Source organism: Pongo pygmaeus, chromosome 3 (genome assembly GCF_028885625.2).
Source record: "Pongo pygmaeus isolate AG05252 chromosome 3, NHGRI_mPonPyg2-v2.0_pri, whole genome shotgun sequence".
Taxonomy (NCBI): Eukaryota; Metazoa; Chordata; class Mammalia; order Primates; family Hominidae; genus Pongo; species Pongo pygmaeus.
Genome location: NC_072376.2, coordinates 181,408,691 through 181,538,492, shown reverse-complemented (window position 1 = coordinate 181,538,492; position 129,802 = coordinate 181,408,691). Strand labels below are relative to the sequence as shown.

Below are 129,802 nucleotides of genomic sequence, written 5' to 3'. Positions count from 1 at the left end.
TATAAAAGGGAGCAGAGATATGGAGTGATAGTTGGAGTGATTGATGAGATTAAGTGAAGATTTTTTTTCTAATATGGGAGAATGACATCTTTTTTGTTGTGAAACTGGATTTGAGTTGGTTTTGGTGCCAGGCAGGTATGTCTTCTAATTTGTTTCCTAGGACTGTAAATAATACATTTGCTTGTTAGCCCAATAAATCTCTCAGCCCCTGTCCATAATTGCAGTAATTTAATGAGTCATCCATGATTTTATCATTTTGCATAATTCATTTGAACAGTAGAAACTTTCCTCTAATTCGATGGACTATTTCTCAAGCTCTTAATCATATCTATATAAGATTTGATTATGGAAAGGGGTATTTATCATGTAATAAGGATTTAATTTCTGTACAAAAGTGATTTACTTGATTTTTAATGGTTTTAAACCATTAAAAATAACCTTTTAGAAATAATTTATATGTGTTCTGCATTTGTATGTAGTCTTCATACTAATAGGCAATTAGCAATTATAGCAAATGTCAAAAAATATGTGAACCTAAAATTAATCTCTATCAGCCTCATATACTGGATGCAAGAAAATTTCACACATAACTTAAAGCAACGTGATGTTATAATGCAATGTTTTAATTTAACCAGCATCCAGAGACTATATAGTAGTTTTCTTAGGTAAGTTTTAAGTTTTTGAAAGAGAGATATATACATTTCATGTATTAATATAATTTTTAAAGACTTCTATTTAATGTATCAATTACTTTATTATATCTAGTGAATTATTTTTAAAAATCCTTTGAAAGTATAATCCACAACTTCAAATGTTACTAAAATATGCAATGTATTGGTTTGTAGCCGTCAGTATTTAGCTTAAGTATGGGTGAAGTTTCCTATAACTGCATTATCATTTTCTGTGAAACATGCACAATCTTGAGAAAAGTTCTCCATGAGTATATTTAATCCTTTTGTGATTGAAAGCACCAATGTAGCATGCTTGTGATTATAGTAGAAATGTAGTTCTCTGAGAGCATAGGTGGATATAAAATCTGCAGGTAATCTTATGTATTGCCTATTTTGGAAAGACTATACTATTCCTATCACCCTTCCTCTCCAAATAAAAACAAAATCAAGGCATCTTCTAAATAGCATCATAACTTCAGAAAAAAAATTGTTATGATTTTAGCTGTTTTTTTTTCTAAATTCTTGAAATGTTGTACTATTTGTTAACATTTTGAGATACACCTTAAAGACGTTTTCAACACTTGGTCAGTTTGAGGCCTCCAGAAAAGTGGTGAATTTCAGATGAGTATTTCTTCTTTACTGGGAGAATGGAGGTTGATCTTGTCTATTTATTTTTTTATTTTTTTATTTTTATAATTATGCAATATTTTATTTATTACATAAAAAGATTTTCTATGTAGGATTACGCATGATCAATTTGAATAATTCTTCAATTTTAGTAATCATCAGATTCTGAAATAGAACATAAGATGGAAAGATCAAATTATATTTTAGCTTCTTTAAATACTTCAGTGAATACTTTAGTGAACTGCTACACCCTGAAATGCAGCTAATTTACATTCAAAATTAGAAAATAAAGACTTTTGCATTTTTCTAGAACAAAACTTATGCATTAATAGTAATGAAAATATTTTCTCACCACACTGATTTACTCTATATCATCCAGCTTTGTTAATTTGCTGTAACATAGCTCAGAGTAGAAAGAAGATGTAAGTCAGTCCTGCGGTTTCAGAAGTTAGACCTTTTTTTTTTTTTTTTTTCAACCTTAACATTTTTTTTTAATTATTATTATTATTATTATTATACTTTAGGTTTTATGGTACATGTGCCCAATGTGCAGGTAAGTTACATATGTATACATGTGCCATGCTGGTGCACTGCACCCACCAACTCGTCATCTAGCATTAGGTATATCTCCCAATGTTATCCCTCCCCCCTCCCCCCAACCCACAACAGTCCCTGAAGTGTGATGTTCCCCTTCCTGTGTCCATGTGTTCTCATTGTTCAATTCCCACCTATGAGTGAGAATATGCGGTGTTTGGTTTTTTGTTCTTGTGATAGTTTACTGAGAATGATGATTTCCAATTTCATCCATGTCCCTACAAAGGACATGAACTCATCATTTCTTATGGCTGCATAGTATTCCATGGTGTATATGTGCCACATTTTCTTAATCCAGTCTATCATTGTTGGACATTTGGGTTGGTTCCAAGTCTTTGCTATTGTGAATAATGCGGCAATAAACATACGTGTGCATGTGTCTTTATAGCAGCATGATTTATAGTCCTTTGGGTATATACCCAGTAATGGGATGGCTGGGTCAAATGGAATTTCTAGTTCTAGATCCCTGAGGAATCGCCACACTGACTTCCACAAGGGTTGAACTAGTTTACAGTCCCACCAACAGTGTAAAAGTGTTCCTATTTCTCCACATCCTCTCCAGCACCTGTTGTTTCCTGACTTTTTAATGATCGCCATTCTAACTGGTGTGAGATGGTATCTCATTGTGGTTTTGATTTGCATTTCTCTGATGGCCAGTGATGGTGAGCATTTTTTCATGTGTCTTTTGGCTGCATAAATGTCTTCTTTTGAGAAGTGTCTGTTCATGTCCTTCGCCCACTTTTTGATGGGGTTGTTTGTTTTTTTCTTGTAAATTTGTTGGAGTTCATTGTAGATTCTGGATATTAGCCCTTTGTCAGATGAGTAGGTTGCGAAAATTTTCTCCCATTTTGTAGGTTGCCTGTTCACTCTGATGGTAGTTTCCTTTGCTGTGCAGAAGCTCTTTAGTTTAATTAGATCCCATTTGTCAATTTTGGCTTTTGTTGCCATTGCTTTTGGTGTTTTAGACATGAAGTCCTTGCCCATGCCTATGTCCTGAATGGTATTGCCTAGGTTTTCTTCTAGGGTTTTTATGGTTTTAGGTCTAACATTTAAGTCTTTAATCCATCTTGAATTGATTTTTGTATAAGGTGTAAGGAAGGGATCCAGTTTCAGCTTTCTACATATGGCTAGCCAGTTTTCCCAGCACCATTTATTAAATAGGGAATCCTTTCCCCATTTCTTGTTTTTCTCAGGTTTGTCAAAGATCAGATGGTTGTAGATATGTGGCATTATTTCTGACGGCTCTGTTCTGTTCCATTGATCTATATCTCTGTTTTGGTACCAGTACCATGCTGTTTTGGTTACTGTAGCCTTGTAGTATAGTTTGAAGTCAGGTAGTGTGATGCCTCCAGCTTTGTTCTTTTGGCTTAGGATTGACTTGGCGATGCGGGCTCTTTTTTGGTTCCATATGAACTTTAAAGTAGTTTTTTCCAATTCTGTGAAGAAAGTCATTGGTAGCTTGATGGGGATGGCATTGAATCTGTAAATTACCTTGGGAAGGATGGTCATTTTCATGATATTGATTCTTCCTACCCATGAGCATGGAATGTTCTTCCATTTGTTTGTATCCTCTTTTATTTCCTTGAGCAGTGGTTTGTAGTTCTCCTTGAAGAGGTCTTTCACATCCCTTGTAAGTTTGATTCCTAGGTATTTTATTCTCTTTGAAGCAATTGTGAATGGGAGTTCACTCATGATTTGGCTCTCTGTTTGTCTCTTATTGCTGTATAAGAATGCTTGTGATTTTTGCACATTGATTTTGTATCCTGAGACTTTGCTGAAGTTGCTTATCAGCTTAAGGAGATTTTGGGCTGAGACAATGGGGTTTTCTAGATATACTATCATGTCATCTGCAAACAGGGACAATTTGACTTCCTCTTTTCCTAATTGAATACCCTTGATTTCCTTCTCCTGCCTAATTGCCCTGGCCAGAACTTCCAACACTATGTTGAATAGAAGTGGCGAGAGAGGGCATCCCTGTCTTGTGCCAGTTTTCAAAGGGAATGCTTCCAGTTTTTGCCCATTCAGTATGATATTGGCTGTGGGTTTGTCATAAATAGCTCTTATTATTTTGAGATACGTCCCATCAATTCCTAATTTATTGAGAGTTTTTAGCATGAAGGGTTGTTGAATTTTGTCAAAGGCCTTTTCTGCATCTATTGAGATAATCATGTGGTTTTTGTCTTTGGTTCTGTTTATATGCTGGATTACATTTATTGATTTGCGTATATTGAACCAGCCTTGCATCCCAGGGATGAAGCCCACTTGATCATGGTGGATAAGCTTTTTGATGTGCTGCTGGATTCTGTTTGCCAGTATTTTATTGAGGATTTTTGCATCAATGTTCATCAAGGATATTGGTCTAAAATTCTCTTTTTTTGTTGTGTCTCTGCCAGGCTTTGGTATCAGGATGATGCTGGCCTCATAAAATGAGTTAGGGAGGATTCCCTCTTTTTCTATTGATTGGAATAGTTTCAGAAGGAATGGTACCAGCTCCTCCTTGTACCTCTGGTAGAATTCGGCTGTGAACCCATCTGGTCCTGGACTTTTTTTGGTTGGTAAGCTATTGATTATTGCCATAATTTCAGCTCCTGTTATTGGTCTATTCAGAGATTGAACTTCTTCTTGGTTTAGTCTTGGGAGGGTGTATGTGTTGAGGAATTTATCCATTTCTTCTAGATTTTCTAGTTTATTTGCATAGAGGTGTTTGTAATATTCTCTAATGGTAGTTTGTATTTCTGTGGGATCGGTGGTGATATTCCCTTTATCATTTTTTATTGCATCTATTTGATTCTTCTCTCTTTTTTTCTTTATTAATCTTGCTAGCGGTCTATCAATTTTGTTGATCCTTTCAAAAAACCAGCTCCTGGATTCATTTATTTTTTGAAGGGTTTTTTGTGTCTCTATTTCCTTCAGTTCTGCTCTGATTTTAGTTATTTCTTGCCTTCTGCTAGCTTTTGAATGTGTTTGCTCTTGCTTTTCTAGTTCTTTTAATTGTGATGTTAGGGTGTCAATTTTGGATCTTTCCTGCTTTCTCTTGTGGGCATTTAGTGCTATAAATTTCCCTCTACACACTGCTTTGAATGCATCCCAGAGATTCTGGTATGTTGTGTCTTGGTTCTCGTTGGTTTCAAAGAACATCTTTATTTCTGCCTTCATTTCGTTATGTACCCAGTAGTCATTCAGGAGCAGGTTGTTCAGTTTCCACGTAGTTGAGCGGTTTTGAGTGAGATTCTTAATCCTGAGTTCTAGCTTGATTGCACTGTGATCTGAGAGACAGTTTGTTACAATTTCTGTTCTTTTACATTTATTGAGGAGAGCTTTACTTCCAAGGATATGGTCAATTTTGGAATAGGTGTGGTGTGGTGCTGAAAAAAATGTATATTCTGTTGATTTGGGGTGGAGAGTTCTGTAGATGTCTATTAGGTCTGCTTGGTGCAGAGCTGAGTTCAATTCCTGGGTATCCTTGTTGACTTTCTGTCTCGTTGATCTGTCTAATGTTGACAGTGGGGTGTTAAAGTCTCCCATTATTAATGTGTGGGAGTCTAAGTCTCTTTGTAGGTCACTCAGGACTTGCTTTATGAATCTGGGTGCTCCTGTATTGGGTGCATATATATTTAGGATAGTTAGCTCTTCTTGTTGAATTAATCCCTTTACCATTATGTAATGGCCTTCTTTGTCTCTTTTGATCTTTGTTGGTTTAAAGTCTGTTTTATCAGAGACTAGGATTGCAACCCCTGCCTTTTTTTGTTTTCCATTTGCTTGGTAGATCTTCCTCCATCCTTTTATTTTGAGCCTATGTGTGTCTCTGCACGTGAGATGGGTTTCCTGAATACAGCACACTGATGGGTCTTGAGTCTTTATCCAATTTGCCAGTCTGTGTCTTTTAATTGGAGCATTTAGTCCATTTACATTTAAAGTTAATATTGTTATGTGTGAATTTGATCCTGTCATTATGATGTTAGCTCGATGTTTTGCTCGTTAGTTGATGCAGTCTCTTCCTAGTCTCAATGGTCTTTACATTTCGGTATGATTTTGCAGTGGCTGGTACCGGTTGTGCCTTTCCATGTTTAGCGCTTCCTTCAAGAGCTCTTTTAGGGCAGGCCTGGTGGTGACAAAATCTCTCAGCATTTGCTTGTCTGTAAAGTATTTTATTTCTCCTTCACTTATGAAGCTTAGTTTGGCAGGATATGAAATTCTGGGTTAAAAATTCTTTTCTTTAAGAATGTTGAATATTGGCCCCCACTCTCTTCTGGCTTGTAGGGTTTCTGCCGAGAGATCCGCTGTTAGTCTGATGGGCTTCCCTTTGATGGTAACCCGTCCTTTCTCTCTGGCTGCCCTTAACATTTTTTCCTTCATTTCAACTTTGGTGAATCTGACAATTATGTGTCTTGGAGTTGCTCTTCTCGAAGAGTATCTTTGTGGCGTTCTCTGTATTTCCTGAATCTGAATGTTGGCCTGCCTTGCTAGATTGGGGAAGTTCTCCTGGATAATATCCTGCAGAGTGTTTTCCAACTTGTTTCCATTCTCCCCATCACTTTCAGGTACACCAATCAGACGTAGATTTGGTCTTTTCACATAGTCCCACATTTCTTGGAGGCTTTGCTCGTTTCTTTTTATTCTTTTTTCTCTAAACTTCCCTTCTCGCTTCATTTCATTCATTTCATCTTCCAGGGCTGATACCCTTTCTTCCATTTGATCGCATCGGCTCCTGAGGCTTCTGCATTCTTCACGTAGTTCTCGAGCCTTGGTTTTCAGCTCCATCAGCTCCTTTAAGTACTTCTCTGTATTGGTTATTCTAGTTATACATTCTTCTAAATTTTTTTCAAAGTTTTCAACTTCTTTGCCTTTGGATTGAATATCCTCCCGTAGCTCGGAGTAATTTGATCGTCTGAAGCCTTCTTCTCTCAGCTCGTCAAAGTCATTCTCCGTCCAGCTTTGCTCCGTTGCTGGTGAGGAACTGCGTTCCTTTGGAGGAGGAGAGGTACTCTGGTTTTTAGAGTTTCCAGTTTTTCTGCTCTGTTTTTTCCCCATCTTTGTGGTTTTATCTACTTTTGGTCTTTGATGATGGTGATGTACAGATGGGTTTTTGGTGTGGATGTCCTTTCTGTTAGTTTTCCTTCTAACAGACAGAACCCTCAGCTGCAGGTCTGTTGGAGTACCTGGCCGGCCGTGTGAGGTGTCAGTCTGCCCCTGCTGGGGGGTGCCTCCCAGTTAGGCTTCTCGGGGGTCAGGGGTCAGGGACCCACTTGAGGAGGCAGTCAGCCCGTTCTCAGATCTCCAGCTGCGTGCTGGGAGAACCACTGCTCTCCTCACAGCTGTCAGACAGGGACATTTAAGTCTGCAGAGGTTACTGCTGTCTTTTTGTTTGTCTGTGCCCTGCCCCCAGAGGTGGAGCCTACAGAGGCAGGCAGGCCTCCTTGAGCTGTGGTGGGCTCCACCCAATTCAAGCTTCCAGGCTGCTTTGTTTACCTAAGCGAGCCTGGGCAATGGCGGGCGCCCCTCCCCCAGCCTCGCTGCCGACTTGCTGTTTGATCTCAGACTGCTGTGCTAGCAATCAGCGAGACTCCGTGGGCGTAGGACCCTCTGAGCCAGGTGCGGGCTATACTCTCCTGGGGCACCGTTTCCTAAGCCCGTCGGAAAAGCACAGTATTCGGGTGGGAGTGGCCCGATTTTCCAGGTGCCGTCTGTCACCCCTGGAAGGGGAACTCCCTGACCCCTTGCGCTTCCCGAGTGAGGCAATGCCTCGCCCCTGCTTCGGCTGGCGCACGGTGCGCTCACCCACTGACCTGCGCCCACTGTCTGGCACTCCCTAGTGAGATGAACACGGTACCTCAGATGGAAATGCAGAAATCACCCGTCTTCTGCGCCGCTCGCGCTGGGAGCTGTAGACCGGAGCTGTTCCTATTCGGCCATCTTGGCTCCTCCCCCTCCGATCTTGTCTATTTATTAAAGAATGCCTGGTCCATGGTCACTTTGAGGCAACTGTGGCCTCAGACTCTCATCTGTCTTCTTACTCCACTTAGCTATATTTGGTAACTGAGCTCATGTTTCAGCAGACTGCCATGATCAGGAATTCTAGCAGCAGGCTGGGAAGCACCCCCAGGACTGAGGGCTGAGTGCTTAGAAATAAAGGCACTTAACATAGAAGGAACTATATTTACAGATCTGATAAACATAGGATTTAAACATGTTCCTCTGTACTGTGGACTTGTAGCTGAAAATCACCACCTGCCATTTCAGCATATTTTTAATCAATTAAAGGTATAGTATGTGATTCCAAGTAGAAGTGACACTCCAATGAAAGCTCTTCTTCCTGTGATCTTCTATGTGCATTTAAATTTTACTCAAGTGGTAGATTATCTTAACATAGTAATCCAGTAACTATTGTAAAATAGCTACCTGTTTTACTCACATTGTTAGGTAAAAGTGGTCATTAATGATGATGAATATTACAGACATAGTTCATAACAAGAAAATCAAATTGATTGTCAGGAATCATATAGGGACTGGGTTTAAGCCAAGTTTTCCCAACCTGTGGCCCAGGATGGCTTTGAATGTGGCCCAACACAAATTTGTAAACTTTCTTAAAACATTATGAGATTTTTTTGTGATTTTTTTTTTAGCTCATCAGCTATCATTAGTGTTAGTATATTTTATGTGTGGCCCAAGACAATTCTTCCTCTTCTAGTGTGCCCCAGGGAAGCCAAAAGATTGGACACCTCTGGTTGAAGTCATGCATTGATTTCTCAGATCAGTTCCTAATACATCAAGCATCCAAGAAATGTTTGTTGGAAGAATAACTAAATGGATGAATGGACGAACCTAACTTACATATTTTTATACTGTATACCTTTAATTTGGGGCAATCTAAGATTGTATCTAGGATTAAAATAAAAAGCCCAAGCAATTTTCTCTATATATTGATTTAATTCAGTTGATAATGACTCAACATTCCATTTTTCATCATTAATAACATTATAAATGGGATTATGAATACTTATAAATAATATAAATAAAAGACTAATGTCAAAGATTTCTTCATATTGTTAATGGGTACTAGATCATACAACATCAGAAGATGTCAGAATTAAATATAGCCTGTAGGGTAGGACACTTGTTCATAACAAGGATAAGTCTTTTCTTTAGTTGTCAAAATGACCCCACAAGACCCGTGTTACCTGTTCTGTAGAGTCTGTGTTGAATGTAATCTAATATTTTAATCCTCCAAATAGCAAATATAGGTAAATAGAACAAAAATCATGGCTGTCCCAGTGTCTGGTAGCAGAACCATATCTAAAGGGTGAAACTATAATGAAAAATTCTTTGTTATGTTAACTTGGAATTGAAGTACTGAGTCTTTTATTTATATGATACTTCATCATCACACTTGATCCAGCTTCTTATTTAAACAAGTTTCTAAGTGAGCTTGGCTGATTTAACATATGATTTTTCTTTTGAAAACTTCACAAATATCATAATACAAACCTAACAGGACAAAGACTGGAGTAAGAGATAGTAAAATATGCTGGAAATCAAGAAGGTTGTTGGAAATGGTAAACAGATGAAGTAGTGATGTAACTAAATTGAAGAGCAGAGCAAATCAAAACTGAAACCCCTTCAGAAAGAGATGCTGATGACATGCAAACGATTTGTTTTAGAGCCCAGGGAGGCTCAGGAATTGGAGGCACCAGTCACTTCCTTACAAATACTTTTAATTGGCAAACTATGGATATTTGTAGTGAGATAGGGGCTTCAAACCAGGTTGAAAGAATCCCTAAGGTGCAGTTGGACCCTACTTTCCCATCCCCACTTTTCTCCAGAAAAACGAATCCGGAAGCCTTCAGACCTAAGAACGCACATCCTAGAAGACAGCAGATGAATCACTGGAAGAAGTCTGGGGAGTTGGATTGAGGAAGGGAAAATAAGAGCTTCAACTGTGCTTGTAATTTTATTTCTTCACACAAGATATGGTACAATATGTGAAAATATTAACATTGGAAAAATCTTGATGGTGGTATGAGCATTAGGGAATGGAATATCAGGATTAATTAGATAAATGGTGAATAATGTCATATATACAATATACTATTAATTTTTAAATAAAATAGATGCTTTTTCTCTTAACAATTAAATTATATAAATCTACCATCATGTTAATGTTTTCAAATGTTTTATTTAATTTTAAAAATTTATTTTTAATTTTTGTGGGTACATAGTAGGTATTTACTTATGGGCTACCTGAGATAGTTTGGTACAGGCATGCAATATGTAATAATCACATCACAGAAAACTGGATATCACCCCCTCAAGCATTTATCTTTTGTCTTACAGACAATCCAGTTATACTCTTTTAGTTATTTTAAAATGTACACTTAAATTATTATTGACTATAGTCACCCTGTTGTGCTAGCAAATACTAGGTCTTGTTCATTCTTTCTAATTTTTTTGTACCCATTCCTTCCTCACCTCCCTCCAGTGTTTTATTATTGAATGAATAGTACATATCTCAGAGTCTCACCAGGTTTTTTTTTTCTCCAGAGTGAACTGCACTCAGGCAATAACTTTGGTAAATCTTAGGTAAACTTTACAACCCCATCTCAATGCAGTGCTGAAGAAATGCTCGCTCATTTAATATTTCCTTTAATAAAACCTTACTCATTTCTTTTTGCTGTTGTTTACTCTTTTTTTTTTTTTTGAGACGGAGTTTTTGCTCTTGTTGCCCAGGCTGGAGTGCAATGGTGCAATCTCCACTCACCGCAACCTCTGCCTCCCAGGTTCAAGTGATTCTCCTGCCTTAGCCTCCTGAGTAGCTGGGATTACAGGCGTGCACCACCACGCCTGGCTAATTTTGTATTTTTAGTAGAGACGGGGTTTCTCCATGTTGGTCAGGCTGGTCTCAAACTCCCGATCTCAGGTGATCCACCTCTCTTGGCCTCCCAAAGTGCTGGGATTACAGGCATGAGCCACTGTGCCTGGCCGACGTTTTAAAATGAATAAAAAATGTTTCCCTTCCTCTTAAGGTGTGTTAAAAAATACAAGTTTTCCCTTCTAAACCTCTCAGGAAGTCTAGCTAATCTTATTATAGGTAGGCTTCCTCTATCTCAGAGAGAAATTCACTTTGTATTTCTGAATTATAAGAATAAAAAAATTGCAAGTATAGGTGTAAAAACCCTCAAAATGATGCAGATTTATATGTATGATAGAAACAATTCTAGAAGCATCAGACGGGGCTGGTGCTTCTAGAGGAAGATTCTGATCTCAGCCCGAGAAGGCATTGAGTTCTCAGAGCCTGGAAAAGAAGGTGGGTGGTGGGTTCTGTGATTGGCCAGGACAATCATGCAGGAAAGAACAGTATCAAGGCATAGCAGGCCTGGACATAGACTCCTGAGCACTGAGCATCAAGCATCATGGCCTTGGAAGCTGCAGTGAAAGTAGTGGATGCCTCTTCTTTGTAATGGACCATGGGGATTAGAACAATGAGTCTCATGGTGAACCGCAGTGGACTACTGACCAGAGGAGGCCTCCCTGACATTTGCCTGGGTTCCCTGGCCCATAAATCCGGGTATAAGGCCAGTGAAGGAAGAAATCCATAAGAACGAAAAAAAAAAAAGGAAGAAAAAAAAGAAAAAAAAAGCTTATTCTCCTGAAAGGTCTGAAAACTAGATATGATTTCATCAAAAAACATAATGCAACATGACATTTCTTTCATTCTGTACAGAGTGGAGAAAAACATACCTGTTAAAAAATATTGCAATACAAGAATATGAAATACAGAACTTCTCTTCCTTAGAAAATTTACACCAGACTGAGACTCTTAAGTTATTATAACAAGGTTGGACTGATTCATTAAGGATGAGGTTAGTGCCTGGAAAGTAATACAGTGTTACAAATTAGTTTTTTAGATGCTGTCAGGCTAGGCTGGTGGTGTATGCCTATAGACTCAGCTCCTTGGGAGGCTGAGGTGGGAGGATCCTTTGTGTGCAGGAGTTTCGGTGCAGCCTGCGCAACATAGTGAGACCCCCATCTGAAAGCCATTTTTTAAAAATGTTGTCTTGAGGAGTGGCCAAGATGGCCAAATAGGAACAACTTTGGTAGGCAGCTTCCAGGGAGAACAATGCAGAAGGAGGATGACTTCTGCATTTCCAACTGAGGTACCCAGTTCATCTCAATGGGACTGGTTAGGCAGTGGATCTAACCCACAGAAGGCGAGCAGAAGCAGGGTGGGGCATCGCTTCATCCCGGAAGTGCAAGAAGCTGGGAGACCTGCCTCCTCCAGCCAAGGGAAGCCATGAGGGACTGTGCTACCCTACCCAGTTACTACACTTTCCCCATGGTTTTTGCAATCTGCAGACCAGGAGATTCCCTCGGGTGCCTATACCACCAGGGTCCTGGGTTTCAAGCACAAAACGGGGTGGCTGTTTGGGCAGACACCGAGCTAGCTGCAGGAGTTTTATTTCATACCCCAGCGGCACCTGGAACCCCAGCAAGACAGAACCGTTCACTCCCCTGGAAAGGGGGCTGAGGCCAGGGAGTCAAGTGGTCTCACTCAGTGGATCCCATCTCCATGGAGCCCAGCAAGCTAAAATCCACTGGCTTGAAATTCTCGCTGCCAGCACAGCAGTCTGAAGTCAACCTGGGATGCTCAAGCCTATTAGGGGGAAGGGCGTCTGCCATTACTGTGGCTTGAGTAGGCAGTTTTCCCCTGGCAGTGCTAAGGAGGCTGGGAGGTCTGGGCTGGGCATGGCAAAGAGATTGTGGCCAGATTGCTTCTCTAGATTCCTTCTTACTGGGCAGGGCATCTCTGAAGGAAAGGTAACAGCCCCAGTCAGGGGCTTACAGACAAAACCCTCATCTCCCTGGGACAGAGCACTTGGGGGAAGGCGTGGCTGTGGGCACAGCTTCAGCGGATTTAATCTTTCCTGCCTGCTGGCTCTGAAGAGAGCAGCTGATTCTGATGAGGGATTCTCCCAGTACAGTTCACCAGCTCTGCTGAGTGACAGACTGCATCCTCAAGTGGGTCCCTGACCCCCGTGCCTCCTGACTGGGAGAAATCCCCCAACAGGGGTTGACAGACACCTCAAACAGGAGAGCTTCTGCTGGCATCAGGCCAGTGCCCCCCTGAGATGAAGCTTCCAGAGGAAGGAGTAGGCAGCAATCTTTGCTGTTCTGCAGCCTCCACTGGTGATACCCGGGCAAACAGAATCTGGAGTGGACATCCAGCAAACTGCAGCAGATCTGCAGAAGAGGGGTCTGATTGTTAGAAGAAAAACTAACAAACAGCAACAACATCAACATCAATATAAAGAACCCCTACACAAAAACCCCATCCAAAGGTCATCACCCTCAAAGATCAAAGGTAGACAAATCCACAGAGATGAGGAAAAACCAGAGCAAAAATGCTGAAAATTCCAAAAACCAGAATGCCTCTTCTCCTCCAAATGATCACAATTCCTCTCCAACAAGGGCACAAAATGACAGACAGTGAGACTGAAGAATTGACAGAAGTAGGCTTCAGAAGGTGGGTAGTAACAAACTCCTCTGAACTAAAGGAGCATGTTCTAACCCAAGGCAAGAAAGCTAAGAACCTTGATAAAAGGTTACAGAAACTGCTAACTAGAATAAGCAGTTTAGAGAGGAACGTAAATGACCTGATGGAGCTGAAAAACACAGCACAGGAACTTTGTGAAACATACACAAGTATCAAGTCAGCTTCATCCCTGGGATGAAAGGCTGGTTCAACATACGCAAATCAATAAACGTAATCCCAAGAATGCCCTCTCTCACCACTCCTATTCAACATAGTATTGGAAGTTCTGGCCAGGGTAATCAGGCAAGAGAAAGAAATAAAGGGTATTCACATAAGAAGAGAGAAGTCAAATTGTCTCTGTTTGCAGACGACATGATTGTATATTTAGAAAACCCCTTTGTCTCTGCCCCAAAACTCCTTAAGCTGATAAGCAACTTCAGCAAAGTCTCAGGATACAAAATCAATGTGCAAAAATCACAAGTATTCCTATATACCAACAATAGACAAGCAGAGAGCCAAATCATGAGTAAACTTCCATTCACAATGCTACAAAGAGAATAAAATACCTAGGAATCCAACTTACAAGGGATGTGAAGGACCTCCTCAAGGAGAACTACAAACCACTGCTCAAGGAAATAAGAGGACACAAAGAAATGGAAAAAAATTCCATGATCATGGATAGGAAGAATCAGTGTCATGAAAATGGCCATACTGCCCAAACTAATTTATAGATTCAATGCTATTCCCATCAAGCTACCACTGAGTTTTTTTGCAGAATTGGAAAAAAACACTTTAAATTTCACATGGAACCAAAAAAGAGCCCATATAGCCAAGACAGTCCTAAGCAAAAAGAACAAAACTGGAGGCATCATGCAGCCTGACTTTAAACCATGCTACAAGGCTACAGTAACCAAAACAGCATGGTACTGGTACCAAACAGATATATAGACAATTCTATATAGCATTTCTGGCAAATGCTCAGAAATACACCACACATCTACAACAATCTGATCTTTGACAAATCTGACAAAAACAAGCAATGGGGAAAGTATTCTGTATTTAATAAATGGTGTTGGGAAAACTGGCTAGCCATATGCAGAAAACAGAAACTGGACCCCTTCCTTACACCTCATACAAAAATTAACTCAAGATGGATTAAAGACTTAAATGTAAAATCCAAAACCATAAAAACCCTAGAAGAAAACCTAAGCAAATACTATTCAGTACATGGGCATGGGCAAAGACTTCATGACTAAAACACCAAAAGCAATGGCAACAAAAGCCAAAATTGACAAATGGGATCTAATCAAACTAAGCTTCTGCACAGCAAAAGAAACTATCATCAGAGTGAACAGGTAACCTACAGAATGGGAGAAAAGTTTTGCAATCTACCCATCTGACAAAGGTCTAATATCCAGAATGTACAAGGAACTTAAACAAATTTACAAGAGAAAACAATCCCATCAAAACGTGGGCAAAGGATATGAACAGACACTGCTCAAAAGAAGGCATTTATGCAGCCAACAAACATATGAAAAAATGCTCGTCATCACTGGTCATTAGAGAAATGCAAATCAAAACCACAATTTGATACCATCTCATATCAGTTAGAATGGCAATTATTAAAAGGTCAGGAAACAACAGATGCTGGTGAGGCTGTGGAGAAATACATAGGAACACTTTTACACTGTTGGTAGGAGTGTAAATTAGTTCAACCATTGTGGAAGACAGTGTGGCAATTCCTCAAGGATCTAGAACCAGAAATACCATTTGACCCAGCAATCCCATTACTCAGTATATACCCAAAGGATTATAAATCATTCTACTGTAAAGACACATGCACATGTATATTTATTGCAGCACTATTTATAATAGCAAAGACTTGGAACCAACTCGAATGCCCATCAGTGATAGACTGGATAAAGAAAATATGGCACGTATACATCATGGAATACTATGCAGCCATAAAAAAGGATGAGTTCATGTCCTTTGAAGGGACATGGATGAAGCTGGAAGCCATAATTCTCAGCAAACTAACACAGGCACAGAAAACCAAACACCACATGTTCTCACTCATAAGTGGGAGTTGAACAATGAGGACCCATGGACGCAGGGAGGGGAACATCACACACTGGGGCCTGTTGGGGGGTAGGGGGTAAGGGATGGGAGAGCATTAGGACAAATACCTAATGTATGTGGGGCTTAAAACCTAGATGATGGGTTGATGGGTACAGCAAACCACCATGGCACATGTATACCTATGTAACAAACCTGCACGTTCTGCACATGTACCCCAGAACTTAAAAAAAAAAAAAGCAAAAAAAAGAATGTTTTCTTGACCCAGTTTTGAGGTCCTGGCTGGAAGCTGGCCAGCTTCCTTTTATGAGAAGCCCATTATGCCTAACCATCTCCCATATAGGGTTGTATGCACCCACCTAATCACCACAGGGCCAGATACCAGACTATCGGGGCAGCCCCTCGGCCCCAGAACCCACTGAAATTCTAAAACTAGCCAATCCAAACTGCTTTTTCTTTTCCATGTTCCCTCTCACGAACCACAACATAGCCACTTATTGGCAGGTGCCTCTCTCATGCCTCTTGGCCAAACCCGTGCTTCCTCTGAGTGACCCTCCAGGTGGTGTTCCCTCAGAGAACTGTGAGTAATGAAATTGAAAAACTCTTTCCAGACTCCCTCTCTCTTGCTCGCATCTGGCCTTACTGTGCCTCACCAAGGGTCTTATGGTTAAAATGAGTGTCTCATGAATTTTCACATTTGTCTGGAGCCCACTTCCACATGTAGCTGAGGTTGGGAAGAGGGGTGAGCAACCTTTCGGCTGGATCCTGATGTGGCTGCCAAATGATCACTCCTTCTTCTTATAAAAGGTTCTGCTCTTTTGAAGCTCTTGACATTTGAGTTGACCTACTTTGTTTAATCAAGACTTTGGATCCAGTTGGACTTGTAGTTCTTTTTCATTTCAAGTCTGTCATTACTCTGGGAGACATCATCACCTGTTTCTCTATTTCTCCTACACCTTCGCTATTGCTTAATGCTTGTTTTGTGACCTGTTCACATCTGTTGATCCTCACCTCTATTCATCTTCATTCCTTCAGTTTCACAGCTGCACTTGGATGTGCTCTGCTTCCAAAATCCCAAATCAAAATGTATGTCAATTATCTATTGCTGGTTAAGAAATTACTACAAAACGTAGTGGCTTAAAACACTTGATCTTAGCCAGAGGTCAAGAAGTGATATAGTGGCTTAAAACAATATGTACATATGAACTTAGTATATTTTTACCCAGAACACTAAAGGTGACCCTAATTGATTTTAAATCCCTGAAACAAGGTGTCCTCTATTCCAGGCCATCTATTGTCTGTAGATTTGCAAATCTTTGGATTCATTTCTAAGTGTACTAGTTTCTTCACACTTTAAATGTTCACACTTTTAAATGTTCATGCTTTAGGCTGGGCGAGGTGGCTCATGCCTGTAATCCCAGCACTTTGGGAGGCCGAGGCAGGTGGATCACCTGAGGTCAGGGGTTCCAGACCAGCCTGGCCAACAGGGAGAAACCCAGTCTCTACTAAAAATACAAAAATTAGCCAGGTGTGATGGTGGGCGTCTGTAATTCCAGCTACTTGGGAGGCTAAGGCAGGAGAATCGCTTGAACCTGGGAAGTGGAGATTGCAGTGAGCCAAGATCATACCACTGCATTACAGCCTGGGTGATAGAGTGAGACTCCGTCTCAAAATAAAATTAAAATAAAATAAAATAAAATAAAATATTCATGCTTTAAAATGTTCATATCCTTTGACCTATTCTATTTTACTCTGAAGACAAGTATGAAATCATATTCACCCCATTATTTATAATAACTAATAATTGGAAAAAACATAAATCTCTAATTTGTGGGATGGCTAAGGAAATAAACGAAATTTTTAAATGGTCATAGGGACCATTTAAAGTGATATAGCACAGTAAAAACTCATTACTGAATGCTAATGGAAAGAAGAAGAAATTATTTGCATTTATACTATGAAGGCATTACTTAAAAATGTAAGCATCTTTTCTATGGCTGAAGGCTTTAATGTTTTAAATTGTGTTGAAATAAAGGATAACATATTGTCTAGATGAAACAGTTTGATTTTCTACATTATTTTATTTATTTTTCTCCACTAAAGGGAAAAGGAAAATCTACCAAAATAATTGAATATTTAAAATGGCTTTAAGACTTATTTGACATAATTAAAAGTGCACAGTGTTTTGTTTCTCTTAAAGTTTACGTTATACATGCCTCATAGAGATATTTGTCAAAGGAGATATCCAGCTTGCAAGCAAAGAGGTCACCGCTAGACAGCTATGGACTTCTGTGGGACAATTTCAGAAGCTGCTTACCCAAGAAGTCTAATGTGGAAAGATGTGGCTATCACTCTCTGGGAAAACAAATAGGAAAGAATATGACAAAGGAGGAAATCAGCTGTTGAACCAAAGAAGGATTTAAATATTTAAGAAATGCCAACCACTGAAGACAATTGCTCTGCAACTTAAAATCCTGAGGTCTGTTGTGTATCTGTTGGCCAAGCAGTTTGTTCATAACTATTTGGGGTAAGAATTTCAATGGAACTGGCATATCCTTAGACCCCAACGTTTCCTCTCACTGACTAGTCAACAGGTGTTGAAAAAGCCTGTGGCAGATATATCACAGATGGAGTGTACTCATTTTAATTTTATACCTGCATCTGTGGTTTTGCTTGAATGTATTCTTAAATGAGGAAATGTTTTCTTTGTTTCTGTAAATAAATTGTTATTGACATAATCACTTTTTCATAGGTACACATATGAATTTATTAATACCATAGGTTTATTTCTGATTTATAAATTTAATATTGAAGCTATGACTACACAATTCAAACCTAAACAAAATTAATAGAGAATGAACTCTCTTTGTAAAAAATAAAAATTGTTGGCATCCTAATTTTAAGAAAGCATGCAATTATCTGGGCTTTGTAAAAACCTATTGTAGCTGGAGAAATAAGTACTATTGAATTTTCTTACAAAGCCACATGTCAGATAAAGCTCTTGAAGCAACAATCACATTGGAGTCAGAGAAAAATCAAAACTAAAACAATATGGTAACAGTAGGTAACAGCCCAATTTGCCGTGTTCTTAAAGCTTGAAAGAATGAATGGCTCCTCACAAACTTAATGCTGTGGGCCTCTTTAAGGCTCTCATACATAATGCTCAAAAAAAAAAGTTACTGATTCTATCCAACCAGAAATTTGTTTTTTAAAAAAATCTGCTATAATAGACTTCACTAACATGTTCTGTTCAGTGTGTATTTCACCAGCCTCTTGACTGCAGTTTGGCTTCACTTCTGAAGGGACATAATACACCTCTACCAGGCCATCCATGGATACCTCAGCAGCCTTCTGTTGCACACAGTCTTTGCAGGCAAGATCTTAACTGCTTCTACCCTTCTCCAGAAGTACAGGTATGATACTACATTGACGATATCCTCCTCTGCAGAGATTCATTTGGGACACTCATTCAAGACATGCAAATACTCATAAAGGAGCTTTAAAAAGGGGATGGACCATTGGTTCATGCATAAGTTTAAGACCCTGCCACCTTGGTTAAATTCCTGAAAATTATTTGGTGAACTGAGGACTGCTCCATCTCTGATGCTGTCAAGATGAGCAGAGGAACATAACTGTCCCTCTCTAACATCTTTTAGTCCTTTTGGGTTCTGGAGGCAACATATTCCACATTTACAAATTTTACTTAATCTCGCTGATGCTGTTACTTGCAAATCAGCCCACCTTAAAGAGGGCCCCCTCCAACAAATGCTATAAAATCTGTCCAAACTGAAATGGGCAGGCATCTCTGTTAGCGCCCTCAGAGACTTCTTCACTGTAGAGGCTTTAACAACCTCTTCTCATGCCTCATGAAGTCTCTGAACCACCTGTGATGGCCATAACTTGTCCATGGACTTCTGATACAAAATATTGCCCTTTGTCAGCCCTGTACTGTGCACCATTGTGTTAACATTTTACTGGCCACATCCTGGGCTCTCTTGAAAACAGAGGCTCTCACAGCCCCCAAGCCTGTTACCTTTTCTATCCAATTGCCCATTATGCTTTGGTCATGGAAGCAACACTCCATGGCCTGGCTCCGCTACCAAGGCCTCCTGGATGCAGGATGGAGCCAAACTTGGGCTCTCTGGCATAGCTCACTTGTAGAAAGAGGTGATCTTCCCTGTCCTGAGTCTCTTGCCAGATGCCACATTGCTGGAGAAGGCCTCCACACTACCTGGGGAGCCTCTGGGATCAACTGAGTGAACAGAAATGGGAGTTCATAGATTTAATGAATGGAATCACCACCACCATATGTGCTAGAGCTCAATGGAATGTGGTGACTTTCCATCCTTTAACCAGGGTGTCCCTGAAAAAGGATGGAACCCAAGCATCAGCACAGTTGGCTAAACTTTGAAAGTCATCTCAGCATTAGATGCCTTCATTGAGAATTGGTCCCATCTGTCCACTGTTACATAATCTTGGGCCATTCTCGGGCCATGGCCTATGAGTTCCTTCCTTTGGGGTAAAAAACTCTGGAAATCTCCTTTCTTACTGATACCCAAAATATAAATTAAGGTAATAGATACCTCTATACATACTAAGGCCATAATACAAGCCCTCACGAGGACATTTCTTATCCCCTTTGGAGTTCTAGACATTAATGAATGTGAGAAAGGTGCATTTCACTTCTCAGAATATATAACACTGGGCTCTTGAAGAAAGCATTCAGTGGAACTTCCACCTTGCCTATATATCGGTACCAGTCAGTTTAATTTGAGAGGCCTAACAGGCAATTCAAAGAGCTCTTATTAAAGTTACAACATGGCAAATAGATGTCCTGGTGGGTGTCACCACTGCTACATGCATCCATTGATTAATGTAAATTCACAACCTCTGGGGACTCACACTCCCTATACCAGTGCCACAGGAGTCCCTCAATTGTTTTTGTTGGTCATAATGGGGGCACCTCTAAATTTCATGTTCTTGATTTCCATCTCCTATTTGATCCTCTCCCTCCTGGTCAAATACCTGATTTGCTTCCTAGGAAAGCCCTCCTACTCTCAGAAAGTCTCAGACATCATCAAATTTTAAGTGGATAGAAAGGCATTGTATCATAAGGCCGAAAATTTCACATGCTTGCTCCATGTGAAAGTTGAGGCTCCTTTGAGGCTCTCGGGGCCCCAGAGACCTAACCAGTAGTTCTGGGCTCTTCACCAGATAAACTCTGCACCCAGCTCCAAAGCCTTCCCACCTAGCTCTTTCTCTATCAGCCCTACCAGTTGCACTTAACTTTTGGATTTCACTGTCTTGTCAGCCAGCAAAATTATTCAATCAAACAATCACATCCTTCTGTGGGAAACAGGGAGCTTCCCCCCATCCTTTGGTAATTGCAGAGCCTGGTTCCCATAGTCCCTGCTTTTTCACTTTGCTCCTGATTTCCATCCCGGTGTGGCCCTGTGTGGCACACAGTTTCCTCCTCCCTTGGCTGGGAGGGCATGTGACTAATAAACTGCTGTCAATCTTCCGTGTCAAGTGCCATGAGTCTGGCCATCCCTTAACCCTAGGGTGGGAATCATTCCCTCACCAATGGAGAGAAGAGGAGGTGAATAAACTATTTGGAGTGTTCTAAGAAGAGAGGAAATATTGATAGGAAAGTTTAATCTAGAAGCAATGAGCATATATTGAAGTGTTTTTTAATGGGGTCTTGATGTGCTCAGTTTTACCTGCTGAAAAAATGCAGCAGAGTAGAAAATGAATTGGAGGGACAGACTGGAGTTAGAAAGTGAAAAGGTTGTTTCAATAATCCAGATGAGAAATGATGAGGCTTGCTCTAGCCTTTGGAAAAATGGAAGAGACAAGAGATTCAAGATTCTGTAAGTGTTTGGAGTTGGAATTTACTGGGATTTGAGGGAGGTGAGGATGCAACAATGACTCCCAGGTTTCTAACTTGAGCAGTAGTTATGTGATGATTCCGCTGATTCTTACAGAGAAGGTGGGAAAAGAAATTGATTTGAAGGAGAAGATTGTAACTGAAATCAAGGGAGAAGAGGCACTTTGGAAGAGAGGGACTGTACAAACTATCTTTCTAATGCTGAACAGAGGCAAGTAAATCAAACACGGACTAAACAAGCATTGTTTGGATTTGTCAATTAGTGGATCCTCATTGGATATCTTTGACAGAGCAGTTCCAGATCAGATTTAGGCTAATGGGCCTGAGAAATTTGAAGGGAGGTGAAGAAGTGTAGCCAATGAGTAAAGACCACTACAGGGCACCATGCTGAAAAGAGAAGGGTTGAAATCGAGCATGACATCATTTTTGCTATTGTTTGAAAATGGAAGTTTGAACCTATTGAACCTATTCAATTCAATAGGTTCAATTAGAATTGAATTCTATTGAATTGAATAGGTTCTAATTGAACCTATTAGTGGAATGAACACTATGTTTTACTTGACAAAGAGATGTTAAAATATACAACAAACTGAAGAATGATGGGCTAGGGTGCTTGAGGGGAGATCCAAACCCAGATCTAGAAGGCTAGTTATGTTGTGTGTAAGTGGCATACTGTGTGTTCTGCTTAAACTCTGTGTGAGACTGGAATATGGAGTTATCAGAAAGCTGGAGAGAATTATCCTTGAAAACAAAAGGGATGTTCTATCATTTAAAAGACTTGAGAATGGTAAAGTGCTGAATTGTAAATGTCATTGTGAAACGTGTGTAAGGCTGAGAGGAACAGATAAAAGTATCAGCTGTGTTGTTAAACAATACATTTGATGAGATCCTAACTGGGGCATTCCCCTTGGTGGCCAGGTATCAAAAAGAAAAGAAAACTTGAATTAATCAGGATTAACAAATTATAGGCAAGTGTAGAGGAAAGTCAGTAGGTTCAAGCAGTTGAACATGTTAATTAAGAGGAGAGTTGAAGTGTTGGCTCATGGAGTTCACCCTGATAGGACAAACATTTGGGAGTCCTCAGAGGATAAAGTGTAGGGCATAAAGGGAGGGGTCTAAAAGGAAAAATAAAGTACGTGACTGTCAAGCTTCAGAACAAAGTCCAGGGTGTGGTCATGGGAGTAGGCTGTTGAAGTGAAAAAGTAAAAACACGCTAAAGTTTCTGTGTGTTTACACACTTTGGGGTGGAAAATTGAAGAGGATGAGTCAAAGTTTTCTTGAACTCTCACCTGATGAATCCGGTCACTGAAAGTCAAAACAACTGTAGAACATCATATATTCTAAAAAACTTTATAATTTAAGCAAAATAAAATCATTTGTCCACTAGCTGAAACACTTTCAGTTGTAGAATTTGAAGCATTTGATGAAATTGTGTAATAGAGAAGGTTGTAGATAGACCATTGGGTTAGACCACGTTTTGAATCTTAGTATAATTTACTAGCTGTTTTATCCCTCTAAGCTTTATTTTTCTTATCTACAGAAGGACAGAAATCGTAGTACACACCTCCTGAACTTGCTGTGATCACTGATATGGTATTAGCATATTGCTTAGCACATAGTAGCCATCTGAATTAATTCTACCTCTTATAACACAATCCATTATTTCTGTTTGCAAATATGTTACTCATTTCCTACAATATAGTTTGCAATACTGTATTAGTTCTCTATGGCTGCTGTAACAAATTACCACAAATTTAGTGGCTTAATACCACACGAGTTTGTTCTCTTACAGTTCTGAGCTCAGAGGTTCAAAATCAGTCTCTCTGGGCTGAAGTCAAGGTGTTATCAGGGCTGATTTCTGGAGACTCTAGAAAAAAAAAATGTTTCCTTGCCTTTGGTAGTTTCTAGAGACCACCTGACTCCTTGGCTTGTGGTCCCTTCCACTGTCTTCAAAGCCATCTGTGTAGTGTCCCCACATTCTGTCACTGACTGTTTCTATCATCACATTGCCCTCTCGAACTCCTGTCTCCCTCTTATAAGGGCCCTTCTGATGACCTTGGGCCCACCTGGATAATCCCGGGTAAGGGGTAATCTCCTCTTCTAAAGATTCTTATTTAATCTGTTTTGCAAAGTTACTTTTGCTATGAAAGTTACCGTATTCATAGGTTCCAGGAATTAGGATTTTGGCCTCTTTTGGAGGGAGGAGTGCAGGGTATCATTCAGCCTACCCCAGGCAGGTACATCAGAGATCACAGTGAAGGAGACAGGAATATTGGCTGATTTAAGACAAATCATGTGTTAAATTCTAGAGTCTTTTAGTTTCTTTCTTAAGCTCATCACTAACAAACACATGAATTTCTAAACAAATGAATAAACAAGTAATTGTCTGATGGATGTGAGAAATGTCCTCCTTCCCCATATCCCCCTCTTTTAACAACTTGACTCTCTAATTTTTCACAAGACAAAATATCATTCACTACTCTCTCTGTTCTGTGTTCCCTGTGGAGCAGTGCCTGGACCTTGGCTCTTTCCTTTCCTTGTAGACAAAGCAGCCTGTGGCTTCTTATCATCCTGATTACCCAAATTCACCGCTGTCTTTCCTCCACACCCTCTTCTATTTCCAATATATGAATGCACATTTATAGCATTAATGAAATCAAGCATACTAGGGCACTGAAAGGAAAGGAGATGAGTATCGAAACCCACATTGCAAGTATCAACAGGCAAAAATTAAGAGAACATTTCATCAATTTAAGGCACAAATAAATGTGACCATTCTGCATTTTCAATTTATTTTTTAATGTTGATTCTTGGCCCATCAAAGTACCAATTACAGTTTATACAGAACAGTAATCATCAGCTTCTCATAACAGAAACTCAAAGTTCATGTAGTGTTACATACTTTCTTTTTTTTTTTTTGCATACAAGTAGAAGTAGCAAGATCTCCTATTTCATTGTGGGGTTTCAGATTCCACAGTGTCTTTTACATTTTGTCTATTTCTAAATTCTAACTCTTCTTGATTTTATCTCTTGTTTAGATGTTACAAATTTTTCTGCCTCAATTTACTCTATATTTATGCCCAAATTCCAAAGCCCATTTTTATTGCCTTTGTCTCTTTTAAGGTTTTTTTTAGTTTCATTTTATTTTTAATTGACGCATAATAATTGTATATATTTTTGGGGTACAATGTGATGTTTCAATACATGTATACATTGTGTGATGATCAAATCAGGATAATTAGCCAATCTATTACCTCAAAACTTTACTATTTCTTTGTGATGAGAATATTCAAAATTCTCTCTTCTAGCTATTTTGAAATATGCATTATTTTTAACTATACAAACCCTACTGCAGAATAGAATACCAGAACTGGTTCTTCCTAGCTATTGTAACTTCATACCCTTTAACTAACGTTTCGCCATGCTCCCCTTCTTAAGATTCTGATTGAAGGAAGGATGCTGAACTTTCCACGAAAGTGCCTCACTTAATTCGTGCTGAAGGGAAACTGAAACCTAAGTGCTTCTGAGAGCAGAAAGGAAACCGAAACTCCTGCCTGATGCACAAAAGGCTGGCTGCGGTGACTCAGAGCGCCCAGTCCTAGGCCGGGTATGGGATAACCTGGAACTTCCACCTGGGCTCTGCACTAGATCTCTGTTTCACTCCCTCCCCGCGGGGCACGCAGCTCGCGGGTCTTTGGACACCACCGGTCCTGAGTCCGCGGTGAGGAGCCGGGATGTCCCTTGGGAAGAGCCTGGGGCGGAGCTGTCTAGCGGGAGTTCTAGGTGTTCTTCAACGGACCGGACAGGGAGGTGGCCCAGGAGTGCTGGGCTCCCGGCGCGGGAATCTGGGGAGCCTCCTGGGCTCGCAAGGCGGTGGTGCACGGGTCCCCTGCTGACCCCGGGAGGCCGGGCGTGGGGAGGGGCGGAGGAAAGGGACAACCGCGAAAGGCCTGAAGTCTGAGAGAGAGAGGAGTGCTTAGGCATTTAAGGAGTCCCCGTCAAAGGTGGGAGCTGGGTAATGGAGGTTGAGGAGAAATTAAGGGACATCATACCTAAGCACAGCCAGTAAAACCTGTACGTTGACAGCAACAAGAAGCTTCCACCTTCAATCCCTGCTCCAGACTTGTAGAATCAGAATCTGCATTTATTAATAAGATTCCCCCAGGTAATTTCTATGCACCCTTAAATTTCAGTGGCTTAAGACAATAGAAATTTATTTCCTACTCCAGTAACTTAAAATAATTTATTCCTGGTCAAGGGGCAGGTATAGTGGCTTAAAACATTTCAAGTTTATTATTTTACAATTGCTGTGGATCAGAAGCCCAGGCATGGGTAAACTGAGTTCTCTGCTCAGCATCTCATCGAGCTGAAATCAAGGTGTTTGTCAGAGCTGTGGTCTCATGGGACGCCATGGGTACTCATTCAGGTTATTGGAAGAATTCAGTTTCTTGCAGCTAAAGGACTGGGGTTACCTGCTTTCTTGCTGGCTGTTGGCTGGGGGTTCCCATGTCTTTAGATTTTACCTTGAGATCTTAGCTACAGTGGCCTTCTCACACAAGACTTCTTTGGAGGAGTCTCCCGAGTCTATTATGATGAAGGCTTACATAATATAACCGAATCATTAAAGAGACTATGCCATTAAATTCACAGGGCCTGCCCACACTCAAGGGGAGAGGGTTATACCGGCTACTGGAAGCCATTTTAACCCACCAGCTCTTATCCAGGCAGGGTTTCAGGAGCTTGATGCCTTTCATCAAGTAGCTCCACCATTCTGTTCCAATACAGAATCCATGATTTCCTTTCCCTTCCCTTGCCGCCACTTTTTTCCTCTTTACCTCCCCTTTGCGCCTTTCCTCTTCCCTCCTTTTTTCTCTTTTCCATTTCTCTTCCTCCCTTCTTCTTTTCTTCTTCCTTTTTAAGATTGTTTGAATCAGAATGTGGTTCTGACACTACTGTGATTGGATGATAAGCCTTACAAGGTTCTTGCAATTTCTTTCATCCCCTTTTAATTTATTCGTTTGTAAGATATGTGGTCTTATGATTGCTTGTTTGTTTTTGTATGTGTGTGTCCTGTTGTGTATGTGTGTGTGTATGTGTCCTAATCTCTGTGGAGTCATTTAACATGTTTTGCTGGCCTCTAACCTTCTTGTAAATTAATCATTGCTACTAGCGTTTTGATCAGATTAAGGTTTTCTTTTTTTTCTTTTTCTTTCTTTCTTTTTTTTTTTTTTGAGATGGAGTCTTGCTCTGTTGCCCAGGCTGGAATGCAGTGGCTTGATCTCAGTTCACTGCCACCTCTGCCTCCCAGGTTCAAGCGATTCTTCTGCCTCAGCCTCCCAAGTAGCTGAGATTACAGGTGCCTGTCACCACACCCAGCTAATTTCTGTATTTTTAGTAAAGATGGGGTTTCTCCATGTTGGCCAGTCTGGTCTCGAACTCCTGACCTCAGGTGATCTGCCCCTGCTTGGCCTCCCAAGTTTTGGGTTTTTTTTTTTTGGCTGGGGGAACTACAATACTTCAGTGATGGTACAGACACTTGCCTCTATTTTTGTTGTGGTATCATTTAAAAATACTAAGATCTGTTAATTCATTAGGAGTTGTAAAGTGGTGATATTCTAATTCTGTCATTCCTTCTGTGTTTATTACCTGCATTATTTCTAGAAATGAATCACTCTTGTATCTACTCTTTGGTAATGCAATGGTGCAGTACTTAGAAGAAAAGCAGGATAATTTCTTGATTCCATAAACCATTATTTTTTTCATATATTGTCTTCAGATGCTATTGCTGGACTTCCTGCTGTGAAAGATGAAGAATTTAACGTTCATATTTATTTTTCTTTCATTCTTCCCTTTGTGAACTGCCAAGTTGGTTAATTATATTATTATTTTCATACTGTCAAGGTTTATCATATTTTACAGCAGTTTGTGACTTTGATTCTTGTGATTTGTTTGTATGTTGAGTCAACGGTAAAAAAGAAGTAAACAGCAGTGACAAAATTACGAGTATGTACACATTACTCAGTGTAGAAGCAATCTAGCAATTGCTAGGCTAAGACATGTAGTTCTGTTATTAAAATTACTGTTTGAAACAGACTTTTGTAAATTCGAAGTACCATGCATTCTCTTGTTTTTCTTTATAGCTTTCTTTAACTTTTCTAAATCATGCAAAGTTTCATTGTTTTCTGATTGTCTTCATTCTTGATGGGTTTTCCCCAATTTTCTGTATTATCTCTTTAAATGAAATTGTCATTTAAGATATATAGTTGGCATTGTGGAAGACAGTGTGGCCATTCCTCAAGGATCTAGAACCAGAAATACCATTCGACCCAGCAATCCCATTACTGGGTATATACCCAAAGGATTATAAATCATTCTACTATAAAGACACATGCACATATATGTTGATTGCAGCACTATTTACAATAGCAAAGACTTGGAAGCAATCCAAATGCCCATTAATGATAAGCTGGATAAAGAAAATGTGGCACATATACCCCATGGAACACTATGCAGCCATAAAAAAGAATGAGTTCATGTCCTTTGCAGGGACCTGGATAAAGCTGGAAGCCATCATTCTCAGCAAACTAACATAGGAACAGAAAACCAAACACCACATGTTCTTACTCATAAGTGGGAGTGGAACAATGAGAGCACATGGACACAGGGAGGGGAACCTCACACACTGGGTCCTGTCGGAGGGTTGGGGGCAAAGGGAGGGAGAGCATTAGGTCAAATACCTAATGCATGCCAGGCTTAAAACCTAGATGATGGGTTGATAGGTGCAGCAAACCACCATGGCGTGTGTATATCTATGTAACAAACCCGCATGTTCTGCACATGTATTTCAGAACTTAAAATAAAAAAAGGATATATGGTTGGTGAAATTTATGACTTCTTAAAAGTCTAATTACATCTTTTTGCCTTCTCCATGAATTGAATCACTATTTAGATGCAGAATTCTGGGTTCAAATTATTTTTCCTTTAGAAATTTAAAAATGCTTTATTTTATCAAAACATCCAGGAATGTTGCTTATTTTAATTAGTTCTGTGTGCCAGGTATTATTTTAATCAATTTGTATCCATCAGTTCATACATTTAAGTAGCTTGAAAATGCAATCAGAGGTGAGTAATACTATTGTTCCAATTTTATAGATAAGTAAATTGAAACTCAGAGATGGTAAATACCTTGTCTAAGTGTATAGAACTATAGTATATTTCAGAACCAAGATTAAAATGCAAGTAGTCGGCCAACAGTGTTCATGCCTTAAACGAGGTCTCATATGGCCTGATTTCCATTTCTTTGTACCTTTTCTGTCTTTCTCTTTATTCTTGGAGCTCTGCAATTTTAACAAGCTGTGCCTAGGTGTAGTTTTCCCTTTTGTCATTATTTCTACTCAGTAGTTGGGGAAACATTTCAATCTAAACACATTATGTTGTTCTTTAGTTCTGGTCTAATATTATTATATTAGTTTAAGTATATATCTTTGATTATTTTTATCCCCACTCATTTTGGAATCTTATTTATCTCCTACTAGAATTATTAGTAGGGGGAGGAAGAGCTTATTGACTTATTTCTGTATATTTTAGTATTTTTAGAATTTTTGCATCTCTTTGTCTTTTGCTTTTATCCTTTACAAAATTTCCCAGACTTTAACCCTCCAGATCACTGACTAAAAATTCCAGCATGCTCATTTTATTGTTCTGCACATGACTTTCCTCTTTGTAAAATTATGTTTTAAATGTGTATGAACACTCATCATGCTTTCTTTTTCTCTTTCTCTTTCTCTCTCTAGCAGCCTGTTACTATTTTATAAGAAATATTTTTAATTCTTTGAAAGCAGTAATTAGCAAATTTTGAAGGTCTTTTCTGTCTCTGCATCATGCTTATTCATCTGGTTTCTTATTTTTGCTTTTTTTGTGCCTCAAATGTCTATTGGTACTAATTTGTGTGTGTGTGTGTGTGTGTGTGTGTGTGTATGTGAGTATTCAATCATCAGTTACTACAGGTGGCTGGATCTCTAGCATGTCTCTCCCTTAAATAACAGAGAAGTGGGGATAATGACTGTGAATTCTGTTTAGGTGTTAGGGCATGCATGTGTTGGGGCAGAGGTTAATAGGATAGCTCTAGTATAGGGTATATAAGAGGAAAGCCTAGGGTATGTAAGCCTACTTTAGTATAGGGCATGTAAGAGGAAAGCCTATTAGGCTTTACACGCATTGTCTTGCGTACCCTGTCCTATGTCATGTAGAGCAACCTGTAGGATCTCAAACTTCCCATAGGCAGGCTACAGAATCCCTTGATTGTCAAATTAAGGAGGGATTGCACATTAAGGCAGTTTTATTTTGTCACCATAGCTATTGTTGAAAGTTTCACAGTGTTTAACAGGCACCCACGTCTCAGTCATAGTTACATTTCATTATAAAAACTATATTATTCCTTTTAATCTATGTATATTATTTCTTAAAACAATTTCTAAGTTGTCAGGACATAAATAGTTATTAATTTGTTTGTATCTACTTAATAAATGAAACGGTTAGGTATTGATTTTGTCCTAGGAGTGGCATAAAAAAATTCCGGAGACTCTAAGAGCATCGTGAACATCTGGGAACCTGTAAATTAACTTATTTCATCTTGTAGAATCTGACGCTATCTTGTCTGAAGTTTTCTGTAATATACTTGGGGTTAATTCTCTCTTGCCTGTTCAGTTCTCACTGACCCATTTTTTTCCATTTGAGCTTGGTACAATTTGGAGTGTTGAAGAAAGATAGTGTGGCCAATGCACAATTAGTGAGGTTGAGGATTGCATGAAATGGGTGACAGAGAGTTTTTATGAAAATGCCTAATCTCCTTACCTGGGCACGAGACCCATTATAGTCTGGTTCTAACCTGCCTTTCCAATGTCATCTCCAATGAGTCACCCTGTCCTATGCCATGTAGAACAACCCATAGGATCTCAAACTTGTCATGTAGTTTCACAACTTTATGCATTAAACTGATGCTGATTTTGCTGACTGAAAAGTATTTCTCTGTATCTCTCACTTTCCCCAACATGCTTTCATAAGTCTTCATCATCTTTTCAACCTGTTCTTGAAACCTCAGAACACAGGACCCTGATCCCTTCATTCTGATTTAGGAACTCCCTCTCAATTCTCTAATGGCTTCCTGTGCCATTTCTGCTAGAACACAGCAAATTAGATGTAATGTGTCACTTAGTTATCTTTAAACTTACACTGGGTTGTACAAGGAGAGAATCATGCTTCATGCATATTTGTATATGTTTCAGCAAGTACAATGTTTGGTAAAGTGTAGATACTCTATAATCTTTGAAATAAGACAGTAACTGGGTGAGTAAGAGACCATACTTATGCTCGTGTCTCCATTAAGGGTCCCTAAACATCCCAGCCCACAGTAATTCCATTTTTCTTTAAACTTGTTTGTCATTACAGTCATATACTTCCTTGCATTATTATTGTAATATTTAATATCAGCATGTGCATCACCATTATATGTTCCTTAATATCATGGAATAGGAATCTTTCTATCATATCTATCTATCTATCTATCTATCTATCTATCTATCTATCTACCTATCATCTATATATCTATATCTATCTATCATCTCTATCTATCTGTCTATCTATGTATCTATCATCTATATCTATCTATCTAAATCAATCAATCTATCTACTATCTATCCATAAATCATGTATGTATCTACCTGTTTCACAGCCCTAACATATTAAATGGCAAATGTCTCAATATTTAGTGCCCATGACAAAATGCTTAAGTGCATTTTCATCTACCTCTTTAGTATTTTCTTCTCTATTACCTTTGCAGATTTTTCCTCCTCTCTTGATATATTAAGTACTAGTATCTTCAAATGTGGATTTTTAGTACTCTTCTCCCATGATGCTGTCTCTCCCTGTCCAAGAAAGCTCATCTACACCAATGGCCTCATTTACCATTAATACTCAGATTACTTACCTCTTCAAATCTAGTCCAGACTTTGTATTTGTCCTCTAGACTTGTGTATTTTACTACTTACATATCATGGCTTCTGGGAAATCTTGAAAGCAAGTCAAATTCAGGTGGTTCACAAATGCAGCCATAATCTTTTCCTGACATGTAGCCTTGTTCTAAAATTCCCAGCCCAGGGAATGGCCTAGTCATCCATCCTGTTACTTGAGCTAGAATCTTGTGTCATCCTTGACAACCCCCTTTCCTCTCTTCTCCATCCACATCCAATCCAATTCCAAATTATGTCAAACTCATCTCCTAAATGTCCTTCAAGTAGATCCACATCTCTCCAGCTTTATTATCTCAGCTACCATCAAACTATATTACATCAAATTGTCATCATTACTCTCCTGCACAGTAACTTTCTTTGTGCTCTGCTGAGAAGCTTACTCCCATCCTATTTATTCTCTATATTGTAGCTGGACTCATCTTTTCAAAATGCAAAGCCAATCACAATACTACCTGCTTAAAATCCATCAATGGCTAATTTTTCATTCTAGGATGAAAAGAAAATTCTATAACATGACTTCAAAGGCTCTGCATGCCCTTCTATTTCTCTTGTCCTCTCTAGTCTTTTCCTTGATGGTCTCCACTCCAGCCCTACTGGCTTCTTTCTGGAATCAATGTCACCCACAACTCTTCATGCCACTGAGCTTTTACACATGGTATTCTGGTATTTCCTCTGCCAGAAATGCTTCTTTTTCTCTTTTTGCCTAATTAATTCTTGTTTATTTCTTAGAACTCAGCTCAAGCATTATTTCTTTAGGGAAACTTCCTCTGACCTCTTGACTTTGTCCTTTTTGCAATGTTCCATTGTTTCTATGATTATCTGATTAATAATTATCTTTAAGCTCTGTGAGAACTGTCAGCAATGTTGATTTGTTCATTCTTGTATTCCTTGTGTCTAATATTTTGCTTTACATATAGTAGTCATTCAATACATATTTGTTGAATAAAGACTCATTTTCTTTTCTTTTTTTGCAGGACTGCCATTTTCATTAAGAACTGCCACTTAGAGGTACCAAAGTAAAGGATATTTGCTACCTTAAATACTTGCCAGTTCAGGTTGGAGGCACAGGCAGCAGCAAGAATGGGTAATTTTCCACTTAAAATATTTATAGATTATAAAACAATGTTACTCTGTAAACTAGATAGATTTAATGGAATTAACCACATTACTGTTTTACTTTGTTGAATAATAACTAAATGATAGCTCCTGTAAGAAGGACCAATTGAAAAATAACCCATTCTCTTTCTCTCTCTTTTTTTTTAAATTTAGAAAGAAATGTTCTTACAACATTTTCACAGAAAATGTCCCTGTTAATTTTGAATGAAATGCCAAAAGCTGAGTGAGTATTATAGTAATAAAGATGGGAAATCATATATCATGTTCCCTGTATGTCTATTTGGCCTTATACTGATTTATAGACAGTTGACCATTGAACAGTGTAGGGGCTAAGGGCACTGAACAACTATGCAGTTGAGAATCCACGTTTAACTTTTTAAAAATTATTGTTAATTAATTTTTACATATTTTTTCTAAATTCATGCCAGACAGATGATAACTTTGTAACAAGGGTTGAGTAGGGCACATCCAACACGTACACATGAAAACCCGATCATCACATTTGTGAACTACAAAAGGATTGTGTTTAACTTTTTACTCCTCCAAAACTTAACTGCAATAGCTTTCTCTCTGCTCTACCAAGAAGTTTGCACCCATCCTATCTATTGTCTATCTTGTAGCTGGACTAGTCTTTTCAAAATGCAAAGCCCATCATAATGCTGCCTGCTTAAAGTTCATCAGTCACTAATATTTGATTCTGGGATGAAGAGAAAATTCCAAAACATGCCTTCAAAGACTTGCCTGCCCTCTTGTTTCTCTGGTCTTAGTATAGAAAGTTAAGAAAATCATAAGGAAGCAAAAATGTATTTATTAAGTGAGAGTGGATCGTAGCAATAGTACATCTTCAATGGTGCCATCCCCCCAGACTTTCATGATGTTCTGTCTATCAGGGTTCTCTTCCATAGCATTGACAATTCTTTCCATAGATTACTGTGTGTAATGAGCCTTAAAGGTTCTTATGACACTCTGATCTAAAGGCTGAATTAAAGACATTTTGTTTGGGGGCGAGTAGACCACTTCAACATCGTTGTGTTGAACTCATCGAGTTCTAGGTGGCCAGGGACATTGTTCAATATCAAAAGAACTTTGAAAAGCAGTCCCTCACTGGCAAGGTACTTCCTGATTTCAGGGACAAAGTATCAATTTAACTAATTCAGAAAATGTGTCCTCATTGTCCAGGACTTTTTGTTGTACAACTGACAGACTGGCAGCTGGAGTTTAACTTTTCCCTTCGAGTCTCAGGAGTTGGCAGCTTTATAGATAAACACAGGCCTGAAGATAAAACCAACGCCTTTGCACAATACAGTAGAGTTAGCTTATCCCTTCCTGCCTAAATCCTGGTGCTCACTTTTGTTTTGTACTAATAAATATTATTTGTGACTTTTTTTTCCAGAATAATTTCATTTGCATTAAAAACCTATTCAAGCAGATATTCTTTCCCCTCAATGATTTTCTTCTGTCTCTTAGTTGGCTGAAACTTCTTCTCTTGTTATCTTGACATTTTTAAAGCCAAACTTCTTTCCAAAGTTACCAAACCATATTGTGCTGGCATTAGATTTTCCAGCTTTAGATATTTCGTCTTCCTTTTGCTTTGTCATATACTTTGCTTTTTCTTGAATCATATTAGAGTCTATAAATATGCCTTTTTAGACAATCCCACACCCACATAAAAGCTCTATTTTCAGTGTGAGATAAAAAAAAGTCTTTCACAAAAAATGCAAGATTTTTATGACTGCTGCAACAATGTCTTCACTAATTTCTTTAAAAAACTTTTTTTACAATGGTCCTTACATTAGGTTTATTTATCTGGAAGTGGTGGGCAACTATAGCTGCAAGCATCAATCTATGACACACATCAGGCAATTCACCTTTTTCTTGTAATGTCATGACTTTCTCTGCTTTTTGGGAACACTTCTGGCATCACTAGTGGCACTTCATATGGGTTCCATGGTTTTATTTAGGGTTTATGATATTGCAATAAACATGATGGAAAAATACGCAAGAATCATGAGAGATCACTTTTTATTGTGTTTGGAGAGCAGTTTACTGGAGAGGAACTGCTAACTCACTGCAATACAACAAGAAGTGGCTACAAAGTTATTACAGTAGTACAGTATATACTAGAGTTAATTTTACGCAGTTGTGATTTAATAGTGCAGCTTAACATTTGTTTACACTTCTCGCAACTCTAAAAGGTGCCATGTATAGTCTGTAAGTGCGTGCGTAAGTTTAGATAATTTTTAACTTTTACAATAGATCTGCGTATATTTTATGGCAGTAAATGCCATATACTTTATGCATTTGTGACATAGGTAACTTAAAATTTTTTTCATATTTGTAGGCTGCACGGTTTGAGAATTTTTTCAAATAGTAACAAATTTTCACAAATTTTTCTAATATATTTATTGAATATATAGTATACATGTATCAGTATATATATATCAGTATTTATATCAGTGTGTATCTGTGTATAATATATATACATATATAATATATATCTGTATATAGTATAGAATATTATATATAACAGTATATAGAACTATGTACACTATTATATATATGTATATATGATTGTTCAACACAGCACTTTTAGAGCTGTATGATAGTGAATGGAAACGGTTTCCTCTTGCTTCACTTGTGAGTAGCCATCAGTGAATCCACTTGTAAGGGGCTGAGATTGATTAAGCAGAAAATATATATAATTTAGGTTTATATGCAGGGTACAAGTACTAGATTCATGGTCCAATCAGGCTGTGCCATATGGCTTTGGATAATTTGCTCTCTGAGCCTAAGATGTGAATAATCCTGCCTTCTTGCTGTGAAGAATAGTTGTGAATGAAGATATATTTGAAAAGCCTTAGTGTAGACACTGCCATGAGACAGCTCAGCAAATTTAGCTGTTGATGATAATGATAATGAGCTAATAAGAACGATGCCTTTTTGGAACATGATTTGATGCATATGTGATTTTTGTTTTAACTGTTTTTCATTTTAGATATTCCAGTTTATTCAATGATTTTGTTGAATCTGAATTTTTTTTGATTGATGGGGATTCATTACTTATCACATGTGTCTGTGAGATATCATTTAAGCCTGGGCAGAACCTCCATTTCTTCTATCTGGTTGAACGCTATCTTCTGGATCTTATTAGCAAAGGAGGACAATTCACCATAGTTTTCTTCAAGGTAACATGACAGTTGAGTTCTTTTTTATAATATGAGAACTAAAACTAAAATTTCCTAAATTATTGTATATATATTTTTCTTATTACAAAGTAGATTATGTCTATAAAAGTTCACAAAATTGAAAGGAAAAAAAGGAAAAAATTACCCACAATCCCAGTATTCAGAAATCACCACACTTGAGATTATGTTTTATTTGAATGAAGAGAACTTTATTGTAAGGACACACGGGATCATGAGAGAGGATGAGAAAGCTCCTCAATAGCGGCCCAGTTGAACTCTGGATTCTAGTTCTCCTGCTCTGAGAGCTACTTCTGTTTTCAAAACTCAGCAGGCAATTTATATGAGCCCAGAGGAAAATATATCTGAGCCTGGGGACAGTCATTAATAATGCTTTGTTGGCTGGGCACAGTGGTGCATGCCTGTAATCCCAGCACTTTGGGAGGCTGAGGTGGGAGGATTACTTGAGCCCAGGAGTTCGACACTGCAGTGAGCCATGATCATGCCACTGCACTTCAGCCTGGGTGACATAGTGAGACCCAGTGTCTAACAATAATAATCAATGTTTTATCATGGTTTGTTCGAGGTATTTCCAAGATAATACTATTTTTGGTTTGCTTTTTTATTATGAATATAATTAATATAATTTTCAACAATTTCAAATAAAGATATGTATAACCACTACCACCCTTCCTAATCCTATACCTAAAGGTAAAGAGCTTTGGTGTGGGTCTTTTCAGTCGTTTTGCAGTCTCAATTATTGTTACATTTCTGAACATGGCTGAATGCTTGCCAGCCATGTTTTGCATAAAGAGCTAGGCTTCCGATCTAATGTTTACAATCTAGTTGGCTGCCCCAATTTTGGTATGCCGAGACAATCTCAGTTGCTTAAGGAGGGTTGCAGTAACCTGGAGCAATCCTCTAGAACACAGTGGTTCACCTCAGCTTTCTGATGCAGATGATTTATATCTACCACTTGCTTTCTGTTCTTTTTCTTTCTGAAATGAGATTGGAGAGGAAAAGAATTAGAAAGTGGGAAGGGTAAAGCATGATAAGCTCCGAGTATTAAGTGCCTGCTTAAAGGAGACACATGCATTTAAATCCAAACTGTGATTTTTTTCGGCAAATATCTGTAAGATGGTAGTAAAGTTTAGGGGTCTATTCCCCGACCATCAGACAGAACAAAACTGTTGGATTTTATTCCTTCAGTGCCTTTAATGATGTGTTAGCCAACTAAATGATTAAATGATAATTTTGAAATAAAGTGTACTTCACCTCCTCCTCCACAGGATGCCGAGTATGCATATTTCAACTTCCCTGAACTTCTTTCTTTGAGAACTGCTTTAATTCTTCATCTTCAGAAGAATACCACCATTGATGTTCGAACAACATTTTCAAGATGCTTATCAGAAGAGTGGAGAAGTTTCTTGGAAGAGAGTTACCCATATTTCCTGATAGTTGCAGACGAAGGCCTGAACGATCTACAAACACACCTTTTCAACTTTTTAATCATTCATTCTTGGGCAAGGAAGGTCAACGTTGTACTTTCCTCAGGGCAAGAATCTGATGTTCTTCGCCTTTATGCGTACCTTCTTCCAAGCATGTATAGACACCAGATTTTTTTCCGGGAGGTAATTCACATCCAGAAGACAATTTCTTCTAGAAATTTTCAAAATGTTCTAAGTTACTTGACTCAGTTTTTTCTCCTCCTTCTCTAGGAAGTTATCAGAGGTTTAACAGATAGGTATAACAATGAATAATATTAAGTAAATAATGATAATGCAAATGCAGTCATTTATCAAACACTTATTGTTATAAAATTGTGCTTGGTATTTTCTCATGAATAATTTTTATTTAACCTTAAAACCAATCTTATAAGGTAGGTGTTAGTATTTTGTCTGTGTTTTACAGTGATGAAATAGATGCTAGAATCAGTAATCTGCTCACCAAACACACCGAATGAATAGTAGAACATGGATTTGAAAAGACACAGTCTGACTCAAGCCCCTATGTCCTTAACCACTGCATAATACATTGACCTCAAGGTATTGAAGGCCAGAAATGCATGCAATTAGGCAAAAATTACGCCCCTGTTGCTGAGATATATCGACAAAATGCTATTAATATGGTAGCCTTTAATAAGAAAACAATGGAGAAGGTCAATAAAGAAGGAAAATAACTGAAATAAGCTTATTTCTTATTATTAAGTAATCAATAGGAGAATTTTCAAAGTTCTTAGAGTTCGAATTCCATGATGTTATTATTTTGATACATTAGTATATTTGACAATTATTGTATTGAAATTTTGGGAGTAAATATGCATACAGATGTATTTATAAATTACTATATTTATGTATAAAATAATAAATGATAGCTATAATAATATAATATATAATAATAGAAATTATGGTAAATTTATTTACATAATAAATTAGAAATAAAACAATACAGTACCATATAGTAAATTAATAAAATTAGTACATTAAATAATATAGTTATTTATAAATTACTAAATTTCTTTATAAAATTATAAATACATCCAGTTTCTGCTTATTTTTCACTACTGATGGTGAATTGTGAATATTAAGGCCATTCTTTAATTAATCAAAATCATTTTTGAGACAATTAACATTTGTCACTGTTTGATAATTGTGTCATACTCCTCATGTATTTGGAAATATCCACATGGTTGCCATAAAATAAGATAGTTTGTATTGCTTTAGTTAGTACAGTCATGCATCACATGGATATGTTCCAAGAAATGCATCATTAGACGATTTCACTGCTGTGTAAACATCATTAGTGTACAGACACAAACCTAGATGGTATAGCCTATGACACCCTTAGGCTATCTGATGTAGCCTACTGTTCCTAGGCTAAACCTATACAGCATGTTACTGTATTGAATACTCTAGGTAATTGTAACACAGTGATAATTATTTGTGTATCTAAGCATATCTAAACATAGAAAAGCTACATTTGAAAATGGTATAAAAGATTAAAAATGATACACTTGTATAGGGTACTTACCATGAATGGAGCTTGCAGGACCAGAAGTTGCCCTGGGTGAGTCAGTGAGTGAGTGGTGAGTGAATGTGAAGGCTTAGGACATTACTGTACACCACTGTAGGTTTTATTAATATATACAGTATTCACTTTGGCTACATTAAATTCATTTTAAAAGTACTTTTTTATTTAATACATTAACATTAGCTTACTGTAATTTTTTATTTTGTGAATTTTAATTTTCAAAAATTTTTTGACAGCTGTACAAACACATTATACAACTGTACAAAAATATTTTCCTTCTTTATTTTTCTTGAGACAGAGTCTCACTCTGTCACTCAGGCTGGAGTGCAGTGATGCGATCACAGCTCACTGCAGCTTCCACGTCTCGGGCTCAAGTGATCCTGCCGCCTCAGCCTGTCGAGTGGCTGGGATTACAGGTGCACACCACCATGCCTAGCTAATTTTTATGTTTTTTGTAGAGACAAGGTTTTGCCGTGTTGCCCAGGCTGGTCTCAAGCTCTGGGGCTCAACCAATCTCACTGCCTCAGCCTCCCAAAATGCTGAGATTACAAGTGTGAACCACTGTGCCTGGCCTTCCTTTCTTTATATTATTATTCTAATAGCTTTTTTTCTATTAAAATATATACTTTTTACTTTTTAAGCTTTTTTCTTAAAAGAAAAAAGATGCAAACACACACATTAGCCTAGGCCTACACAGGGTCAGGATCATCAAGATCAACTGTCTTCCACCTCCAGATCTTTTCCCACTGGAAAGTCTTCAGGGGCAATAACACACATGGAGCTGTCATCTTCTATGATAACAATGCCTTCTTCTGGAATACCTCCTTAAGGGCCTCCTGAGGCTGTTTGGCAGCTGTTTTTAAAATATAAGTGAAAAGAGTATACTCTAAAATAATAATAAAAAATTAGTGTAGTACAGTAAATCATAAGTCAGTAGCAGTCATTTTTATCATGATCAAGTATTATATACTGTACATAATTGTATATGCTGTACTTTTTTGTTGTTGTTTTTTTGGGGACAGAGCCTTGCTCTGTTGCCCAGGCTGGAGTGCTGTGGTGCGATCTCGGCTCACCACAACCTCTGCCTCCCGGGTTCGAGCGATTCTCCTGCCTCAGCCTCCCAAGTAGCTGAGACTACAGGCTCGCACCACCATGCTGGGCCAATTTTTGTATTTTTAGTAGAGACAGGGTTTCACTATGTTGGCCAAGCTGGTCTCGAACTCCTGACCTCATGATCCGCCCGCCTTGGCCTCCCAAAGTGCTGGGATTACAGACGTGAGCCACCACGCCCAGCCTATGCTGTACTTTTATATGCCTGGCAGCACAGTAAGTGTGTTTACACCAGCCTCATGAACACTTGAGTAGTGCATTGCACTGTGGTGTTATGACATCACTATGATATCACTAGGCGGTAGAAATTTTTCAGATCCATTATAATCTCATGGGATCACCAACATATAAGTGGTCTGTGGCTGAAGGAAACATTGTTATGTGGCTCTTGACTATTATTAGATTATTTTCAATTCTGGTTGCCTACTCTGAGCAGGAATAGCCCTGGGATTCATTTTTATATTGGGAGGAAGTACTGTTATTAATTGTCTCATTTTACTCTGTTAGAGCAATTTCTAAATCTGAGTTTTAAGAGTACCTACATATATCCTGTCTAATCTTTCCTTAAGAATATTTTTTTTTTTTTTTTTGAGAGAGTCTCGCTCTGTCGCCCAGGCTGGAGTGCAGTGGTGTAATCTCAGCTCACTGCAAGCTCCGCCTCCCGGGTTCTCACCATTCTCCTGCCTCAGCCTCCTGAGTAGCTGGGACTACAGGCACCTGCCACCATGCCCGGCTAATTTTTTGCATTTTTAGTAGAGACGGGGTTTCACCGTGTTAGCCAGGATGGTCTCGATCTCCTGACCTCGTGATCCACCCGCCTCGGCCTCCCAAAGTGCTGGGATCACAGGCGTGAGCCACCGCGTTCGGCTGAATAATTTTTTTAATGAAGGATTTTATTTTTGTTAAAATCTATTTCCTAATTTGTTGAATATTCACCTTAAAGAAGTTATGTTATTAGTCAATTTGAGGATTATGTGAAATATGATTGAAAGTACAATGCATATTGAAAATGGCTGCTGCTGGGTGATAGGTACCTGAAAGGGGGTTATGCTATCTTTTATTCATGTGTATGTTTCAAATTTGTTAAAATATATGGCATTAAATGAGGATGACGGTGTTTTGGAGGGTGCTGGAAGTGTTCTAAAATTAGATTGTGATATTGGTTCCAAAGTTGATAAATTTACTAACAGCCATTGAATTGTAACAAAATGAAGGAGTTTTATGTTATGTTAATTATACTTTTATGAAGCGTTAAAAAACAAAGTACACTATATTCCTAGGCAAAAATTAACTTTCAAAGACACAATAGTGATGTTCAATGGGGTTTAAAACTTACAATTACATTGGCATATTTTTTTCCTTAGAAATATATCGTAACATAATTATTTCTAAAATATGTAATTTTCTGTAGTTGGAAAATAATTACATATTTTATTTATAACAATTTTTCTGATTTTTCTTTATTTTACAGAATAAACAGAACATTAAAGATGCTTATATAACCCTGCTTAACCAGTTGGAAAGATTTAAGCTTTCAGCATTAGCACCTCTTTTTGGAAGTTTAAAATGGAATAATATTATGGAAGAGGTAACAAAACGTTTTAAAAAGCTTTGTATTTGAACTAAATTTTTAGTTATAGAAAAGTTGCAAAAATCATACAGAGTTCTCATATACTTCTCATCCAGCTTCTCCTAATGTTAACATCTTAAATAACCACGGGACATTTATGAAAACCAGGAAATTAACATTGTGTCAATCCTATTAACTAAACTTTAGACCTATTCCAATTCCACTGACTTTTCCACTGACGTCTTTTTGCTATTTCAGGATCCAGTCCGGGATACCACATCCATTCAGTTGTCAGTCACACTTTTGAGTGTCCTCCAGTCTGTAACAGTTTCTCAGTCTTTTCTTATCTTTCATGACCTTGACATTTTTGAAGACTACGAATCAGTAATGAGGTTATACATCTTTGGCCAGAATGTCACTGAATTAATCTTGGGTCCTCAGTGCATCCTAACAATATGTCTGAGCATTGGTTAAGTTGGTGCCTGACAGTTTTCTCTACTGTGAAGTTACTATCTTCCCTTTGTAGTTAATAAATCTTGAAGGACATGCTTTGTGACTATGCAGATCCTGTTTCTTCTCAAACTTTAGTTGATTCACTTTAATGTCCACAGTGGATCTTGTCTGCAACAATGATTATTGATGTTTTTGCCTAATGGTGATTTTTTATTTCACTCTTTCCTTGGAATTCCACTGTAAGGGACAGCTGTCCTAGTGCTGCCATTTATTTGTTTATTTATGTCAGTATGGATAAATATATTTATTTTATATTACAGGTTAAAATCCAACATTATAATTATTTTGGAGCTCAAAATGTTCCAGGTTCGAACATTAGAAGCCCCTTTAGGTTGGCGCCTGTGTTCTTTTACAAGCCCTCATCTTTCCATACTTTCTAACTTTCTGAAATCACAGGATGGTCCAGTCTCATCTTGTATTTTCCCTGCTCCATCCCTGAAATTAACTACTTCGCCAAGGAAGAAGGCATTGAGAAGTTCAGATCTGAGAACTTTGTTGGTGAACTGCTACTGGGGTGTCATTGCTACTAGGGCTTTTCAGCAAATGGAACTAGGATTCAAATCCATAATGGTTTATTTTACCTCTCCCCTTTCTTTATTTTTAATTTCTCTCTTCAAGCACGAGAAATCCAGCTTTCGTTATCTACAATATATTCACTTTTTTGTTCAGTTTTAATACACACAGAAAGTTATTTTATTTTATTTATTTTGATTTTTATAGATTCAGGAAATACATATGCAGGTTTGCTACAAGAATATATTGCATAATGTTGAAGTTTGGTTTTCTAGTGTACCCATCACCCAATATTGTACTCAGCAGGTAACTGTTCAACCATCACTTCCCTCTGACTCACCCCGTTTTGGAGCCCCCGTGTCTATTATTTCCCTCTGTATAGTAATTTTTTAATTGCTAACCATACCTGTGAGAAAAAGTCAGTGAGATTATAAGATTTATGTGCAGTTCTTTTTTAACTGTAGCCATAGAATATGTTAATATACCGTTTCCAAAGTTACTCAGGCTAGTGACTTTCTCACCCACCTCCTTTGGTGTGGTTATGTTATCCTTTATTATGTAATACAGTTACATTCATTGGTTAGTGTTTGTATTTCATCTTGGGTCCCTCCCACCTATTTCCTGGTTGTTTTTAATTATGTTCATTTTGAAAGGTATGTGAAAGCTATAGGAAACATTACCACTATACACACACACACACACACACACACACACACATTCTGATGTTAAACACATAGATCGTAGCTTCTATTTTTTTTTTTGAGACAGAGTATCACTTCGTCCCCTAGGCTGGAGTGCAGTGGCATGATCTCGGCTCATTGCAACATCCACCTCCCAGGTTCAAACAATTCTCCTGCCTCAGCCTCCCAAGTAACTGGAACTACAGGTGCCCGCCACCATGCCCGGCTAATTTTTGTATTTTTAGTAGAGACGGGGTTTCACCTTGTTGGCTAGGCTGGTCTTGAACTACTGACCTTGTGATCCACCCACCTCAGCCTCTCAAAGGGTTGGGATTACAGGCTTGAGCCACCGTGCCCTGCCATAGCTTCTATTTTCTTGAGTGTTTTTATGATAAATGCATGAATGTTTATTAAAAGTATGGATATAATTATATGATTTTTCCTCCTCAGTTTTATTAGTATTGTATAGGGTATTAATGATTTTCCCAATATTGAAGCAACTCTGTATTACTGGAATAAATCCAACTTAGTCAGGGTGTATTAGTTCTTAATAATACACCCTGGATTCTGTTTACTAATATTTTGTTTAGAATTTTTGCATCAGTATGCATGAATGATATTTCTGTAATTTTCTTTCTTTGGATTGCCTTTATCTGGTTAGATGTCAGTGTGATATTTTCTTCATAAAAAAGATTAGAATGTCTTCTTTTTCAATATTGTGAAATAATGTATAGATCACTGGGATTATCTAGTCTTTGAAGATTTGACAGAAATCCCCTGTGAAGCCATATGGTCCTGGTGTTTTTTGTGAGGTAGTTTCTTAGTTTTCTGTATTTCTTCCATGGCAATTGACTTCTTTGGGCTTGTTAACTCTAATGGGATCAAATTTAATAATTTATTCTTCTGTGAAAATTATCTATTTCACTTAAGTTTTCAAGTCAATTTGCATAGAACTTTGTGAAGTAGGCTTTTGTGATTTAATTTATCTTCTGTTTCAATAATTACTTTCCCTTTTAATTTTTATTTTGTATATTTGTGAGTTTTCTTGTTTTTTTTTTTCGTGATCAAGTTAGCTAGTGGTTTGTCTGTTTTTAAGTTATTTAAAACCAAGAATTTTGATTTATTAATGAGATCTATTGATTTTTTTATTTATTTTGTGCTTTCTTTCATCTTTTTTTGATTTTTTGTTGTTGCTTCTTTTTAGATTTTTTGGGGGGTTGGGAACTTACTCACTTAAAAAATTCGTTTATTTTTATTGTTAAACTTACTTAGTGAAATAAACTTTCCTCTGAATCACCGCTTTAAATATATCCCATAGATTATGCTGTAAATTGTCATTTAAAAAAATAAGTTCTGTAATTTCAGTTTGTATTCCTTTCACCCAAGATTGACTGAATAGAAATGTTTTTAAGTTCCAGATTATAGCACATTTGTGATTTTTTTTTTTTTTTTTTTTTTTTTTTTTGAGACAGAGTCTCACTCTGTCTCCAGGCCAGAGTGCAATGGCACGATCTCGGTTCACTGCAACCTCCGCCTCCTGAGTTCAAGCAATTCTGCTGCCTCAGCCTCCCGAGTAGCTGGGACTACAGGCTCATGCCACCACACCCAGCTAATTTTTGTATTTTTGGTAGAGACAGGGTTTCACCAAGTTGGCCAGGATGGTCTTGATCTCTTGACCTCGTGATCTGCCTGCCTGCTGGGATTACAGGCATGAGCCACCGCACCCGGCTATGTTTGCGACTTTTTTAATTTCTTTTTTTTTTCCACTATCTTTATTGTATTATGAAGATGTTAACATATAATTAATTTTTATGGATGTGCTGGGGACATTTAAGACAAATGAAGATTCCCTATCACCACAATGTAGTTTGATTTATAAGGTCTACTCTGTTGATTATGGTGGTTTAAGTCTTTTATCTCTTATCTTTTGTCCAGCTGTCTCTCTTGTGTATTAAAATTTGTTATTATAGGTGAGTTTCTCTATAGAGTTTCTTTTATCTTTTGTCATTTTTGTTTCACAAGGTTGGTTGCTATGCTGTATGCTGGATAATTTTTCATAAGGGATATCTTTTCATTATAGATTATGGCTTTTAGAATAAAAGACTGCTTTTCTTTTTCACATGTAATGCTTTTGAGTTTGAGTTCTACTTAGCCCAATGTAAAGATACTAACCTCTGCTGTCTTTTAGTTTCCATTTACCTGGTAGAATTATGTCCATTCCTTTATTTTTAGTCTTTCTGAATCACTTTGTTTTAGTTGTGTGTCTTGTATATGGAATGTGGTCCAAGTTGAAATTATTTTTTCTTTTATAGGTAAGTCTTACATTTACTGTTATGACTGACACGTTTGGTCTTGATTCTATAATATGTTATCGGCATTTGTATTCTGGTGTGTTTGTTAAGTTTCTTTAATTATAAGATGTGTATTCTTTGTTATTTTATTTAAACAATTTTAAATTTTGGGCTATTTTACATGTTTTGTTAGGATAATTACCTTTGTGCTGCACCATTTTTATAAAAAGAATAATCTCAATCCTCTGTTTCCTTATTTTGCCTTTCACTATCTGGTTTCTGAGGTTTTAATTTTGCTCAGTATCCTCTAGCACTCATTTACTGTGTATAGTTGGTTTTCTTGGATTATTATTTTTAAAATATTGATTTTATTATTATTAAATTATCGTTTTTACTATTATTTTATTATTTTTATTATTTTTCATTGAGACAGAGTCTTGCTCTGTTGCCCAAGCTAGAGTGCAGTGACGCGATCTCAGCAACCTCCTTGCCTCCCTGATTCAAGCAATTCTTCCACCTCAGCCTTCTGAGTAGCTGGAACTACAGGCCTGTGCCACCACACCTGGCTAATTTTTGTATTTTTATTATAAATGAGTTTTTGTCATGTTGCCCAGGCTGGTCTCGAACTCCTGGCCCCAGCCTCCCAAAGTGCTGGGATTATAGGCATGAACCACCACGCCTGGCCCAGTTTGTTGTTGATAAGATGTGCGATGATACAAATATTTTTCTGTCTTTCATTTCCACTATTATTTTTCTGACCTTTTTTGGTTTTTATTTTATGTCATTTGGTTGTTTTCTTACCTTTCTTCATTAAATTTTATTGAGATTATTCTCCTTTGGGCATATTGTAACTTATTCTTTATTTCTGGATAGCTTTGCATTTTTCTAAGGTTATTTTGCTGAATTAATTATTTATTGTCTCTTTCTTTCTTTCCCACTCTGTTTTTCATTTATCAGTTGTTGAATAAAGATCATTTTTTGGCTGGTGCGGTGGCTCATGCCTGTAATCCCAGCACTTTGGGAGGCTGAGGCGGGTGGATCACAAGGTCAAGAGATGGAGACCATTCTCACCAACATGGTGAAACCTCATCTCTACTAAAAATACAAGAATTAGCTGGACGTGGTGGCGCATGCCTGTAGGCCCAGCTACTCGGGAGGCTGAGGCAGGAGAATCGCTTGAACCCGGGAGGTGGAGGTTCCAGTGGGCTCAGATCATGCCACTGCACTGCAACCTGGTGACAGAGTGAGACTCCATCTCAAAAAAAAAAAATCATTTTTTGTATGATGGAATGCTTGTTTGAGTATATCCATATTTAGAATGTAGACTTAGAGATTTCTTCTGTTTTATGGTTGCTGTTATTATTATTACTTTTGGAGGTAATGATGAGATTTTTCACACAATTTGTGTGAATTTTTTTTTTCCTGGTATTATTTTTTGCAATAGCTCTCTTTGTACTTTCCTTTCATTTTAATGATATTGAGGTTTGTTACAAGATACTTTAATTCAATTTAATCCAATCCAATTAATTTAATTTAATATAATTTAATTTAATGTTATCTTTTTCTGCTAGCTTGTCAGAGTCCAGGCATGTTAGTGGGGTTTTTGTTAGTTTGTTCATTTATTTGTTTTGGTAGTGGGTGAGTGGTTTTGGGTCTTCAGATCATCTGCTTTTCTTCTGACTTGCAGAGCCCTCAAATTCTTCTTTGTCTTCTTTTACCCTTTCGCCACTTAATTGCCAAAGGATACTTCTTCCTTTTTTAAAGCTTCCTTTTCTTTCCCAAAGCTGTTTTCAGAAAATTGTCCCCTTAGGTAGTTCCTATCTTTTAAATAGTTTCTATTCTTTTTAAAAATTTTAAATTAAAAAAATTATTTTTGATTGACACATCATAACGATATATTTATGAAGTACAATGTTTTGTTTTGATATATGTATACAATGTGACATGATTACATGGAGCTGATTAACACATCCATCACCTTGCTTACCTATCATTTTTTATTGTGAGACATTTGAAATTTATGCACTTATTTTGAAATATATGACATTATTATTGGTTATAGTCATCCTGCTGTATAATAGATCTCAAAACCCATTCCTCTTTTTTATCTGAAAATTTGTACCCTTGGATCAGCAAGTCTCCATTTCTCCCCTCACCCTCTGAAAAGAAGAGTTTCTCTTCTCTATTTCTATGAGTTCAACTTCGTTAGATTCTACATATAAGTGAGATCATTTGGTATTTGTCTCTTTGTCTTGGCTTATCTCACCTAGCATAATATCCTCCAGATTCATTCATGTTGTTGAAAATGACAGGATTTCCCCGTTTTAAATGCTCAGTAGTATTCCATTGTGTATATATATCTCATTTTCACTGTCCGTTCATCTGTTGATAAACACTTAGGTTGATCCACGTCTTGATTATTGTGAACAATGTGTGAATGAACATGGGAGTGCAGATATCCCTTCAACATACTGTTAAAAGAAAAACTTCAGCCAAATTAAATTTAAAGGAGTTTAATTGAGCAATGAAGGATTCACATATCAGGCAGCCTCCAGAATCACAGCAGATTCAGAGAGACTCCAGGGGTGCCTCGTGGTCTGAACAAACTTATAGACAAAAAATGTAGAGTAACGTACAGGAATCGGAAGTGAGGTACAGAACAGCTGGATTGGTTACAACTCTGCATTTGCCTTATTTGAACACGGTTTGAATGCTCAGCAGTGTATGAGTGGTTGAAGTATGGCTGCTGGGATTGGCCAAAACAGCGATTATTACAGGAACATAATCCTAAACTAAGTTTTCAATCTTGTCTACCTATTAAGTTACATTGCAATTCATCCACAAGGATTCAAATATAGAAGTATGAAGTCCTTCTCAAGCCATATTTAGTTTGCTTTAACCATACTAATTTCGGTTCCTTTGGATACATACCCAGACATGGGATTACTGGGTCATATGGTAGTTCTAATTTTAGTTTTTTTGAGGAAGCTTCATAGCGTTTTCCATAATGGCTGTACTGATTTACATTCCTATCAACAATGTATTAGAGTTCTCTTTTCTATACTTCCTCTCTGACACTTGTTATTTTTCATCTTTTTGATAAAAGCCCTTCTGACAGACGTGATATCTCATTGTGGTTTTAATTTGCATTTGCCTGATGATTGGTATAATTAGTAATGCTGAGCGTATCTTTCATGTACGTATTGGCTGTTGGGTTTTTTGTTTGTTTGTGTGTTTTTAGTAATGTCTGTCCAGGTCCTTTGTCTATTTTTAAATTGGATTGTTTGTTTTCTTACTATTGAGTTTGAGTTGTTTCAATACTTTAGATCTTAACTCCTTATTAAATGTATGGTTTGGCCGGGCATGGTGTCTCGTACCTGTAATCCCAGCACTTTGGGAAGCCTAGGTGGGTGGATCATTTGAGGTGAGGAGTTTGAGACCAGCCTGGCTAACATGGTGAAATCCCATCTCTACTAAAAATACAAAATTAGCTGAGCAGTAGTGGCACGCGCCTGTAATCCTAGCTACTTGGGAGGCTGAGGCAGGAGAATCGCTTGAGCCTGGGAGGCAGAGATTGCAGTGAGCTGAGATTGGGCCACTGCACTCCAGTCTGGGTGATAGAGTGAGACCCTGTCTCTAAATAAATAAGTGAATAAATGTATAGTTTGCAAAATCTGTGGACTGCCTCTGTTTCATTTGCTGTGCAGAAGATATTTACTTTGACGCCATCCCATTTGGCTATTTTTGCTTTTGTTGCCTGTGCTTTTGTGGCCGTTTCCAAAATATCATTGCCCAGCCCAATGTTGTGGAGCTTTCCTCCTATGTTTTCTTCTAGTAGTTTTGCACTTTCAAGTCTTATATGTAAGTCTTTAATCCATTTTGAGTTGCTTTTTGTATACGGTATGAGGATCTAATTTCATTGTTTCTCTTGTTATACAGTGAACTCTTTTACTCTATGTACACAGGTTTCCTTTCATCTCAGAAAAATTTTATCATTTCATTTTTTTAACTTTATTTTAAGTTCAGGGGTACATGTATAGGTTTTTTATAAAGGTAAACTTGTGTCATGGGGGTTTGTTGTACAGATTATTTTGTCACACATGTATTAAGCTTAGTAGTACCCACTAGTAAGATCACTTACAAATAAAAATATTTTTCTAAATAGCATGACATGTTGCAATTTTTTTCTTTGACAGGCACACGAGACTGTATCTCTGCTTACGCAAATCTGGCCAGAAGGATCTGACATTCGGCGTGTCTTTTGTGTTACTTCATGCTCATTATCTTTGAGAATGTACCATCGCTTTTTAGGAAACAGAGAGCGCTCTTCTGTTCAGGAAACTGAGATCCAACAGGTGTGGTTGTTATATGAGAAAAACTATTTCTCTCCACTTTTGAAATTTCGTTGATTTGTATCTTTCATTTCCTCTATTTGGTACTTCATGTTTTTCTCTTATTTATATAAACTTCAAAAAATAAAACTGAAATTTGTGTCTATCAGGAAACACTTATTGTGCCATTAAATGATTTAATGTTTTACTATTTGGATGTTTCACTTAGTATATATTTAGTCTAAATCATCCAAAAGAAAATGAAACAAGACAGGATATTAGCACTTGGTGGAGGCCTAATATGCTACCATGTTTTGGGCTTTTTGTATGCATTGTGCCATTAAATCCTCACAACAGCATTGTGAGAAAGGCATTAGTATTCCCATTTCACCTATGAGAACACTAAAATTCAAATAGTCCAGGTAACATTTTTCAAACCAAAGTTACTAAATAGCAATGTGGATTGAACTCAGGTCCATCTTGTACAAGTTCTACAATACCAAACTGTCTTTTGAAAGAACATTCCTACTGTAGTGTCTTGGCATCATCCTAGCCGGAGAGATACTAAAGTTTTTAACCTTCTTTATGGCCAACAGGATCCATTAAGAATCTGTTGGCCAGTCTGGATTCCTTCCCGCAATACAGAATTGTCTCTATGTATATGTGCTTATGGGTGTGCATGTTTACACATACACACACACACACACTCAGACGCATGTGTATACATACTATTCTGTATACAGTCTACCTACTGGGGGATTCTTGGCTGAAGATTTCTATTAAAGAGAAATGAGTTTCTGAACATTTCAGAAATGTTCAGGTCTCATTATCTTCTACTTAGCATCCTTGTAATTGTTTTTCCAATTATCAGATTGAATATATTTTTAGTGAAACATTTATTCATAACTAGACGTAGTATTTTAAATCATTCTCACAAAAATGATACTAAGTCAAATCTGCCTCTCTGGAATTTCTAATGATTAGACTCTATTTGTATTTGGCCTTCTGGAGGTGCCCTGATGAAATCTTACACTTGCTTTGTTGATAGCCCTGCAAATGTTTGAAGATAGCTATGACGTTCTTGTCCCATGATATCAGATGTGTCCACTTCTTTACCCGTGTTCTCACAGGGCAGGTTTTTCAGATATATTACCATCCTGGTGTCCTCGCCCTGGTAATTTTCAATATTATTTAAAAATATGATGCCTTGGATGGAATAGAGCATTTAATGTGTGGCTCCATCAGTGTAGAGTCCTGTGAAATTACGACTTCATTAGTTGCTCGATCAGCACATATAGAGTTTGGCTTAACTAAAAATCCTGAGAAATGTTTTATTTTAACTGCGATTAAGCCGGCAACTTCCCATTCCACTTACCTCACATCTGTATAAATGCAGTAGATTTTATGTTATAAAGAAAAGGAGAGTCTTAAAAAATGTAGAATGAAAAATGTAACAATTCAGCTGGGCACGGTGTCTCACACCAATAATCCTAGCACTTTGGGAGGCCGAGGCAGGTGGGTTACCTGAGGTCAGGAGTTCGAGACCAGCCTGGCCATGGTGAAACTGCGCCTCTACTAAAAATACAAAAATTAGCCAGGCATGGTGACAGGTACCTATAATCCCAGTTACTCGGGAGGCTGAGGCAGGAGAATCACTTGAACCTGGAGTTGGAGGTTGCCATGAGCTGAGATTCTGCCACTTCACCCCAGCCTAGGTGAAAGAGCAAAACTCTGTCTCAAAAAAAAAAAAAAAAGGAATAATTCATGATTCCTGCACAGCAAAGGTAGCTGCCAGCTTTTGTGGTCCTACATGCTTATTATGCAATGTTACACCCTGCTGTTCTCTGGCTTATACCTTCTTTATTTTATTCAGGTGAACAGTAATTGCTTAACCTTGCAGGAGATGGAAGATTTGTGTAAACTGCATTGTCTCACTGTGGTTTTTCTACTCCATCTGCCTCTTTCTCAAAGAGCTTGTGCTAGAGTCATCACTTCGCATTGGGCTAAGGACATGAAGCCTTTATTACAAATGGTAAATGTACTCTTTATTAGTTTACTATTTTTGTGTTTTGAATGTTTGATAGATAGAAACTATAATAACTTTCAAAATTCTCTTATGTAGGACTACTGTTAGCCCCTTAGGGGCTATAAAAGTTTAATGGGCTACATCAATCACTTTCCAATTTCAGCATCTATGTTTAGGAGAACTAACAAATAGCATGATATATATCTAACCTAAGGAAAAAGCCTCTATTTTTGCTTTGTTAAATCTCTGCCAAGGTCAGGTTTTTGTGTTATCAACTATAGTTGATGGTTGGTGATCACTGTGGTCTGCTCTTAAGAGGAACTGAAGAAATAAATTTCGTAGTTTATTACTTTCAACTGTTATAGAGAATATTTAGAGACAATTTGGATACTTTAGGAAAATAGAAGCAAAAACAGAAGAAAAACTTCCCCGGAGGCCTACCATTTTAACCAATATGGATAACTGTTAACATTTTGATTTATTCTTTTTATTTTAAATGCATAGATTTTTCTGATGTTTTATTGTTTCTTGTATTGGAACTCTCTCTATATACATATATTTTTTTCATGTTTTTCTATTTTCTTTCACAATATTAGTATCATTTTTAATGGCTACTAGTTATCTTTTAGTACCATGGTTTACTTACCCATTTCTCTATTATGGAATATTAAGAAGACTTTGATGGTTGTATTATAGATGCTGTTATTCTCTTTGTGTATAAGCCTTTTCCTTTAATTTGGGGTTATTGATTTTGGCTTGAGAGCTAGAAATGGGATTAAAGGATCAATTGTCATGAACTTTTTTTAATGATCATGATACATATAGTGAAAATGTTCAAGGAAAGCATTTTATGACCAATTAACTAGGAAGCCAGTCCACAAACATTTAGTGCATTGTGCTAATCACTGGGATAGAGTGAGAAAAATAAAAACATATTTACCCTTCCCACTCCAACCCCTTCATAGATCTACATTTTCCATAGAAGACAGATACTAAATTTTAAAAGTAATTTTGAAGACGGAATAATAGAATGCTTTATAATCTGATAATTAAAAAACCCAACGTAGTCTGAAAACGATGGTTTTTCTTAAGAAATGAAGAGAGGCCGGCCGCGGTGGCTCACACCTGTAATCCCAGAACTTTGGGAGGCTGAGGCGGGTGGATCACAAGGTCAGGAGATTGAGACCATCCTGGCTAACATGGTGAAACCCTGTCTCTACTAAAAATATACAAAAAAAAAAAAAAAAAAAAAGCCGGGCATGGTGCCAGGCGCCTGTAGTCCCAGCTGCTCGAGAGGCTGAGGTGGGAGAATGGTGTGAACCCGAGAGGCGGAGCTTGCAGTGAGCCGAGATCGTGCCACTAAACTCCAGCCTGGGTGGCAGAGCGAGACTCGGTCTCAAAAAAAAAAAAAAAAAAGAAAAAAGAAAGAAATGAAGAGAAATGAAGTGACCCAAGTCCTGGAGGAAGAGAAGGAGTTAGCAGGATGGAGAGAGGGATGAAACTGGATTCTAGGACATGAAGCAGCATGTGTGATTATCCTGAGGATGGCATAACCAAGGAACTGAGACACATCTATCATAGCAGGGGTAGGAAAAATATGGGAAAGTGATGAAGCTGAAGAGGCGGGTAATAGACAAGTCACATAGGATTCTGTAGGCCCTGTTAAGAGAATGGAGATGTAACTTGATAGAAGCACAATGAGAATCCACTGGATGGTTTCAAATAGATGAGTGGCACTTGCATTTGCAGACTCTTTCCCTGGCATGCAATGCAGAGAGTGCATTGTAGAGGCAAAATGGGGGATTTGGGGAAATTAGGTGGCTATTACCTCAGTCACGTAAGTGTTGATGGTGTCAGGAACCAGCAAGAGGTAAGTAGGGATGAATAGCAGTGGGCAATTTTAAAAGTTATTTAAGGTGAAGAATGACAAGTTTAGTGATTAAGTGTGGGGAATGAGGGAAAGGAAGGAGTCAAATAATTCCTAGACCCCTGGCTTGAGCATTTGTGGGGATGCTGCCATTGTATGAATTCAGGGCTTGTTAGTGGGGAAGGATCATGAGTTTCTTTTTTGGAAATACCGAGTTTAAAGTGCCAATGAAATGTCCACATGGAGATATCTAGTAAACAATTTGAAATAATGGTTTGGACTTAGAAGGGTGGAATGGGCTGGAGATAAAAGTTTAGGAATCGTTACCCTATAGATGTTAATTGATGCTATGCTAAGATATGAAATTATTTTGGAAGAGAGATATGGTAAGAGAGCTGAGGACAGGGAGTTCAAATATTCCAATATTAAACATTTAAATATGGGTTGAGACACTGGCAAAAGACACTGAGAAGGATAAATGGGAATAAAATCAAGGAGAATGGGTTGTCCTGAAGGTCAAAGGAACCGGGCAGTTCAAAAGGGATGTGGTTAATAGTATCAGCTGCCATAGAGGATTGTAATAGGTTGAGGACTGAAAATATGTTGTTTTTAATGACATGGAGCTCACTGTTGATCATAATTAAGAGACTAATTAAGGTCTAGGTTGTACTTTTAGCTAATAGAAAACATTAGTCTTTAATTAGATGTAAAAACGATCCTCTTATGTCCTCATTTTGCAAAGGGAAAACTTGGACTCAGCTATATGGTCCATGAACACAGCTAATGAATGATCAAGTTGAGATCTGACTTCACTCTCTCCGGCTTCCAAATATGTGCCCTATGGAGCAACAGCTGATCAGCCCATAGTCAGCCATCCTTCCTGCCTTTCCCATACTCCATGCCAGATTTTTGGTAACACCCTGTAGCTTAAGTGTAATTTGAGGTAGCCCCTAATATTTTCACAATAAAAGAAATTTTTGACATTTTTTGAGGCCTCTTGAGAAAGCAACTAAGCAAATCATAGGAGGGATTGTTCCATGAGGTTTGCTCTGAATCTTGAAGCATGGAGACCAACCAGGTAGGTGGATGGGAATCTTAAGAGTTTGAAGGATTCAGCATCTTCTAGGTCCCTGAACACTCAAACACATTTTTTTTAAATGCTCTTTTGACCTGAAAGTTAAATCTGAACATATTAAAATCTAAATAAAGAATAGAAGCACATTTCAAAGCAGAAGTATTTCTGTAGCTTTGGGATTCTATCTGCAGGTAACAGTGTGAGAAAAATACTATTTTAACAGTCAAATGCAGATTTCCTTGATTCAGGATAAAGAACTATACAGAATGCATTTTTGGATCAGTTTTTATTTTATTTTATGCTTTAATTCCTTAAGGTGTAAAGCATTCACCATTACCCAGCCTGAATGGGCTTACATTGACAAGAATTGGAATGACCCTGCCGCTGCCTTTCAGTTCAGAAGCATATGAACCCTATAGTTTGTTGCTAATATGAATATTGCCAATAACTTGGTTTTCTTTTCAATTTTCAGAAAAAATGGTGTGAATATTTCATCTTAAGAAATATACATACTTTTGAATTTTGGAATCTGAATTTAATTCACCTTTCTGACTTAAGTGATGAGCTTTTGTTGAAGAATATTGCTTTTTACTATGAAAATGAAAATGTAAAAGGTACCATCTCAGTATATTATAATCATTATACTTCCATCCACAGATAAACTTTATAAGGAATTTAAAACTACAAAATAATTTTTCTGTACTTCCAACATATAACGTAGCAATTATTTTCATCTTTGTTCACATATGTATGTAATATTTTAGTTGTAATCAGAGGGAATGCTGTATTTTAAAATATGTTTTTCACTTAATATTACATTAAAAGTATTTCAGGAGAAAATATATGTTTGTGTGTCCAGCATTTTCAGTTAATTTCAAAAGTTGAACTTTTCATTTAAATGCATGCATAATATTTCTTCATAAAATTTAATTAATTATTTCAGTACTATTGAGATATTTAGGAAATATAATTTTTTTCTAAAAGGTATGGCTAATTTATATATTTTTATATATAATTTGTTTTTCTTTCTTTAAAATCTTTTCTTAGGGTAAGGTTTCTGATGTTTCCTAGTAGTAAAACCGAACGAAATAAAACAAAAACATATTTGGACAGAACTCTAACTGATTGAACATTATTGAAGCTTTGACCACTGTGATGTGGTTCCTTCATGTTGTAATCATTGTAATGAATTAGCTGCATATAAACTTAACAATCCTTTACCAATTTTCTCATCTCTCAAAAACTAAAGTTTTTATTCTGTTTTGTTCGTTGTAAAGTTATGTGTGGCATAACATTTTTATTACCTTAAAGAGTAGTTAAATGTTCACGATGCATTTTGTGGGTTAATATACTTACAAATTTAATACTTAGTTATTAACAATAAAAACAAGATAAACTTTACAATCTGTATCTCATAGTCAACACTAGTGACCATTTTCATTTATGTCCAGTGTGGAACTCACTAAAAATTTCACTATGTGGAAAGTATTTCAGAATTCCGTGAATTTACTCAAAATGTGACTAATGATTCTTTGTGTGAGAGTGGATGGCTTCTAGTATTTAGTGTTTTTAATTGTTATGTAGGCCTACATTTGAATTTGGGAGATACCATTATGAAAGATTATGAATATCTCTGGAATACCATATCAAAGTTGGTCAGAGACTTTGAGGTTGGACAGCCATTTCCTCTGAGAACAACAAAATTTTGTTTTCTTGAAAAGAAACCATCACCAATCAAAGGTAATGAATTTCTAAGTTAATCTGAAATGAAAGCATTATTCCTGTGAAAATGTTTAGGAAACACCACTAATTCAATGCTGCAAGTATAAATAATTTTCTGGCACTTGAATTTTAATAATAAAAATAAATTACCTTTATTCTTATATCCTTGGAGTGGTATGCTATGACTATAATTATGAAGATTTACATTTTGCTTATAATTAATATTGTTTCAATTAAAAAACACAGCCAGATATATGTGACTTCCATTTCAGCAATATGGCAGTTATAGGTCAACAGAAAAATCTCCTTGTGTAAAGCACTTGAGATGCTGAATAACAGACACCAAACATCTTTTTATATCATTATAGCTAAGCTGAAAACATCCTAGGGGCTGAAAAATTTAGGGAAGACCACATGGGCTCTCTGCCTCTTTTAGGCAGCAAGTTGCAGGGTCTTAAATAAGAAAGGATCCCGACAAACACAGGCACAGGGAACTAGGAGGATCCCAGGCAGAGCAATGGTGGTTTACCTGGAATCATGAACCATTCAATAGAATAAAAAGTCATTCATTTGTCTATTATCATATTATACATGATATGTAATTATCTATCTATCTATTTCGTGTGTGTGTGTGTGTGTGTGTGTGTGTGTGTATAAAATCAAAGAGGACCCAAGAGAATACTGTAATCATATCAAATAATTTCATTACCATCTATATTTTTCCCTACTTCTTTTTTATTTCATTTTCATGAAAGTCTTTGTATATGTGTATGTATATGTATATAGATATATACTCTCTGAGGCTTCCATCGTCAAACTCTTTGTCTTATAATAAGGAATAATAAAAGGAATTCACATTTGAAAATAAAAGGCATAGGTATTTTTCTTTATCTTCTTTCCTTCCTTCCTTCCTTCCTTCCTTCCTTCCTTCCTTCCTCCCTCCCTCCCTGTGTGCGTGTGTGTGTTTTCTTTCTTTCTTTCTTTCTTTCTTTCTTTCCTTCCTTCCTCCCTCCCTCCTTCCTTCCCTCCCTCCTTTCTTTCTCTCTCTTTCTTTCTTTCATTTCCTTTCCCTCCCCGCCTCCCTCCCTCCCTCCCTTCCTTCTTCCTTCCTTCTTCCCATCTACCTACCTATCTGATTTATCCATCTATCATCTGTCTACTTACCCATCCATCCATCCACCCATCCATGCATCCATCCATCCACCCATCCATGCATCCATTCACCCACCCATTCCCCATGCATATCCACCCACCCATCCCCCATGCATATCCACATATATGCTAAAATGCTGTCTAATTCTTTATACTCTACTGTGTTCCAAAGTGTTTTACTGTGGGAAATAGCTTTATGAGAAGGGCTGAACTTGATACATGTAAATAAGATTAATGTAAAATGTTTTTAATATGAAGTTTTAGAAAATAATATGTAATATTCCTGTCTGAAAGTTTTACATTTGACCTTGTCTCAATTTTTTTTTTTGTTTCTTTACAGACAGCTCCAATGAAATGGTGCCCAATTTGGGTTTTATTCCAATTTCATCTTTTGTGGTTGATAAATTTGCTGGAGATATTTTGAAAGATTTGCCTTTTCTAAAGAGGTATAAGGCCAAAAACTGTGCCTCAATAAATACTTGTATGGAATACATGAGTTACTCAACAAGGATTATTTGAAATGCAGACGATTAGAGTACATTACATGTAGTATGTGTTTGTAATACATAATGAATTTAAAATCAAAATTTTCAATGCCTTTTGGCCATTACATGTAAAAATCTGTATAGTTTTTAGTCTTAGAATAAATCACTACAGCTGCATATTTTAAATTAATGAATTAATGAATGCCTATTAGTTGATATTGATGGGATTGTTAGAGACATGGAGTAGATTTTGATTTATTAAACCTCTAATAAACTGCTCTTTGGATTCTACCACCCACATCATATTGCAGAAAGAAGAAGGGGAACTATGATTTTCAAAAACATTATAAAATAAAATCTGTTCTGTGTTATATTTGGAAGTGTGCAATTTAAAATATGCCTTTTTTTGGTCTCGCAGTGATGATCCTATTGTTACTTCACTGGTTAAACAAAAGGAATTTGATGAACTTGTGCACTGGCATTCTCATAAACCCCTGAGTGATGATTATGACAGGTCCAGGTGTCAGTTTGATGGTGAGTTCTGTGACTCTAGTGAAATAAATTTAAATCTACTTTACTCTCTGCCTTTTATTTTATAGTGGAAAATTATCATATCATGAGACACAAATTAAATTTTTTTGAATGAAAATAGTCTACAAGATATTTAGATGTGCATTGGGAAAGATGGTAATGAAAAATTCTTTTTCCTTGTTGACAGTCATACGTATGTAGATATGTATGTGTTTTAGGAGGAAGTGCTAGAAGTTGTTTCAAGGAAAGATGGTTTGTAGTTTAAGCAATGTTTGTATTCCTTGGAGTCAAATATATTGAGACCATAGTCCTTCAAGCAATTTTAACTGTTTCATAACACCCGATTGGCTGCATGTAACAAGCACCAGCATTCTATCTGCCTTCATGCTCAGGGTGGTTAAAACTACAAAAGGAGGCCCATGAAACCACTAACAGTGGATCAACAGAGACTGAATTTGGGATCTTGTCTTCATCTCAACTTTCTGTATCCCTGTGCTTACCCCCAGCCCCATTAGAGTTGACAAAACTTACTCTGAGAATAACCTAGGAGTAGGCATAGCAAGTATGCTCCTGTGAAGTACTTATTAGCCTGGGTATGTAAATAATGACCAAGGTGTGGGGGGATACTTTAGATGAACCATTAACATGCTTCAGAGTGGTTTGGTGTGATGTGTATAGTTACAGACATAGAAAAATTAATCAGCTTAGTTATTTCATTACGGTGAGTATTACAGTTTTTATGGAGATAAGGGAGTAAGGCATATCTTGACTTTGGGGGCATCCTATGTTATTAGATTTTACCATTTTAGCTGCCATGCTCTGGGCTCTGGCTCTGTGGCTATGGTCCGGAGTAAGGATTTTTTCTATCCAGTGATACAAGAAGTCAGAATATCTCAGATGGTTGTCTTCTTCACTCTGCCTCTACCTTCTTCTTAAACTAATTCACAGGGCACAGGACATAGGTAATGACTGGAATCCATCATTTTTTTGTTGCACCCTGATACCTAATTTAGGAGGTAGACCATGAGAGTGTGTTTTGTCACTTCCATCTTTTAAATAAGAAAAGGAATTATTATCCATAGATAACTTGATTTTGCATTCTCTCTTTAAGAAAGATAATAAGATTAAATTACTTTTCCGCTAATTTAACTACTGGATGTGGGATAATATGAAGAATTGATGAGAATGCTATTGAAAAACTACAATAAAGTTACATTTTAAGTCTTTTCTTTTTCAGAAAAATCTAGAGACCCTCGTGTTCTTAGATCTGTGCAAAAGTATCATGTTTTCCAACGGTTTTATGGGAATTCATTAGAAACAGTCTCTTCGAAAATCATCGTGACTCAAACTATTAAGTCAAAGAAGGATTTTAGTGGGCCCAAGAGCAAAAAGCCACACGTAGGTTCTATAAATTCTATCAAATTAAAAAAATTTTCTTTTTCTTTTCTCAAGTTGATATGTGTTATCCCTTTGGTGGTTTCTTTTTATATAATGCCTTTTCTTGATATATATATGCATATATTTTTATATATGAATACTTATTCTTTTACCTCTTGCTGAAAAAGCCTAACCTGCATAAAAAAGTTGTAATGGTATTCACACATAATGACATATGTATCTATTTGAAGAATAATTAAGTGACTAAAGTTTTGAGTTTAGAAATTTTAAACTAACATTAAAAATATAGTTGTTCATTAATTACAGTGAAAATCTTTTTCATATAGGTAGTAAAAATGGATATGAAATGTTTGTCTACTTTTTTTCTAAATTATAAAGAGTGTTTACACTTTTCCAAAGTATTTAAATGATTGATTAATCCACCACATTTTGTGAGTGCAAGGTTAGAACTCTCCATTTCCTCTTTCTGTGTGGGTTGTACTCCTGCAACCTTACCTTTTTCCTTCTTGGGATGTCATTTTTCTACTCTTTTCCTGGGAGACGTAACTGGGGATGGAATACAAGGGGTAAATAAGGAAAGTTCCAATCTATTTCTGGAATAATAATACTAATAGTTTATGATCTAAAATTATCAGTTGATAATTCCTGAAACATTAATGTCTAAGTACAGATATTTTTATTTTAAAACTGAATTTTCTGATTATTTGACTTTAGAGGCAGGTCATAAAGGTTTCCATCTTAAACAAATGGAAAACTCATCAGGCTTTAGTATCTTTCTGTGGGCCTCAAAGTTGGGGATTTGGAAGTGGCATTTATTTTCACAAAAAGTTTCTCTTAAGATGAAAGGTTTTAGTATGTTAGAGAAAGTACCAACTTAACAAAACCAATCACAAATAAAGGTATTTGTCACATATCCACCTTAACAAATTGAAATAAACATGGTGAAGTTATCAGGAATGGAACATATAAAGACCTCAAAAAATATTTTTATTCTCACTTCTGAATAATTACTTTTGTGAAAATTTTGGCAACATCAGGAAAATGTGCATCTCTTTGTCAAGCCTTCAGTGGACATTTTCAGAACTCCGAGAGACAGACAGTTCATCAGTTCAAGGACTTATCAAAAAAGCTCTTGTATTTTCTAATCAAGATAACTTCAAAAAATAATCACAAATTACTCTAAAAGGTTCTCACATGTTCTGTGATGCCTCTATTCTTGAACTGCTTCAAAAGTTCAAGCAGTTGGGCTGTCCCATCTTTTGTTTTAAGAGCCAAAGAGAATTCTCTCTGAGCCCAACTATGTGATCATTGTTTCTCTCCTCCTTTTCATTTTTATAGCCAATTGTATTGTCAGTGAGACTATTTAATTAAACATTTACTTTTTTATTATGGGTGACAAAAGACTACTGCTTTTCAGTTTTTTTGTTGTTGTTTTGAGAGATGTTATGAAATGGTAAATTTGCAGAAATTCTTGTCACATAATACAATGTATGAAAATAGAAAAATCTACATGGCAAAGGGTGAAAGGTAACCCTTGTACTACTGAGACAGAACCATGCTAAATTGGCCCAACACAGCAAATTAGGAAGACTAAACACTGGGAAAGCTCAAATATTATTGATTAGAATTATTTGTTTCTAATTTAGAGAGTGATGACAACTAAAACTGACTTCATTATAGGCAGGCATTTACATATTAATTTCTTGACTAGCCAGAAGTGTGGAAGATGTGTTGGAATCCTCTTGCTAATACAACAATTCTCTAATTGTCTTTGTAGATTAATGAGTCAGATTGGTAAAAGCATAGTAAAAGTGGGTCCATACTATGTTTAAGTTAATTGGAAGTGCTTATTGAGGAAGAGCAAATCAGTTGTATTTGTGTTGCTCCTCTTATCCACTCCTCTTCTTCCTCTTTCCTTATTCACTCATCAAACATTACGGACTAAATGCTTTGTGCTTGAGACATACAGACAACAAAGGCACATTCCCATCTCAAGGATCTCAATCAAGAGAGGAGAAATGGCAAATGAAATTACAACTACAGTTTATGTTAATGAGTGCTTCAATGGGTGTCTGAGCAGAGGAAGAATACATGACTTAGACTTGGGAGAGTCAGGGAAAGCTTCATGGAGGAAATATCGTAAACAAGTAGAGAATAGGGAGGTGATGTGGGAAGAATGGAAGAGGACAGGCAATTCCAGAGAGAGCAGCAGATATCATAGCATGGAGAAATGAAAAGAGAGGTGACCTCTTGTCTCTTATTTTGTGACATTAACTCTTCTTCTTCTTCTTTTTTTTTTTTTTTCTGAGACAGAGTCCTGCTCCATCGCCCAGGCTGGAGTGCAGTGGCCCAGTCTCGGCTCACTGCAACCTCTGCCGCCCAGGTTCAAGGGATTCTCATGCCTCAGCCTCCCAAGTAGCTGGGACTACAGGAGTGTGTCACCACGCCCAGCTAATTTTTGTATAGTTAGTAGATAAGAGGTTTCACCATGTTGGCCAGGCTGGTCTGAAACTCCTGGCTTCAGGTGATCCGCCAGCCTCAGCCTCCCAAAATTCTGGGATTACAGGTGTCAGTCACCATGCCCGGCAACATTTACTCTTTTATTTATAAACCACACCACTCAGAAATCTAGAAATTATCTACAGAGAGCCTTTACACTCCCTAAATTACATTGTTTTAAGTTATAAATTAACAGAGGCTTAATTTCCAAAAGAAAAAAAGAAATTTTTCACATCTACTCAAAATGGGATGATGGTCAAAGTCATCAATACACTCATAATATTGTCTCACTCGTGACCTGTTATCTCAGAATATTTTCAACTTGTTTTAAGAGATATTTTTTTCCTTTGGGGCAGGAGACCAAGGCTGAAATAATTACTAGAGAGAATAAGAAAAGGTTATTTGCCAAGGAAGAACAAAAGGAAGAGCAAAAGTGGAATGCTTTGTCATTTTCTATTGAAGAGCAATTGAAAGAGAATTTACACTCTGGAATAAAGAACCTGGAAGATTTTTTGAAATCCTGTAAAAGTAGCTCTGTGAAACTTCAGGTTGAAATGGTGGGGTTAACTGCTTGCTTGAAAGCCTGGAAAGAACATTGCCGAAGTGAAGAAGGTATGTGATTCTGTTTTCTTATTTCGGTGAGTTGGAGAATTAATACAAATGTAATGATGATAGTTGCCATTTATTAACTGGAAATTTGCATTAGAAGACTTACATGCACTATCTTATTTTGTGTATTATTACCTTTACAATAGTTTCCTGCTACCTGCCAGGGGTATGTTCCAAGACCCACAATGGTTGCCTGAAACTGTAGATAGTACCAAATGCCACGTATACTGTTTTTTCCTATGCATACATACCTATGATAAAGTTTAATTTCTAAATTAGGTACAGTAAGAGATTAACAACAATAACTAATAAGATAGAATAATTATAACAATATATTGTAATAAAAGTTATGTAAATATGGTCTCTCTTCCTCAAAATACCTTATTGTACTATACTCACCCCTTTTCTTCCTGTGAGAATGTGAGATGATAAAATGGCTACATGATGAGGTGAAGTGAGGTGAATGATGAACGCTCTTGTTGACCTTCTGATGATACAACAGAAGGAGAATCATCTGCTTCAGGTGATCTTTGCATCATGAAGCCATGATGGAGTGAATGACTGATGTTAGGAGCAGATGGTATTGATGATTGGGGTCCTCCATGGTTGAAAGAGTTTTGCTAAAATATTTTAGAAGAACAACATTATCAGTAACCCTTGTCACTTTTTTTCTTTTTTTTTTTTGAGATGGAGTCTCACTCTGTCACCCAGGCTGGAGTACAGTGGCACCATCTCGGCTCACTGCAACCTCTGCCTCCCGAGTTCAAGCAATTCTTCTGCCTCAACCTCTCGAGTAGCTGGGATTACAGGTGTGCGCCACCATGCCCAGCTAATTTTTGTATTTTTATTAGAGACGAGGTTTCACCATATTGGCCAGGCTGGTCTTGAACTCCTGACTTTGTGGTCCACCCGCCGCAGCCTCCCAAAGTGCTGGGATTACAGGTGCGAGCCATCGCGCCCAGCCACTGTTGTCTCTTTTTAACTCATCAAAGTGTTTCTGTGACGGTTGCAATTCTTTTGTGATTATGTGGGTGACTTTACTGCTGTATTCCATCTGAGAATTGTATTCCATATTTTTTCTTTTAATATCTATGTAATTTGAAACACTTCAGCAAATTCAGGTTCTGCTTCATGTTCTTCTTCATCTTCCTCCCTAGATGACTCAATAAGTTCTTCCATTTCCTCATTTGTTAACATTTCCTAATGAACTTCAATATGTTGTATCACTTCTTTATCAAACACGTTGGTAAATCCCTCTTTATCAATTAGTCTTGCTGCATGAATTATTTTCCTAACTTCTCCACTGATCCCCTGGAAGCCTTGAAAATCACTCAGGACTTCACTCCATAAATTCTTCCAGCAGGCATTTATGGTTTTTGGGTTTAATTAATCCATTGCATCTTTGGTGAGTGTTATTGCATCAGCAATAGTGAATAATTTCCAGCACCTTATCATGTCCAGATTAGGGTCTGCATCAATTGCTGATTGAATGTGATCAAACACCAGGCAGGTGTATGTGGCTTTGACAAACTGAATGATGCCATAGTCAAGGGGCTGAAGCAGTGAGTTTGTATTTGGAGGTAAAAATACAATCTCAATATTTTCATTTTCAACAAAAACAGATTTGGGATGGTTGGTGCATTGTCTAGTATTCCAAGCTTTCCTCTTTCAAGTATTTTTTCACTTCTGGGAAGAAGCATTGGTAGAACCATTCCATAAAAATGTTGGCTGTCATTCACACTTTCTGATTATGTTGCCGGAACACAAGAAGATAATTTTTGCTTTTGTTTTTGAGAGTGTATGGCTTCTTCAGTCTGTATGCTATTATGCCTGTCTTTATTATATGCACTGCAGCATTGCCACCTAGTACCAGGGTTAATCTGTCCTTCCATGTTTTATGTCTTGGTGCCTCCTTTGGACTTTTATGAATGTAGGTTCTATTGGGCATCTTCTTCCAGAAGAGCCTGGTTTCATCACAATTAAAACCTTGCTTTGGATGGTATCCTTTCTTTCTAACCAGCTTCTTCAACTCTGCCAGAAATGTGGCAGCAGCTTCTTCATTGGCAGATGGAGCCTCTTCAGTCTAGTTTTTTTGTTTTGTTTTGTTTTGTTTTTGAGACGGAGCCTTGCTCTGTCACCAGACTGGAGTGCAGTGGCGTGATCTTGCTCACTGCAACCTCCGCCTCCTGGGTCCAAGCGATTCTGCTGCCTCAGCCTCCCGAGTATCTGGGACTACATGCTCACGCCACCATGCCCAGCTAATTTTTGGATTTTTACTAGAGATGGGATTTCACCATGTTGGCATGTTGGCCAGGATCATCGATCTCTTGACGTCATGATCTGCCCACCTTAGCTTTTCAAATTGCTGGGATTACAGGCATGAGCCACTGAGCCTGGCCCGCTTCAGCATTTTTTATATTTTTCAGTCCGAACCTATTCCTGAATTTGTGTAACCATCCTATATTTGAAGAAAATGGGTCATTGTCACTCATTTCGGAGGATGCCTTGTTGAAGTCTTCATACAGATTCAATGCTTTCAGGTGCAACATGTTTCCATCACCTGGAAAATATTTTCTATTCATGTCTTCCACCTATCTTAACTAAGCACTTATCAAACACTGTGTCCAAAATTTTTGCCATTTGAGGTGCAACAACAAAACTAGCACAGATTTCTTTTTTCTTCTTCACAACTTCATGGTTAAAAGATTGTTTCTGACTGTAGATCTTAGCAACCTCAGCATATGAGTTTTTCTTCACTTATTAAGTCAAGAACTTTCACGTTTTCACTTAAAGAAAGCACTTTATGGCTTCTTTTTGGCATATCTGAATTGCCAACATCACGTATTTTACAGTTTGGGGCCATTATTAAGTAAAAGAAGGATTATTTGAATACCAACACTGAGGCATCAATGCAGTCAATCTGATCATCAAGGTGGCTACTAAGTGACTAATGGGAAGGTGGTGTCTACAGTGTGAACATGGGGGACAAAGGAAGGATTCATGTCCTGAGCAGGATGAAGTGAGATGGTGCGAGATTTCATCACACAACTCAAAATGGTGTGCAATTTAAAAACATATGATTTATGTATTTCTGGAATTTTTTTTTCTTTTCTTTTTTTTTTTTTTTTTTTGAGACGGAGTCTTGCTCTTTCGCCCAGGCTGGAGTGCAGTGGCACTATCTCGGCTCACTGCAAGCTCCGCCTCCTGGGTTCACGCCATTCTCCTGCCTCAGCCTCCTGAGTAGCTGGGACTACAGGCGCCCGCTACTGCACCCAGCTAATTTTTTGTATTTTTAGTAGAGATGGGGTTTCACCATATTAGCCAGGATGGTCTCGATCTCCTGACCTCATGATCTGCCCGCCTCGGCCTCCCAAAGTGCTGTGATTATAGGCGTGAGCCACCGTGCCTGGCCTGGAATTTTCATTTAACCGTTTTGAACCACGGTTTAGCTCAGATCCCTGATACCACCAATAAAAGGACAATTTTGTATTTTATCAATAAGCAATGAAATCTCAGAGAGGGTCCCAAGGGCAAATATATAGCACATCCATAAGCACCTTCAAAGACGGGTGCAAAAGGAACAACTTATAAAGTTGTGGGCATGGTTAAGGAAACCAACAAAAACGATGAGGCACCCAGGAAGAATCTGTCATTCACCTTTGAGACCAATGAGTAAACATTTCCTTTTTGGGTAACACTGTATTCATGCTTCCGTGGCATGCTGAGTTCTTCCAAAGCTGCTGTGGATACCATGTGCTCTTCTTTACAATTTCCATAGCAGGTAGTAAAAAAGAAAAGAGGCAGAAAGAGGAAGATACAGGTGATATAGGATCACATCAAGATGTGTAAATTCACAAGTGAAATGATCTTGTTCCATAATACCTCCAAACTGACAGTTCTTCTGAGCAAACCTAGTTGATCTGTCAGTTTTGAGCATCTCCACACTTTGATCCATTTAACACATGACCTCTATGTTCTCTCCAACACCCTGACCTATTCTCTCCAGCAACCTCCTATTGTTTCTGCTGCTTAATTGGGAATGATCAAGTGTTATGCACTGTTTTTCTAAGTGAACTGCTCACTTAGAAAAACAGTGCATAACAATCAGTATGAACTGTATTACATTTCCTTTGTAGCCTCTTACTGTATTCAGTAGACACCTACTGAATATTGTTAAATAGGTGAAATATAGATGATTGATTAGAAGAAACCCTGACGTAATAAGTATGAAATAATTAGCAGAGCAGAGGAACAAAAAGGATATGTATGAATATAAAGCAATGGAGAGAGATTAGCAACATCTAGAATGTGACAGTTGGAAGAGGTGGATTGAATTGAAGGGCTCCAATGATTACACCAAATACGTATCTGTGGTCAACCATAGGACTCAATAAATGTTGCTAAGGTTTTAACCAGATATTTCAAGTCATAAAGATATTTTTCTTTGAACATAGTAGAGCACATATGAAAATAAAAGATGGAGAAAATATTTGTTATTCTTCCTAAACTTTTACAAACTTGAGCTTTTTTTATCTTATTTCTATTATGAACTACAATTTTTTTCCCAACACTGATATAGCTACATCTCAATAATCCACAGAGATGATGAAGTGTGGATAGTTGTACTTCAATTTTACTTTATTTGGTCCTTTCTACTCCAAAACCTCCACTAATGCCAAGTAAGATACTGAGGCCATCTAGATGATTAATCTTGGATAATCAAATGAATTATTTTTGATGGTCTTTATAACAATTTTATTGTTTATTCTTTACCAAGGTAAAACCATGAAAGATTTAAGTATAGCTGTTCAAATGATGAAAAGGATCCACTCCTTGATGGAAAAATACTCAGAACTTTTACAAGAAGATGATCGGCAGCTCATAGCCAGATGCCTTAAGTATTTAGGATTTGATGAGTTGGCAAGTTCTTTACATCCAACCCAGGTAATATTATCAGAATAGCTTAATTTCAACAGGGTAATTATCAGATATACATAAAGTGTTTTGCAAAGATAGTCATCTCTTCCAGATTTTTTTTTTTTTTTTTACTGAAAATACTGTTATTAGTAGTAACCCAACTGCCCAATCTTGAAGTAATGCATAATTAGAAAATTTGTACAAATGCTTACCTGGACAAACAGATTAAATGCCAGATAATCTCTGCAGATCCTTTAAAACTAACCCTGCACTTAATTCTAGCAAAACATCTCAAAACTATAGTGTGATTATTCAATTGTCTTTAAATATATCAGGTTGTAGCCACAAATGTCATGATGTATATTTGAAAATCTTGATGTCTACTAATTTTTTCTAGTTAAGGCAATGATTTAAAAAATTTAAATTTAAAAGGTGGTAAAATGCTTTTCACATAGAAAGTGCTCAGTAGTAAATGTTTTACTTATTTAAATGATATTCTAATTCAATGTCATTTTCAAAACGGACTTTTAAAATAATGCAGAATGCAGAAAATGATGTAAAAGTGAAGAAAAGGAATAAATATTCAGTTGGCATTGGGCCAGCTCGGTTCCAACTGCAATACATGGGCCATTATTTGATACGAGATGAGAGAAAAGACCCAGATCCCAGGGTCCAGGATTTTATTCCCGACACATGGCAGGTAATACTGCAAATGAAGCAAAAATTACTGTATTTTCTTATTATATGTGATCTCAGAGGTTTCCCATTATTGTGGCTCTACATATTATATTTGATGTTGATGTCATTTAAAGATACTTTGTTATTGAAAATGTCAAATGTGGACTATGTTTTCCCCAATTAAAGAAAGTGAGATTTTCTTTTATTATACAGACCATTTCCTTGGAGGTACATTAATGGATTCATATGTTTAGCTCTGATGTTATCTCAGTGTCATCCAGCTGTATCATCATGGAGCAGCCTCCAGGTTTTCCCTGTGTCAATAGGATTTCATATGTAAATATATAAAATGCATAGAGAAATTTGGATAGTTTAAATAGTAGGGACAATTGTTTAGATATTTACACATTGCATCTGTCACCATAGTAGCTATTCTAAAAATGTACATAAAATTAATATTGAGGGATATAAAATTTAGAAGAAAAGGATGCATTTCTACATGCATTGAACCATACCAACTTGCTGATAAATTGAACATGTTTGCCTACAGAAATGCAGTTTTATAGCTTCAGTCTAATAGACTGCCCCCTTCAGAATCTTTCTTATGATGGTGGGGTAGGTTAAAAAATGCATGGCGCCTTTTCATGAATAGGAAAACCGGTTCCTTGCTTCAGTGTAGGACTAGAGGCAGTAATTAATGCTCTCCATTAATTTCATTCACATTGTAACTCTTCTTATGCCCAGTTCACGCTGAGGTGTGGCCAGGAGTGGACCGGTTGGGGTTTTGAGTTGTTTTCCCACCTTCTACCTATTACATAGACTTATTATCATTCTTCGGCTAGTCAACATTCTTCGGCTGAAGGGATGGAGCTCTCTCATCCTGGCATTCTTCTATGTAGAAAGTAGAAGATCAGTAGTAAAATTAAGAATGTTTCTTGTTTCTTCTCCTCAGATATTTTTTTCACCATCAGTAATATACATATTGTCTCTTTCTTAGAACTTAGTTTCTCAGCCGCACTTAGTAAATAGCAAATAATTACAAGATGTTTTCTCAATAATAAGATATTTTGTTCAGACATCCTCTCCATTTTTCACACATAAAACCCACCTTACAGATGTTCAAAAGCATAAAAATGATCTCTTTTGAGAGAATGACATGAGACCTTCAGATGTACCTACAGATCCTTTGAGGTTCAGAAAATCGTATTGGAAGTCTATAAATACTGTCTTTGTTTTGGTAACATACGGTTCACTTTCTTGACACGAATGGTACTCTGCACCCTGCAGCGAGAGCTCCTTGATGTTGTGGATAAGAATGAGTCAGCAGTGATTGTTGCCCCAACGTCCTCAGGCAAAACCTATGCCTCCTACTACTGTATGGAGAAAGTGCTGAAGGAGAGCGATGACGGGGTGGTCGTGTACGTTGCACCCACAAAGGTAGTGCTCAAGTGACTGTAATATTCTCTTTCATTCCTGAACCTACTATTTAAAAATAATGAACATGGTCACATGGTAGATCTAGTTCACTTTATTTTTTAACCTGCATTTTGTTGTTCCAGTGTCTGAAGCTAAAATAACATACATGTACATATACATATACATATACACATACATACACACACACACAAACATATACATAAAATAACATATACATATTCAAACTTTAGATATCAGGGGAAAGTCACCAAATAGAGGAGACACAATTTTTTTTCTGATGTATAGGCAACATTTTCTGTTTTTTCTTCTGATGAATACTTTTTAAATTCCATTTTACTTTAGGTTGAGGTTTATCAATGAGGTTTGTATGCTGAGTCAGCTACCTCAAAGAGAATATGTTAGTGTGTTTAGAGTAGTGGGTTGATGAAAGGGGTTAGTAAGCTTTCTGCACTGAAAGCAGGATACACTTTTAGACAGTTCTTGTTGTCCTCTGATATTTCACCTCTCTGTATTATGTGACTAACGGATCTTTTTCTTTGTCAATCAGGCCCTTGTTAACCAAGTGGCAGCGACTGTTCAGAATCGTTTTACGAAACATCTGCCAAGTGGTGAAGCTCTCTGTGGTGTTTTCACCAGGGAGTATCGTCATGACGCCTTAAACTGTCAGGTAGGGTATTTTAATTAATAAGTGTGTTATCAAATTATATAACTGTACTTGTATGTCTCTTTGACTAGAAATTCAACATCTTCACAAGGCTTGTGAAAATAATTTCTTTGAATTTATGAAAGACAAAATACTTTTAGAAAAAATGTAATATTGTTACATTTCAAAGAGTGAGAACTAGAACTCATCTTTCTCTAAGGACACTGACCTTTGGATTTCTGATTTAATTTATATTTTATTGCATTGTCTTGGTTTGTAAAGGGATTCAGAATGATCTGAAGAATGCTATGTTGTAGAAAATTAACAAACCTCAACTTTACATCAATCACTTTTTCTTCATAAGTATCTATTAAGGATACTCATGATTTAGAAAATGTATTATGGATCGTATACCTGGTGTTAAATCATAAACAGTTTTCACCCTTATGAACTCACAGATCAACAATTAAGACTAAATAAGAATGAACACATGATTATAGAAGATTGCATGGTAGACATGGAGATGTTCTACCCAGATTGCCTTTCAAAGAAGGACTTGATGTGGGGAGTGTGGTTAAGATAGATGCCAGCTGTCAGCTCCTCCAGTTCTGCCTCCACAGTCTATACCCTGCAACTGAGCTAAGTAGAAGTATGAACAGCGGGCTGCTGTGGCTCGATGTGGAACAACTCTGACAGCAGTCCTTACTCCAGAACTGTGAGCTGGGTTGGCTGAGGCTCCATAAGGCCTGCCTTGCAGTTAGGCTTCCCTCTCTGCTCATGCCTGCTTCCCTGCTCTTTTCACTAGCTGATTCTTAATAAACATCTTTCAATCCAAACTCATGTCAGTGTCAGGTTTTAAAGAATGAAACTTGTGACAATGAATAATTTCTATTTTTAAACCCTGAATGCTCATAAACAAGGATGTAAACTTCAAATATGATTTTCTACCATTTTTGGCCTACCAAAATTTCAGTTTCATATGGTTCCAATGAATATGGCACAGTTTTGATGAAACCCTGAATTCTCAGAAGCAATGTTATATGCCAATTATCAGCAGGTACATTCAGGACTCATAAGTCTATCTTACATATTCCTGTAACTATGTCAACACATAGTAAGTGCTCAAAATGTTACTTCACACAATATTATTCTTTGTAGGTACTTATTACAGTGCCTGCCTGCTTTGAAATTCTGCTGCTTGCTCCTCATCGCCAAAACTGGGTGAAAAGGATCAGATATGTTATATTTGATGAGGTAGGTTTGGTGTTCTTTCTTTGCTTAATTTCCTACTGCACATTTGCACAGCAATGAAGATATTTGGTGTTTCAGGACATCTGTCCCATTGGATGGAGTTCAGATTGAGAAGGCCTCCCTTTTTTTTTTTCTGAGTGATTTTTTCCTGGGAATTACAGATTTTTGGCTTCCTTTTCCTGTTGTGACTCAATAGGGTAAAAAGATCCACCCTGCAGAGTTCTGTATGGGAGTGGAATCTTTCATTGACAACTGTTTCAGGGGAAATAGAATTCAACCATCCTGGTACAAGTTTCCCTGGACAGAGATTTCAATCCAATCTTTGACCTATAAAATAAATAATTTTTGGCTCTAACAATGATGTCAATTACATAAGTTTTATCAGTCATGATCCCAACAGATAATTAAATGACATTCTTGAAATGCAATAATTCAAGAAGGGTATTTTTCAAAGGTGTATGTGAGGGAATCCATAAGGGTTAGTGCAGTAATCTAGAGCTAGTAGTTTACCCCTCGGCTTAAAGCGGCAAGGCGTGGAAGCATTTATGGAAACTCAAAAGGAGATTCCAATTGTGTTGGCCATATTGTGAGGAACATAGCTGATTCAAGGTAGCTTTGCAGGAAAGGAGCCAATGGTGGAAAAATGACCTCAGCCTCAGTCTCCCCACTTCTTCTGATCTATGGCCAAGGCCCTCCATAGGCCAAACCCAGTGGAACCAGAAATCATAAGAGTCCTTTTGACAAAGTACCTATAGGTCAGCTTCCCTGGGAAGAGAGAGCAGAATAAAAAACAATGTAGATTTATAGCGATTTATTGGGGCAAATGGAAGATACTTAGCAAAGCTATATTGCAGCATTATTAGGAATATTTATTGGTCAGGCGCGGTGGCTCACACCTGTAATCCCAGGACTGTGGGAAGCTGAGGCGGGCAGATTGCCTGAGGTCAGGAGTTTGAGGCCAGCCTGGCCAACATGGTGAAACCCCATCTCTACTAAAAATACAAAAATTAGCTGGGTATGGTGGCAGGTGCCTGTAATCTCAGCTACTCAGGAGGCTGAGGCAGGAGAACCACTTGAACCCAGGAGGTGGGCAGTGAGCCAAGATCGTACCACTGCACTCCAGCCTGGTACCAGAGCGAAACTCCATCTCAAAAAAAGAAAGAAAGAAAAAAAAGGGGGAATATTTATTAAAAGAGATTTAAAACACGATAGAAAGATATATTCTTTGACTCTGTGGAATTTTACATTCAAAGGGGAAAAGTTTAACAAATCTCTGTAACTTACGTTTTCCTTGCTATAAACTTGGAGGTACCAAATAGGCTGTGCTTTGGATTTGTTTGATACTGATTTATTATATTTATTTTTGGTTAATCTCATATTGCATCATGAAGGTCTGGAATATTCTTGTTTTCAAAAATCCAACAACTTTGTCTATGAAATCTAGAACTTTGAATTAAAATCTCATCTCAAAACTCTGAAGTGATATGACGATATGACTTTGGCTATTTCAGGTTTTCAAATTTTGTGTAAGGGATAAAACCGAAAGGTTTTAAAGGCTAACATCTATTCTGGCAGAATCAGGGAAAAGTGCTATCTAGTGCAAAGCATAAGGTCAATATTTGATGGAGTGGTATTTTATCTCACCAGGACAAGCCCAGATGGGCAGTGGGTATGCATATTCTAATAGATATATAATTTGACTTTGATAGTAAGTCTTTTTCAGTTGCTTGTCAGGTCTCATACTTTGTTAAATGAAGACCACATTTGAGACTCTTTTCTAAATCTAGTTTGATTTGCTCATCCATTCATTTACTCAGCGGATATTTAAGGAGTGCCTCCTCAGTGCTAGGCTTTGTGTCAGTGGCTAGGAATAGAATATTCAGGTCTAAGGTTACAGTTTACTTAATGCCTTATCTATTAGACACTGGAGCTGACAGCAGTTTAATCAAGAAAGAGGAAATAAACAAGTGAGCTCACAAATGATGATGCCAGCCCACTTTGGTACAAACTGTGAAGGGAGAGACCAGGCTGTCATGACTGCAGTCCTGGCAGAGTGTCAGGAGGAGGCAACTCTGGAATAGGTGGTCAGAAAAGTCTTTTTTATGGATTGGCATTGAGCTGAACTCTACCATTTGAATAAGAGAGGGTAAGAGTATTTTAAGCAGAGGGAATAATACATGTGAAAGCTCTTGGGTGGGAAGGGTGAGTTCAAGGAACAAAGAAAAGGTCATTCTTTCTGGACCATAGTAAAGGTGGAGAGAGTGGATTGAGATAAAGCCAGAGAGGCAGCAGCGGCCAAATGATGCCAGACATTATACATCCCATTAAGGAGTTTATATTTTATTTCACATGCAAAGGGAAGATATTAAAGCAATTTATTTAGTGACATGACTTGATATAGTTTATCTTTTTAAACTTTTTTTTTTTTTTTTTTTTGAGACGGAACCTCGCTCTGTTGCCCAGGCTGGGCCCAGTGGCGCGATCTCAGCTCACTGCAAGCTCCGCCTTCTGGGTTCACGCCATTCTCCTGCCTCAGCCTCCCAAGTAGGGACTACAGGCACCCACCACCACGCCCGGCTAATTTTTTTGTATTTGTAGTAGAGACGGGGTTTCACTGTGTTAGCGAGGATGGTCTCGATCTCCTGACCTCGTGATCCGCCTGCCTCGGCCTCCCAAAGTGCTGGGATTACAGGCGTGAGCCACTGCGCCCGGCCAACATTTTTATTTTGGCTGTGATGTGAAGAATTTAAGGGCAGATAGGGAGGCTAAGTATAGTAGTCAAGTGGATATTGTGGTAGCGCTGCTGAGATATGAGAGTAGCTAGGTTGGCGGTAGACATGAAGAGAAATGCATTGAGTTCAAAGAAATTTTTGAAAGTAAAGTAAAGCCGAATTGTTGGTGAATTGGTTGTGAGGATTTTTAATATTTCTTTAAACTTGGCATGGTCACTTAAAGGCGATGGGAAGGCATGCGTGACAATTTCAAGATTCCAAGTCTTACTTTCATTTGCTATTTTTAAATCAACTTTTCAGTTGAGATTTTTTTTTTCTTTAATAGGTTCATTGTCTTGGTGGAGAAATTGGAGCAGAAATCTGGGAACATCTCCTTGTCATGATCCGATGTCCCTTTTTGGCTCTTTCAGCTACCATAAGTAATCCTGAACATCTCACCGAGTAGGCATTAAGTTCCAATTTGGACAGAGTGTTTATCTATTTTGAATGTTTGAATTTCATAATTTCTCTATGGGTTCTGAGGAGTTTCATAAGTTTCTAGTGAATTTATTAGTTTATTTCTGGATCTTCAAGAAACTGCATATCTCTACACCTCCTGGCCATTGTTGAGGAAACCCACCCTCTACAAATCAAGGACTTCCCCACCCAGATCTGCAATTGAGTAGGAAATTTCCCCCATCCCAAAAATGATTCGTCAGAAAAGATATGTTTTTGTTTCTTTTTTTGTCATTCACCAAGAAATAAAAAATAAAACGATATAACAACACACTCAGCCATGGGTCCTGTGGTCCATTTTCCCACTTTATAGAGATGTTTAGAAAGATAGCAAATTCTTATTAGTTGAAAGCCCCATTTTATCTTGTCATTGGGCTTGATTTTTGCCTACTACTAATAATTTTTTTTACTTTACAATAATATTTATTTATTTACTAATAACAATCCTATAATACCTCCTATGTGCCCAGTACTGTTCTAAGTGCTTTACATGTATTAATTTATTTTAAATGCCCAGCAACCCTTATGATTTATGCTTACTTCCATTACTACTATTAAATAGTCACAGTTCCAATATGACTACCATATTTCCATTTTAAAATGTGGAAAACTATGTACAGAAAGATGAAGTTATTCAACCAAGAGACACAGCTATTACTAAGAAGGTTGGGATTTAATTTCAGGTAGTCTGGCTTCTGAGTCTATTCCCCTAAGCACACTTTATAAGGAAGACGAAATTGTCTTTACTTAAACTACTTAATTTCACATGAAGTAGTTCCATGTTCTGCCTAAATAATATGTACGTTTATTTTTTAAGGTGGCTACAATTGGTAAAATGGTACTGGAAACAAGAAGACAAAATAATTGAAAATAATACCGCTTCTAAAAGACATGTGGGTCGTCATGCCGGCTTTCCCAAAGACTTCTTGCAAGTAAAACAATCGTATAAAGTTAGACTTGGTATGTTTGATATATTTATATAAAGTTTGCCTTTTACTTTATTATTTAAAAAAAATCTACCATTGCCTTGATCTTGATGCCGTTTACTTTAAATTTATTTCAGTGATTACGTTTCCATTGATGTGGAAATTCTTGTTCTTCATTTTTAGTGCTCTATGGAGAGAGGTACAATGATCTAGAGAAGCATGTGTGTTCAATAAAACATGGTGACATTCATTTTGATCATTTTCACCCATGTGCTGCACTAACAACCGATCACGTAAGTAATATTTTAGCTATATTTGTTCTAAGTAATATAAAATATTTGTATGTATTATAAATAAATGCTGCCTAATTGATATTTATCAGAATTATAGAATAGAATTACAGAATTACAGAAACTGATACTTTAACCTTAATTTAAAAAATAACAAGAGTATTTTTTCTAATTCTCATTGGTTCTTCAACAATGCCTGAATACACAAAGATTAAAAACCACTACAAATTTAACCTGAATTTTTAGCTAATTTTATTTATTCTCGGATGTTTTCTTTGGCAATTTTTCTTCTTCTCAGCGCCCATGTCTGTCTGTCTACCCCTCTGACACTAATTCTTCTCATAGTGCAGCCACGCAATTATATGTGGACAATCCCTAGTACATAGAAAAATCAGGTAAAAGACATTCTCACTAACGTAGCAATCACGACATGATTTTTTTGGTGGTGAGACAGTAAGGTGGAGGTCTTAGGAAGATTTCAGCTGGGACACCGGGGTGTCAGTGGGGAAAGATTTCTTAATTTTTCTTGCATAGTTCTCTTCCTCTTTCATCCTAGTCCCATACATGGCCCATTTAAACTTCCTTTGGCTTTCAAAGTGATGATTAGTCAATAGTTTTGTCTTCCTTCTAAAACCTTAAATATATTCCAAATTCTGTTATGTTAAACATAATAGGACATCCATCATAAGATTGTTGTGATGATTAAAGGAGGTAAAATATGTAAAATTTTTAGAGCACAAAAGTCAACATAATTTGACATGAATATAATTCAACGTAACTCTCAACTTTTCTTTAAAGATAATTTTGATCTTTCCAAGTCTCTTTTGGCTTTCTTTTGGAAAAAGCTAAATGCATACCTCCTTAGCTTGACAACCAAGGTCATCTAATGACCTGGCCCCAATGTCCTTTCCATTCATTCACTGGGGATATCTTACCTGGCAGCCCTCATGCTATATATTGCTCTTAGAATATTTCAAACTGGATGCCAAATACCAGTCATTCAGATCTTGTTCATCTTCCATAATTCTTCAAATGTGAAACCTTTTCTGAATTCTTCTCTGACTTTCTTAGCTAGATGTAATCTTTCTTCTCTCAATAATACCTTGTCTGTGTTTCTAATACGACACCAGCCATGATGAGCTTACTGCTTAAGTTGTTTACATGCATATAGTCTTTACTTACTAGAATAACTCTTAGAAGACAAATTGTGTGTCCTTCATTTCCTAACAAGTTGCTATGTATATAAAAGGTACTAAGTGTGTGTTAAATAAGAACAGCTAACCTAAATTGAGCACTTACTTCATGTTCTAAAAATTCTACGTTTTTAAACCTCTTTTAACCACTACGACAATTTTATGATAGATGTCTTAATACTATTCCCACTTTACAATGAGGAAAGTGAGGCATAGAGAACTTAACTAACTCAGTGTTGCATCATTAAGTAAATGGTGGGGCCAGGATGCAACCTCAAACAAGGTGGCTTCTAAAAGCAAGCTGGCTGATGGTAATTTTCTAATAGGATTTTGTTATGGAAACTTATCTCTTGTGTGACAATGGCCCAATCCAAATTCTAAATAAACCTAAATATGGACAAAATTCTTGTGACTTAACTCATACTCCAAACCTAGAATATGGATGATAACCCACATATAAGAATAAAAGGCACTTTATTCTCTCATTTTTCTTTCTCCCTTCCCTTCCCTTCCCTTCCTTTCCTTTCCCTTCCCTTCCCTTCTTTCCCTCCTTCCCTCCTTCCCTCCCTTCTTTCCTTTATGATATCCAGGAGTTATCTGACATTTTCATCATTACCTGGCATTTTAAAAACAGTATAGTATTTAAAAATTATTCTGTGTAGGATGGTTCAAGGCAGATTATCTTAAAGCAGCAATGAATATAGTGGTTTGGAGTACTTGCTGAAATTGTCATTTTGGTCCAAGTGCCTTTCCTCTATTTTCAGTAGCTATTAATGGAGTAACTGGAAAGCAATAGAACTGCCACAGTGTGCTGTGACCCCAGATGACTTCTGCAAAGGTCATGCTGTTGTATGAGTCTTCTTAAGATGTCTAGACTTTTGTGGCAGGAATGCAGGATGAACATAAAACTTAGGTATTAGTAAGTCCGTTTTGACAGCTGTGTGTATAGCATGTGTTTATATAGGACATATCCTAAAGAAGCAGTGATAAAAACCAAGGAGACCTTTCAACTGAGTAAATAATTCCTGGTCTTGTGTAGTCCATTTCAGATTAATATGAAAAAATGGAGTGGCAAGAAAAAAACATAATAAACTGTGGCAACATAAGAAGGGCCATCCACCTGGGTTCTTTCCTCTATAGTTGTAGTATAAAAATGATTTCAGGAGTGGGGCAGGACGAGTGAGCTGGTCTGAATCCAACCATAGTAAGGGATCGCCTTCAATCCATACATGGCTTGTTTCTGGCTAAGGACAGTGTCTTTTGGCCTTTGGCCCAATTTTCATGCCACACAGGAACAGCTGCTGACTCCTGGAGAGCTATCAGCCCCAGGAAGTCCTTGAGAGAACTGCTGTCTATCTGTTTCTGCTCAGCATAGATCAATGCCTACCCTCACCTATGACATTAGGGACAATGTGGTTTACAAAAATAGCATCATGGTATAATACTATTGTGTTTATAAATAAAGAATGATACAAATCTATGACCTTTTATTTCTCTCCATTTTTCTGCCTAGACTCACTCAACTTTTGCAGGATCATTAGTCACTATGCAGTGGAGAACAACTGAATTGGATCCCCAGTATTTAGGCATAGGACTGTTAAACTGATTTAAAAAATTAAGAACTATAAGGGATAATTAGTCAATCATATTGATGGCTGTGGCATTAATCATATGCCAGGCATTTTACTAGGTCTGTTACATATGTTATCTAATATAATTCTCATAAGGGAAATCTATGTTACAGGCAGAATTATCCTTCATTTTAGAAATGAGGAAACTCAGACCTCTCTAAAATGCTAAGAGACTTAAGAAATCGTAAGCATTCTAGCAATCAAAAACAGAAGATTTATATTTTAAAATTATAATAAATCTTGGATTTATTGTATGTTTTTATTTTAGATAGGTAGAATAAGTAACCACTTTCAAGTAATACCTAACAAGAGAGCAAGATGCCAACATTACAAAATAATAGGTGTTTTGTTTTATTTAGTATGTTGACATAATATAGTCCTTAGCATTTAGCTATCTTTCAATACTCCAACTGAGATGTTAAATGATGATTCTGGGAATTGTTTTACGTTCTATAGTTTTAAAGGTTTGAAGAACATATGTTGATTTTGTCTGCTCTCACTACAGTCTTTAGGGTGGAAGTAAAAATATTGTATTTTCATTCCCATATTATGGATGAGGAACTAGCATTTACAGGTGCAATTAGAACCAGATCTTCTGATTCAAACTCTCCTGTACTTTCCATTCTACCAAACATCATCTCCAGTTTTTTTCAGCCGTATTGTGTTTGGAGTGGCTTTTTTAGCCCCGAAATTTGAAACCTGAATTTTATAACGTATTAATAGCTATTTACGAAAGCAAGTGCCCTATTGTCAAATTATTTTGGATAAATTTGCATGCTATATTTACTTCTTTGAGATTTAACACTTCCAGTGAGAAATCCCAAAGAATCCTATTTGATACAATATATATCATTTCTCCCTCCTTTTTCTTTTTTGAAGAATACTGTCTTAGCCCATTCAACAGGCTTCTATAACAAAAATACCACAAATTAAGAGGCTTCAGAAACAAAGATTTATTTTTCAGAATTCTGGAGGCTGGGGAGTCCAAGGTCAAGGCACTGGGAGATTTGGTGTCTTGTGAGGGCCTGCTTTCTGGTTCATAGATAGCTGTCTTCTTGCTGTGCCCTCACATGGCAGAAGGGACAGGGGAGATCTCTGTGGTCTCTTTTGTAACAGCATTAATCCCATTCATGAGGGTTCGTCCTTCATGACCTAATCATCTCCGAAAGGATTTACCTCTAGATACCATCACATTGGGGATTCGGTTTCAATATGTAATTTTTGGGGGAAGACAAACATTCAGTCTATACTACATTCCTGTTAACATCTCAGAGAGTATGTTTCTACATGCAAATGATTTGTAGCAGTAATGATTGAAACCAGTAGAAAATACTACAGTGAAACTTTTTGAGAACAGGAATTTTTTATTTCCACTTAAAAATATTTGTGGAAAAAATGAATGGCATACATTGAAGACTTAAAGCAGACCTGTCAGTGACCTTTGGGAGAAGTTTCTTGGAGTCTTGAAGGTGGTGTGAGAGCCTTTATCTTGAAGCTGACCCAGTTCTTATCTTGAAACTTAAGCAAATAAGATTTTCCTGTTTTAGCCTGGCTTGGTACACATAAAAGTAAAGAATCACATTCTTAATTACATCAATTTTTGTGTTAGCTGTAAGGTAGAGGTTATGTATTGTCTAAACTGAGTCCACAAATCTTTCAGCTTCCCATCACTCTGATTTCAATTATGAAGTCAGTTCATAGAAAATTAGCACAATGAAAAGGTCTTAGGAAGTAATATTAAAATTTTTTGGTGGGCTTTTGGCTTTTTTTCCTCTTTAGTGATTCAGGGAACTGTGTTGATAGAATTTGTTAGCATTTAGCACCTATTGGCATTTGAACATTTTAGTTTATTGCCTTTCAGTGTCTTTGGGTTATGATAGTGACTAAGAGGCAAAGGATAAGACATAAAATAAAATAAAGAGTAAAAATTTTAATTTTATTTTAAACAGATTGAAAGGTATGGATTCCCTCCTGATCTTACCCTTTCACCTCGAGAAAGCATCCAGCTATATGATGCCATGTTTCAAATTTGGAAAAGTTGGCCCCGGGCCCAGGTAAATAATAATGATGTAATTAATCCTATTATAGAGGATGATAACATTGACAAACTGTCACCCTTTCTAATCACTGGCATCTAATCTTTTAAAATTATTAGCTGACTCTTCCTACAATAAGAGTGCCTCTTCTCATATTTCTAACATTATCTGTTTGTTTTTTAATGGGTTTTAATTTGTATTTTATTTTAATTCCTGAGAATATTTCTTCTTTTTTTTTGAAATCTTTTCAACTTCTGCAACTTCTGGAACACTATTATATTTCAGTCTTCTTACACCTTAGATTCATATTTCTTTTTATTACACTTGCTTCCCTTCTAAGTCCCAATTGCTGTTTGTTTTCATCTTCTACTTTGTTTTGCTATGTATCCTCTCTTTTGAAGAGCTCATCCATCCTAGTAACGTTATGCATTAGAAGCCATGTGGTGATAAAAAGTTTAACCATCTCTGTGCTCAAGAAACTTGTAAGGCTGTTAATGAGGCATATAATTGAGAAATACTTTTGGATTTTCTTGCATGATTGTACCTAATTTTGTAATATTTGTTTTCAAGGAACTGTGCCCAGAAAACTTCATTCATTTTAACAATAAATTAGTCATTAAAAAGATGGATGCTAGAAAATATGAAGAGAGTCTAAAGGCAGAATTAACAAGTTGGATTAAAAATGGCAACATAGAGCAGGTAATTTTCATACACTTTTTGGCCAAACTTTATTTTTGTTGTTTTCCTGAGTTATGTCATTCAGTTAATACCATTTTCTGATTTTTTTTAATCCTCAATTTTTATTTTAGAAATTTAAGTTGAACATGAAGTCTAGTAATTCTGAGATAGAATAAAAAGAGAAAGTAAACTGGTCTTTGTCTCATCCTCAGTGTCTTCTAAACCATGTGCCAGAGGCTACTGGTTGCTTCTAAATGGCATAGCAGATAAGAACAGAAGGTTCACTATCCATAGAGATGATATTGTTGATACTTTGGCAGTAGAGAGATTGAACTCACAGTAACAGTCTCTGAGAAGATTGTTTTACTCCTCTGTCTTTTTTGACTTGGAGTTTATTGTCCTTTTCTTCTTATTATTTCAAGCTGTAGGAACTATTTGTGTATTAAAACTTTACCTGGAATTATATAAGTTACGGATATTTGTTTTAATAAGTTGATGGTCTTCATATTTTGAAATTTGATTTATTGGCGCAGATTGAGGAATGACATATATTAGACTTTTCTCATTGGATTTTTTTTTTGCTGTAATACCTTAATCTACTCCCATTCAAAAACATAATATAATTGAGTTACATTTTCTTCTAGCTATTTTGTCATTTACAAACCTTGAAAATATATTTGGATGTGATTTTTTGACATAATGTAGAAACTGATTCACACTTGCCCTCCTGTCACAGTGAAACCAGCATCATTTGCTGAAAAATCCTTCTATTCCTGATTTGTATTGTCTTAAAAATTGCAGGTTAAATTGCATATGTGTGTATATATTACTGCCAAATTTTTGTTCTCTAGTGTATGGATTTGTATGTTTCTTTGATGGTTTTTTTGCCTACTTTTATAATGTACTTTCATAGGACTATTTAAAAAAACCCAAAAACATATATTAGACAACTATGAAAATATTTTAGCAAAAAGTAGTAATTTCTTTCTTTCTCCTGCAGAACTTAAAATTGTTTTGTATTCACCGCTGCAGGCCAGAATGGTACTTCAGAATCTAAGTCCTGAAGCAGATTTGAGTCCAGAAAACATGATCACCAAGTTTCCACTTCTAGTTGAAAAACTAAGGAAAATGGAGAAGTTACCTGCACTATTTTTTTTGTAAGTGATTTAATTTAATTTGGTTTTGCTTGTAATTGTATTGGACTCATTCCTTTAAGGCAGAGGTCCCCAGCCTCCAGGCCACAGACCATCACTGGCGCAGCCCATGGTCAGTTAGGAATTGTGCCACAGAGCAGGAGGTGAGTGGTGGGCCAATGAGCATTGCTGCCTGAGCTCCACTTCCTGTCAGATCAACCCTATTGTGAACTGCACATGTGAGGGATCTAGGTTGCATGCTCCTTATGAGAATCGAACGAATGTCTGGTGATCTGAGGTGGAGCAGTTTCCTCCCGAAACCATCCCCCTCAATCCTTGTGCACCACTTCCCCACCACCACCCACTGCCAAGTTGTCTTCCATGAAACCGGTCCCCGGTGCCAAAAAGGTTGGGGACTGCTGCTTTAAGGTGAAGGGAGTTATACAAACTTTCCTATCGTAGTGCAGTGTTCATTACTATTTCTGGGGCCCATTGGTTATTTGAATGCATATGTTTTGTTTAAAAACCACATGTTCTCACTCATAGGTGGGAATTGAACAGTGAGAACGCTTGGACATAGGAAGGGGAACATCACACACCGGGGACTGTTGTGGGGTGGGGGGAGGGGGAAGGGATAGCATTAGGAGATATACCTAATGTAAATGACGAGTTAATGGATGCAGCACACCAACATGGCACATGTGTACATATGTAACAAACCTGCACATTGTGCACATGTACCCTAGAACTTAAAGTATAATAAAAAAAAAAGAGAAAGAGGACATAGAAAAAAATACAACTTTCTAGTTTGATTCTTATATTTGTATTTGTGCTATTATTTAGTTTGCTACTTTATTTAGATGCTTCTTTATTTAGATTGCTACTCTATTTTTTGTTTTCTTTCTACTGTAAACTATTATTTTTTATTTAGCCTTGTTAATTTTTAATACATACCTAGGTTCTTTGCAAAACAAATTGAATGTATATGCACACAAGTATCCCACATAAAATTAAAGTATCTTCACAATAGACTACTTATTGACAGTGTATTTTATTATATTTAATTTATAGTAATGAGAACTCTGATCCAGATACACTGATATCTTGCTAAATTTTATATATTATAGTATCAAATAGCTTAAAATTGAACAAAATAGTGCAATTTCATTGGACATCAAAGTATAATTTATTAAATGGATAACATACTAGATCCTGGATTAACTTTGATAACATAATTTGGGACTAGAACACAATACTCTCTTTACTTTGGGTAATTTCAAACTACACTTAAGCCGTGGAAGCTGAAGTAAATAAATTCAGAGTCTTGGTTAGGTGGAAAAGTTTAATGAAACTTGCTCACATGTAAACAGACATATAGGAATGAATCATTGATGATATATTTCTGAAATAACGATGATGGGTGAATGTAAGATTGTGTTTGGAAATTTGGGGGATTGCAATAATATTACTCCTTTTATCTTTGTTGTTGGGATAAGGAAAATACATTTATGCACTGCCAAGAATTTACAAAGTTCACCCATTTCACTTTCGAGTGTGGCTATAGATTGTAATTAGAAACAAAAGTAATTCTGTACCTCTGGGATATTTCTGAAAGCCTCACTGCAAAACAGAAACTGAAAAATAGCTGTTTATTATTCATACCTTCATACAAATATAGGGGAGGCAAAATTTTCCTTCTACCACCTTAGGCTTTTTTCCTGGGCCTGAGAATTAAACTGATATAAGACAAATCAATAGAAAAGCATGCACATGTATGTAGTATGTTTTATATGGTGCAGAAGGCTCCATAAGGAGATGAAAACCCAACGATGCAGTTAGAGCTGGACACTTACATAGTGCATTGGACAAAGAGTGGTAAATTGTGAAAAATGTGACAAAGTAAAGGGGTGTAGGCTAGGGTAACTTGGGTAAAGATGTGACTAGGAAGGTAAGAGTTAGTTTAACAAGGTTTGTTAGTATAGATTTCCCTTGTCTTCAAGTTCCCATCTTTGAAGATAGGAGTGTTACTCTCCTTCTGGTATAAAAACATATTTTTGTGGGCATTTAATCTGCTACTTTTAAGAAAAAGAAGATCAAAGTGATCTTCTTGACCCTGCTGTTTTTTCTAGTGCTTTCAACTCAGAATAGTTAATATGCCAGAGTGGTATATTTTGAGAGTAGCATGTTCCAAAATCCTTCACATACTTAAAATATTTTAAAACTAAAATATTTCACAAAACATGAAAAGTTTAATTCTACTTGAAGAATTGAAGCTTGGCGTGTTTATATGACTCTTGAATTCTCTACAAAATAAACTGTGAACATCCTTGGTCTTACACAATTTGATTTAGTGCTAAGTACCCCCAGATCATCAAGAGATACATAAGATTGGGGTGAGAATTAAATAAACATAAGTTATGAAAGCACTTAGCACAGTGCTACAAAAATGTTATTGAATAAGGTCTAATCTCTAGGTCGCATTCATTCTTGTGAAAGTTGCAGATACCAGGATGATCCCTTTTTGTCAGATCCAAACAGACTGGAGCTGAGATAGCATGAAGGTGGGGTGTCCATGCTTGCATGGCTGAGATAAACTGTCTCAAGGACTTTCTAAAATAATCCCACAGGCAGTTCTTTCTTTAGGACTGAAGCAATTCAGATAAGATGCCCTTGAAAGAACACCCACTCAGTAATGGCATCTCCACTGATAAATTGATGTCAGCTCTGGTTTTGCGTCTCCAAAACCAATGAACTGTGTTTCTAAGCAGCTTATGTGAACTTCCCCTTTTGCCAATACAAGCTTCTTTTTATCTTCCTCCCTTCAGATACATATGTGGCTTGCCATAACTGTGCATCTTAGGTTATAATTCTCATTTCTAATTCCAAATATAGTCAACATATTTGGAGATATTTTTTCTTTGGTTTTGTTTTGGTTGACATAAAATGTAGGTTACCAGAGAGATTTAAGAGGCAACATTATTTCCAAGTGATCTTTGAACATTATTTCCAAGAGTTTTTTAAAAAATGAAGTACTATGATGAAAGTGACACTATTTAAAAAAGGAATATATTCCTAGGCCCCAGTAACTTGCATTAATGTAAAAAGAGAAGCAACATATGTCAGTTAAAAACAGGGTTTGAGAACAGGGGCCTGCAGGCCAGACTGCCACATATAAACTGTGGGCTCTTGGGCAGGTCACTGAATCTGGCAATAAGGATATTAATAGAGATATTAATATTAATAGTGCCTTCTTCATAGGTTTGTTGTGAGTACTAAATGAGTTAACATACTGAAGTCACTGAGAATAATGCCTGACAACTGTGTATAATTTTTTTTTTTTTTGAAGCGGAATGGAGTTTCACTCTGTCGCCCAGGCTAGAGTTCAGTGGTGCAATCTCAGTCCACTGCAACCTCCACCTCCCAGGTTCAAGCAATTCTCCTGCCTCAGCCTCCCAAGCTGGGATTACAGGCATGTGCCACCACACCTGGCTAATTTTTGTATTCTTTGTCACCGTGTTGTCCAGGCTGGTCTCGAACTCCTGACTTCAGGTGATCTGTCCACCTCGGCCTCCCAAAGTGCTGGGATTACAGGCGTGAGCCACCATGCCCGGCCAACTGTGTATAACTTAAATGTTTACTATTATTATTATTTTATTGTCCACTATATGAAATTTCTTGCCATGTGGCGTAGACTGTCATTTTTAAAATTCTTACTTCACCAATGTGCCAGTTTATTTACTGTTTAGTAGCTAAACACATTTCCTTTTGATGTTAGCTCTGTAAAAACTTGAGAAAGGCCCTTTGCTTCACAACATAGATTTAAAAAGCTTTATTATACGAACCAAATCTATGACTTGCTATAATAAGCTATGGTTAATATAGTGACAATAGCTATTGGCTACTTGCAGCCACAGCACTTTGCCACCAAGTTGCAGTGGAGAAATAAGACCTCCCTGGGCTTTTCAGTGCTCCTGTAAAAAGCCCTAGCTTCCTGACACAGGGAAATGCATGTGAAATAAACATAGGAAATGTTTGCCTTTACTTCCTCTAGAAACATTTTACTCGTCATGTATCAGGAGAATTTGATCTGCAGCCATTGGTCTATAAATGTCTAGCAATTTGTAGCTAATTGCTCAGATCTGAGAAAGCCAACTGAGTACAAACTAGACCAGGTTGCTGGGTTGAGCCCCAGGGTGCCGGGAAGTATGGATCGCTATATTCCTAGGTAGTTACATTTCAAGAAGTATAAAGCCCAGGCCTTGGAGACATTTCTGCATCGCAAAGTCCAGCAACAACTAGGGTTTATTCTTTGGGAAAGAATCATAGGTTCTCACCTTCTACCAAAAGAACAATTTTTTGTTGATTAATCTTTTTTTTCTCATTTTTAGAGAAGGGTGGTGATGGGGATGGCTATCTGTCTTCTGTATATAAATGGAGATAAAAGGAGAAAAATCATTGTTCTCTGTTCCTTGCTTATGGAATATTTGACTACTCTTAGAGGAAAAATTTCCACAAGTTCTGATTGCATTGTCCCAGGGGTAATGTCTGTGTGGCGGGCGGGGAGGGAGAAGGGGAGGGTAGGCAACATTATTTACTATAAGGTAGTTAATAAGGAGTCTGCTGATTCAGAACACCTGGTGTGCACATTCTGGATAACATTTATAAAGGTGGGTATTAAAAACCCAACAGGCAGATGTCGGGATGATAGTAGTAGATGGAAATACGGTTTTGAATTGTATTTATGATGTTATTTTCAAGGCGCACATTCTTTTTATTTCCAGATTCAAGTTAGGAGCTGTAGAAAACGCAGCTAAAAGTGTGAGCACTTTCCTAAAGACAAAGCAGGAGACAAAAAGGCCTCCCAAAGCTGATAAAGAAGCCCATGTCATGGCTAACAAACTTCGAAAAGTTAAAAAATCCATAGAGAAACAAAAGATCATGTAAGTAGTTAACTAAACAAATTGATAAGTAGAGGGTTAAAATACTCCCCAAGTCCTAGTAGGTAACATAAATTGAGTATGTTCTATAAATAAGTTCTAGTTGTTGCTTGGACTTATTTCTAAATTGAGTACATTTGGGTGAGAGAATGGGGTAAAGATGAGTGACCATAATTGTACATTCATTCCTTAATTGCATCAATCAGTCTCATTTAGGACTTGGGAGAGGTAGAACCACAGCCTGTCAGCCTAGGTAGATTTTATAACCTGACGTAATCATCCTACACAATAAGCACATCTTTGACACATATATGAACTCTGGCTATCACTTAGTTCTCAGAAGGTTTAAATATAGACTACAAACTTTGTCTTTGGTCATGACAAAGAAGTCTCACTAATATACCATCACAGTTTTATGAGTGATCATAAAAAGAACTTGAGAATGGATGGAAATGCTGATTTGATGCTTGGAAAGACTTAGCTAATGTAACATCTCTTCCTTGCTCTCAATGTCTAATTCTGTCAACTCTAGGGCCAAAATGTTTATCCCCTCTCTATGATCCTCTCCATCTTAAGTAACTTCCTGGCTTAGAGGCTCATCATATCTTGCCTGGATGATCACAGAGGTCTTTTTTTTTGGACTTGAGAGTCTTGAGGTTCACCACTCTCCAATCTAGTCAACAAATGATCTTGCACACATTTGAATTGATTAAATTATCCCATGCTCAATGTTCTTCCTTTGCCCTTGCTTAGCTGATGAAGTCTAAACTTCTTTACCATTATGCCAAAATGTTTTGGTATTTGCCTTAACTCTATCAGTCTCACTTCCTACCACACTCCTCTACCAATACTCAATATTTATGATTCTCCTCACATGACTTACTTTTCTACCTCTTCCCTTCCATGAACTGACCCATCTGCCTTGAGTGCCCTCCTTCCTGATTGCTCCCAAAGCTTGTACTCATAATTTTTGGTATCTCATCTCCGAATCTTTCCCTGATTCCTGCAGTTAGAATTTCTGCCCTCTCTCCTATGTTCTTCTACACTTTCAATAGCTAGTAGATCAATTATTGTAATGTCTTGTTGTTTGTATGTATTTCTTTTTCCTAAATTTTAAGTTCCTTTACAACAGGAACCGTGTATTTTTCTTCCTGTGTCTTCAGTGCTTAGCACATTACCTGTCAGGTAATATTATTCCATAAATATATTTGAATGAATGAAAGATATTTCTCTCCAAGTTGAAACAGCTTTTAGAGCATTTCTGATTTAGGTTTTCCAGATTCTAGAGCAAACTAGCATTTGCTGCTGACCTTCTGCTTATATTTCCTCTATCTATTTTTCTGTTTCCTTAGAAGTGTGGGAGGTGAAAACCCAGGGACAGCATAGGAGGTGTAAGCCTTCTTAGTGACTGATCCTCAACAACTTTACCTGAGGGCACCAGGAGCCACATTTCAGGTTGGATTAGTGACCAACAATTCAAGTTATAAAAATAAAGTGAGGGTGAGGGGGCCCTTTAGATAGTCCCACTCTTGCCTCTTCCATCTGCATCCATTCCCATAAAGCAAGGGGCCAGTGGAGCTAAGGAGACATGCCCACCCAGAGCTCATTCTCACCCTTGAATTCCAGGTTATTATGGAGCTATATTTGTCAAGGTAGGTGGATAGAATTTATTTTATTCGATGGTTTATTACCTTGACTAAAAACTTATAGTGAGGCAATAATATGTGGAGCTTTGCCACATGCTCTGCAAATTTTAGGGCCAGGCCCTTCCATAGTCAGAGCGTTCTCCCCTGAGTTAAAGGTAACGTTACTTAACACATAGTGATGAAATACAAGTGAGCACATCTTCTCATATTTAGAATTGTCTTCCATGCACAGCTAAGAGAAAAATTTAAAAAATCAAATAAGTGATAAGTGACTTGGGTGCATGTTACATTGAGGGGTGATGGATGGACAACACAGTATGATGATATAATAGTCTAAGCCAGGGTTTACGGAGGAGTCTCCTAGGTATATTCCTAGTAGCATACACTGAGATGAGGATATCTGTGGAAGGGATTTATTGAAGGTGTGTGCTCATGAGGGACCTATGAGAAAATGAACGAAGCAAGAAAGGGAAGGTGAAGAAAAGCAAGAATGTGGCTTCTGCTAGAATATAACCTGATTCTAACCCTACTGGGAATGCTAGGACACCAGAAAATTGCCCCACCTTGAGTCAAGGGGGGCTGATTTTTATACTTCATATCACTCAGACATTGAGTGTGGGCTATTTCCCATCCCCAGGGGAGGCTGTAACCACCCAGGCATCTCCAAGAGGCCTCTGTCAGTTTAGGGCAATTGTCCAGGGAATGGTGCAGCTGAGAGCCTTAGCAACCAAACTCAAAGCAGCTGTAGCATCCACTACAACGAGGGAAGGAGAATGACTAGAATTGGCAATGTGGAGCAAGGAGAATGCCTACCTTACATCCAAGCCTAGGGTCATGAAGGCCGAGGAAGAGAAAATGATCATCACTTTAGCAAGGAGAAACAGAGTTATCTCGGGAGAACTGGGTTTGGCAAGACTACAGCCAGAAGGAAAGGGAACATCCCAGAAAATATCAATATGTGATAGAATTTTCTCGTGATGGATCATAACATCCAGAGGCTGAAGAGGAAGGGCATTAGAGGAAGACTGAGTTATTAAAGATGCACAGCAGACTGGGCACAGTGGCTCATGCCTGTAATCCCAGCACTTTGGGAGGCCGAGGCAGGTGGACCACAAGGTCAGGAGTTCAAGATCAGCCTGGCCAACATGGTGAAACCCCGTCTCTACTGAAGATACAAAAATTAGCCAGGTGCGGTGGTGGACACCTGTAATCCCAGCTACTCGGGAGGCTGAGGCAGGAGAATTGCTTGAACCCAGGAAGTGGAGGTTGCAGTGAGCTGAGATCACGCCATTACACTCCAACCTGGGTGACAGAGAAAGACTCCATCTCGAAAATAAAATAAAATAAAATAATAAAGATGCACAGCCGTGGAAGTCTGGGAGAGAAGACTGATTTGGGAAGTCTTGGGCATCCTCTGGTGGCCAAATCAATTAATTACTTCATTCATTATTTACAATTTCATTAATTAAAATTTTATTTTTATGAACAGAGATGAAAAGAGCCAGAAAAAAAACAGAAATGTGGATCAAAGCCTAATACATGAAGCTGAACATGATAATCTAGTGAAGTGTCTAGAGAAGAACCTGGAAATCCCACAGGACTGCACATATGCTGATCAAAAAGCAGTGGACACCGAGGTCAGCACTTACAAAATGATCGTTCTCCAAACTATTTCATTTGTCAGCCATAGCTTGTTGTAGACAACGTTTAATAAGATATATGCATAATATAATACATAATTAATACAATCCCTACCAAAGGGGAAATCTCCTTTAGCTACATATCACTCTTGAATGCTCTGCAGTGCATATCTAAAAAGGACATAATAGTCTAGGCCAGGGTTCATGGAGGAGTCTCCTAGGTCAAATTCCCTAGTAGCACACACTGAGATAAGGATACCTGTGCAAGAGATTTAGGATTTGTAGATTATTTCTTGCTTGTTAACAGTTCACCTCTGAAAATGTTTGCCGTTTCGTTATTTCTTTCTATTACATTGTTTCCACAGCCTGAATTCTAGACTTCAGTTTCATATGCTGCATTTGAAAATTTGGATACATGTGGTCCAATACACTTTAAATAATATTCACAGAATTTCTCAAAATCACGGGCTTTTTACATTATAGCTAAAACACCAAAGAGGCATTGGAATAGCTAAAACTGGTATGCAGAAACCTTTTAAAATGCAAATTACTCATGCTTATGGTAGACAAATTTGAAGATATAAATTAGTAATAATAAAATCAGTGTCATCACTCATAGTACTCACTGCTCTTCCAGACCAACCTTTTATCTCATTTTCCCGTGACTATACACATACAAACTTACATAGATTTTGTGTATGTGTGTACACATATACGTATCATTCTATTGTGCACCTTCTTTTGTAAGCTTCATGGTGTCTTATTTTTTATAACCATGTATTTAGATCATCATTTTAATAAATCCTTGATATTCTGTTGTGTGAGTGAATACATAATTGAAGTAACCACTAACCAGCCTTTTGCTTTTGGAAGCGTTTTTTTGTCGCTCTTCCTTCATAAGCAGTGTTCATCTTTGTCCATGTATCTCTGGACACAACTGTATTTCTTAAGACCTGGATATTTTTAAGGCCATTTGTGCTCAGTTTCAATGGGAAGTAGGCATTCCTGGACCACGTAGGGTAAGGAATCTCCTCTGCCTTCTTGGAGAAGTCTCTCCGTTGGGGAAAACTCCTAAGGCTCCAATAGCCAACTGATATCCCTCAGGCAAGAGCAGTCATGCACTCACCACCGCTGGGTGTTTTATCTGCTACTTTGTCAAAATTTTCTGTCCCAGGAGTGGAGTTAAGACAGTTTAAGATAGTCTGTCCAAAGAAGTGGGAAGATTTTTCTTGTAGTTACTATTGCTGCCATAATGTTCTTTGTATTCATGTAGAGTCAATTTCAAATAGTTGCCTCGTTTAGCCAAATTATTACATAGTATGCATGTTATTTTCATTTAGACATTTTAAATTATAATTAAAATTAAATCATAATCCCTAAATGTCTTGCTTCTTTTAGACTTTGCAGAAGGTATTTGGTCGAGTAAAATTTGAAAGAAAAGGTGAAGAATTGAAAGCCTTGGCAGAAAGGGGTACTGGATATCATCACGGTGCTATGAGTTTCAAAGAAAAACAATTAGTTGAAATTCTCTTTAGAAAAGGATTTCTTAGGGTAGGTAAATTTTCTTTATTCTAAAAATTGAAATTGTGACTGTTTCAAGCTGAATGTTCAGGAAAAGTAAAGAATACAACCACCATTTTTCTTTTTTTCTCATGTAATTGTCTTTTAAAAAAATAAGTTGGCCGGGCGTGATGGGTCGTACCTATAATCCCAGCACTTTGGGAGGCCGAGGCGGGTGGATCACCTAGGTCAGAAGTTCGAGACCAGCCTGGCCAACATGGTGAAACCTGCCTCTACTAAAAATACAAAAATTAGCTGGGCGTGGTGGCAGGTGCCTGTAATCCCAGCTATTCAGGAAGTTGAGTCAGGAGAATCGCTTGAACCCAGGAGGTGGAGGTTGCAGTGAGCCGAGATCATGCCATCACACTCTAGCCTGGGGGATAAGAGCAAGACTTTGTCTCAAAAAAAAAAAAAAAAAAAAAGTCATGATATCCTCTGTCTTATTTAATTGAAAAGGGGATTGAAATGTGCTACTCAGTTTATCTCTTTTTTTTGTTTGTTTTTGAACCTCCTGACTAGCTGGGATTACAGGCATGTGCCACCATGCCTGGCTAATTTTGTATTTTTAGTAGAGATGGGGTTTCTCCATGTTGGTCAGGCTGGTCTCGAACTCCTGACCTCAGGTGATCCTCCTGCCTCAGCCTCCCAAAGTGCTGGGATTATAGGTGTTAGCCACTGCACAAGGCCTAGTTTATCTCTTTTTCATGAGAATAAAAATATTTCCTAAATAAATACTTTGGCAAATTTTTCTACCATGAAATATATCTATGTTCTCTCTCCTATCAGTGATAATGGACAAAAGGAATACTAAAATAACTTTCAAACTGAACTCTTGCTATGTTTTGTGTAGTGTGTCCCATGACAGTGCACAGGGATTTTCTGGATAAATTCATGAAGGAGCTTTATATAGTTTGCTTGTAAATTTGGATCTTTAGTAATATTCAAAAATAGACTGACTTTTAAAAATTATTCACATTAAATTTTGTATGATGTATATTACATTCACAAAAGAGAGAGAGGAAGAAAGACAAAGAGATTGAGATTGTTTCTGCTACTCTAGGTAGCATCTTTTAAACTAAATGTTGAGGAAAATCTGACATCATAGTTAACAGTCCTATTACCTGAAAAAAAAAATAAGATGTAGCATTAGCAACTTTGCTATGCTTTTCTCTTAAAAATTGAATTTTTAAGACACAAATTTAAACATAATTTGCTATGTTGTTCTCATAACAAATTATGTATTTCTTTTAAAGGCTAATAACCACATACAATATTTTCTACATGCTTATGAATTGATAGAAGAGAGACACACCTATTTTGATCAGTGTATTCTGTGTTTAAAATAGTACCTGTTAAATAGTAGTTGCTCAATTACTAATAGGTTAATGAGATCACTCCACAAAAGGTACTATGAAAATAGTGACAGCTTTGCTATAGAGAACATTTTTTAAAAAGGTAGTTTTTCTAGTTATTTTCTAAATGTATTATTATTTTCTACATTTTTGTTCTTATCAAAAAACTTGAGAAAAACAGGTAATAAATGATATGTTGCATTTTCACAGATATATAGATTTCAGTTACAGAATAATTAGAGAAAATCACTCCGTATACTTAAACATTAATACTAACCATGGCATATATGACAATCAATATAAAAAGAAAGAGAAGATGATTAGAAATACCCAGCATTATATGAAGAGGATTATCTAAGTAAACTTTTAAGTTTGTCCTGCTCCTTTTCTGGTCAGTTATGACAATTCAGGGGGGAAAGACAACTTTTTTAAATTACTGAGGTATGTTTTCTCCATAGGCATAATCTCAACAAATTTTAGTAGACAAAATAGGTAATTGTCCAGAAGTGGATTTGTAAAAATATTATTGCCCGATCATAAAAAGTTTTCTTTCTAGTTATTCATTTAAAAATATTTACTGGGCCGGGCGCAGTGGCTCACGCCTGTAATCCCAGCATTTTGGGAGGCCAAGGTGGGTGGATCAACCGAGGTCGGGAGTTCAAGACCAGCCTAGCCAACATGGTGAAACTCCGTCTCTACTAAAAATACAAAAATTAGCTGAATGTAGTGGTGGGTGCCTGTAATCCCAGCTACTTGGGAGGTTGAGGCAGGAGAATCACCTGAACCTGGGAGGCGGAGGTTGCAGTGAGCCGAGATCATGCCATTGCACTCCAGCTTGGGCGACAAGAGCGAAACTCCGTCTCAAAAAAAAAAAAAAAAAAAAAGTTACTGAACACCTATCAGTTGCCAGGTACTCTTATGGATGCTGTGGATACAATAATGAATCTTGCTTGGTCTGGTATAAGACAAGTGAACAAACAAGTAATGTTATTGAGGTAGTCATTAATGCTATGAAGATAAATCATGTGAGACAGATAGATAATGATGGTAGGAGTGGTTATTTTGGATGTGGTGGGCTACAGATTCCTCTGTGACATTTGAGTGGGCAGCTGAAGAAGCCAGACAAATGAATATTTGGGGAAGAATATTCTGTGCAAAGCAAACAGCGCATTTGGTTATGTACTTGTGGTGTTTGTGAAATAGCAAGAGTACCAATGTGTCTAGTTTCTCTAGCTTTCCCATTGTGGCTTAACTGAAGCTCAAAGAGTTTTTCAGCAACTTTATGACAGGAAATACTTGCATTCTATTAAAATGCTATTTTATGAAGCAATTGTTTTATTCTCTTTCAAGGTGGTGACAGCTACTGGAACACTTGCTTTAGGTGTCAACATGCCTTGTAAATCTGTGGTTTTTGCTCAAAACTCAGTCTATCTGGATGCGTTGAATTATAGACAGGTATTGCAAAATGCATAAACTTGCTTATTGTATTGCTGAAATATGGCCATAGCATAGTAAAAAATGTGAACCTTTAGTTTACAAACATGCTGCAATTCACAGTAGCATAACTGGACATTCATCCTTGCCTGGCTTTCAGTTTTAGTTGTGGTATAGTTGAAAGCACCTGCATTTGGGATTGTGTGATTAACCAGATGTGTGACCTCGGATGAGATATCTAAACTGCCTGATTCTCATTTTCTGTCTCCAAAATATGGGTAATAATTACTCTCCCACAGCATTTGCAAGAATTAAATAAGTGATTTGTATGGAAGATAGACGTCAAAAGTGCTTGATAAACATTTACTCATTCATTTGCTGTGCACAATATTTTGCACTCTAGAATTATCTTTAATGCTGACCTCATCTTTACTCCTGACACCAGATCTGTTACCAAGCCCACTTCATTACTTTCCTATAGTGGTATTTGATTTTTGCCTTGCAATTTCTGTATCCACCATCTTTCATCATACATTCTTAGCTTTGTATTATTAGTACAATTTCCCTGATTCTCCATTCTCCTTATTCTACGAAGTCCTGCAGACAACGTGGTTTCTCTTCGTACGACCTCCCTGCTCAGAGACATTTGATAACTATTTCTGCTCGCAGAATCAAATTTAGATATGTCACCCACATTCAGGTTTTTATCAACGTGCTTCCCTCCCTTTATCTCTAAACACTTTTTATTCTCCTTGTAGGCCTTGTTCCTACCCAATATAACATTCTTATATCATTTCCCAGCATGTTACCAACCCCTGTTTTTTATTTCTATTGCTGCTGCCATACTCTGAATCAATTCTTCTAACTCATTTTTGGGAATCTTCTTTGGGCTCTGATCTAGGGTGTTTGATATTTGGGATGAGGGACTTGGGAACTGAAATGTCAGGATTTGAATTCTAGATCTTCCACTTTGTGGTTGTTTCAGTATGGGCACATCTCTTATATTCCCAGTGCCTTAGCATAGTCTAAGCACTTAATAAATAAGAGTTAACATAAGCTCTGTAAAGAGTTTATTCATAACTTGCTTTTTCACAAGTAGCATTTCTGAATTTTATTTCACTCATGTATTTATTCTGTTTGTGCCCATATTTTATTTTGTGATTTGTAACTCAACACACTTGTGTGTGAGAGAGGGTAGAAAAGGGATGAGAGATGGGGGAGATGGGCAGGGAGAGACAATTGGTATATTAGAGTTCAGCTGTAAGTGATTTTGACATCACTGTTTTGCCAGTGTTCTTTGTTTCTTCAATAGATCATTATTTCTTTGATATATATTACACAAATGCCTACTGAAATTAATGGCATGAAATAGGTACATAATGATGACAAATGTCTCAGTTTTTAGATCTATCTCAGTCATGGCAAATTTCCTAAGCACTATGTAGTTGCATGTTAGTGTCTGTTCCTTAATGGTTAGACATATGCACAATTTCCATGCTCCAAACCAGAGTAAAGGGCTCATTCTTACACTATGGCAGTAGAAACATTTAGGGAAGTTTTACATTGTAATTCTATTCTCTTTCCAGATGTCTGGCCGTGCTGGAAGAAGAGGTCAAGACCTGATGGGAGATGTGTATTTCTTTGATATTCCATTCCCCAAAATAGGAAAACTCATAAAATCCAATGTTCCTGAGCTGAGAGGACATTTCCCTCTCAGCATAACCCTGGTCCTGCGACTCATGCTGCTAGCTTCCAAGGGAGATGACCCAGAGGATGCCAAGGCAAAGGTACCGTGCTGGACACTGCCTGAGGTTCGGTCTTCATCACTGGCCTGGCTCTAGTTAGGTCTGCTGTTCTTTTAGAAGTCTGTAGCAATAACCCTTGAGTTTCATCAGTCTTTTAATGTTTTGTAATGTCTTGAATCATATAGAATTGGGGGTAGCTAGGGAGAATAACAGTTTTGTTTGTTTCCACCATCAGACATGGAATTTGTGGCTGGATGGGCACTGAAAATCACCCAGGATTACTATTTTCAGGTGTGAAATGCAGTGTCCTGTAGTAGTTAAGTGCTGGCTATGGATTTAAAAAGCTCTAGGCAATTAATAGATTCCTTTCTACAATTTAGAAAGAAAAGAAAAGATTTATTTTTATGATTTTGTAACAAAAAAGTTTAAGTGTTTCATAAAAAAAGTAACTCAAACTTAGGAAGATGTGTGAAATGTAGAACGTTGAAATAAGAAAAAAATGCTCCTGTTCCACTCCCCAAAGACATTCACATTACCGTTTTTTTTTCAGCCAGTTTTCTAGGCATGGGTGTGCATTTGATTTTTAAACACTGATATCGTTGTATGTAACTGAACTTCAAAATATGGTTGTAAACATGTGCTGATGTATGTTGCCCAGATAAAAATTTCGTGTCCAATCCCTCAATGACGAATTTAAAATTCATAATTACGTAATTTGATTCTCATCTTTATGGAGATGCACTGTTAATGATACCTGTTCTTTCTGTTTTTGTATAGTGATTAGCGTGCCCAGTTAAATCAGATACTGTTTTCTGAAGTGAGGATTCTTCTAGGATTCTTTTGATGAGTTGGCTGATCCTACAGAGCAGCCATACATCATTTTTAGACCAAAATTTCCCCATTCTTGAGTTCTTCATTTTTACCTCTCTATAAAGAGGAGTACATCTTCTAATAAGATTTCTTATTTTTTTAAATGGTTATCAGGGTCGTTCATCTTCTTTGCTTTGCATATTTGAGAAGACCTACATGTACACTTCTCACATATGGGACTCTTAAAAGTGGGCATAACATTCTTAGAATATTATTATCTTCATTCATCACATCAAACTAAGATTGTTTCCATTGCCTTCTGGCATTTAATGTTTTACATGGAGGAGCCATGGCGGTTTCTGTTCTCTTGCAGTTAACTTGCTATTTTTTTCTGTTTGTGCAATTATATGAATCTTTTTCTTTATTCTATTTCAAATGTTTTATTTCCTAGGATTTTCTATTTTATGGATCCTTTAAAAATTGACGTTTTAGTTATTATATGAGACCTTTCAATCTTCATGCTCAGGTTTTTATTTATTGTGGTGAAATGTACATAAAAGTTACCATCTTAACCATTTTAAGTGTATACAGTTCAGTAGTGTTAAGTACGTTCATATTGTTAGGCAATGCTCAGGTATTTTTCAAATGAAGAAGAGATCCTTGAATTGTATCTTTGTTATTTGCTTCTGTTAATTGCTCCATTGTCTTTTCAGGAAAAGTTATAATTTTTAAATTGAAACCCACTTTTCTGTTCTTCATTGCTATTTTTTTCTTTAGGAGAAAACATAAAACTTATCTTCCATATCACTGATGGTCTGAAGTGTCAGTTATGGCTCTTCATAATGCAAATGTGGATTTTAATTCTGCTACTACTGGACTTCTGTTTTTCTGAAATTCTTTTTTTTTTTTTTCTTTTTCTGTTTCTTTTTTCTTTTCTTTTGAAATAGAGTCTTGCTCTATAGCCCAGGCTGGAGTGCGGTGGCGTGATCTCAGCTCACTGCAACCTCCGCCTCCCAGGTTCAAGCAATTCCCCTGCCTCAGCTTCCTGAGTAGCTGGGACTACAGGTGTGCACCACCACACCTGGCTAATTGTTTGTATTTTAGTAGAGACGGGGTTTCACCATGTTGGCCAGGATAGTCTCGATCTCCTGACCTTGTGATCCACCCACCTTAGCCTCCCAAAGTACTGGGATTACAGGTGTGAGCCACTGCACCTGGCCCCTGAAACTCTTTACTACTCCATCCATCACTCTTTTATATCATAATAATGTATTTTTTAAATGTCAATTTATATTGTCTCTATACCATAGGCTGTAGTGCCTTGTCTCAAAGAGGCCATATCATTTGGCACCCATTAAGTATGACAAATAATTTTTCCTTTTTTTCCATCTTCTTATTTTATTTTATTTTAGTTCTGAGGCACATGTGCAGGATGTGCAGGTTTGTTATGTAAACATGTGCCATGGTGGTTTGCTGCACCTATCAACCCATCACCAAAGTGTTAAGCCTAGCATGCATTAGCTATTTTTAATGATGCTCTCCCTCTCCCTGCCCCAACAGGCCCTGGTATGTGTTGTTCCCCTCCCTGAGTCCATGTGTTCTCATAGTTCACCTCGCACTTAGAAGTGAGAACATGTGGTGTTTGGTTTTCTGTTTCTGCATTTGTTTTCTGAGGATGATGGCTTCCAGCTCCATCCATGTCCCAACAAAGTACATGATCTCATTCCTTTTTATAGCTGCATAGTATTCCATGGTGTATATGTACCACACTTCTTTATCCAGTCTATTGTTGATGGACATTTGGGGTGATTCCATGTCTTTGCTATTGTGAATAGTGTTGCAGTGAACATATGCATGCATATATCTTTATAATGGAATGATTTGAACTTCTTTGGGCATATACCCAATAATGGAATTGCTGGGTCAAATGGTATTTCTACCTCTAGTTCTTTGAGGAATCTCCACACTGTCTTCCACGATGTGGTTGAACTGATTTACACTCCCAGCAACAGTGTAAAAGCATTCCTGTTTCTCTGCAACCTCACCAGCATCTGTTGTTTCTTGACTTTTTAATAACTGCCATTCTGATTAGTGCGAGATGGTGTCTCATTGTGGTTTTGATTTGCGTTTCTCTAATGAGTGGTGATGTTGAGTTTTTTTCATATGTTGGCTGCATGTATGTCTTTTTTTGAGAAGTGTCCGTTCATGTCCTTTGCCCACTATTCAATGGGTTGTTTGTTTTTTTCTTATAAATTTGTTTAAGTTCCTTGTAGACTCTGGATATTAGACATTTGTTGGATGGATAATTTTCTCCCATTCTGTAGGTTGTTTATTTTCTCTGATGATCATTTCTTTTGCTGTGCAGAAGCTCTTTAGTTTAATTAGATCCCATTTATCGGTGTTTGCTTTTGTTGCAATTGCTTTGTGCATTTTCATCATTATATTATTCCATGTTCATGCTGCTGATAAAGACATACCCAAGATTGGGCAATTTACAAAAGAAAGAGGTTTAATGGACTTACAGTTCCACATGGTTGGGGAGGCCTCACAATCATGACAGAAGGCAAGGAGGAGCAAGTCATGTTTTACAATGGATGGCAGCAGGCAAAGAGAGAGAGAGCTTGTGCAAGGGAACTCCTCTTTTTAAAAGCATCAGATCTCATAAGACTTATTCATTATCATGAGAACAGCATGGGAAAGACCCGCCCCGTGTTTCAATTACCTCACACCAGTTTCCTCTCACAACCCATGGGAATTGTGGGAGTTACAATTCAAGATGGGATTTGGGTGAGGACACAGCCAAATCATATAATTCCACTCCTGGTCCCTCCCAAATCTCATATCCTCACATTTCAAAACCAGTCATGCCTTTCTAACAGTCTCCCAGAGTCTTAACTCATTTCAGCATTAACTCAAAACTCCACAGTCCAAAGTCTCATCTGAGACAAGGCAAGTCCCTTTTACCTATGAGCTAGTAAAGTCAAAAGCAAGTTAGTTACTTCCTAGATACAGTGGGGGTACAGGCATTGGGTACATACAGCCATTTCAAATGGGAGAAATTTGCCAAATCAAAGGCACCACAGGCCCCATGCAAGTCCAAAATCCAGTGGGAAAGTCAAATCTTAAAGCTCAAAAATGATATCCTTTGACTCCATGTCTCACATCCAGGTCACACTGATGCAAGAGGTGGGCTCCCATGGCCTTGGGCAGCTTCACTTCTATGGCTTTGCAGGGTATAGTGCCCCTCCTGGCTGCCTTCATAGGCTGGCATTGAGTGTCTGTGGCTTTTCCAGGCACACAGCGCAAGCTATTGGTGGATGTGTCATTCTGGGGTCTGGAGGGTGGGGGTCCTCTTCTCACAGCTCCAATAGGCAGTGCCCCAGGAGGGACTCTGTGCGGGTTCTCCAACCCCATATTTTCCCTTTGCACTGCCCTAGCAGAGGTTCTCCATGAGGGCCCCGTCCCTGCAGCAAACTTCTGCCTGGACATCCAGGCAGTTCCATACATCCTCTGAAATCGAGGCAGAGGTTCCCATACCTCAATTCTTGACTTCTGTGCACTCTGATGCTCAACACCATGTGTAAGCTGCCAAGGCTTGGGGCTTCCACCCTCTGAAGCAATAGCCTGAGCTGCACCTTGTCCCCTTTTAGTCATAGCGGGAGCAGCTGGGATGCAAGGCACCAGGTCCCTAGACTGTACACAGCAGACAAACCCTGAGCCTGGCCCAGGAAACAATTTTTTTTTTCCTAAATCTCTGGGCCTGTGATGAAAGGGGCTGCCACAAAGGTCTCTGACATGCCCTGGAGACATCCCATTGTCTTGGTGATTAATGTTTGGCTCCCTATTACCTATGCAAATTTATGCAGCCAGCTTGAATTTCTCCTCAGAAAATGGGATTTTCATTTCTGTCACATTGTCAGCCTGCAAATTTTCTGAACTTTTATGCTCTGTTTCCCTTATAAAACTGAATGCCGTTAACAGCACCCATGTCACCTCTTGAATGCTTTGCTGCTTAGAAATTTCTTCTGCAAGATACCCTAAATCATCTCTCTCAAGTTCGAAGTTCCATAAATCTCTCAGGCAGAGGCAAAATGCTGCCTGTCTTTTTGCTAAAACATAACAAAAGTCACCTTTGCTCCAGTTCCCAACAAGTTCCTCATCTCCATCTGAGACCACCTCAGCCTGAATTTCATTGTCCATATCATTATCAGCATTTTGGTCAAAGCCATTCCAGAAGTCTTTAGGGAGTTCCAAACTCTCCCACATGTTCCTGTCTGCTTCTGAGCCCTCCAAACAGTTCCAATTTCTGCCTAGTACCCTCCAAACGGTTCCAATTTCTGCCTAGTACCCAATTCCAAAGTCACTTCCACATTTTCAGGTATCTTTTCAGCAGCACTCCACTCTACTGGTACCAACTTACTGTATTAGTCTGTTTTCATGCTGCTGATAAAGACATGCCCAAGAGTGGGAAATTTACAAAAGAAAGAGTTTTAATGGACCTAAAGTTCCACATGGCTGAGGAGGTCTCATAATCATGGCAGAATGCAAGGAGGAGCAAGTCATGTCTTACAATGGATGGCAGCAGGCAAAGAGAGAACAAGCTTGTGCAGGGGAATTCCTCTCTTTAAAACCATCAGATTTCATAAGACTTATTCACTATTATGAGAACTGCATGGGCAAGATCTGCCCCCATGATTCAATTACCTCCCACTGGGCTCCTTCTATGACATGTGGGAATTGTGGGAGTTTCAATTAAAGATGAGATTTGGGTGGGTACATAGCCAAACCACATCAATTATGAAATATTGCCCATGCCGATGTCCTGAATAGTATTGCCTAGGTTATCTTCTACAATTTTTATAGTTTTGGGGTGTACCTTTAAGTCTTTAATCCACCTTGAGTTAATTTTTGTATAAGGTGTAAGGATAGGATCCAGTTCCATTTTCTGCACATGGCTAGCCAGGTCTTCTATTACCATTTATTAAATAGGAAACCCTTTCCCCATTGCTTGTTTTTGTGGAAGATCAGATGGTTGTAAATGTGTAGTCTTGTTTCTGAGTTCTCTATTCTGTTCCAGTGGTCTATGTGTCTGTTTTGGTTACTGTAGCCTTGTGTTAAAGGTAGAAGTTGGGTAGCATGATGCCTCCAGCTTGTTTTGTTTGCTTAGGATTGTCTTGGCTGTATGGGCTCTTTTTTGGTTCCACTATGAATTTAAAATAGTTTTTTTCTAATTCTGTGTAGAATGTCACTGGTAGTTTAATGGGAATAGCACTGAATCTATAAATTACTCTGGGCAGTATGGCCATTTTCATAATATTGATTCTTTCTATCCATGAGCATGAAATGTTTTTTCATTTGTTTGTGTCCTCTCTGATATTCTTGAGCAGTGGTTTGTAGTTCTCCTTGAAAAGGTCCTTCACTTCCCTTATTAGCTGTATTCCTAGGTATTATATTCTCTTTGTAGCAATTGTGGAGGGGAGTTCATTTGTGATTTGGCTCTCTGCTTGTCTGTTGTTGGTTTATAGTAAAATGCTTGTGATTTTTGCACATTGATTTTGTATGCTGAGATTTTGCTGAAGTTGCTTATCAGAAGCTTTTGGGTTGAGATGATGGGGTTTTCTAGATATAGGATCATGCATCTGCAAACAAAGACAATTTGAGTTCCTCTCTTCCTCTTTGAATATCCTTTATTTCTTTCTCTTGCCTGATTGCCCTGGCCAGAACTTTCAATACTGTATTGAATAAGAGTGGTGAGAGACGGCATACAAATATTTTTTCAAAACAACTTTTTTTTTTTGCTGCATATAGAAAACAATTTTCATAGGTCAGATCTTTTCTTTAGAGGAAAAGATGTCCTTGTCACAGTTATGAGATCCTGTAGAATATGATCTCTTACCAGCTTGTAAAGCTCACTTCTTCCTGTCTCCCATATGGCCTGCTACCCGCTTCATGAACATCCCAGGCACATTCTGGTCTGAGGACCATGGCTCTTGCTGTTTCTTCTCCTTCTAAGATCTTCCCTGAGACATATACATGGCCTCACTCTCTTACCACGTTAAATTCTTTGCTCTAACATTACATAGTGAAGCCTACCCTCACCATGCCTTCTAAATTGTAAATGTTTCCCTGTCTGCTGCATTGACAATGTTCCTTATTCAGTTAAATAGAGTTCTCATCAGTTCCTATATAGCATCAAATCTATCTATGTATCTATCTACACTGATCTATCTTTGTTTATGTCTATCATCTATATTTCTATCCATCTACCTACCTCTACCTACCTATCTCTATCTATCTATCTATCTATCTATCTATCTATCTATCTATCTATCTATCTATCTGATCTCTCTATCTTCCTTCTATCATCTCTCTGCTATCTGCTGTCTACCTACCTTTCTATCTATAATGTATCATTCTATCATTTATATTTCTATCCATCTATCTACATCTATCAATCATCTATCTACCTATCATCTATCTTTCTATCTTCCTATCTCTATCATGTTTTTATATATTTTCCACTAGAATGTAAGCACTCCAAGGCCAATAATGTTTGTTTGTCTGATTTTCTGATGTAGACATTCAATAAATATTTACAGCATGACCATAATTTTAGGAAGATGATCAATTTTTCTTAAGAAGAATTGATCTATTGCGTGTTTTTCTATTTTATCACTTTGGATACATCTATCCAAATCTGATGGTTTGCCAAGCAATAGGATGTATGAAATTTCTTCTGGCTTCACCCTATCCACCTAAATGCTAATCAAATACCCTTTCAGAGCTGAGCTGGATGAATAGTTTTTGGCCCAAATATCAGTGTTTAGCAGATCTTCATCTATGTAGTTTTCTGGACTGAAAGGTCGTGTTCTACTTCTGCTAGTCTTATTACACATTGATTATCTGGATGACGTTAATCACAATAAACTATAGTATGCAATGCTATCAGGATTCTTATAATCTTAGTATGACTTTAATATGAGGTCTGTACCTCTGTGGTTATAGTGAACCACCATGAAACCCTTACCCTTTACTATGCTGTTTTCTGACTATTGCCATCTCTGAATAAATGTGGCATATGAGAGAGAAGAGGTTACAAAAAAGGCCAGATATGGTGCCCTCAAAAATATCATCCCACAGTAAAGAGATGGAAAGTGCACTCCCTTCTTCCACCCTTCCAGTCTTTCTCTCTTCTTCCTTTTCTCTCTTCCCTTCCTCTTCCTTTCTCTCCTTTCCTCATTTCCTTTCCTTTCCTTTTCCTTCCTTCCTTCCTTCCTTATTTTTTTCCTTCCCTTCCTCCTCCTAGTCCATTAGCCTTATAGTAAGTAGAGATTCTTTCTAGGTTCTATAAACCCTCAGGCCTAAAGACAGGTTAAGTTTCAATTTTGGTGATGCTGGGATTTTTTTTTTTTTTTTGGAATTTCATAGACATTTTAGTGGGAAGTTGAAAGATACATGTACTTTAATGCAGTTTTACTCTGGAAAACAAGCAATATTTTTATAACATTGGTGAAATCAACCTAGTTACATTATTTTTGTAATAATACTGCAGAACATGGGATAATATATCTTTTTACTCCTAGAACAACTTAAAAGCTATAAACTCTTGAACTGGAATGGCTTTAATAATCAGACTGTTTGGCAATACATTTCATTTCTGACAATTCAGTTTATGTGCTCTATTTTGTTAAAGAAGTTGCCATGTAACACTATAAAATAATATGAAATCAAATTTTTTCTGATACATTTCTGATATCTGTGTGGTATAATAGATATTGATCTATCATTTATTATCATTTTCAAATGTGTTTTGTAACAGTTAACATTGTGTGTCTAAAAATACTCTTTTCTTTAAAGGTGCTATCAGTGCTAAAGCATTCATTGCTGTCCTTCAAGCAACCGAGAGTCATGGACATGTTAAAACTTTACTTCCTGTTTTCTTTGCAGTTCCTGGTGAAAGAGGTATGCATTACTGCACTATTGTTTTGGGGAAATAGCATTACTACTATCTAGATTTCTTATCATGCTGAACAAATTGTAGCTTTTAGAAGGTTCTATCCAATGATTGATATTATTTATAAATGGTATAATTATAAAAGTTGGTCCCAGTAATAGTTATAAATATTTCTTATATTGGCATTAAATACTATTTTAAACTGGTACTTAATAAGTTACCTATTATGTGGTGACTTGAGTTAAACTAATAAATTGTTTTTTGTTCTTTAGGGCTATTTAGATCAAGAAGGTAATCCTATGGGGTTTGCTGGACTTGTGTCACATTTGCATTATCATGAACCTTCTAATCTTGTTTTTGTCAGTTTTCTTGTAAATGGCCTCTTCCATGATCTCTGTCAGCCAACCAGGAAAGGTAAGCTTGAGATTTTATATATATATGTAGAGAGAGAGTCCAAAAATAGCAACAGATTTGTAGAAAACCAACACTTCAGGAATATTTTTAATAAAGAAAATACAATTAATATGTAGATAATTTATAGATCTTCAATTGATAAATACCTACTAATATATATTAAATGATAGTCAGCCATGTTTTATGACATGTATTTACAATGTCAACACCTCCAAAATATTAACTTCAGTGACTCCTTGCCTCCAGGATTAATAACATATTAAATAATATACACTTTTTAGAAAATATTTTCTTCTAATTAAATATAATATATATTAATCATGGAAAAAGGATATAGGAAAGCATTAAGTTAAAAATAAAAAATTACTCATAATTACGCTATCCACAGATAATCACTATTAATGTTTGTGAATATTTTCTTCCAATCATATTTTCTTTGAATATTATTGTATAGTATACCTAAATAGCTAATAGTATATTAATAGTGTAATTTAGAATCATATTTTCCCCTAAAAATAGCACAATTTTATCCATATTGAGGAAATTTTTAAATATATTTTATTTAATACATTTTTGATTAAAATCCTTTGATTTTTACATTTAAACACTAAATCTATATGGTAGTTCTTAAAATCACTAAGATAGACTAAAGTGAGGAAAATCTAGGTAAGGAAATAAGGCAATTTGTGTGGGATCATTAGGATCTAAATTAGGGTATAGGTAGCAAGGATGAAAAAGAAGGCACAGATAAAAACTATTAGCGGATATATGGTAATTCTTCAATTGCTATGTTTGTCATAAATTTTTAGTTTCCATGAAACTAAATGTAATATGACATTCCATTTAAACATGAAAAAATAGAATTATACCCTTTCATATTTACAAGAAGACACTTTGTTTTATATAGGCTCAAAACATTTTTCTCAAGACGTTATGGAAAAGCTAGTATTAGTATTGGCACATCTCTTTGGAAGAAGATATTTTCCACCAAAGTTCCAAGATGCACACTTCGAGTTTTATCAATCAAAGGTAAACTGTGTGATTCTGATAAAATTTAGTAATGTAAAATCACTAAATAGATCTTACCTAAAATGACTTAGCAGCTGTAGAATTTTAATTCAAAGGGCAGTTCATTTGTTTTATAGAATAATTTGTTCTTTTTGTAATCAGTGTGATATTTAATCTGTAATTGATGTCTCCCTCTGTAAATCTACCAAAAAGTTAAAGTCTTTGTGAAAAAAACAGGATCAACATTTTATTCATGTTTTTCATGTGATTGTATCAAATTATAACATCAGGTGACTAAAGAAAAGATATGCCAGTTATACATTAAGTGAAACATCTAGCTGTATCACCGAATATACTGTTCTTTTAGGATCCTTTTACCTTAAGATAGAACTATGGAAGGGAAGTATATGTTGTGAATTATAATGTCTTCACTGAGAAAATATTAGAATAGTCATCTAAGAAATCATTACTTGACTCACAGAGACCAAAAACAGAGAAACACTTTTTCAATTTTATTTGTAACATACAACATTTTCTTTGGTTATGATTCTCTACCATCAAGTCAACATCAAATACTATTACTATTATACTTCCCTAGAATAAAATGGGATATGCTGGTTTATACAAGATAACCTTAGTGAAAAGTTGCTATGGAACAAACAAAAAGAATTAGTATATATTTTCTAATCCCACAATGCTGGATTAAAAATCTGTGCTCTCACAGAATGCCCTCTAGAGCAGTGAACACAATTTTAGTCATTGACCTATCATCTTTACACTTTTCACCACCCATACATTTTTGAAACAATTATTTAATTGTTCTGTTTAAATAAATTTATATTTAACATAGAAAATTCACTATCTCTATGTTGAAAAAAGAAGATCATGATAAAAATACACTTTACTGCATAACAGACAGATCTGTGTGAAATATTGGGGTACTACACCAAAAAGCTTTAAAAAATAGGCCAGACATGGTGACTCAAGCCTGTAATCCCAGTACTTTGGGAGGCAGAGGTGGGAGGATTGCTTGAGCCCAGGAGTTTGGGACCAGCCTGGGGAACAGAGGGAGACCCCATCTCTAAGAAAAAGAAAAAATTAGATAATAATTCCTAAAGTCCCATTATATTAAATAAAAACTCACTAGAGAAAAGGATCTGGGTCTGCCTTCATGGGTAGGCTTGTATCCCCCTCAAGACATTTTCGAAGCCATCTAGGACTGGAAAATTAAACAGCACGTTAGGAAGTGCTATAGGAAAATGGTGGATCTTTAGCAGTCTTTTAGATTTGAGAAGACTAAGACTAACTAGCCTTATTCTCAAAATCTTAAGAAATCCATGACCTAGAAAGAGAGACAAAGCATAAATGAGGCTTACTAAAACTGTAAAACAATACCCACTGCAGTCTGTACTTGTACTGAGGTGATCATACTTTCACTCTCTTGCCCAAACACGAAAGTGGGGGCATTCACTCTGGTGAAAGATAACATATAAAGCCTGTAAAGTCCTTTGAAAACAATTTCTGGTGCAAAACCAAAACCAAAACAAAACCTAAAATGGTGAGTAAGCATGAACATATGACCAATAAGCAGGAAGAAAAGAGGTCGATAATTGAGATCCATAAATCATCAAGACATTAGCATTAACATATAAGGATTATAAGTGTGATTAATATGTTCAAGAAAATAGGAGGAGAGACAAAATTGATAAAAAGATGGATATTTTTACTAGATAATTAGAATGTATAAAACTAAATGGACATTTTAGAACTGGAAATACAATATCTGACCATCAGAATATGCATTTCAGAAGTCACGATCAGTAAGTTGACAGCATAATAGAAAGCATCCAAAGTATAGCACAGAGATAAAAAAAATTTAAAAAATCAGACAGCATAAGAAACATGAATCATATGGAAAAAGTTTAATATATATATGATGGGAGTCCCAGAAAAAAAATGATGGAGAAAAATGGCTGAAGAGTATTCAAAAAGATAATAGCTGGGAGTTTTCCAAAGCTGATTAAAGATAACACACCATAGTTTTAAAACCGTAGTCAACTTCAGGGAGGATAAATGTAGAAAAACATTAAGCTAAACTGCTGAAAAGCATAAAGAGAAAATCATAAATCACCTAGGACAGAAATAAAGTGACACATTTCCTTCTAAGAAGCAATAATGAGAATGATAGATCTCTTTTTAATCAAAAGAATGGAAGCTAGTGGGCAATGGAACAATATTTTGTTGTTGATTCAGATATTTTACAGGCAAATACATGCAATCATCGATATATACATATATAAACTCTTGGTGTTACATAACTAGAATCATATTAGACATGCTATTGCTTTTTTATACTTATATCAAAGATACTTTTCCAGATGACCACATATGAATTTTTTTTTATTTCAATAGGTTTTGGAGAAACAGGTGGTGTTTGGTTACATGTATAAGTTCTTTAGTAGTGATTTCTGAGATTTTGGTGCACCCATCACCCAAGCAGTGTACACTGCACCCAATGTGTAGTCTTTTATTCCTCACCCCTCACACCTTTTCCTATGGGTCCCCAAAGTCCATTGTACCATTTTTATGACTTTGTGTCCTCATAGCTTAGCTCTCACTTAATGAGTGAGAAGATTTGATTTTTGGTTTTCAATTCCTGAGTTATTTCACTTAGAATAATGGTCTCCAACTCCATCCAGGTTGCTTGTGAATACTCTTATTTCATTTCTATTTATGGCTGAGTAGTATTCCATAATACATATGTACCACATTTTCTTTATCCACTCGTTGACTGATGGGCATTTAGGCTGGTTCCATATTTTTGTAATTGCAAATTGTGCTGCTGTAAACATGCATGTCCAAGTATCTTTTTTGTGTAAAGACTTATTTTCCTCTGGGTAGGTACCCAGTAGTGGGATTGCTGGATCAAATGGTAGATCTACTTTTAGTTTGTTAAGGAATCTCCATACTGTTTTCCCTAGTGGTTGTACTAGTTTACATTTCCACCAGCTTTGTAAAAGTGTTCCCTTTTCACTACATCCATGCTAACATCTATTATTTTTTATTTTTTGATTATGGCCATCCTTACAGGAGTAAGGTGGCGTCGCATTGTGGTTTTGATTTGCGTTTCCCTGATAATTAGTAATGTTAAGCATTTTTTCATATGTTTGTTGGCCATTTATATATTTTCTTTTGAGAATTGTCTATTCATGTCCTTAGCTCACTTTTTGAAGGGATTGTTTGTTTTTTTGTTGCTGATTTGTTTGAGTTCTTTGTAGATTCTGAATATTTAGTCCTTTGTTGGATACATAGTTTGTGATTTTCTCCCACTCTGTGGGCTGTCTGTTTACTCTGCTGATTATTTCTTTTGCTGTGCAGAAGCTTTTAGTTTAATTAAGTCCCATCTATTTATGTTTGTTTTTGTTGCATTTGCTTTTGGGTTCTTGGTCGTGAAGCCTTTGTCTAAGCCAATGTCTAGAAGGGATTTTCTAATATTGTCTTCCAGAATTTTTATGCTTTCAGGTCTTAGATCCATCTTGACCATCTTTGAATTGATTTGATCCATCTTGAATTGATTTTTGTATAAGGTGAGAGATAAGGATTCAGTTTCATTCTGCTACATGTGGCTTGCCAATTATCCCAGCACCATATGTAGAATAGGGTGTCCTTTCCCCATTTTATGTTTTCATTTGCTTTGTCAAAGATCAGTTGGTTGTAAACATTTGCCTTTATTTCTGTTCTTTATTCTGTTCCATTAGTCTATGTGTCTATATTTATGCCAGGACCTTGTGGTTTTGGTGACTATAACCGTATAGTATAGTTTGAAGTCAGGTAATATGATGCTTCCAGATTTGTTCTTTTTGCTTAGTTTTGCTTTGACTATATGGGCTTTTCTTTGGTTCCATATGAATTTTAAGATTGTTTTTTCTAGTTCTGTGAAGAATGATGGTGGTATTTTGATGGGAATTGAATTTGTAGATTGCTTTTGGCAGTATCATCATTTTCACAGAATTGATTCTACCCATACATGAGCATGATATGTGTTTCAATCTGCTTGTGATATCTATTATTTCTTTCAGCAGTGTGTTGTAGTTTTCCTTGCAGAGGTCTTTCACCTCCTGGTTAGGCATATTTCTAAGTATTTTATTTTATTATTTGCAGCTATTGTAAAAGGGGTTGAGTTCTTGATTTGATTCTCAGCTTGGTTGCTGTTGGTGTGTGGCAGAGCTACTGATTTGTGTACATTAATTTTGTATCCTGAAACTTTACTGAATTCATTTATCAGTTCTAGGAGCTTTTTAGATGAGTCTTTCAGCTTTTCTAGGTATTCAGTCATATCATTGGGAAATGGTGACAGTTTGACTTTGTCTTTACTGATATGGATGTCCTTTATTTATTTCTTTTGTTTGATTGCTCTGGTTAGGACTTCTAGTACTATGTTGAATAAGAGTGGTGAAAATGGGCATCCTTTTCTTATTCCAGTTCTCAGGGAGAATGCTTTCAACTTTTCCCTGTAAAGTATAATGTTGACTGTGGGATTGTCTTAGATGGCTTTTATTACCTTAAGCTATGTCCCTTCTATGCCAATTTTGCTGAGGGTTTTAATCTTAAAGGGATGCTGGATTTTGTCAAATGCTTTTTCTGCATCTATTTAGATGATCAGGTGATTTTTGTTTTAAAATCTGTTTATGCAGTATATTACATTTATTCACTTGCATATGATAAACCATCCCAGCATCCTTAGTATGAAACTCACTTGATCATGGTAGATTATCTTTTTGATCTGCTGTTGGATTCTGTTTGCTAGTATTTTGTTGAGGGTTTTTGCATCTATGTTCATCAGAGATATTGGTCTGTAGTTTTCTTTTCTTTTTTTGTTATGTCGTTTCCTGGTTTTGACATTAAGATGATATTGGCTTCATAGAACAATTTAGGGAGGATTCCCTCTTTCTCTATCTTTTGAAATAGTGTCAGTAGGCTTGGTCCCAAATCTTCTTTGAATGCCTGATAGAATTCAGTCGTGAATCCATATAGTCTTGGAGTTTTTTTGTTGACATTTAAAAAATATATACCATTTCAATCTCACTGCTTGTTATTGGTCTGTTCAGAGTTTCTATTTCTTCTTGGTTTAATCTAGGAGATTTGTGTATTTCCAGGAATTTACCCATCTCCTCTAAGTTTTCCAGTTTGTGTGTATAAAGGTGTTCATAGTAGCCTTGAATAATTTTTTTTTCATACTTCTGTGGTATTGGTTGTAATATCTTCTGTTTCATTTCTTTGGATGAAACTTATTTGGATCTCTTTTCTTTTCTTGGTTAATCTCACTAATGATCTATTTATCAATGTTGTTTATTTTTTCAAAGAACCAACTTTTATTTTCATTTATCTTTTTTATTGGTTTTGTTTGTTTGTTTCAATTTCGTTTAGTTCTGCTCTGATCTTTGCTATTTCTTTTCTTCTGCTGGGTTTGGGTTTGGTTTGTTATTGTTTCTCTAGTTCCTTGAGGGGTGACCTTAGATTGTCTATTTTTGCTCTTTCAGACTTTTTGATGTAGGCATTTAATGCTGTGAACTTTTCTCTTAGCACCACTTTTGCTGTGTCCCAGAGGTTATAAATAAGTTGTGTCACTAATACTGTTCAATTCAAAGACTTTTTAAGTTTCTGTCTTGATTTCATTGTTGACCCAATAATCATTCAGGAGCAGGTTATTTAATTTCCATGTATTTGCATTGTTTTGAGGATTTATTTTGGAGTTGATTTCCAATTTTATTCCACTGTGATCTGAGATCACTTATTGAGGCTTGTTTTGTTGCCTATCATATGGTCTTTCTTGGAGAATGTTCCATGTGCTGATGAATAGAATATATATTCTTCAATTGTTGGGTAGAATGTTCTGTAAATATCTGTTAAGTCCATTTGTCCTAGGGTGTAGTCTACGTCCATTATTTGTTGACTTTCTGTCTTTATGACCTGTCTAGTGCTGTCATGGGGTATTGAAGTCCCCCACTATTATTGTGTTGCTATCTTTCTCATTTCTTTGGTATATTAGTAATTGCTTTATAAATTTGAGAGCTCCAGTATTAGGTGTATATATATTTAGGATTGTGAAGTTTTCCTGTTGGAGTAGTCCTTTTATCATTATATAGTGTCCGTCTGTCTTTTTAAACTATTTTTGCTGTAAATCTGTTTTGTCTGATATAAAAATATCTACTCCTGCTTGCTTTTGGTGTCCATTTCCATGGAATATGTTTCTCCACCCCTTTCCCTTAAATTTATGTGAGTCCTTATATGTTAGGTGAGTCTCTTGAAGACAGCAGATACTTGGTTGGTGAATTCTTATCCATTTTGCTATTCCAAATCTTCTAAGTGGAGCATTTAGGCCATTTACATTCAATTTTAGTTTTGAGATGTGAGGTACTATTCTATTTATCATGCTAGTTGTTGCCCGAATACCTTGTTTTTTCTTTTTCCATTGTGCTATTATTTTATAGGTCTTGTGAGATTTATGTTTTAAGGAGGTTCTATTTTGGTGTCTTTCAGGGATTTGTTTCAAGATTTAGAGCTCCTTTCAGCAGTTCTTGTAGTACTGTCCTCCACTCCCCAATAGCACTGAATTTATTTCCAGGCAATCTGTGAGCAGGGCTGAAAACTTTCCCCAGGCTACAAGCCTCCCCACTGAGAAAGCAAGCAGGGCTCTTGGGTTTCACACCTCCCCACTTGTTGCAGCCTCTGTGCTTGTATCTGCACTCCCTGTTTACCCCCCTGCCCCAGGGTCTGTCCAGGAAACTTTGTGTTTGGTTGAAACTGTTACAAAGTTCAGCTGGAAGTTTCCTTCTCCATGTGGTCTTTCCCTAATTCCACTGGCAGCCCTCCCCAAGGACTGTGAGACAAAGTCAGAAATGGCTTTTCTGGAGACGGAAAGTGCCCAGAGTGCTCATCCCACTGCTTCCTCTACACCTATATTTCACTTGGCTCTCTAAATTTGTCTCAATTCCAGATCCTTCTCCCATGATCTGGAACTTCAGTTTCCCCAGTGATGATACGTGTTAAGGGGTGGATGTTCCCTCTTTCACACTTTGGGTATTCACAGTTTTTCAGCTTGCCTGAAGAGGCAAGTTACTTCTTTCAAAGGGTCTGTGGATTCTCTTGGCTTTCCTGGTGTGTTCCTGTGGTAGTTCTTGGAGCAAAAGTTCATGGTGTCAGTCTCCACATGCTGATCTGTCTGTCCGAGTGGGAGCTGCAAGTTAGTTCTGCCTCTTGTCTGCCATTTTTTATTTTTATTTTTTTTTTGGCTCTCCAGACAATGGAACAATATTTTTAATGTGCTCAATTAAAATAACTCCTATTCCTGAATTCTACACTTATAGGAAATATTCGTCAAAATAAAGATAAAATTAAGATGTTTTCAGATGTGAAATCTGAGGTTATTCATTGCTATCAAGTCTGCAGTAAAATAAATATATACTTTAGGTACATAGACAAAATCCAAAATTTGGAAACATGAAAGTACAGGAAGGAATGAATCATAATAAAAAGGGTTATGTGTGATTACATATAAAGGAATACACATTGTGTCAAAAAATAATTGTAACATATAAAATTTGAAATAATACATAGAACTGAAGTTTATGAAAATTATAATGTAAGAGTTCAGAAGGTTAATACATTTAAATGTTTTAAAATTTTGGAAGTTTAAGAAATATAAAATTAAAGCTATATCATAATCTCTGGGGTAACAGCTAAAAGACTAGTAAAATAGTGTGCACATACATGTTAACAAAAGGAAAAACTGGTAAAAACAAGAAGGGAAGAGAAAAAATATATAATGAGTGGTTCAAATTCAGACAGAAAACAAATGGCAAGGTAGAAAATAGCTATATCAATAGTTATATTAAATGTAAATGTACTAAATACACTAAGTAAAATACAAAGATTTTCAGGCTGTATCTTAAAATACAGACAACTATAGACATGTGCCACATAATGACATTTTGATCCACGACAGACTGCATACATGATGGTTGCATAAATATAATATTGTATTTTTACTGTACCTTTCCTTCATTCAGGTATACTTGGATACACAAAATACTTACCATTGTGTTACAGCTGCCTATAGTGTTCAATTCAGTAACATGCTGTACAGGTTTGTAGCCTAGGACCAATAGGCTGTACCATAAAGCCTAGGTAATGTGATCTAGGTTTGTTTAAGTACACTTTGTGATGTTTGCACAATGACAATATCACCTAATGCCACATTTCTTAGAATATATCCCTGCCATTAAGTGACATCAGACTATATATGCTATTTATACAAGTCACACTTTAGGTATAAAAACTGAGAAAGCTTGAAAGTAAGATGATTAAAAATAAATGCCAGGTAAACACTAACCAGAAGAATCAGAAATATCTCAATTGCGTGAAAAGTTAAAAAATTAATTTATAAATACACAAAGGATAAAAAAGACATAAAATGGAAATTTAAAAATATTTTACATTAAATAAAAATAAAGGAAACATAAGAATGCTTATAAGTTGGAATTTATTCAGTGCTTACAGGGGAATTTGCAGCCTTAAAACCATAAATTAGAAAAAAATACAGGCTGAAAAATCAATGATTTAAACTTTAGCTTAAGAAAATAACAAAATGCAGTCTATCATTGTTGGACATTTGGGTTGGTTCCAAGTCTTTGCTATTGTGAATAATGCCGCAATAAACGTACGTGTGCATGTGTCTTTATAGCAGCATGATTTATAGTCCTTTGGGTATATACCCAGTAATGGGATGGCTGGGTCAAATGGAATTTGATAGACTGGATTAAGAAAATGTGGCACATATACACCATGGAATACTATGCAGCCATAAAAAAGGATGAGTTCACGTCCTTTGTAGGGACATGGATGAAATTGGAAATCATCATTCTCAGTAAACTATCGCAAGAACAAAAAACCAAACACCGCATATTCTCACTCATAGGTGGGAATTGAACAATGAGAACACATGGACACAGGAAGGGGAACATCACACTTCGGGGACTGTTGTGGGGTGGGGGGAGGGGGGAGGGATAGCATTGGGAGATATACCTAATGCTAGATGACGAGTTGGTGGGTGCAGCGCACCAGCATGGCACATGTATACATATGTAACTTACCTGCACGTTGCACACATGTACCATAGAGCCTAAAGTATAATAATAATAATAATAATAATAAAAACAAAAACAAAAACAAACAAAAAAAAGAAACTATATTCAACAAGAAAAAAAAAAAGAAAATAACAAAATGAACAAGAAAATCTAACCTACAGTAAGTAGAAGGAAAGAAATAATTAAATGAGAACAGATATAAAGTAAATTAACAATTGTATGAACAAGAAACCAACAAAGCCTCTAAGATGGTTCTTTGTAAAGAATAATAAAATTGATTAATGTCTAGCAAAACTCATTAAGAATAAGGGAGTAAAAGCACAAGTATCAGAAAAGAAAATGGGGCAGTACTACAGGCTCTATTTTAGACATCGCAAAGAGCAAAGGAAGATTTTCTGAATGGCTTTATAGCAATATATTTGACTATTTAGACAAATGGGCAAATTCCTAGAAAATACAACTTTCCAAAACTGAGCAAGGAAGATATAATTAATCTGGTTCTGATATCTGGTAAAGAAATTTAATCTATTATTTAAAAAAAAAAAAAACTTTCCCACAAGGAAAACCCAAGGCTCAGATGGCTTCACTGGTGAATTCTTCCAAACTTTGTAAAGATAACATCACTATATATGTATATTAAAACACCAGTTTGTATACCTTAAATATGCATGATTTTTATTGTAAAGAGAATAACACCAACTTTTTACAAATTTTATTTTAGTCTGTTTGGGCTGCTATAATGTAGCAATGATTGGCTGGCTAATAAACAACAGAAATTTACTTGTCACAGTTTTGGAGGCTGAGAAGAGATCAGTCTTTCTAGCTATTTTTTGGTACCCATTAAACATTGACTTCTCCATCCCCCAGCTACCCTTCCCAGCCTCTGATAACCATCCTTCTACTCTATCTGCCTAAGTTCAATTGTTTTAACTTTTAGGTCCTACAAAGGAGTGAGAACATGTGAAGTGTGTCTTTTTGTGCCTGGCTGATTTTGTTTAACATAATGACCTCCAATTCTTTACATGTTGTTGCAAATGACAGGATCTCATTCTTTGTTATGGCTGAATAACTAAAAGAATATAATTGTATTGTTTGTAACACAAAAGGATAAATGCTTGAAGTGATGGATACCCCATTTACTCTGATGTGATTACTATGCATTACATGCCTGCATCAAAATATCTCATATAATCCATGAATATACACACCTACTATGGACCCACAAAAATAAAAAATTAATAATTAAAAGGAAGTTCTAAATAAAGGTGTCTGGTGGGGGCTGCTTTTTGGTTCATAGATGGTTGTCTTTATGCTGTGTTCTCACATGGTGGAAGAGGCAAGGGAGCTCTCTGGGGTCTTTTTTTATGGGCACTAATTCCAGTTATGAGGACTCCACCCTCATGACCTAATCATCTCCCAAAGGCCCTGTGTCCTAATCCCATCACATTGTGTTCATATTTTAACATATAAATTTTGAGAAAATATAAAACATTCAGTCCACTACACTCTTCTGGATAATACAAAAAGAGGGAATATTTACCCTTTCTAAGGGCAAAAATTAGCTTTAATACCAAAACCTGACTAGGACATAATGAAAAGGAAAATTAGAGATACTTCTCTTTCATGAATGTAAGTGAAAAAATAGTTAACTAAATATTAGCAAAATGAATCCAGTGAGGTTTAAAAAACCCTCAAAACAAAATGAGATTTACTCTAGGCATGCAAATGTACTTTGTCTCATTGCTTGCTATTCAAATGTGTCACTAGAGTCTTTGAAATTTTCACAAGTCTAATGTTATTTGAGGGCATGCTTCTGTTTAAAAGTGGTTTTGATTCAGTATGTCAAAATACATTTTTAAGGGTAATGAGTAAGGTATTTGTTTTCATAATTGCAAATAGAAACAAAAGATGAAGTTACCTGAACTTCACCAATGAAAAAATAAAACTGACATTATTGAATAAATATTAATAGATAACTATAGAATTATATTGCAATGTTCTTTACCTTTCTTCTTCCAATGATTCAGTTTTGAAGGAAGGTAAATAGATCTCTCTGAAAATTATTTGGCCTCTAGGTGTTCCTTGATGATCTCCCTGAGGATTTCAGTGATGCTTTAGATGAATATAACATGAAAATTATGGAGGACTTTACCACTTTCCTACGAATTGTTTCCAAACTGGCTGATATGAATCAGGAATATCAACTCCCATTGTCAAAAATTAGTAAGTGTATTTTACCTCCATTGTAGAATAATTTGAAGAATAAATAATCTTGCCTAAAAATAGTTTATTCTGGAAGAAGAGTGGAACCCCAGAAAGTTTATTTTGCCCTCAAGTGAGGAGATTCCTTTTCCTTTCTAAAGAAAAAAATTTTGCTTATTAGACATGAAAAGGGCAAAAGAGACTGAAACTAAGTAGGGCCATTTATAACCATCTTGTTAAATGCTGCTTCAGGGTCAAGCCTGGAAAACAGAGTAAGGGTACATATGAGATGAAGAGAAACTAGAGACTAATTCTGTCACTCTCTCTTGAGAGGAAATACGCTTAGTTTTCATAAACACAGATTCTGAGCATATTATCTGGGTCCAAACTCTGGTTCTGCTACTTATTAGCTGTGAGATCTTGAGCGAGAGACTCCATACTCATGCCTTAGTTTTCTGAACAGATATATGAGAAAGGGAATAGCATTATCTACGTAGTTTTGATGAGTTTTAAATGATTAACATATATGAAAATCTTAAAATAGTGTTTGTACGTGGTTAACAGTCTTAGCATTTGTTCTTTTTTTCATGAGCTAATAGATGGAAGCCTTCTAAGGGAAAATAGATACAAAAAGGTGACCATCACAGGTGGGGTGAGATTGGAGTCTGTGAATATTATGCCTCAATTACAAATTAGAGCCCAGTTTGAATGTCTGATCTGGGTTTTATAAGAATATAAATGGAAAATATATTTATTCTCATGCACTACTTCCAAACTTACTAATTGTGGCTGCATGGTTTCAGGAAAAATTCTGAAGGCAAGTCTGAGTTCAGTAAGAAAAAGTACAAAGGTAATAACAATAATTCTGTGATAAGAGTATACAATTTAGATTTAGTCTTTCATTTCTTATTGATTAAGGCAACTAAAATATAATACACATTTTTATAATAGTGATACTAACATTAATAGCCAACTTTCATTGAATGTATTCTGTGCCAAGCTGTGCTACTAACCTTATGTGATATAACGTACAAAACATTTCAGTCTTCATTACATGAAGCCGAATGGCTCCCCTTGTAACATGGTCTAGAGAAAGTATCTGAGGTTTGACAGTTTGACTGAGTTCAAAACACTAATCTATTCCTAACTATTATTGTCAGAATTCACAGGTAAAGAATGTGAAGACTCTCAACTCGTATCTCATTTGATGAGCTGCAAGGAAGGAAGAGTAGCAATTTCACCATTTGTTTGTCTGTCTGGGAACTTCGATGATGATTTGCTTCGACTAGAAACTCCAAACCATGTAAGTGAAGAGTGGGGTTTATTAATAAAAGGTGTTTAAGAAAGAATGGATTTATATTGCTAGGCAGCTTAGAAAGAACTTCGAATTTCCCAGATTAAAAAGGAAAAAAAAATCTGGATGTATCAACAAATATATTCAGCAATTGGTGCTCTTGAAGTCAATATGATTTCAGTTTCTCAGAGTTGGCCTGAGGACCCTGCTCAGAGAATTTCCAGGCACCACTACTTTTCTTCCATCTTTGAAGGCTCTACTGATATTGACACAGGTTTGCTCTGGAAGTAGCACATAAAACTGTCTTCAGACTTTCTCAGTACTGCTAGAAATGCTGTAAATACTACTTATAGTCTGCTCATTGATGCCTAAAATGGAATGCAAAGAACTAGGCACATTTGGAAGATCCTGGCTAATTCATTTGAATGTTGATACTTGGTGAAATTTAATTTATATTTTAATACAAACTTTGAGAAAAAGTGTTTTATTACATTTGATATTATGGATTGGCATTGGTGTCTCAACTCTATTTTATTCCAAAATCATAGTCATGTATCACTTAAAATAATTTTGAAAACTATATACATCTTGTACACTTTAAATGAACACATACATTTTTATCCTAAATTTAAATACTTTCTAAAGATATAGTTTTTAGTTTCAAATAAATGTTGGTGTGTTAAAACCAATGCATCATTCTTTTAATTGTATAAAATGGAATATCAACAAGAAAGTGTTTTCATACCCATAGTCAGTAAGTTAAGAACAAGTCAGGAAAACTTTTTATAAGGATTTATAAATTTGCAGTTCTTTTCCTCTTGAACTCACATTTTCTTTCCATATTCCCTCACATGTACCTTACCCAACTCACTTTATACAAATTTACTTTACTAGAGTTAAGTTATAACCTCTTAAAATTGTTTTGCTTTTATTATTTTAATTAACAATAAAATTAATTTTACATTTTAATATAATGCTAAGTATACATACAAATATATCTTTTATAGCATATAGATAAGTTCTAAAGCATTGAACTAAATGAACACCATGTACTAAGGATCTGTGTACTCCTCCCACATTTCATTTTCTTGTCTCCCCTTTTCCCCCAGGCCATCAACCTTTCTAAACTTTGTGTTTTTCACTTTGCTTTTTAAAAACTACATATTACAAAATCCCTTTTTATATTAATTTGCTTTTGAATTTTATGAAAAGTGAAGGAATAGTTACTGCAGTCACCTGAAAGTCGCTTTTATTTACATTCAATGCTATGCCTTAAGGTTCATCCCTGTTGTAATGTCAAACTCTCTTTTATTTTTAGTACTTAATAATATTTTATAGTGTGAATATCAAACAGCCTGTTAATCTGTTCTCCTGTTTCGAAGAGTTGTGTTTGTTTCTCGTCTTTGCTATTACACACAGTGTTGCTATGGATGTCTCGTGCGTATGTGCAATAGTTTCTCTTAGGTGTTGATTTTCTGGGTTAACATAATTTTCTGAGTCATATAGGAAAAAGAATATTCAAATATTAAATTTTTCAAGCTACTGCCAACTCATTTAAAAAGTAGCTGTGCCAAACAAGTCTCAGCAGGAGTGAAAGCAGTTGATATCTGTCACTTGAATGGTTACCTGCAAATTATTAAGTTTTAATAGTAGAGTCTTGTTTAGATATCGCTGCAATTTATAATTTGCATCACTGATCTGCATAAGTACATGGAGTCAACTCTTATTATTCATAGATATTTATGTATGAATTTGCTTAGTTGTTAAAATTTATTTGTAACTTCCAAAAAAAAGTAGCTGTGCCAATTTACACTCATAATAACAGTATGCTAGAGTTCTGTTGATCCTCTACAGTACAGTTTGCAAAAAATGAGCAGACATGGGAAAACTATTTGCCACCTTCTTTTTACTTTCCTTCTTTTTGTTCTCCTTCTTCTTCCTCCTTCTTTTTATTCAGGTAATTGGGTTCCAAAGATTGTTAGAGTTGTTCAGTTGAATTCTTTTCTTGTGATGTATAATCCTCTAGCTCATTGATATTCTGTTTACAAGTAAATTCCTTTCACCAATAAGGAGAATGAAATGGTGTTAGGTTTTCTTTCCTAGTGAGTGTTTCTATATTCTAGTGGATGGATGGTTGAAAGTGTCATTGGTATTTTGTGGAGGCAATAATCTTCATGGGGTGGAGCTGAGCCACTCTCCACTCTTGCTTAGGATGGTGCTACCACAGTGTGTGGCTAAGGCACCCTCTTCCTTCACAGCAAAGAATGGGCTTTAAAAATGGTAACTAAAGGATGTATCTACAAAGCACCACATAAGAAATTATCAACTTTCTTTATACATAAATAATACATTAAGAAGAATCGTATTATCTCAGGTTACTCTAGGCACAATTGGTGTCAATCGCTCTCAGGCTCCAGTGCTGTTGTCACAGAAATTTGATAACCGAGGAAGGAAAATGTCGCTTAATGCCTATGCACTGGATTTCTACAAACATGGTTCCTTGCTAGGATTAGTCCAAGATAACAGGTATGTCCTCTCTGTCTGTCTATGTTTCTCCGTCCTCCCATCTCCGTCTCTAATGAATTAATTTAATGAATTTTAAGGAAGAAACCTCATTACAGTTTCAAGTGTAGGTTAAATCATACTAAACATACTAGATTTTTTTTTTAGAGACTAATGGCAAGAGAGAATAACAAATTCAGTATTATTTTTGTTTGTGGTTTTCCAGCAAAATCTTGGCACTAGGCCAGCTCACATGACATAATGCTGTGCTCTAATGATATAAATATTTGCATATGCTCATAGATATATTTGTATTTATTACTCTCCCGTTTATTCATTATTAAATATTTTAAAACTGAATAACAAATAATGGCATGCTATCCAGTATTTGAGAAGAGTAGATATAGGACTGAGTACATGACAATTGTTTTAGTTCTGCGGCAGGAAAAACATTTTCAAAAATAGTAACCAGGGGTAAACACTCTTGGATTTATCTAGGATGAAGAAATTGAATTGGGCACTGAGCACATAGATGTGGGGAGGGGCATTCTGTCACACCAAAGCAGGAAACCAATTTTGTTTTTTACATAAAATGTTGAGCAATCCTTATAGAATGAAGGTATTAAAATATCTGACACTCTTCAAAGATGTTGAGCAGTGTTTTGAAAAAAAGTGACTCATTGTGAATAAAGCAGCTGTGACATTAGTAAATGATACATCTATTTCTTCCCTTTTGAGTCTCTAGTTCCAATTTACCCTCCTGAGCTTTATTTTCCTATTTTGGTTATCTCCTGAGATGGCCAGCCTCCTATTTTTATTGCTTATCTATGATTGTGAAATTTCAATTCTTGAATTCATAATCACCATTGCCATAGGTTAGATCAATATCTAGGAGTCTGTGGCAGAAATAATTTTTGGAGAGAGATCTTGACAGGCAAAAGCAACCTGTTACTGATAAATTCAGCATTTAAATATAAAATAGGATGTTCTTTTTTTTTAATGATTATGATTTTATTTTATTTTATTTTTTTTCTTTTTATTATTATTATTATTATTATTATTATTATTATACTTTAGGCTCTATGGTACATGTGCGCAACGTGCAGGTAAGTTACATATGTATACATGTGCCATGCTGGTGCGCAGCACCCACCAACTCGTCATCCAGCATTAGGTATATCTCCCAATGCTATCCCTCCCCCCTTCCCCCACCCCACAACAGTCCCCGAAGTGTGATGTTCCCCTTCCTGTGTCCATGTGTTCTCATTGTTCAATTCCCACCTATGAGTGAGAATATGTGGTGTTAATGTTTTGTATTATTAATTTTCAAAATGTTGTTTTCTTTAGGATGAATGAAGGAGATGCTTATTATTTGTTGAAGGATTTTGCACTCACCATTAAATCTATCAGGTGTGTTATATATTTAAATATTGATTTTAGATTTTTTAATAATTTATTTATAATTTGAAAAATGTTGAGCTGTTACTATAAGCCAGGTACATGAAGGTGCCATTAAGCTTCTTCTGTGCTATGCACTTCAACTCCCCAAAGGCTCTGCAGAATGTCTCCTCAACATGTGTTGTATTATTTCTATAACAGAATTAATTCCAATGTCTAGTTGAGATGAAGTTTCATCCAGATTAGAGTCTCAGCCCCAGGCATCATGCACTGACAGGCAGCAATATTTGAAAGCTTTATTGACTCCTAGATCCTAGTATTCTCAATTGCCACAAGCAATGTATGTCAAGGACATGGGACATGATATTTCAGAGGGCTCCTTAGGGTTCCTTCCGGTCTCTAGTTTATATTCACTTACAAACATTGAATTTTGTGTTTTCTCCAATGTTTTCTCCAGGCTCCGTCTGACTCTGATCTTTCATATTGGCCTCCTATTTTCACCTTCAACGAAACCTAGTAGGGTCCCAAGCAACACCAAACTTTATGTGGGTACCCCATTCTTAGGCTTCATTGACCATCTACTGTTGCTTAGTTGCATGTCCATCTTTCTTTTTCTTTTCTTTTTTTTTTGAGACAGAATTTTGCTCTTGTTGCCCAGGCTGGAGTGCAATGGTATGATCTCGGCTCACTGCAACCTCTGCCTCCTGGGTTCAAGCAATTCTCCTGCCTCAATCTCCCGAGTAGCTGGTATTACAGGCATGTGTCACCATGCCTGGCTAATATTGTATTTTTAGTAGCGAGGGGGTTTCTCCATGTTGGTCAGGGTGGTCTCGAACTCCTGACCTCAGGTGATCCGCCTGCCTTGCCCTCCCGAAGTGCTGGGGTTACAGGCATGAGCCACCGCTCCCGGCCTACATGTCCATCTTTCTCAAGCCTTCAATCTGCATGCAACTCAATACTTTATAGATGTTGCTTTGTCCTATCCCTTTTTATATATTTAATTTGCCGCAAATCTCTCCATTATTAGTTTCTTGCTAATCAAGTCTCTTTTTATATCTTGGATCTGAGCAGAATTGGCCTGTTTGGACTTTTTATACAGAGAGTAAAACTTTTGGGAGCAGAAGGAAACTGCTTTGTCCACTTGGAATATCTCTAGATAGGGTATTCCTTGAGTGGCTCATAGTTACTCAAGTTATTATCTCCAGAGCAGCCCAAGAAACTCCACAGACTTGGAAGCTGTCTCAAAAGCTTGGTTAAAGAAATCCATCAATCATTCACGCATTCATCCAAGAAGTATTGAAGCACTGTTGGTATGAGACACACTTCCTAAGCATTTGAGCTATAAAGGTTCATAACTTTTTTTTTTTTTTTTTTTTTTTGAGACGGGGAGTCACGCTCTGTCACCCAGGCTGGAGTGGAGTGTTGCGATCTCAGCTCACTGCAACCTCACCTCCCAGGTTCAAGCAATTCTCCTGCCTCAGCCTCCCAAGTAGCTGGGACTACAGGTGTATATACCACCATGCCTGGCTAATTTTTTTTTTTTTTTGTGGTATTTTAGTACAGATGGGGTTTCACCATGCTGCCCGGGCTGGTCTCAAAATTCCTGAGCTCAGGCAATCCACCCGCCTTGGCCTCCCAAAGTGCTAGGATTACAGGCAAGAACCACTGTGCCTGGCCAAAGGATCATTAAATTAATATACCTGCTTTAAAAAAATTCTTACATGTGTAGTGAAAGAAGCTGACTTATAGACCTTACAAACACGGTCAGAGCTATGATGGCAGATAAGGGAATGACTAATGCTACTTGCATTCAAAGAAAGAGTCTCAAATGAAGTAATTTTTTGACTAAGAGTTAAATTGTGGGGAAGAAGAAATAGTATTTTCAAAGTACAGAAATGAGAAAGGGCCTGATGTGTCAGGGATAGACTCCAAGCTCACTATGTCGACATGGAGAATATGGGCATTTGGCAGAGATGGGGGAAGATGCTGGGTTGTTGTAAGAGACTTTAAGTGGAATTTGGATCTATATCAGGAAAGGTCTTTATGTTAACATTAAGAAGTTTGGGCTTCATCTTTTGAGCAATGTGTAGACAGTGCATAAGCATGAGGGGAGCATGAGCATGCGGATTATATATGTGGCAGAAATGTGTAGGTGCAAAGGCTGTAACAGTCATGCAGGTGAAAATGAGTGAAGGTCTGAATTAAGGGAATTGAAATATGATGCAGAAGAGTGATCAGAAAAATATTTACGAGGTAAAATTCAAGAAATTGGTAAAAAAATTTATGCAGTTGGTAAAGATGACCAAAGTTCCTATTTTTGTTAAGGGTGTATAGGAAACAAGGATGAGCATGACATTTGGGGATGAGAAAGAAAAATAGTGAGCTAGAATTTATACACATCACATTATATCTGGGAGATATCAATCAGGAGGAAATGTTCAGTAGTCACAATGTTAAGTCTGTAACTCAGAAGGAAATTTGGTGTTGTAGAGACAGAACTGATCAATTTTTGTGGGAGGTCAGTGATAACACTAGAAAATAACTGGAACTCTAGTGAAAACAAGGTAGCGGCAAATAATAAAAGGCTGATAAGATGTCAGATCATGATAGTTTTCAGCTCTTGATCAGTCCAGCTGTACTGTTCATTCTTGGATTTCTTCTCTCCTTTTTTGTTACCTGTACATTAGTTTCTTAATGCTGCTGCAACAAATTACCACAAACCTAGTGGCTTAAACCAACACAAATTTATTATTTTACAATTCTGGAGGTCAGAAGTCCAAAATGTGTCTTCTTGGGCTCAATCCAGTTGTCAGCAGGGCTGCATTTCTTTGTAAAGGCTCTTGAGGGACAATCTACTTTTATTGCCTTTTCCAACTTTGAGAGGCTGCCGGTATTCCTTGGCTTGTGGCTCCCTTTCATCTCCAAAGCCAGCAATAGTTCGTAGACTCTCGTACTGCATCATTCTGACTCTCTCCTGCCTCATTCTTCTCTTCCACTAACAGGGACCTTTGAGATTACACTGAACCTGCCCAGATAATCCAGGATTATTTTCCTATCTCAAGGTCAGCTGATTAGCAACTCTAATTCGCTCTGCAGCCATAATTCATTCCCCTTTGCCATGTAACCTGACCTATTCATTAGTTTCTGGGGAATATATGATGTGGACATCTTGCGAGGGCCATTATTCTGCTTACCATATCTTGTTGTCCTTATCTTTTTACACATCTAGATAAAGAAAGCAATATTTTCCTCTTCGTAGACGTAGCTGCCTGTGGGTTTCAGTATACACTGGACACAGTAGCATAAATAACACAAAATGACTCCACAAGAGATACGTAGAGGAAAGAAAAGGAATTTGCGTTGCACTTTTGAAGGGAGAAGGGATCAAGTTATGTGGAATTTGATGGCTTTTCAGACTCTCTTGGTAATAGTCATGGAGAAGAATTGCATGGGGTTGTTTTGTTATCTTTTCTTAAATTTTTTATACAAGATTTTTTAGGAGAAATATGTTTCTTATCATTATTCCTCATATTTTGCTAACATAATTTCATCATCTGATGGGATTTACTTACTTCTGCCTACCCAAGGAAAGCCTTTCTTATAATATTCAATCTCACTAAAATGGATCCTATATTTTTTTCCCCATTTCCAGTGTTTCCTTGCGTGAGCTATGTGAAAATGAAGACGACAACGTTGTCTTAGCCTTTGAACAACTGAGTACAACTTTTTGGGAAAAGTTAAACAAAGTCTAAAAACAAAGTCTATGCAAACCACTTAAAAATAATTCCATAGTAGTTTTTCAGGTCACATTTTTGATTCTCATGCTTCTTGCCAGAAATACATTATGATGAAGTGGAAAGTGCAAGCACTTTGGAATCAAACAGAGTTGCAACCAAACCTGCCATGTTCTATCATGAATACTCACAAATTATTTAGTATACCTGAATCTTGGTTTCTTTTTATAACTGAGTAATAATAGTTACGTCTCAGGTAGTTTGAGGATTGACTAAAAAAATGTGAGAATGTTGTACGTGACTGAATAACAATTTTTACTCTGTGAAGCCAAAGTAAATATAATATTATCAGTAATTTTATCCCCAGTGTCAATATTTATAAAATGTTTATTAAGTCTAGAAAAGATGAATACAATATCCTGAAGGTGAAATATATTCTCTTCAATTAGCATAAATATGATTTACATAAGTTAGCTATACAGCTATTGAGATAGTACTTTCTAGTAAAAAACTACTTTTTAAACATACATTTTGTGATGATTTAACAAAAATATAGAGAATGATTTGCTTTATTGTAATTGTATATAAGTGACTGGAAAGCCACAAAGAAATAAAGTGGATTCGATCTGTTTACCATTGGTCTCATTGTGTTAAATATATGCATCTATCAATCCTCTGGCACAATCTATTCATCATATATATTATAATTTATATATAAAAATCTTCCCCCTTTACCCTTAGCCTCAGGTCACAGTTCTAGAATCTATTTTAGATCCTAAACTAAAACATAAAATTTTTTCCTCAGTGTAAAAAGTCTGCTGTCTCCTGCCACCCAGATGCCTTACTGAAAGAGGATCTTTTGTATGCTATTATTTATAAATAGATTACATTGGCTTAGAATAAAACCTGTTTTTCATTTTGTCTGGAGATAGAAGAATATTCTGATTTCTGGGACTAACCCATCATTTCATGTACCATATTATAGGTCTCTACCTTCTTTGGACTAATCTCATTTTCATTGCTTAAAATCAGCACTGCAAGAACTCTGGACACCAAGACACTTAGAAACTAAAGTGTTTTCTTTTTTGGGTTGGTAGGCTATTAATTACTGCCTCAATTTCAGAACTTGCTATTAGTCTATTCAGGGATTTGACTTCTTCCTAGTTTAGTCCTAGGAGGGTGTATGTGTCCAGGAATTTATCACATTATTCTATATTTTCTAGTTTATTTGCATAGAGATGTTTATAGTATTCTCTAATGGTAGTTTGTATTTCTGTGGGATCGGTGGTGATATCCCCTTTATCATCTTTATTGTATCTATTTGATTCTTCTCTCTTTCTTTCTTTGTTAGTAGTCTGGCTAGTGATCTATCTATTTTGTTAATCTTTTCAAGAAAACCAGCTCCTGGATTCATTGATTTTTGTGTGTGTGTGTGTGTGTCACCCAGGCTGGAGTGCAGTGGTGCGATCTTGGCTCACTGCAAGCTCTGCCTCCTGGGTTCACACCATTCTCTTTCCTCAGCCTCCCGAGTAGCTGGGACTACAGGCACCCACCACCATGCCCAGCTAATTTTTTTGTATTTTCAGTAGAGACAGGGTTTCACCGTGTTAGCTAGGATGGTCTCAATCTCCTGACCTCGTGATCCGCCCTCCTCGGCCTCCCAATAGTCCTGAGAGTACAGGCGTGAGCCACTGTGCCCAGCCAATTCATTGATTTTTTGAAGGATTTTTCATGTCTCTATCTCTTTCAGTTCTACTCTGTCTGATCTTAGTTATTTCTTGTCTTCTGCTAGCTTTTGAATTTGTTTGCTCTTGCTTCCCTAGTTCTTTTAATTGTGATGTTAGGGTGTCAGTTTTAGACCTTTCCCACTTTCTGA

At 36.9% G+C, this 129,802-nt stretch overlaps 1 protein-coding gene and 1 non-coding gene across 5 annotated transcripts; one reads left to right on the top strand and one right to left on the bottom strand.

The window, feature by feature from the left end:
* The first annotated feature begins 18,469 nt into the window (after positions 1 to 18,469).
* DDX60 (DExD/H-box helicase 60) lies at positions 18,470 to 128,557 on the top strand. Of its 4 annotated transcripts, none has more exons than XM_063664265.1 (38): positions 18,470 to 18,908; positions 32,385 to 32,494; positions 32,680 to 32,749; positions 35,522 to 35,711; positions 36,998 to 37,339; positions 41,320 to 41,436; positions 49,612 to 49,770; positions 51,620 to 51,778; positions 55,187 to 55,328; positions 56,299 to 56,454; positions 57,929 to 58,034; positions 58,492 to 58,607; positions 59,842 to 60,002; positions 62,858 to 63,113; positions 67,888 to 68,054; positions 68,569 to 68,727; positions 69,993 to 70,142; positions 70,690 to 70,809; positions 71,944 to 72,039; positions 75,094 to 75,209; positions 76,081 to 76,223; positions 76,373 to 76,482; positions 81,253 to 81,357; positions 81,910 to 82,038; positions 83,050 to 83,174; positions 87,932 to 88,090; positions 91,223 to 91,370; positions 92,772 to 92,924; positions 95,636 to 95,740; positions 97,306 to 97,530; positions 106,132 to 106,236; positions 106,501 to 106,642; positions 107,550 to 107,671; positions 118,872 to 119,019; positions 120,159 to 120,301; positions 122,667 to 122,818; positions 124,142 to 124,204; positions 127,845 to 128,557. In XM_063664265.1, the coding sequence occupies exons 2-38, from the start codon at positions 32,491 to 32,493 to the stop codon at positions 127,942 to 127,944; spliced, it is 5,163 nt and encodes a 1,720-aa protein (XP_063520335.1). In that variant the 5' UTR covers positions 18,470 to 18,908; positions 32,385 to 32,490; the 3' UTR covers positions 127,945 to 128,557. The 4 variants fall into 4 exon arrangements, with proteins under 4 accessions (XP_063520335.1, XP_054341723.1, XP_063520333.1 ...); XM_054485748.2 differs by lacking the exon at positions 18,470 to 18,908 and adding an exon at positions 24,870 to 25,103 and having other exon boundaries at positions 97,306 to 97,506; XM_063664263.1 differs by lacking the exon at positions 18,470 to 18,908 and adding an exon at positions 24,870 to 25,103.
* LOC129036001 (small nucleolar RNA U13) lies at positions 32,949 to 33,047 on the bottom strand. The gene has a single exon (XR_008502471.1). It is a non-coding gene; the product is annotated as a small nucleolar RNA U13 (small nucleolar RNA).
* Positions 128,558 to 129,802: the final 1,245 nt, after the last annotated feature.

Coding starts and splice junctions, on each gene's coding strand:
- DDX60 (XM_063664265.1), top strand. Junction 56,455..57,928: donor GAAACCATCACCAATCAAAG/GTAATGAATTTC, acceptor GTTTCTTTACAG/ACAGCTCCAATGAAATGGTG. Junction 58,035..58,491: donor GATTTGCCTTTTCTAAAGAG/GTATAAGGCCAA, acceptor TTGGTCTCGCAG/TGATGATCCTATTGTTACTT.